The 135,897-nt window shown below is 38.9% G+C and overlaps 4 protein-coding genes across 7 annotated transcripts in view; 3 read left to right on the forward strand and 1 right to left on the reverse strand.

The window, feature by feature from the left end:
* il12bb (interleukin 12B, b) overlaps positions 1-3,498 on the forward strand; it is a 5,736-nt gene extending 2,238 nt beyond the window's left edge. Inside the window, exons 2-9 of the mRNA XM_017421276.3 lie at positions 393-486; positions 592-693; positions 876-1,058; positions 1,621-1,726; positions 2,260-2,429; positions 2,677-2,837; positions 2,926-3,044; positions 3,153-3,498. Coding sequence (XP_017276765.1) covers positions 393-486; positions 592-693; positions 876-1,058; positions 1,621-1,726; positions 2,260-2,429; positions 2,677-2,837; positions 2,926-3,044; positions 3,153-3,180 — 963 coding nt within the window. The 3' untranslated portion in view covers positions 3,181-3,498. The remainder of the gene's footprint in view (positions 1-392; positions 487-591; positions 694-875; positions 1,059-1,620; positions 1,727-2,259; positions 2,430-2,676; positions 2,838-2,925; positions 3,045-3,152) is intronic.
* Positions 3,499-5,006: 1,508 nt separating this feature from the next.
* ublcp1 (ubiquitin-like domain containing CTD phosphatase 1) lies at positions 5,007-10,311 on the reverse strand. Its single transcript, XM_017421372.3, has 11 exons — positions 10,157-10,311; positions 9,597-9,878; positions 9,317-9,408; positions 8,992-9,077; positions 8,764-8,879; positions 8,453-8,551; positions 8,083-8,120; positions 7,543-7,641; positions 7,037-7,153; positions 6,824-6,951; positions 5,007-6,677 (listed from the first exon to the last, which is right to left on the reverse strand). Exons 2-11 carry the CDS (start codon positions 9,748-9,750, stop codon positions 6,650-6,652), a joined length of 957 nt encoding a protein of 318 aa, XP_017276861.1. The 5' UTR covers positions 9,751-9,878; positions 10,157-10,311; the 3' UTR covers positions 5,007-6,649.
* A 1,098-nt stretch (positions 10,312-11,409) lies between these two features.
* Positions 11,410-22,978, forward strand: LOC108238968 (RING finger protein 145). 2 transcript variants are annotated; one of them, XM_017421370.3, is made up of 12 exons: positions 11,410-11,581; positions 15,319-15,570; positions 17,077-17,185; positions 17,488-17,579; positions 18,422-18,657; positions 18,824-18,999; positions 19,312-19,452; positions 19,542-19,724; positions 20,021-20,168; positions 20,566-20,688; positions 20,785-21,018; positions 21,100-22,978. In XM_017421370.3, exons 2-12 carry the CDS (start codon positions 15,387-15,389, stop codon positions 21,685-21,687), a joined length of 2,214 nt encoding a protein of 737 aa, XP_017276859.1. In that variant the 5' UTR covers positions 11,410-11,581; positions 15,319-15,386; the 3' UTR covers positions 21,688-22,978. The 2 variants fall into 2 exon arrangements, with proteins under 2 accessions (XP_017276859.1, XP_017276860.1); XM_017421371.3 differs by lacking the exon at positions 11,410-11,581 and adding an exon at positions 11,588-14,102.
* A 4,657-nt stretch (positions 22,979-27,635) lies between these two features.
* Positions 27,636-115,981, forward strand: LOC108238991 (transcription factor COE1-A). 3 transcript variants are annotated; one of them, XM_017421405.2, is made up of 18 exons: positions 27,636-27,787; positions 27,896-28,355; positions 29,116-29,272; positions 29,873-29,936; positions 30,943-30,998; positions 41,010-41,083; positions 48,984-49,052; positions 89,029-89,110; positions 90,151-90,292; positions 91,600-91,733; positions 93,199-93,325; positions 100,197-100,285; positions 105,838-105,903; positions 106,044-106,206; positions 106,914-107,096; positions 107,775-107,972; positions 110,198-110,266; positions 112,127-115,981. In XM_017421405.2, exons 2-17 carry the CDS (start codon positions 28,228-28,230, stop codon positions 110,263-110,265), a joined length of 1,800 nt encoding a protein of 599 aa, XP_017276894.1. In that variant the 5' UTR covers positions 27,636-27,787; positions 27,896-28,227; the 3' UTR covers position 110,266; positions 112,127-115,981. The 3 variants fall into 3 exon arrangements, with proteins under 3 accessions (XP_017276894.1, XP_017276893.1, XP_017276896.1); XM_017421404.2 differs by having other exon boundaries at positions 27,672-28,355; XM_017421407.2 differs by lacking the exon at positions 110,198-110,266 and having other exon boundaries at positions 27,673-28,355.
* The last annotated feature ends 19,916 nt before the right edge of the window (positions 115,982-135,897 follow it).

Genomic DNA, 135,897 nt, shown 5'->3' on the forward strand with positions numbered 1-135,897 from the left:
ACAAGTGTTAAAAAGAATTTTCTTATTTTTTAATTTGTATAACATTTATTTTACATGAGTAATTTTTTAATTTGTTTTTGCTAATGCATCAAAATTCCTGAATACATTTTAAATGTACTCCTACTTCTTTAACTTTGTATTTCTTGTTTATTAAAACTATTTTAAATGGCTGAAAATCATATACAATATAGTGTTTTGCAACACTATGTTGTGGTCCTGTTTGGAACTTTTTAAAGTTTATTTGAAAGCCAGATTACCCAAAATTAATAGTTTTATCATAATTTGTCATTTGTTTTTGAGCATTTACATTTTTTAACAAGTTCAAAGCACATTTGGAGATTTTAAAATACTCTCTGCTTGTAATCCCTGTAACGTTTTGTCATTTATTTCAGATGTATTCATTGTTCCTGGTGATCTTGTGTTCTGGTCTGTGCTTTGCCAGCATGGATAGTGATGAATATAACCTGGAGACACTGATGGATAATGGTTATTATCTCTTTTTTTACTCAATGTTCTTCAGCATTTACTTCTTTTCTCTTTACATTCAGAAAACATTTATCCGCCGTTTTCTTCTTTTTGTGCTGTCACTAGTTGTGGTCCTGAGGGTGCCTTATGTTTATGGTAACATGATGGAAGTCCGTCTGACCTGTGGAGAAGCTTATCAGGACCAGCCCGTGTTTTGGAAGAAAGATGGTAATAAAATTAAAAAAAATAAATCACTTGCTGCTGCTGTTTGTACACACGTGTTTTTAGCAGTACCTGCACCTGTACGCTCAGTGTAATGCAATCAAATATAACAGAAGACGCTGTAAAAAACAAATAAAATAGTCCACCTTTAGTAAAGATTAACAACTAAGTAAATTGAATTGTTTCAGGTGTGCAGCTTTCACCAGATGTGCAGGGGAACCAGATCACAGTTCTCGTCAAAGAGATGGACGGAGGAAACTACACTTGTCATCTCAGTCCAAACGGAGAATACCTCAACCACACCGTGATCCTGGTCCAGCTAGATCCGGATAACAGGACCGTCATACTGGAGGAAAAATCACCTGAAGAAGGTGAGATAAGAAAGGCGGAGGGGATTTTTAACGGGGATGAAAGAGAAAGACGCGAGACGAGACGGGAGGTAAACAAAGGGAGGTAAACAGCGACGGAAAAGACAGAGATGCAAATTTAGTTTCTATTCAGCCAGGAAGGAGGATTTCATATGAGCAGACATGGGATAGATGTCACTGAATAGCTGAGATAAGAATGATGGAAGGAAAGGGATATTGGATCGAAAAAAAAAAAAACAGTGATAGAAAGAAGGCTGTTGTTACAAGTCTGACAACAGTAGCATGATTAAAAAGGATCAGCCCGGCTGGAGGGTTGGTGTCAAGAAAAAAAAAAATAGGAGCAAGATTAAATGGATATAAGAAAAGCAAATGAAAACCTAAATAGTGACAAGATGCTGTTGCACAAATTATATATCATTGCATTGTAACTACAGGTAATTTTTCAGAAAAGAAAAAAGGAGGGATTTGTCACTGAATTTTGCAAAAGAAAATAAATGACCCATCTAGAAAAATGTAAATTGCACAAATAGGTCAAGGAAAATTCTCTTTGGCTCATTTCCTCCAGGTCACATCCACTGCTCGGCACCAAACTACAAAGGCTCCTTTCACTGCACCTGGACCAGAACGCAGCACAGATCCCACGCTGCTGTGCTCCTGGTAAAGGCTAACCGGTAAGAACAGAGACAATTAAAGGTCTGGAATTCTTTGACCGAAATCCATATCGCCCAGTGCTTTAAGATGATCTAAATGAGTTGTAGCCATTTTGGTCAAACTTTGAAAATAATAAATATATAGAATCTCAGGCAGTACTGAGATATCTTACATAATCTGTCAGTGCTTGGAGTATGCGTTGTGACTAACAGCTATTACATCAAAATTTAGCTCAATATTTGTTAAGTTTACTGAAGTATAGCAGTTTTTGTGTAGGCTTTGATTAGCTGTGGCAGCCATCTTGAATGGGGTTGATTCCTAAAGCTGATCCATTTTAGATGTACATCCAGTGATTACTTTCTGAGAGTTTCATTAAAATATGCGCAGTGGTTCAGTGAATGTTTTGCCGATGCTACAGACAAAGGAACACACACACACAGGCAAAAACATTATTGGCCTTCTGTCTTCAGCAGCCTTATCAGGAATATTAAGATGTAAAAGCTTGCGTCCGGTTCTGGAAAGAATTTTACCAACGAGTTTGTGTTGATTCCAGTTATTTGGATGAGGTTCCCTGTGTGCTGGATGCGGACGGCTCTGGAGTTCACTGTCACAATGCTAACTGCCCTTATAAAGAGGAAAAACATCCCATCTCGCTGACAGTTTACATACACAGCTACTCCCGTCTGGAGGCTTACACAAAGTCCTTCTACCTGAGAGAGATTGGTAAGACATTTCAATTCAAAGTCATGGTTTGCTTTACATAGAATGCAAAACTTTTCTTGTATATTTTTAATTTATGTAACTTGTGGTCTTCCTGTGCTGCACATTTAGATAATGATGGTTGTGCGAACATAATTTGATGCATCTATTCTGACTCACATACAACTAACTCTCACACAGCTATCATGTGTGCCTATTCTAGTTGTCAACTTTCCCTTTTCTTCAACTAATTCCTCTGTTTTCTATCCAGTAAGGCCAGCCAAACTGCCTAACCTGAATATCAGCAATGGCCAAGTGTTCAGCTGGGACTACCCTGAGTCCTGGGAGAAGCCCTGCACCTACTTTGGCCTCCACTTCCAGGTGAAGGTCGTCCACCCTGGACAGTCCTGTAACAGTGAGAAGCTCATAATGGTAAGGAGAAATCAGAAGGCAAAAGTCGACATCCAGTTTTTAGCTAGGTTGCTTAGTCTTGATTGCGTTTATCTTCTTTTTTTTGCAGAATGAGATCGTTGAAGAAACCAAATGGGAGGTCAAAGTCAGGTCCAAGAAGTACGTTTTCTGTGTGCGAGGTCAGGACAAGTACACCAGGGGACCATGGAGCCACTGGAGTCAGTGCACGTAAGTGTTTTAGTCACTGAAGCTCTGATTGGTTTCAAGACTTTATATTATTTTTCAGAATAATATGAAAAACTGATGTGATGTGTTGCGTTTTATTCTTCTTTACAGAGTGACCAAAAATGATGTGATTTGCTAACTTCTGTTTCTGCTCGGCTGTCTGGAGAGAAAGGAGTCAAGGCCGATGGAATCCCATCCCCTTAAATGTGATGTTTTGTTTTTTTTAGTTTCCATAGAATTTTAAAAGCTGTGCTTAAAGCGAAGTAGGACTATACATGTACAGTATTTATTAAGCTTCCTTTTAAAAATATATGGCACATTCTTTAAGCATTTTTGTAAATGACTCAAATGAATGTTGTTTTCCTCAAGTTCTCTTTAACTTATTTGTAACTATCTTTTAAAAGTTGTCTTTATTTTTACTTTAACAAATCATAATAAAAGATCATGGGCATTTTAACTTGTGTGAAAACTGGTATTTTTTGCTTGTCTCAAGTAGATTTCAAGTTGCTTCAGTTAAGGACAGGAAACTCTTAATCCAACCCTATATCCAAATACATTGGGACATTGTGTACAATATAAATAAAAACAACGCAATGAGTTTCAGATCTCATAAACTCATATTTTATTCACAATGGAACATAGTAAACACATCCGTTTTAAACTAAGAAATTGTACATTTTTGGGACAAAAAAATGGAACAAAGCAACAAAAGGTTGTAAAAATAATAGATATGAAAAGGAAACAGCTACAGGAGCTTTTTGCAATAAATCCAGTTACCTGTGGACAGTGAGAAGACTGGGTATAAAAAGAGCTTTTTAGAAAAGGCTAAATCTTTTAGATGTAGAGATGAGCAGAGGTTCAACAGTCTGTAAAAAACAGCCTCTAAAAATAGTGGAACAATTTCAGAATAATGTTTCTCAATGGAAAATTGGGAAAACTGAATATCCCATCATCTACAGTTTACACTATCATCAAATAAATTCAAGAATCTGGAGAAATCTCTGAGCTCAAAGGGTCAGTATCAGATGCTGTGATCCTCAGGCCCTCAGGGGCCACTGCATTAAAAACAGGTCTGGTTCTGTTACAGACATCACTGTGTGGGTTCAAGATCACTTCCACAGATTATTGTCTGTAAACACAGCTCACCGCCCATCTATAATGCAGGTTAAAGCTCTATCAGGCAAAGAAGAAGCCAGATGTGAACAACATCCAGGAATACTGCTGTCTCCTCTGGGTCAAAGCTCATGATTCATCATCAGATGAAATAAAATTCATTTGGAAACTATGGACACCATGTCCTCTGTACTAAAGAGGAAAGGGACCATCTAGTGTGTTATCAGCACAGTTCAAAAGCCTGCCTCTCTGATGATATAGGGGTGCATTAGTCCCTATGGCATGGGCAGCTTACACACATGCTTCACAGTGGTAAACTTCACCCTGTTTCAACTTTTAAGATTCATGTTGTTGCCATTTTTTCCCAAAACATTTTAGAATTCTTTAGTTTAATTGTTTGATATGTTTACTGTGTTACATTGTGAATAAAATGTGGGTTTATGAGATTTGCAAATCATTGTGTTTTGTTTTTATTTACATTTTACACAATGTCCCTGTCTTTTTGGAACTGAGGATGTAATTGTAAACTATACCACAAATGTGTTTCTTAGTTTAAATGACAACAGACACAAATTAAGTTAAAAAAAAACAAAAAAAAACCTTTATAGTTTTATTAGGAAGGTCATGAGAAAACACAAAACAGTCCCATTATTTCATGAAATAATAAGTTTAATTTCAAAATTCTTGAAAACTAAACAAAATCTGTACCAAAACCTCCCTTCTTTATTTATAACTTAATATAATAGAACGGTGACAAGTTCTGACATACCTCATAAGCCAAAAAAAAAAAAAAATGATATCATATAATGAATGTTGTGTTCTTATTTGCTTTATCTACAAACTAAAAAAATGATCTACTCAAAGTTTTTATTGATACAACAACAAAAAATTGACAATAATATTAAAATGAAAAGACCTTTGTTTAGGTGTTTGTATCCAGCAATGCAGCAGAGTCATCAAGTACAAATAACATGCTCATAACAGTACAAATACATCTGTGGGCAAAAAGAACACTCCAATTCAGTCAGAGAGAATTGACCGTTTATGTGGGTTTAGCATAAAAATGTATCAGACTCCCCAATAAACAGGTCTGTATGAAATGATGCCTGCATACAAATAACAAGAAATGACTTTTTCCCACCATCAGAACATGCTCAACAGTCAGCAGCGTAGACGAAAAGGTTTAAAATGGATTCATCTGTAGATTTTATTCTCCCAGTAGCTGTAGCATTTGCATATTGCTGCATGTCAAACTGAACTGAACAGAATTGTGACGCCGTAAGTGATAGCTTGTAACATTTGAAACCTCTGTGGAAAGGTAAGAATTATTATCTTACCTGTGGTAGATAGCTCTTTGTTAGAAGTAACAGTTTAATTCTGACCAGATTCAGGAGCAAACGGATGGTCTGAGCAGGGCAGAGACCAAAATCCCTCCAGTTTTCAGACAACTTCAGTCTCCAATTTTATTTTGAAATATTCTGATATTCCTGCAGGCAGTGCTCCAGGCTACAAAGAGTGAACCACATAAATAACTGTAATGTAAAACGGATGGCAGTATAATGTTAATAAAACAGTGTTCTTATCAACTGCTATGATTTATTTTTTAGGTTTGAGCCGTTTTAAAACATCAGTCCAGTGTGGTCGTGACCCCACTCATATTATACGTTAGCTCATTAATCCAATCAGATTTAATCTCTTTTTCCTACAAACTGATGTTGTTTAAAGAGCTATCTACAGCAGGAAAACATTAACCATTCCACAGAACCCCACTTTAAAAGATTTGAACTATAGCATTAAGGACAGTATCTCTAACTGCAATTAAAAGATTTTTTTATGTAACTTTTTATCCCAACTTTCACAAAACTGGCTTACCAAACAGGCTTTGTAAATTGTTGAATTATGAATGACTCCTCAGTCACTGAGAACACTTTGACATTTATTTCTGTAACTTGAGGCTTTCAGCCTCCCACGCAGGAGGAAGACGTCGCTCACTGACCATAACCAGGCAGCGGTTCTTTTCAGACCGTCTCGGTATCGAAAGAGGATCGACAGTTTCACAAGAACGTGTTGAATTTTTAATAAAGTTCACTGAACTGTTATCCGACAAAGTTGCCACCCATTTGGAAGACAAAGCAGATGTAAATTATCACATATGCTGTAAGTAAGGTGTTTGTTAGACAGGCGACTGGCCCCAGTGAGTCGGTAGTGGGGTTGGAGTTTCCACCCTCAAAGCAGATATATTTTATTAACCCTCTGCATTTTAGTAACCACCAGTCATCATATTCAATGTAAGCTAATGGGAGAAAAACTAAACAGAGAGCATGAGACATATATCTGAGGTTCAGAGCTTTGGTGATGGCAGGGTTAATGTATGGTTCTCCGTGAGGTTTGGAAACACAAAGTTGTGACAAACATATAAGTGTGCACTCTGTTAGTGAGAACTAAAGGAGGGGGGGGCATTTAGCCCAGGGGGTTGTAGACAATGGAGTCCTTCCTCAGTGGTGCTGCCTCTTGGATAAGTACCTGCACAAACGGTTTTGGTAAATTGAACTGGGTTTGAGATATTGTCATAGGTCTGATTAAGTGTGTGATTTTAATGCACTTTTTGGTGCTATGCTGCAGCACTGAGACAGCTGCAGCAAGCATTAACGTTTTACACGTGTGCCTACCTCTCCCAGTGTTTGTGGTTGAGTCCGCTGAAGTCCTCGAGCTTGGAGATCTCTTTCAGGTACTGAGCTAGTTTATAGAGCTCTCTGTCCTTCTCTCTGTTCAGGTGGGCCTTCATGAAAGGTCGGATCTAACGCACATTTACACAAGGTAAGTTTCGGCAAAAATACATAGACCGCAGCGACAATCAGAACGAGACGGGGGGCCCCAACTACCTTCAGTCCGTTCTGTGGATTCATGAGGAAGTTCCGGCCAATGTCATCAAACATAATGGTGTTCTTCCTGTTGTAGAATTCTCCATACTTCCCCCAGATCACACCTAACGGCTTCACCTGCAGATGTGCATGTCGTTAAACACAGAAAATCGTTGTCATCACCTCTCACAAACCAAACAAAAACACCAAAAGGGAACATGTTATTCCTGCGGATGTGCCTTTGCATTAACTCGTGATACTGATACCATTATTACAAATTAGGATCTTGTAGAAATTTCCTATTACTCTGCTCTTTATTAAAAATATCTCCACCCTATGCATCCTGTACTTTTGTTTAAACTGTAAAAAGTTAATGAAAACTGCAGTGCAAGTAAGGGCGCAATTTAAAGCTTAACAAAAGAAATAGAAAAAAGTAAAGCCTCCATATAAATGTGTTTTCTTGGTGAATTACACTCACAGCAGTAATTTTAGTTTGAGCAGGAATGAAACATTTTGTGTGGACCCACCTCCACCACCCCTCTTTTCGGGGTGTGTACCGTGATCATGGCTCCACTGTCCAACATGAACGTAATCTTGTAGCTTGGGTTGTCTGTCACTCCTAGCTCCTGCGTGCACACACACACACACACACACACACACACACACAACTGGGTTATATTCTAAACACAGTTACGCCAGAGTTCTGCAAGTTAAATTGTTTAATACTGCCACCTTGTGGCAAAATAATGGTACAGCACTGAAAAATGCAGAAAGATTACAGGTAAAACATGGAAGAAATTAAATTTGCAATTGAACAATATAAATAATTTAAGCAGGGAAAATAATTTCTTGATTGTTTTATGCAAAAAGTTAACTAAAATTTTATTTGGATTTTTTTTCTTGCGTCTTGTATTTCTGTTACTAAATGGTAAAAAGAGGATTGATGAAAGTTGCATAAAACTTATTCTCTCCTGTATGTTGGCATATTAAAAAAAAAGTTTAAAATCTGCTGGTTTAGGCAAACAAAATACAGGCAGGAAAAACAAAAAGCAAAGGGGAAGACTTACTTTCATTTTGGCTTCTATCCATTTCATACTTGTTGCAGCTACAAAAACAAAAAATTATTTTGTAAGAAAGTAAAGAGAATCAAATATTAAACAAAGACTTATATATTTCTTCTCTTTTTCCATTAGCACAAGCTGCAGAAAATAAATAAACAAATATTGGACTCAAGTTCATCACATGATTTTTTTTTTTTTCTGAAAAATGTTTTCCTTTTTGGTTTGTTTCGCCAGGTGATTATTTTCAGGTGGTCATTTTGGCCAGACTATTTAATCAGATAATTGATTACACACCACAATCAAAGCTACCATTTTTTTCTTTCATCTAACATAACTTTTATTTTTTAACCAATGGAAGAGCTGAGAATATACATACACCAGATGACAATATCATAGTCCTCGTAGGCTGATGTCAGAAACTCATGAAGGTATGGTCTCATCAGCTCCTGACCCGTTTCTGCACATGACTTGTGGTCTAAACACACACAGGGTTGAGTCAAAGTGTCCAAGATTAGATAAAGCACTGATAAGATGAAATGTCGGGATGGATTTCAGTTTCGCAAAGCAGTCTGGTAACCATCATAGACAAAAAAACACAGAATCTATAAGGAAAACTACAGCAATGAGATAATGAGCCACAGCAAAACAGGAATGTCTCAGTCAGATTCTTACTTACTGACAACTCACCAAACAGTGTGTAGTCCACATCCAACACCAGGAGCTTTTTGCCTTCTCTGGGAGGGTTCAGCTCCTCCACTTTATATTCTTTTACTCTTCGGGCTATTTTAGCCAGGTTCTCCTCTCTAAACAAAAAAAAGAAGGAGAATTTGATGTGGACATTTTTACATTTTTCTTGTAACGTTTTCTCAAATTATATCAAGACTCTTCGGCCAAATATATATTAAAATTTCTAACCTGTTCTCCACTTCTATAACTTCTTCCTCAATGTCAAAATCATTGACGACGTCATCATTATCTGGGGGAGGGGCTAAAACATCTTCCTTTACAGAACAAAACGGGAGCACAGTTAAAAGGTTTAACAGTCATGGAAGATTATTCAGCTGAGCAACTTCCTGGGTAACTTGCACAATCAAGGTTGAGACCCAGTGTCTCAAAGAATCAGGCTTAATTATTTGTTTCAATATGCTGTAAAACCTCTAATGAACCAGCCGCTCATCCTGTACACAGCTAATCATTGGAGGAATAATAATAACTTCTTCACTGCCGCTGTTCCACTTACCAAGCTTTCCTCTCTGGTACCCATCATCATAATTTTGGTGTTAGGTTTTAGTTTCAGAGAACCCAGCTTCACTTCATCCTCTGCAGGTTTACCTGAAGGCAGGAACAAAACAGACACAAAGAAAACAATAAGACCCAAACAATAAACATACCTTTTCAAAAGTAATATTCAGAAATTGTTGAATTTGTAGATTTTTATTGCCTGCAAAAATGTGCTGATGGGTTTCTAACACATAAAGAATATTCCTGTGTTTTACACAGGATTAATAGAACCTTCTCACCTTTGATCTTCAGTCCGAGAAGCTTCTGCCTTTCTGGCAACACCCCAGTCAAAGTCTTGATGGACTGTTTTAGGTCCATCACTGTGTCCTCCTCAGACAAAGAACTGATGGAGAACTCCTGTCCTCCCCACTTTATGATCACTGATACCGACATGGCTTACTCCAGCTCTTCACGCACATACACGCGGCTGCAGCATAGACTTTTTATTCACACACGATCGAGCCACTATTTCCAGCAACAGTTGCACGACTTAACCTGGAGCCGTCACAAACATGCAAACCCTGCAAGGAGAAGGTAGAGGCAAAGTAAGGGAGTGGGCAGGACTGTATATGGAAAAAAGCTTAGGGCAATAAATACACAGAAAGTCACAACAAAACACCGTATCGCTGCTGTTTATCCGAGTATTTAAAGCTAAAAGCCACTTCGTCAAAACAAACACTTTAACGGTCCTCGATTATTTTTAGGCAGTGGTGGCTAACACTCACTAGCAGCGATGCAAACACGCCGGGTAAACTTGCTAATATTCAGAAACTACAAGCCGTACTTTGGGTGCTCTTACCTGTCAGAACAAACCAACACTCGATGCTGAGCAAATAATTATTAATGTCGTTGAAATGGTAAGTGAATGAATGGAGTTTGAGTTTGAGTTTCATTCATTGAAAAACGCAAACAACGCTTTTCCGGGCGTCCCGAACATTTCCGGAAGTGACGTAGGAAAAGCTTAGTTACCATAGCGACTGTTTCTCAGCGCTGATTAAAATGACTGAGAAACAGGTTTTGTTTACTATTAAAGCGTATATACAATGCACATTTAATAATTTAGCTAAAAACAATCAAATAATTCAACAATAATAAAAGCAGCAAATGCAAAAGCCTGCTTGTTTAGTCTACATTTCGTTGTTTCCTCTAGATGTGATTTAAAAAAAAAAATCCACAGAGCCCTTGAACAGGATGTTAGGTTTTTTTTTAAATGTGGATAAAAAAGAAAAACTCGGTTCTTTTTCAGTGAAAGACAGTGGGGAAATAATTCGACTTATTATTGGTTATAACCAATACCATACCAACTATATTTATAAAGCACTTTAAACACTCACCGGATCAAAGTGCTGCACACATATAATACAATACAAACAAAAACTAACAAAATTGGCAACGTTTTAGGAGTACAGCAGTCTAACTTTGATACAGTTAAACATATTCTGACAAAAGCTAAATGTATGTTTCTTATTATTATTATTATTGACCTCCGTCAAGGAGGTATATGTTTTTGGTAGTTTGTTTGTGCACAAGATTACTCAAAAAGTAATGAACGGATTTCAATTAAATTTTCAGGAAATGTTGAAGCTGTCACAAAGAACAAATGATTAAATTGATAAAACTTCTACAATTTTTATTGACCCTATGGCCTAGGCAGAGGTTTAAGCTCTTGGAGTGCTAGTTATTATTATTATTATTATTATTATTATTATTATTATTATTATTATTATTATTATTATTATTATTATTATTTGTGGTTCTTGAGCTAGTGTTGGTTACTCCTTTTTTGTAATTTAAATATTCCATAATCCTGGTTTTGTGATTTGTCCTCATACATTGTGTATTCTTAGAACGTTTTTTTGTTATAGAGGAAAACTCCATTCTCAGTCATCAAATACCTAACAGCTGCGTTACAAAAAACAGTTCTAAAGTCACAAATCTCACAACAAACAGCGTCTTGTGCGGACATTTGTCCACTTTTTGCATGAAAACTGTGAGCCTGAAAGGTTTAATGGGACAGACCCGAGTGCGCATGCCCAGTACATCCTCCAGCACTCCGGGTAATGGCTGCCAGGGAAGATGAGCGGATGGGTCGCGTCTTCTTGCTGTGAAGCACACCCATCTGGAGGACCGTTATCTCGGGCGGTGCCGAGTTAAAATGGTCAATACACGACCGAACAGGCACCCGGAAACTCCTTCTCAAAGTTGCGAACATCGTCCCTAAGAGGTAAGTTCTCTGTTTTCGAGCTTTTGAATCTTGACTTAGCGCAACAACTACTAGCCGTATCCCGCTTGTTAGTTTCGCTTTAGAGTTACGCTAAACTAGCGAGGATTTCACCGTTTTGCCCCCCACCGTCTAACGGTTTTAGTGCACGAACTTTTACATGAATGGTTGTGGACCAAGGAAATTCGCCTGGATACTCGGTTGATGTTAGTAATTTGGCTAACTGACGGCAATGCTACACGGTTAGCTTAATTGTTGCCACTGCGCCAGCGCCTGCTCGATGCAGCTCATCACCCCCACAAAGCACGTACACTCACTGTCACTTCTGCCTATTTGCATTCCTAACTTGGGCCATTATTTTGTGTTTGCCTTTTGGCTAATCGAGGGCGTTCATTTGCTTTGTCTCTGCTGCATAATACTAAAACATACGCACTAATCTACCTAGCAAAGTGTTGCTTCCTTTTTTTTTTGCAGCGCAGCTTAGAGAGATTTTTTCCCCCTGTCAAGACGGAGGGGTTACTAGAGTTCATGGCACGTACAGGAGTCGATGCAGCACTCACTCGTGCAGATAATTTTCAGTGCAGATTTGCAAAAAAATAAATGCAAACTAAAATGTAGAAACGCGAACTATATTCAGCTTCTGTGTTTAAATCATTATATATCTATTTGTTTTGGTTGACTTGACCAAACATGGTGGTACATAGATGGCATTTTTTTTTAGCATTTGTTGAATCTGCTAAGTTCTGTCATTAAAATAAATAAAATTAAAATTGAGCCAATGCAGTTTCTGTTATTCAAATTGTGACCTCTTTGCTATATCTAGTTAAGTTTAAGGTCTGTTTTGTTTGTTTATTTGATTGTTGTTGTTTTGGCAACTCTCTATAAATAATTTGACCATATCTAAACCCTGTAGAGAATTTTTGATAAAGTATGATAAACACTTTTGCAGTTGAATATTTTATTTTGGATAAATAAGATATGATTAAGCTAAACAACTACTTCATTTTAGCCAAAGTACTGTTACACAGTATCAAATAAACTGTGGCATAGTTTACTGCTAAGTGTTTGTAGTTTGATTTAATGCAACTTGAGAAACATGTTTATTTTTGAAATTGTTAGAAATTAGAATACATGTCATTTGTCAAATTGAGTCACATTACTGAAATAAAATGTACAAAAAATGCACTAGATTCAAGCATAATGAGACAAACTTAGTTGTTTATAAATTCAAATGGATGAACTCTGATTACCTTGATTAGATAAATAATCTGGATGGAATTACACAGAACTGTTGCTATAACTTCTAGGTATGTGTTTTCTGTGATGTTACATGAATGGGATGGGATTTCTCTGCTGGTTTATTTGTGACTTTTTATGAGAATACAGAAACAGTTTCATTGTACGACAGGTTTTAAAACAAAATCAAAACTTTCTTGCAATTAAAATGCATGTCTTTCAAACTGGATCCAGATATTGTCATGAATGAATTTGGACGGATAAACGTGCAGCAGTGGATGGTTGTGTTACGTAACGTGGGATTCTGCAAAGCAATCTCTGGCCACTGAATTCAGTTATGTAAGTTCTTAGGATCCTGTCCCACTGCTGCAGAATAACAACACATAGTGACTTACAGGGAGAGGGTGGGGGGAAAACAATCACAAGATTCTTATAAATTTAAAGAGAATGCAAATGTGTCTTTTAGGTCACAGCTCGATTTTAATGCTGTTGATGTAGGAGAGTTTGGTTTATACTTTAAAAGGGAAATGAAATAAAAATATTTTTCATGTTTTTCTTTTAGTTAAACACTATCATAAAACACACCAGTGGTCCATTTTTAAAAAAAATTTAAAACATTGATGACTTATTTTAGAGTTTTTGTGTGAGAATCCTGAAGGGCTGATTGTGTGGGCGGAGTTACCTCCCTGGTTGATGATGTAGAAAGAGGCGGGGGCCAGCTGTGGCAGACCACTGTAGGACACCGAGGAGGTTACTGTCAGCGTTTATCAGGCAAAATGGAAGCAGAAGAAGAGGCAAGTTTTGTTAATAAGATTACTGGTTTGGAAACACGTCTTGTTTTTGTTTTTTGTCTGGAGTGATGCTGTCAGGAACTCGAGCCCCACATTTCACGGGGGGAACCCCCCAGCTTTACAGTGATGTCACACAGTCTTCAAGGAGTTTCCCCATCCGGACAGCTAGAGACGCTGGGTGTCGGTTGGACAGTGGGAGGCGGTCGGACAGCTAGAAGCATCGGGTGCCGGTCGGACAGAGGGAGGCAGTCAGTGGCAGTCGGACAGAGGGAGGCAGCGGGTTGAGGTCAGACAGCAGGAGGCGACGGGTGCCGGTCGGACAATGGGAGGCAGCAGGTGGAGGTCTCACAGAGGGAGGCGGCTGGTGGTGGTCGGACAACAGGAGGCGGCAGGTGGAGGTCTCACAGAGGGAGGTGGCAGGTGGCTGTCGGACAACGGGAGCCGGAAGGTGGCCTGTGGAGGTCGTACAGCGAGAGGCGGTGGTTCTTCTATTGAAGGTTTGTATCTCAGGTGGTCGTCTTCAAAACATTACCTGCACAGTCGGACACCAGACTTTGGGTTGTAATTTTCACCAGGAGCTAAACTAACCACATCCATCAAATTTTCTTGTCCTTTGGGTTCTTCCTCAAGCTGAAGAATGACACAGCTGTTGTAGTTTTGGGATGGTTTACATAATTGCAACGCACTGAACCATTTCACCTCCTTGTTGAAGTTCCTGTGTTTGGCACTCGATATGTCGCACGTGCTAGTGATCGCGGACAATGCAGAAGAGAGTCTAGTCCAGGGGTGTCCAATCCTGGTCCTCGAGGGCCACTATCCTGCATGTTTTCCTTGTTTCCCTGCTCCAACACACTTGATTCAGTGGTTAAATTACCTCTTCATGTTCTGCAGAAGCCTGTTAATCACCCATTGATTTAAATCAGGTGTGTTGGAGCAGAGAAACAAGTAAAACATGCAGGATAGTGGCCCTGGAGGACCAGGATTGACCACCCCTGTTCTAGTCATTTTTTTATCTTTTATTGTTAGTTTGAAATTAGTTTCAATTTTTTTTAAATGCGAGACCCTGAAAACAAGCACCTTTTATGACTTTCTTTTGATTTGTGTTAGCTTCAAAACACTTAATTTCACTTTTAATCAAGGTCCAAGCAAAAGCAGAATCACCTAACCAAACAAAGACAATATAATTTTGTTGCCTTAAAAAACAGATAATTAGATGAGAAGATTTTAGTCATTTCGGAGGGTTAGATAGGATTAAATCATGACCTAATAACAACCTGAACAGGTTAATTGTTCATACAGCTAGTTGTGATAAATCTCTTTCAGACTCATTTCCTCTTGCTTCCTCGGATTATGAGAACTTGATCAGAGCATATTTCCTAGTTACCCCTTTTGTGTATAGTTGCAAAGTTTAGTTTACAAAAATGGACACACAATACAAAGAGAGCTTCACCGTTTAAGGCCCTGATAAAGATAAGAACAATAAAAACAATGTTCAGTGTCAGTTTTTATGCTTGCAGAGATCCTGTATTTCTGCTTCTCTGCAGCAGCGATAACTTAGTGTTTTGTCTCTTGTAATTCCCCCTGTGGCTCTTTGGTTTTCTGTGACCTTCATTAATCCTGCTCTTTTCTTGGGTCTTGGCTTTCATCTTTTTATTACTATTTCTTGTTTTTATCTTTTGTAATAAATTTCTGATCTTTTTTTTTCCTCCACAGAGAACCCACTTTCAACATCCCGTCTTAGTGGTCAGTTCTGCCTGCTGATCAGAGGCTAACCTGAGGCCATGGCAGTGAAGGACCGTGTAGAGGCGGTGCTCAACGTGGGGCTTCGTGTTCCCAGCATCATGCTGCTGGATGTCCTGTACCGCTGGGACGTAAGCTCTTTCTTCCAGAAGATCCAGCGTTCCAGCCTTTCCAACAATCCTCTGTTTCAGTACAAATATCTGGCACTCTACTTACACTACGTAGGTCAGTGTTGGTTTAACGCAGACACACACACACACACAGTTTTCCAGTATAATACCCCGTTTTTCCTCTTTCGCAATTGGTAGAAAGACACAGATGTCAATTATTTTGCCTCTTTTTGCACCAAATTTTATGCATTAAAAACATCATGTATCAATAAAGCGCTGCAAGTTATTCTCTTTTAGCAATGTCCGTACTCATCACTGAAGTGGTGATGTTTAATTGTCTGTCATATTGTTTTAGGTTGTAGAGTTGCTCTCTGTAGCTTTTCCCCAGCTACTGAAGTTGGTCTTTTTACTGAGGACCAGTTGAGTGGTGCTACTGTGACACAAGTTCTTTAGGGCTTAGGCCAGAGTCTTAGAGGGCTAAACAAAATAACAAGCAAAACAACTAGCTCTGTGGTTGCTTTGAGGGAAAGACCTTCTGAAAGTATGATGTTTGTCTGATCTCACTTATGATTGAGGTTTTGTCAGTTTCACTTGCACTCTTCTTCCACCTGCTTGTCAATGTTTTCTTGGGAAGAAGTGCATAATTCTCAGGTTTTTGTAACAATGGGAATTCCATTATTGGATCAGCACAGTTTTTCTTTTCTTTTTGTTAAACTTCACTGAAATTTAGAGGTGACTTGTACGCTGAGTATCAAATTAGGTTGCAGTACCATACTCTTTGTCGGGGAAGGGAAACGCCTTCAACTACAGAACAGAAAGTCTGGTTGCTTTGTTTTCTAAAACTTTCTGGACGTACTCTTCATAATGAAGTGAAATGGAAAAGTTTCCACCAGTGAACCATAGCTTAAAAAACAGTCTTCCCAGTTGTTTATGTAGAATGAATCGGGACTGATTGGATGTCAGCTTTGGCTTAAAGCATGATTACATTTTCACGTATGTTGCTTGATGCAAGCCTGACTGTGAGGACATAAAACAAAGCCAGTGCAGCTTGAGATTTATGCAACTGTCAAGTCACGTCATACAGTAAAATTTTATTGCCAAAGTTTTATTCAACCTAGTGGGGAAAAGAACAATAAACGCAGAGTTAATGTTTCTTTGCCTCTGCTTTATGTAGCAGTGTTTAATCAAAGTTCGCTTCACTTGGTTATTGAGCTAATAGGCTTGGTATGTGCTGATGAGCACTGTGGCTGGACTGCTGGAAGAGAGAGGAAACAAAGAAGTATAACCAGAGTAACTGTTGTGCAGTGAGGAGTTTGTGAACAAGGTTTTAAGTTTGTAGACTGCTATATAATAAGGCTGTTTGTTTTAGAAACTGCTATGATTTTTTTTACATTGATACGAACCGGTCACTCTTTCAATAAATCTAAATAAAGACCAACTACGCATCTCGTATCGTTAACAAATATTACCATTCGGTTACATAAGACGTGTCTCACACATCCATTTTGAACATATTAGTTTCTGATCAACATAAGAGGAAGATCTTCAAACAAGAAGTAGCAGTGATGCTTTTAAAGTGCATGTTGTTTGTTTCTCAATTTTATACGTGACTTCCTGTCAGGCTACATCCTGAGCTTGGTGCTTCTGACTCTGCCTCGTCAGCACCTGGTTAAACTCTACTTGTATGTTCTCACGGCCCTGCTGCTGTTTGCTGGTCATCAAGTCTCAAGGTACAAACACAGTTTTATATTCCCTTGGTTATATAAAAGCATAGCTAATGCCACTGTTAAAATCCCTAAAGTTTTTAGATATGTACACACTGAGCCCTACAGTATTGTGTGTTTTCTACCAGATATACACCAGATACTCAGATTAAATCATTAATTTGTGTAAGTTTTGCCTGTTGTGGCTAATGTAAAAAAAGACCTAGACATTTTTGGGATTGTTTTACTGTGTATTGGTGTTGTGTAAGAGTTTACAGTATAATTGCTTCTGTATTCAGCTTCATGACCTCTTTTCTTTTTTTTCTCAGGGATTATGTTCGCAGTGAACTGGATTCAGGCTATGAAGGACCTGTTTACCTGGAGCCTCTCTCTATGAACAGATTCACCACTGCACTCATAGGTATAAAGTAACACGTGAATGTATGGGGTCATGTATACGCAACGTGTGCAGTGTGTACACACAGGGCCACAGGCAGGATGATACTCGAGATGCTCTAGTTGTTTCTTCCTTCTTTAATAGTTTGAGCTCTCTTTTTCTTGGTTGTTGCTTTTGGAAAATATTTAGTATGGGAAAATAAGTTCCATTGATATATTTCTTTTCCACCACTTGCAGTACTGTAATGGATTAAAGCTCAAATTCAGGCTGAGTGACCTGAAGAGACCCCTAAACGCTTACAGACTTTCTGTTGGGATGACAGTCTAAAAAAAGATCATTCACTTCTTTAAATATTTATTATATGAATCAGAATCTTGTAATTTGTTGGTTGTTGTTGTTAAAATGGTCTTTACAACACTATAATTACCCATAACTATACTATATGAACTGGTCACTGTGAATAAATCTGACTCGAGACCAAACAACACATTTTGTATCGTTAAAATGGGATGGTTTAAAAGCAAAATGTTGCAGTGTTTTTTCTTTATAGGACCTGGTTTCAGCTTACTAGAGAAGAGGGATGGAGTCTCCTGTGTTATAAATAGTTCATACAAAATGCTGATTCCTCAGCACAGAGAAAGTCTGATAAAGCAAAAATAGCAGTGATACGAAAGCAAAATTGTTGTTTCAGAGAAAGATGAGAAATAAATAAACTCCTTTTCCCATTTGAACGTCTTCTGTGGGGGACCTATTATCACCAATTTGAGATGTATTGATACTTTAATGAATGATCTGCAGACGGTGAATCTGAAAAAACGTTTACAATTTACAGTTCATATCCATGTCTTTGTTTGTTTGTGCCTCAGGTCAGCTGGTGGTGTGCACGCTGTGCTCCTGTGTGATGCAGACCAAACGCATTTGGCTTTTCTCGGCTCATTTTCTCCCCCTGGTGGCTCGACTTTGTCTGGTCCCACTGGAGACCATTGTCTTCATCAATCGGTTCTCCATGATCTTCACAGGCCTGGAGGTCATTTACTTCCTGGCTACAAACCTACTGGTACCATATAACCTGGCTAAGACTGCCTACAGGGAGCTGGCTCAGGTAATCAGTTCCTAATGTTGCTCAAGTTTTCTTTTTTTATTGCAGGTTTTCAGTGTGTTGTTCTGAAATATTTCCTTATTTGTAATTTTAATATTGTTCTGGGTTTGACCTTTTTACAGCCACCTCTCCTCTCCTCTTCTATTTCTGTGCCTCTCTTTCCCTGCAGGTGGTAGAAGTGTACGGCCTGCTTGCTTTAGGCATGTCTCTGTGGAACCAGCTGGTTCTTCCAGTTCTCTTCATGTGTTTCTGGCTCGTGCTCTTTGCTCTGCAAATCTACACCTACTTCAGCACCAGAGACCAGCCTACCTCAAGGGAGAGGCTCCTTTTCCTCTTTCTTACAAGGTGAGACCATGACACTGTGGTTCAGACTGTGAGGAACATCCTCGTAAGTCTATGAGCCTTGCTCTTTGTAAATTTGTGACCAACAATTGTTGTGACTGGATTATAGACCTGATTGTTGAATGGATTGATCAACCAACAGTTGTTGCCATACAACTAAAGCTGTTGAAATGCAGATGATGGGATGCTGCTTGAACTTACTGCAACATTATGTAAAGAAAGTTTTATTCAAGCAGTATAGGAGTGGTACAGGTGGATTCCCATAATTCTCACAGTGACTTAACCTCCTCTTCTCTCCTCCATTCATGTTCCCAGTATTGCAGAATGTTGTAGTACACCGTACTCTTTGCTGGGGTTGGTTTTCACCGTCTCTTTCATCGCGCTGGGAGTTCTCACTCTGTGCAAGTTCTACCTGCAGGGCTACAGAGCCTTTATGAATGACAACACCATGCACAGGTTGGTCAGTGTGTGTTTGTTAAAGGTCTCTGTTGGAGTGTGTTCAATATTTTAATGGCTTTTTTGTTTGTGTTTTAACATCTCTACAGAGGGATGACAGAAGGCATCACCCTGCTTATCCTCGCTGTGCAAACGGGTCTGATCGAGCTGCAGGTCATCCACCGAGCCTTCCTCCTTTCCATCATCCTCTTCATTGTCGTTGCTTCCATTCTGCAGTCCATGCTGGAGATCGCTGACCCTATAGTCCTGGCCCTGGGAGCCTCCAGAGACAAGTAGGTCAAATCATCCACACACACTTGGTAATTTGTTTTAAAAATTACTTTGTGTCTCTTCTTCCTGAGTCCATAATTATAAATTAAGAGCTTCAGCTGCATTTTAAGAGCTAGAACTCTTTGTCAAACTCCTAAAACACACAAAGCACACAAAGAACAACTTCAACACTAGATAACAATAAATGGCGAGCCATTGTCCTGGAAACAGGATTTCTTTACTTGTCTGAATGACTTTTAGCAAAGTGTTGATGTTGACACAGATGACCCTGATTGCCTTTTATTTTTCTCACTCGTAGGAGTTTATGGAAGCACTTCCGAGCCGTGTCCCTTTGCCTCTTCCTGCTGATCTTTCCAGCCTACATGTCTTATATGATCTGTCAGTTCTTCCACATGGACTTCTGGCTTCTCATCATCATCTCATCATCAATCCTGACCTCACTGCAGGTAATGCAGAGAGTAGACTAATGGATCCATGCTCTCAAAGCCTCCACTCAGCTGTGTACTCTGTACATTTAGTGCTTTATATTTATAGTGTATACTCTTAGACTGATGAGCACATCTTGATAAATTCTCTGAAGGCTGTGCATCAAAACAATTTGCATCCTCAGCCACAGCTGCCCCCACTCATATCTGCATTTTATTTATGTTTTAGTGGCAATCTTAAACCAAAGTAGTTTTTTGGATAACAAAAAAAGTGAAAACTTGTAAAACAGAGACTTTTTTTTTTTACATATTTTATACAACATGCTAAACTTTGCAACATTCTTGAACAGCATCCTTTGTGGACCATTTATAAATAAAAACATAAATCCGTATTCTTCACTGTCTCTGTCTCCTCTAGGTGCTTGGTACTCTCCTTATCTATGTCCTCTTCATGGTGGAGGAGTTTCGTAAAGCTCCGGTTGAGAACATGGATGAAGTTATCTACTGTGTAAACGGGACCTACAGATTGCTGGAGTTTCTGGTACATGTCACATACACATACTCAGTTTACAGAAACAACACAATATGATCACATCAGTGTCTCTATTTCACTCCTGATGTGGTCTTACTTTTGCAGGTTGCGGTGTGTGTGGTTTGTTATGGCATATCAGAGACTGTATTTGGGGAGTGGAGCGTCATGGGAAGCACCATCATCCTGGTCCACTCCTACTATAACGTCTGGCTCAGAGCCCAGCTGGGCTGGCAGAGCTTCCTGCTAAGGAGAGACGCTGTAAACAAGATCAAAAGCCTCCCAACTGCAAGTAACGCACAGCTGGAGCAGTACAATGACATCTGTGCTATCTGCTTCCAGGTATGCAAAGTCCTGTGTGTTATAATAAGGCTACGTGACCAAAAACTCATAGAAACTCATGTTTAATTTGATTCTTTGCAGGACATGAACAGTGCTGTGATCACTCCGTGCAGTCACTTCTTCCATGCTGGCTGTCTAAAAAAATGGCTGTATGTCCAGGAAACTTGTCCTCTTTGCCATGCTCAACTCAAGAGCCAATCACCATCCAGCAGTGTCTCAAACCAAGATGTCCCTGAAGCCAATCAGAACCCTGCAGGACAGGAAGGCCCCACGGCAGACAACAAGGACAAGGATGGAACTCTTACAGATGATGTGAAAGAGGAGGGGTCGGTAGAGCAGCAGGAAGATAACGTACCTGCTTCATCAGCTGGAGAACCCAACTCTTCCTCCAGCACCCACTCTTCTTCCCTTCAAGGTGTCAGGCCCCCATCATCATCATCTTCTTCACCTGTGTTGCAAACAGATGATCCCTCTTCAGCCTCCCCCTCCACTTCTGACACGTCCGATACTCCATCTTGCCCCCACATGGCTGCAGCTTCCATGTTTCACCATTTCTCCCAGGCGCAGACGCCTGCTGAGCCTGAGCCTGCCCCACATTCAGACCCAGCAGACATCCAGGGTTCCTCCACTGATCCACCATCGCACCCTCACCAGCAAAGCTGCTTCTGAGAAGAACTCTCCTCCGCGCAGCCTCTGAGCTCCATAGCAACATGCACAACACACATGCATGCTCTTACAAACCCTTAATCTAACCCTCTGCTTAGATTTCACCTGTCCTGCTTTCGGTTCTTTTAATGTGTAAAACCCTACTCCTTCATATCCCTTCTGAGAGGAAAACAAAAACAATCTCTTACTGCTTGACAGAAGAAAAAACAACAATGGTTACAGTTTCAACAGACTTTGGTACCTTTTAGACTGTTGTCACGAAGGCGATATCTAAATGTGTCCCATTTAACTCATCCTAGCAGTGACTTATCATAGGCACAACTTTTTTCATACGTTAGTTTTGTATCTTCTTTTGTTTCCGATTCAACACAGCAAGGGAGACAGTGGTTTCATCTCAGAAATAATTTGTGGTTTTCTATCATATCCATAAAATGTGAAATCTTAGAAATACATCATCACCGAGTTTTCAGGTTTACTGCATTTGATTTTTACCCTTTTAGTAGCATTTCCTCCCCCCTCTGGTAAAAAAAAATGCTAGTTTGTCCTTCCTGCATTTCTTTGTGCAGCTTTCTTTTTTTCTTTGCTGTACATTTTGTGCCATGACATAAATGGATTAGATGTCGAGACCACTAGGATAGACAATGGAAGACTCATGGTCGCATCTAAACTGTGACAGTCTTAACATTTCAAAAAAAAAAAAAAAAGAGTTGTAGTTCTTCAGTTTGACAAATATTTTTGGTGTTGAACTGCTGGATTATAGTACTTCTGTGTATTTGTGAATACTAAGCATACTGAATGTTGTTTTTTGAGGCCATCTCGTGACCCGAAACCCGACTGTGACCTCATCAGTGGGCTCGCAGAGAACGACTCATTTTTGTACGCCGAGATTTTTTGCTGTCAGCACTGCTTCAGTATTTGAATCAAACTTGTTTGGCTGGTCCCAGCAAAAGCAAATATTATTCTTCACCGCCAAAGTTTTATATCGCTGTTACGGAAATGTTATTAAGGTAAATCTGACGCCGCTTTGTTGGACACCACGCAGTGCAGGTGGACAATAAGGAAGGGGGGGTTAATGGCTGCATGTTTCGAGCCTTCGGCAGTGGCAGAATGGGGTGTAAATAACTTCATCAAACTTTGTTTCACGTAACCATCAGGACTCATCCTTAGAGTTAAAACTGTTCATCACAGGAGCCAAAAAAGTTGATGTATTCAAATCATAAACCATCTTTATTCTCCTGCAGCTTGAACAGTTCACTCCATGAGATGTTTCTACCAGCAAATTAAGTCATTTCCCCCCCTTTTTTTAGCCCTTAAATATGTTTACACAGTCACTCATACAAGTTGTGTGCTTTTCAGGAAATGCACTGTGGTGGATAAATATGTTGAAGTGTTTAATTGAAAGACTAAAATCTAGGAATGCTGAATTCTAAGTAGTGCTTGCATCCTTCCCACAGAATGTTTTTGTCCTCAGTGTTCTTTAACCTTGCTACCAATGGATCCCCCCGTTTTCTTATTGTTTTTTTGTTGTACTTGCACTAACGTCATTTTTACTAGCAATGCTCCAAAGGTGTTCTGTGGCTGTCGGCAACCAAATACCCTCTGTTTGTGTATGAGGAAGCAGCCCGATCTGTTTGTGTGTAATGTATATAAATGTTTCTCTGTATGACTTTATATATATATATATATATATATATATATATATATATATATATTCATTCAACAGGAGGAGTGTTGATATGTTTATATGATCAGGGTTTGATTTCTTCCGAGCTTTCTGACTGAGAAGTTGCGGGGAAAGCAAACGCTCTGACCTGAGATCAGTCAGTGTTACTGCTCTCCGGTCCGTATGACGTGTCTTTAAGCTGGTGTGATCACTCCGGTGCCCTCTACTGTTAGGAGTGGGATCAGCTTGCCACTGATGGACTGGAGCTGAGCGAAAACCCTCACCAGTATTATTATTTACTACCATTTTTCTGAATTGTTATGTTTTTTGGAAAGCAGAGGCTGCAGGGCTGAAAATGAATACATGTTCGGTGTATGATCAAACCTGTCCAATACTGTTTAAGTTTTTGTTTTTTTAAGGAATCAAATGTAGAGTTCGATGTATTTTGCACATCTTTCTCTGAAAGTTGACTGTTTATGACTTTTTTTTCTTATTATTATTATTATTATTATTGTCAGCTCCATTTCCTTTTGATTGTGGTTTCGAACGAAGGACCTGAAATGTGTTCGGAGATTTGAACAGCGTTTAAACAGCTGTGTTCATTTATTCCTGAGCTGTTTTAACTGTTATGCAGAGAGATCACCTGCAAGGCAAAGTGTGTGAAGGTGAAATTTGTCATAGGCAGCTGTACGTGGATCTGCATTACAGTATTAAATGATAAATAACTGGCACAGATGCTTGTCAGCTGTTGATTCTGTGTGAATTTAAAAGGAGTTGCACCTCTTTCAGCCTCAACATTTTTCCCTGCTGTTTCAGACAGATACATGTCATTTTTAAGTTAAATTTGGCCCAAACTTTATATAAATCATTCATCTGATAGCTGTTAAGCTGCTGAACATTGAAACAGTTGCATTTCAGTGGATTATTTATAATATATTTGATAATTCAGCTTCAGAATTAACTTCTAAAATCCTAAGACTGAATATAATCAGTGGCTATTCAGGCTACTTAGCTCCACTAAAGTGCCAACAAAAGCATAAAGTTTCACTTCTCTTCCTCCTATTGAGCAACAATAATTGGTCATTTTAGCTCCTCATGTGTGGGAGCTTTAGTGTTAAACAAATACATTATGGCATTCTGCTTTATTAATAACACCGTAGGTTTTTTGTAAATTTAAAAGCTTTTCCAACATGAGTGACCGTAAGAAGAAAAAAAAATCCTTTAGGCCTCAAGCTGTTAACTTTCTTAAGCTTGTTTAAAATTAAAGTGGTTCAAAATCTCCATTTTGCATTTCTTATGTGAAAGATATCATTTGAATTTAAACCCAAAACATTTAATCTACAGCTGCCACAAGCGCAGAGTTTACAGATTTACTGTAGTCACTGAATGCATCTTCCACGCAGCTGCCCAGTGAGGTTTCCTCTAACAGAGATGATTTTCAGGGTTGCTCTCCCTAATCCTCTCCACAGTTTTTTTATTTATTTTATTTTTTATTTTTTGGTTAGTATCTAAACACGCAGCTTTAGAACCTGCTCTGTGAAACCGGACTCTGAATGCCAGTTGTGTTGAATCAAAGCGTCCCACAGTGGTTTTGGACTGGATGCCTGGCATTAACTTGGTTATTTTATAAAACTGAATGTCAAATAAAATGAAACCTCCACTCTGGGAAGTCTCTCCTCTCTCTCTAATGATTGGATCACAGCGTGTTTAAAGTGTGTAGTTCAGCCCACAGGATGGGTCCGAAAACCTGCCAACCAAAGGCAAAGGCGGAGGATCATGTTTTTGCCCGTTTGTGTGACGTAATCATTGGATGTACATCTATAACTGATTAACTTTTGAAGCCAACACCATTCAAGATGACCGCCACAGCCAACCGATCTTCAGATATTGACCTCAAATCTGATGGGGCAGTAGTTGAGACTGATCCACAGCTCATATTCTGAGCACCAAGAAATTAGGCAATATTTTGCTGTTAAATTTTGCTATTAACTATTTGGAGCCAACTTGGTCTGTCTGTTAGGAAAATATCTCTTGAACCACTGGACGGATTTTAATCAAACGTGCAAGAAGTAATCATTGGATGCACATCAATAAGTGATTAAGATTTAGAGTCAACCTAATTTAAGATGGCCTCCAATGCCAGCTGTACTTAAAAAAGGCTATAATTCAGTCAGTTTTACAGATATTCAGCTAAAATCTGGTTTGGTTGTAGCCTAGAATCATTCATTCACAACACATAATCCAAGCACACAATCTTTGCTTAAAACTAGCATTAACTGTGGTAGTCAACCCTGTTTGTCTGTCAGCAAAATATCTTGTGAAATACTGGAAGGGTTTCAATAAAACGTTTGTAAAGTAATAACTGGATGCACATGTGCAACTAATCAAATTTTGAAGTTAGTACAGTTTAACATGGCCACCACAGCCATTAAACATTACCAAACACAGAAATTACTATAATATTACAGATTTGGAGCTCAAACTCGATGTGGTAGTAGCTGAGAGTCATTCATAAATACTTTGAGTGTGACGTGTTGGGGGAGTCGCATGAGACTCTGCAAAACTTGCTGCAGCGCTGTCACCAACATGCAATCACGCAGTTCAGCCGCACGGTGGTGGTGTTGCGCAATTTTTCAAACAATCCGCATCTCTGAGCGCAGAAACATTCCGCTCCCTGCAGGACCTGTTCACATCAGCAAATTCTTTTAGTTTTAATAGAATGTTGTTGTTGTTTTCATTAAACTGCCTCTATGTGCGCATGCGTGTTTTAAACAACGAGTCTAAATTTTAAGTTTGTTTTTTAGAAGCTGTCATTTATAGGGGTTTAATATCGCGTTATAAACTGCTCTGTGATCAGTTTTAACCTGTGATGTTCTGCTTAACTAAAAAAAAGTAGTCTCGTGTCTTTTTATACTTTATAAATCTAAAGTTTTGTCTAAAACTAATAAATGTTTTTAGGATGATGGAAAAAAAAAACATTTTAAAGAACTAAAAGACGTAAAGGCAGGTGCAAACTGACCAATAACTTTGCACCTTCAATTTTTAATTATATTCGTTTTTATGGCGCAATTAAGCTGCGCGTGATCCAACCATTAGGGACTAACCATTTATTTATTTATTATTTTTATAAAGACTATCTCATCTTGAAAGAAAAGCACTTTTCTTGCTGTAAATTCATCTCAGCCTGCGTCTCCTGACATGGAGCACAGAAAGACTCTTATTCTTCTTAATCAAGGTCAAGAGCGTTTCCCGGCAGCCTTTTGGGAATAAAAGCCTGGAACTGCGCCAGATCCCGACCTGTCAATCATTCTCACAGGCAGCTAAATGATAATACGAGACTTGTTGACCTTTTTGCACCTCAACAGATCAATGCACGCTGTTGGTTTTAACATACTTCGCAGCATCATCTGTTATTATTATTGTTTGGATTTAGGTTTGGGCCCCCAACTCTCTCTCTCCCTGCGGTGTGATAAATAGTTTCAAATAACAGATGGTGCCAGAGGGAGAGACAAAGCAGGGATATCTGGTTGCAATTATCCTCAATTATGTTCATTGTTATTTTGAGCTAATTATTGTTATTGTCACTTTTGTTTGTGCGTCTCGCGGCGCTAAAAGTGGGCCCTCTGTGTGTATGTGTGTGCGTGCGTGTGTGTGTACATGGAGGACAATGGGGAGCAGGAATAATGGCTTTTATATAAATGATCATGACCGAGCCGGCTGGTGGGGACTAAAACTTGGAGCTGCGGTGTGACAGAGAGGCACTTAGAGAGGAATTTGGACTGGACGAGATTCAATATTGTCGCTTTTTACGGGGAGATTTGGTTTGAATTCGTTTTGTTTTGGTTGATGACAAAATGTTTATTTTTTCTTTTTTTTTTTTGGTGTTGTTCCTTTGTTTCATTATTTCCAGGAAGCTCTTCTCCAAGTGTTAGTCAAAACCCAGAGCTCTAACTGTAAACTGTAGCCGACTTTGCGCCCAAATGAGCAGAGAAATCTTTTCGAAGTTTGGGGGGTTTTTTTAGGGCTTTTGCGCGCGAAAGAGCTCGAGATGGAAAACTCTTCTTGGACATTGTTTCCTTAAATGAGCCAGGACTGAGCAGAGACCCGGACCGGGACAGAGGAGCTCCATGAGGCAGAGCTGATCCACTCTCCTCTTTGTTTGGGGGCGTCTTCTCGCTTTTACGTCTCCTCCGGTCCCCTCCCCTCCTTTCCCCCTTCTAATTCCACTCCCACCCGTCTCTCTCTCTCTCTCTCTCTCTCTCTCTCTCTCTCTCTCTCTCTCTCTCTCTCTTTCTCTCTCTCTCCCCCCAGGGTGGGAGAAGCCCGTGTTTGCTTCTCAGAGAGGGGGTCCTTTGGGAAGAGTCACAAAGCGGTTCCCTGAGAGTGAGCGCGGAGCAGCGAGAGCTCATCCAGCGCTGGGTTGGACAGCACAGGGCTGAGGTAGAGGAGGGGAACGAGTGAAAAGAAGAAGAAAAGAAGTGTGAAACAAGGATGACATCTGATCCGGGTGCTGGCTGATCTTCTTTTTTTCTTCTCCCTCTCTGACAGCTCAAACTTTGGATTTCAGCGCACCGGGACTGACCTCTTTGCGCACAGAGCCAACCCTGCTTCCTTCCACCCCCTTTAAACGACTTTACGTCGCAGCTGAAGTATTCAGTCTGGATCCCCGTGCTCTTGTATGAATTTCCGCCCTCTCATCCACTCCCTCCTCGGGACTAGAGCCGGAGGAAGAGCGAGCGCAGCGCCTGATTCCAGGAGCGCATCTCCCCGAGCGCATTAGTCGGAGGCGAGGATCCACCGCGGGACAAGTGCGCAGCTGGGTGGACAGATTAGTAAACCCACCCAAAAAGAGACGAGGTAAAGCCTCGTAGGGTCTGTTCATGTTTGGGATCCAGGAAAGCATCCAGAGAAGCGGCAGCAGTCTGAAAGAGGAGCCGCTGGGAGGCATGAACGTCCGGAGCTGGATGCAGGGAAGCGGCGTACTGGACGCCAACACGGCCGCTCAGAGGTGAGCTCTGCCCGGGTTACAGATCGGAGGCTGTCTCCCCCCCCCCCCCCCCCCCCCCCCCCCCCCCCCCCCCCCCCCCCCCCCCCCCCCCCCTCCCGCCCCCNGAATGAGATGAAATCAAAGTGCTTAAAAAAGTGAAGACCCTACAGGCTGCTGCTGTCCCGAAAAATAAAAAAAGGACTTGTGCTTTTAAATTCTGAGGAGATAAATTGGGGAAGAGTTCAGGATCAGTTTACAGTTACTGGGAGCACGTGCTGGTCCAGATTTTTAAACAAAACCCTGTAGTTGTGATTAATGGAAAAACAAATCAAATGAATAAAATAATAAGTTCAGGTTTTTGAGTAAGAATATTTAGCTTTTTTCCCCTCTATAGAAAACTGTAATTCAATCAGAAAAGTAAAAAAAAAATATATATATGAATAAATTATGACCTCCTTTTTGCATGAACTTTTAATATTGAACTATTCGATTTATTTTATCTATATTTTTAGCTTTTCTCCCACCCTTCTCCTTTAGAAATTAACTATGTTCTAAATCGCGAAGAAGCGCGAGTTAAATAAATCACAATAAATTCCCACGAGCAGATTGAGTTCATCCCTTAAGGCCCCTGGCATATTTTTTTTGTAGCGTTTCCTTTTTAAAAAAAAAATCAAGAATTTTTATTATTAATATTATTACTATTATTCTAAAATTTTAAAAATAACTAAATAAATAATTGCTGGCTGTGCCTGAACGCGGCTCCTGTGTGTCCTGTGTGCAGCGGAGTGGGTCTGGCCCGGGCGCACTTCGAGAAGCAGCCGCCCTCCAACCTGCGCAAGTCCAACTTCTTCCACTTCGTCCTGGCTCTGTACGACCGGCAGGGCCAGCCCGTGGAGATCGAGAGGACCAACTTCGTGGACTTCATCGAGAAAGAGAAGGTGGGCGCAGAAAACACAACATGTCATGAAGAAAATGGGACCATTTTAAGCTCATCCGCAGGGCCCGATCTGCGTAAAGACCGCATGATAACATGTTATTATTATTATTATTATTATTATTATTATTATTATTATTATTATTATTATTATTATTATTATTATTATGCCTGAAGTCAGGAACACTCGTGTCCATTTGTTCCCCTGACATTCACCCTCCCGTCTTTGGACGCTTTAATTTACAGCCCAGTTCAACACAAACACTTGTTCTGTAAAAACAACAGCGCTGCAAACCTCCTCATCAATTATGACATCGCAATGCAGCGGCAGAATCCACTGTCGGATTTATTGGGCCCCCTCCAAACATAACTGCTAATTACAGAGGAATTAAAAAAAACTCCACAATAACGCAATGACTGCGAGAAATTACAAGGCTGCGCTTCTCCCACATGTTTTATTTCACCCGTGAATACTTTAGTAAGCCAACTCTACTGGCCTACAAGTGCAGAAAGATCTTTTTCTAATTTTTTTTTTTTTAAGAAATATTTTTTTAAAGTGCCCTAAATTTGAATAAACAGCTCGGTGTTTGTTGTGTGCGTTAAGGAGACAAGCGGTGAGAAGACCAACAACGGGATTCACTACAGGCTGCAGCTCCTGTACAGCAACGGTGAGTGGCACCCTGATCACAGTCCGCTTTCATTCAATCAGCTGCCTGATCAATAGGAAATATGCCCAAGGGCTGGGGGGGTGGGGGGAGGGAGGGTTATTTTGAGCTGTACTGTGGGGTGAATGAGGGAGGAAACGCTGCAGAGGAGCATCAGGCAGCCACAGCTTGTTTATGTCAGAGTTTCATGATACCTATTAGTCAAATTTCAGCGCAGCTGTTGCAGGCCATTTGTTGCAGCTCTGCGTCTTTATCACTGTCACTGTCCCTAAATTAGGCTGTCCAGCCTGAAAAAAAATGGGGCCCTGAGATGCAGGAAGAAGCAGCAGGAACATTGATACCTCAGCCAGAACTGAAGCAACAAATTGCAGCAACATGAGGCCTTCACTTGTTGCTGTTTAAAGTGTGTTGGCCCCGCTGATGATTAATCACTGCAGATGATTAAAACATGAAAAGAGGCTTCTTTTTTTATTCCAGTTATAGCCTTCATTGTTGCGCCACTTAAACACACTCATATGGCGTGAAAAAATTGCTCAACACTGAGACAAGAGTGTGGTTTATGCTCTGAATAAAGCCAGCTGACTCAGACATTTTAATTTCTCATTATGCAAGAGCGTCATAACGTTTACTTACAAAAAGGTTTAATTATAACTCTTTCTATTCCTTGAAAGAAAAAAAAAAAGTGTTTCAGATTTCATATGAGGGCAACTAACCTCTCCCCTCTATACAAGAAAGAGAAAACATCCATACACTGAGTTGTTGTATTTCATCAGGGTTTAATTAGAGGGGAAATTAATCAAAAAAGGGAAAAATTTAAAACTGTGAACAGTCTTATTTTGAGTGTGAAATTCCATCTGGAAAATACAGAAATTTTTGTAAAATCTTTTGCCAAGAACTGCAAGAATCAAAAGTTTCTTGCAAATTAATTTGACTTCATGTTTTTGTAACAGTTTGTTTTGTCTAATTCATGTAAAGTTGATCGTTTTCTTCCTCCTCTGGATCCCAACAGGCATCAGAACAGAGCAGGACTTTTATGTCCGACTCATAGACTCCATGACTAAACAGGTAAACACACACACACACTCGCACACACACTTATATTCACACACTGACAGGAGTCTGTCACCTCTCCTGTTACCTTCCTGACAATGAGCTGCTCCACTGATCCGCCGCCCTCCTCTTCCTCCTGCTCCTACTGTACTTTTACACACAGAGATGAGTGTTTATGTGTGTGCAGTATGTGGGTGGGGGCACACACACACTCACACACACCCTGCATGGCTGCGGGCATTTTTGCCTGTGCTTCTCTTGCTGTGATTAGAGCGAGGAGGCGGCGAGCGGGTGTTGAGGAACAGGAGCATAATGCTGCTGCTCGCAGTGGGAAGTGGCACCTCTGGGATTCTTTCTGCTGAGTGGGAAACATTTTCTGATCACATCCAATTTTGCTCCTAATGTTTTTGTTTTTATTTATGAGAGACAGAAAAAGAGTGCCAGGAAGAGTTAGGACAGAGAAAGTTTTTTTTGTTGTTGTTGTTTTTTGTTGCTGTTTTTGCCTCAGGTAATCAGTTAGAATTTAGACTGATTTTGACTTTTTTGCGGAGTGTGTGTGCATGTGTGGCAGGGTGTGAGGAGCCACTGAGCACTGAACACTCGCTAATGTGACTCCACGCCGGCTCTGACAGTCTCACATTACTGCTGCCACACTGCACCACATACTGTGTGTGTTTGTGTGTGTCTGGCAGGCCTGCGGGACCACACGGCTGCACAATAACACTGTTTAGCCTCGGCTCTACACACAGTTAGGCAAGTCTCTCTCACACACACACTCAAGAATGTCTAAGAAAATGAACATGCAGTTTTATTAAGCCTATAGGAACATTTAAAAAAATTGCTCAGTTGAGTGTTTGTATGAGCAGATCAGGATTTCCACAGTCGAGGTTTGGACTGAGTTTCGGCTGAAGGAATGGTTCAGATCTTTGGAAGTGCGGTTCTGTTGAAAGGTTATAAACAAATAATATCTTACCTGTTGTAAAAAGCTTTTTGATCGACCTCAGTTTGAACTCACTTCTAACTGGAGTGAAGACCTAATGGCAAGTCTAGGACCAAAGTGGATTTCAGAGCCATTTTAAACCAGTTGTAATCGCAAAAATCTCATTGGCATCAATTTCACATTCCAGTTATTCCATTAGAAACATTACAACGTTTCTGAATCAAGTGCCCCAGGCAGCACAGGAAGTGCTAAAGCTAGCTGCTGCCTTTTGTGCTTGCAAGAAACCGTAGATTTCTAAGCGAGTAATTTTACAATTTGAAACTGATGGCAATGTAAACGTTTAGAAAATGGTGCTTGCCTGAACGGTCGTGAAATTTTTTAGACCGAACTTTTGCTTCATTTTATTTATTTCACGCATCTAATTTAAAAAAATAACAATTATTATTTCACCAACACAAAAGTGTGACAAACCTCAACAAATTTACACACAATTTATGCATGAAAGGGGAGCAGAGGAAAGAAAAAATGGACAAATCTGCTCCTTTCCTAACGATAGACAACAAATTCCACATAGCCTGTTTATCAATATTTGCTTTAGGCTTGCTTTAAGACAACAACAGTCTATTTTGGTCATGACCTCGCTACACTAGCTGTTAGCTCTGGTCAGAATTAAACTCTAATTCTCCAAACTGATGCAGCTCAAAGCGCTATCTGCAACAAGTAAGATATTTATAGCTCATAACCTTTTCACAGAACTTCACTTTAAAAGTTCTGAAGTATCACTTTAAGGTTTGGCTACACAATGAATGGGAGTCAGTGCAATGTCCTAATAAGGCCTGTGTGTGTGTGTGTGTGAGATTCCCAGCATTAGAGGAATGGAACATTAACAGGTGGCCGAACCAAAACAGCCGTGCGGTCTGGCTTTGTTGGTCAGTGATGTCATGGCCGCTGTCTTTCTAACTCCACACACTTGTTCCTGCTCATTGTTGTCCTGCCAAACAGGAAAAGTGAAGCCGCTCTGCTCATGGGTCTCATCATACAGCTGAAGACAAGAGAAAAACATAGCTTGATTTAGTCAAATTCAAAATACACGCCAATATTTATTTATTTCCACCACAATTGACAAAAAGCCTTTGAAATACACTCCAACAGCTGGGAAAAAACACAATTTTATTGTTCTTAAATGATCTCTTTGTCTCAAAACTCCATGAATTATGCAAAAAAATTGAGCTGGCTTTTTTCTATATGATGCTATAAGATAAAGATTTTATTTTATTTTGAATGACAGTAAAGTCAGACACATACACTCACTCATATACTGCTTCCAAAGGCCAATTAACCAATCAGATGTAACATTTTTTTACAAAACAAATGAAAAAAAAATCCAATTTGCAATCCACTCATTGTGTGGCTGTTGAATTTGTGTTACATTTTAAAAGAACAACAACCTAAAACTCTCATTAAATAGATGTGTTTTGTTTATCAGCTTTTGACAAACTGGATCTCCCAGAGGAGCATCAGAAGTCAAACACCAGCAGCTTCTCACGGTGAGATCAGTTTAGTCGCGGCTGCTTCCACAGAGACGGTCTGTTAATCTCAGCGGTCTAGACGCGGCTGCAGCAGCAGCATTCTTTAAGGACTGTTAAAGTCCAGAAATAGAAGAAGATAAGAGAGGATGGGGGCGAAACAGTTGCAGTGAGGTATAACGCGCTCACTGCCACGCTGGATAAACGGCATGGACCACATGGGATTTAGGCGCTGAAGACAAGTGCTGCAAATGTTTCTCTCAGAATGCGGAACGTAAAACCCCTGTGGAAGATAACTCACTGTTTCAGAAAGGCTGAAGGCCGAGACCTGCGGGGAAAACACAGGAACCAGAGGACAGGCAGGTGGTCTGGAACTGACTCAGCATTCACACTGCTGTTCTCCTCGTTTTTATTTCCCTTATGTTTTTTGCAATCTAACTACTTTGTGCTATTTTAGTTGTTCATATATAAAAAAAATCATTCAGCTCGTACATGAGATGGGTGTTTTGATGGTTTTTGTAGATCTTAAATTTTTCAAAATACTTAACTTTATTTGCAAATGCTTTCCCCATAGGACATTGAGATCTCTTCAGTTCCTTCAAAAACATTCCTCTCTTTGAAATCTGCTTCATCATGCTGCCTCATTTTTTTGTCTTTTATACTACTTTTGACATTTAGCTGCCGTTTTCCTACTTTTAGCTCATATCTAGTCTTTTGCTACTTCTAACCTTCAGCTAACTTTTAGCTTCAGCTAACTAGCTTCTAGCTGCCATTTTTCTACTTTTAGCTAGCCTTCTGTTAATTTTAGCTTTTAGCTATCCATTTGCTACTTTTAGCTTTTAACTAATATATATACTTTTGTTTTGTTATTTTTAGCTTGTGTTTTGCTCCTTTTGTCTTTAACAACGCAGTTTCAGCTTCTTCAATTAGCTCTCAGCATTCACACTGCAGTTTTTGAAAAAAAATCAGTTTCTCTCTAGTTTTACACCCATTTTATGTGATTAACTCGATACAATATACTTTTGATGACTCAATATTGAGCGTATGGATGTTTTCTCATCACTAAAACTAATAGATGGTGCTCAAAGAGTGGACCTAACTTGTGTTTGAAGGAGTCAGGTGTAGTTTTGCTCATATGTCCTGTTTTGTAACGTGTCTGAACAATGTGTGGAAAGTAGAGGAAGCTGTAACATGTGGCACTTATAGCTGGTACCTATTTCTGTTATTGTTCTATTTTTATTGCTGCTTTGTGTTTGAGCGCTCACTGTGTTAAGCGGAGGACACGATCATGTCCTGGTCTTCAGAAGCATCGTTGATCACTGCTCTCTGTCCCACAGAATAAAGCGTCTGTCACCGTGGCCCTGCCGGATCACTTTTAGCTTACAAGTCAAACTGACACTAACGCAGGAGGAAGTGTGTTCCCTGCTCGACGGCTCCTTGTTTACATGCCGCACATGTCACGTCGCTTCAAAGGCGCAGGCGAGAGCAGCAAAGATACGGTGTGAAAGGCCCGGTGAGGCGGAGAAAAGGAGGAGACAGAGGTGGGGAAAGCAGATGAAAGAAGAGGAGAAGAGCAGGGAAAGTGACAGAGATGACAAGAACATGGGCAAGAACCTGTCAAAGAGGGGAGCTCAGATATTCTATGCAAATGATTTTTAGCATTGTCAGATGTTTGTTTTTTTGTTGGTTTTTTTTTCCACAAGAAGATCCAGATCTCTCTGGTTACCAAGCAGGACAGAGTTAACAAGAAGTCTTTCTTTCATGAGTCCTCACAGAGTAAGAAGCTGCACCTCTCCTGAAGTCCAAACAAAACCGAAACAGACTAAAGACTGTTGGCAAAGATCAAGATGTGTCAAGAAATGACAAAGAAATGAGTCGGCTGGATATGATTCCGAAAAGAACAACAGAATTTACCTGTTTGTTTTCATCAATTATTTGTAGGGACATTATTCATTCTGGCAGGATTTGCACAAAGCAGGGATGTTTTTAACGCCTGCTGCTGAAAGGCGAATGCGGGCAATTATGCTTTTACCTACATCTGTGTGTGTGAATAACTTTTGGAGTCAACCTAATTCAAGATGGCTGCCACAGCCAGCTGATCTTAAAAACTTAAAAATGTTGACACTAGCAGATTACGCAGGGTCTAGAATTTTACCATTAACTTTAGCAATCAACTCTGTTAGCAGACAGGTTTTAATAAAACTTACAAAATTGAATGTAAGCCTACAATCCAATTTAAGATGGCCACCACAGCCAACTAACCTTAGAATTCACAAAAACGACCATAACTCCAATTTTACAGATATTAAGCTAAAATTGGGTGTGGTAGTAGCTAACAGTCTTTCACAACACATAATCCAAGAGCTAACAAATCATGCAATATGACATGAGAGTGTGTATAAAGTTATTTTTAAGGTTTAACCAAAATGGCCAGAATTCCATCATTTCTCAACACAAGACGATCTTAGGATAAAAATCTGGCATGAAAGGCAGTGGGTGAAATGCATTTTTTCAAGCAATGCTAGGCCTTTATTTTATTTGTTTTTCAGCACTACTAAATAGTACAAGTCATCTGAATTTACTCCCAAAGAATGAATAGAAGTATTGAGACCCATTAAAAAGTAATATTTACTTATGTGTTAAAGACAACAAATCAGGAGTTGGTACTATTTCCTAAATTCTTAAAGAAATGTCTGTTAGACGGGTGATTTTATAGTTTAGATGTTGCAGACATGTTTCATCTGTGTGTCAACATTTCAGCTTTGCCTGAGGTCATTTAAAATGTTTTCGGTCTGGATAACTGTTTGTTGTGTTTTCTGGATCCACTCAGTGTTTTGGAAAAGTTAGCCTAGCGTTAGCCGAGCCTGCATGTTGTTCCAGTTTCTGCTTTAAGCTTATATTAGTTTTGCTTCATGTTACACATCATGCTAGCGTTGCCCGGGTGTTCACATCTCCCCTCCCGAGTCCCGGACCACCAAGAGCCTCTCAGGCTCCACATTTATGTGTCGATACATTTTCAGCAGAGTGTGTGTGTGTGTGTGTTGCATGCGTGGAAAATTATAACTGACAAGAGCCCAGGTTCTGAAACACATGGGGTCTCCAGTTCCAGAAAACACAGAAGGTCCCAGAGACAGCATGCTATTAAAATGAAAAGCTTTAGGCTACAGCAGTGTGGCCCCCAGACTGCTGCTCTACATTAATGCTGCGTCTATCCAAGCTATCTTCTGGGGGCCATGTAGGAGCAAGTTCTACAAATGAGGGTCTCTGTCTCTGTCGGTCTTTGCTCACGCTGGAGCCCCATCAGGATCACGCAGGCCTGGGGGCCCCTTGAAGGACAGTCCTGTCTCTTTCAACATTTGTGCAAAACACCTTTTTTCCTGGTCTGTGCCTGTATGAAACTTCACTCAGTTTTATAGTCTATAATTGTTTTTTATTAAATCACAAATAATAACTCCTCATAATGGTGTCACTAATAAGTTGAGTCATGTCTCTAAAAAAAAATAAACACAAAAAAACAACGAAATTGTTTAGACTTTTCGTGAAAGGGAAATACTTTTAGGTTTAATTAAGGGAATTAAAAAATGTTTCAGGAAGAATACACTTTATTATCTTTAATGTAATGAAATATTGTCTGCTGCCTTGCAAGTCAAAGTTTTAAAGAAAGACCTTATGTGATCTATTAGTGCTCAGTGTCTGTGTTGGAGATGACCTTCAGCTTTTTACCAAATATTAGCTCAATATCTGGCTTGACTCAGAGCCATTTTTGTGTTTTGCTAAAGCCAGTTAGCTGTGGCAGCCATCTTGAATCAAGTTGATTCCAAAAGTTAATCAGTTATTGATATACATCCAGTGCTTACGTTCTGAATGTTTCATTTAAGCCCATCCAGTGGTTCAGGATTCCTTTTGACAAATGAACACACACAGACACAGGCAATTACATGCTTACCCGCCTTTCATTGCAACATGGCCTTCGTATATTACACTGTTAGGAGCTGCTAAGCTTTTACCACAGGAACTTAATCGACTAATGTTTACCTGATGGCAGAAGAGAAATCTGACTCTGAGCTGAAGATTATTACAAAAGACAGAGAAACTTCTTGGCTGTTTCTTGAGAAAAGTGAGCTTGTCACTCAGTGAGACTCTCTGCAGCTCAGAATGACAGATCAAACAGACTGGAATAGACCAAAGACAGACACGGCGTGCGTACAGATTGATGGATAGCTTAGTGGTGTATGACTTTATGCCTGAGCTTTACTCTGAGCTTCCTTACACAACCACGAGCGTTGTATAATGGAAGCAGTTGACACCTTAGCTGGAGTGGGTTTTCAGCAGCAGAAAGTGTGGCCGTTATGAGTACACAACCTAATTTTCTGTCAGACTTCTGAGATTCACCTTCTCAGCACGGCAGCTGATGAGAAGGGGATTGTTTTTTTCGTCCTAAAATAAGCTGTGTGTGTTTGAGTGTGAAGGGGGTAACAGACGGCCCGTGTCGAGACAAAGGGTGTGAGTGTGTTATGGTGTTAGTGACGAGCAGTGCACTCTTTGACACAAAGTGGGAACTAACCTGTTAACCTCAGCAACAACACTTTTCCTCTCTTCCTGTTATCATGCAAAAGAGGGAAAATAAGTGAAATAAGTGCATCGAAAACAGCTACAGAATAAAAAAAGACTCAAAAAAAATTTGCTCAGTTTGACATTGTGTTTTCAAAATGTTATCATCACTTCACACTCGTTCGGTTGATGCAGGGTGCAGTGTACTGACAAAAATGCAAATCTGTTTTTATGCATGCATGCACCAGTGCAGGCAGTGAGTGGCGCATTCTAGCAAATCTGAGCTACAATGTAGATTCTTCACCTGTAAGATTATGTGGCGTTTCACTAATGATTCCGAGTTATTTTTCACAATTTCCTTTTTAACATCTGATATAGAAAATTAGAGGATGGGCATTTTAAGTTAAAACACTCTTCAGACGTGTTTGTAATTATTCAAATATTCAAACCACCATCCTGGTCCCGTCCACCTACCAGCCACTACTCCAAACATAGGATCAACTCACAGCAATTTATGCTTCTCACAACACATTCTTATTTCATCCTGTAGTCATGCAGGGATAAGTAATATAGCACGACAAATGTCAGCACAACAACAAACCAACTTCATGTCTTTCTTGTTGTAGAGAGCTCTTTGAATGCCCTCAGCTTGGGGAAATAAAGTTTAACTCTGAACAGATTAACAAGTTAACAGGCAGACTGAATGAAGCCCAGACATGCTAAATCAACTCCAAACTCCAACATTTCAGTCATTTATGTAAACGCTATTTTAGAAACTTTTACACCACCACCAAGTTTACATTACACTGTTTTTTTAAATCAGAAAAACTATAGATATTTGTGTTAGAAGTGCCCCAGGCTGCACTCAGACTGCCATGGCTAGCTGCTGCTGCTGTTTGTGCTTTTAAATAACTATAGTATTCTATGTAAATAGCTATGTAATGCAAAATTGGTGGCAATATAAAGGTTCATAGAATTGCATTTGCATAAACTATAAATTACTGGTGGAATCAAGATACCAGAATTGCAAGAGACCGACATCGATTCTGGTATTGGATATGGAGACAATGTAGAGATTGTCATGTGTGCACTTCTCATAAACTTGCAGAAAAAGACTGCTGCAGGGTGGCAGCTGCAAACTCTCGGGCTATTGACATTGTTTGCTTCTAGTAAAGCAAAGACGTTTTAGAATAAAATCTCTACTGGAGAGGAGATCAGCCTGGAAGTTTTGACTGATTACTATGCGGAGAAATTTACTCCAGGCAATGATGACTGCTGTCTGGAGACAATTGCTCAGGCTGACTTGTTTGTGTCAGCAATGTGTGCTGTAATTCAGTGTGATTCAATATATACACCTATTACTGCCACTGAAGTTGCTACCCTCATGAGAGCAATGAAGAAAGGCTGCTGCCCTGTAACGGATGGCGCTATGGCTGAGTATCTCCTTTACGCCCCCTCCTCTGATCTTTTCAGCCTTCTGACATGATGAACATTTGTTTTTGGTTCAGTGTGGGTCCTGAAATCTTTACCATTGGAACTCTTGTGCCTATTTTGAAGAAACCTCACTGTTACTTTTCTCTACTGAACAATGGCCTATAACAATCTCTTCCACGTTTGCAAAACTCTTGGAGATGATTATCCGGTACCATTGCAAGAATCATGAGTTCAGTGACCTTCAGTTTGGTTTTATACAAGGTCTTGGAACTGATGTTGCAGCCTTACTTGTGTTTGATGTTATTTCTCATTGCAACTATGAATGTGCCCCTGTCTACACCTGTCATTACCATTCTTGCTTGATGTATACTATAGAGATCTAATGAATTGTGGCATTGTGATCCATAATGTAAATTATAATGTATTCTGCTATGCGGATGACATTTTGCTGGCAAGTCTTACTGTGACGGGGCTACAGAAGCTTGTGGATGTTGCCAATGATGTCATCTCCTGACAAGGTCTCTGCTTTAATCAGTATGCTGTGCCTTCAGCAAGTGTTCTTTAGCTGAAAAGCCATCATGGGTCAAGTGTCTGCAAGCTCAAAGTGGACAGCGACATCACGTACATCTTTGTACATCCAGACAAGAGGATAAAGGCCTGCAGAGCGTTGGTCTCCAACCGAAGGGACTGGCTTCTGCGATGATGGTCTGTCGCTGAGAGACCGGTGATACTGTACAGAACGTGTTGCATTTATATGGACACCCCCCCCCCCCAAGTGATGCTTATCAAGCAATCATTGGGCATTCACAGACATTGTCACAACATTGTGTTGATGGATGCTTTACACATGAATGATATTCAGTCCTCAATCCACATCGTTTGTCTGTAGACCCTAAGAAATGCTTTAAGGAGTCAGTTGTTGGTTCATATAAATTTAGTGAGTATGTCGTGAGTCATCTGATTGACCCTTGGGGGGCACTCTCTCAGGTGACAGCACTGTGTCTTGAACTTGGCCTCTTTGGGATGCACCTTCTTTTTGCGGATGATACCAGTGGCTTGTAAAGGAAACTGCAGAGGTGGAGATGCAGCAGTGGGGTTGTGGACTCAATCAGACAATTATTGATGATCTGTGATTCTTGTCCTTGTTTTTAATGATTTTATCTCTCTACTTTAGAGGTCAATAAAATTATTTTATTCTATAAACCTATGAACTTTGAGACTGGAGTTGTTTTAAGATGGCAGCAATCCACTTTTTTTTTTACCTCACTTAAACTAGTCATCAGCTAGTCAATCTGGTCAGCATTAAACTCAAAGTAATTTAAAGAACTATTTACAGTGTTAGCTAATAATTGCTCATAACATTTTCATGACATCTACTTAAAAAAAATTAGAACTATCCCTTTAAACAAACAAAACCATTGTGTGGTTGATAAGCTATCCTACTAAGATACATTGTTGTTTTTTTAAATCTACAAACACTTTATGTTAACATAACAGTTTACACAAGTGGACTACCAGTTTTCCATGAAAATGCACTAAAATATGTTTTTCTTTCCTCCTCTGTCTCCCTTTCAGCCGATTGTTTATGAAGGCCAAGATAAGAACCCAGAGATGTGCCGAGTGCTGCTGACACATGAGATCATGTGCAGGTGAGACGAGACTCTTCACATCTTTTGCAAAATCTTCCTCCTCTTTTTTTTTACCTCCACAACACTTTGCCAGGCTCTGTTCACACAAACACTGATATTTTGGTAAACAAGCTTTTACTTCACACCTTTCAACAACATGCAAATGGCGTTTTTGGTGAGATAAACTGAGATTGTTAAAAATTCTTTTTCAAGGTGAAGATTTTGAAAATTCAGGATTTGGGGGGAAACGATGAGACAAATTCAGACACACCATTAATTTGTATTGTGAGCTTTTACTAAAAACCACAACAAGAATACGAGTTACCTGGAAAAATATGTCCCAGTTTTATCACCATTAAACTTTACTCATGTCCTAAAAATATTAATTACAAAAAAGAAATAGTAAATGGTGCCAAATTAAAACAAACAGTAGTTTTTAAGTTGAATACCTAACCATGCTTGGGATCATGGCTAACTGATTCAACTTTTGTTTTTGACCCGTTGTTGATTTGGACTTTATTGCAACCTATTGATTTTACAAATGTAATTCAGCATTTTATTTTAATTTAATTTAATTTTATTGCTTTCTGCTTTTCTGATTGGATGAAGATATTTTTTTAAATGAAGGAAAATATATGTATCTGCTTCAAAAAATACCTAAAGTAGTCTCATTGAGGTTTTAAGGGATTGACATACTTGATGAAGCAAACGTGCTCATACTCACACAGTATTTGGGTCTATTGTTTTATAATCCAACCTAATAGGTGGAGATGAAAGAAGAAAAGGGATTTCTCACCAGGAATTTGATGTAGTTTTTATTGTCCTTGTGGTTCCTGAGTGATAAATTATTTGATTGTGGGCATGATCAATCTCAAACAGCATTTCCAACAAACAAGAGTCCATGTCGTTTTTCTTCTTCTGTGGTTGTCTTCTTTGTCTTTTGTGTGTTTGGCACCACCTTTTGAAGGGAAGTTTTATCGCAAATTCATTGTGAGAGTAACAGTTCACTCAGTCCCACAACTCTCTGCTGAGAGACTCAGGTAAAAACAGGTAAAGATGGCAAAAATAACATCATGTAAGTTTAGCGCCTGAGCACACACAGAAACATGAATTAGGTCTTAATCTGCAGAAACCAATCTTTCTTATTCTGTCACCCTCATTAAACCTCCCACCCCCCTCACACATTCACACACTCTCGGTCACATACAAATGAAGGCAGATATGTTGAGCAACATTAGTTTGGGCTCTCATGGTTGTTGCTTTAATTATAACCTAAAGATGAATTTCTTCTAAAGTAGGTTGGGAGAAAAAGAAGCCTATTTATAGAAGCATTTTACCATCCTATCCTATACAATAGACGATGTGTGTGTGTGGAAACAGGAGCCGTTTGTGTGTGCATATGTGTCTGTATGACGCCTGGTTAATTAGGACACAGAGAAACTCATTAGTCAATCTGAACTCTTCTGTTGTTCTGTGGCTAACAAATGGGCCTCCTTCCACAATCTGACTATAAAATATAAGCAGAGACTAACACACACACACACACACACACACACGTGCACGCATATATAAAAACACAAAGAAGTATGCATATGCACGCACAGGCCTCCACAGCACAGTTATAAAAATTCAAATTTAGCACATGAATTAAGTTGTTCTTATTCCTTGACCTTGTCACTGAACAATTTTTAACTATAACAATATAAATTGGGGTTCATCTATATGCGCAAGCAGGGATTTCAGCGGTGAAATCATAATATTTTATTCTATAGCTCACTGAATATTCCTCAGGCTGCTTAGCTGCAGAGCCTAATGAAATATTGATGAAAATTCTGCAGTGATTTACAAGGAATTTAGAAATAAACTGCATTTGGCAACATATTTTACTCTAACGTATTGTTGTTCATCACGTGGAGAATAAATTGTGGACACAAATTTAGCACGAATGAATCTTGAGCAATACGTGGTCTCCACGCCGCGCTGTGACAGTCGTAGGGGATTATTCTACTCTTTCCTCTGAGGGAGCAGCAGTGCAGAGAGGAGGACCTCTTCCATCAACGTAAACACGAGTCTTTCTGCAACAGCAGCCGAGGACAAAGTTACGGCTGTTGCATCAAGTTCTTAGATGCTGATCCTGCAGTGGGAGCTCCACACAACGCTGAATGTGCGCTCGCAGAAAAAAAAAAAAGCTCAGGGTGTCCATTAATCAATGCAGCTTGTTGTCACGGTGGTGTGATTAGCCACATGTTCTGGGCCAATCTGCCACCTCACAGAACTGGTTGAAGCTCTGGCACAAATAGGTGGAAAAAAAAATGTTTCCCTCAGAAATTGAGATTTTTATTTCAGCAATCTATCAAAAAATTTATAGTCATCTCAGTATCAGTGTTGCAAAGGACGGCTTGGACTCTCACTGCCCTGGAGGTCTAAACTCAGTTAAGGTAACTGTGAGATGCTGGAGCACACAGGAAGTGTTGTGAGGATTGTGATGACAGAAGAAACAGAGAGGAGTCAGAAAAGGGATTTCATTTGGCGCAGATGATGTCATCAATGCAATATTCAGTAATAAGAATTCCATATTTGTCCTAATATTGAGCAGCCCTAATGATATTGCTGTTTTTGAGGAAAGGCTTGCCTATTTCTGCAAAACCACATTCTGTACATGTCACACAACAAGATCTCATTAGAACATCTGAAAGCTGCAGTGTTCAACAGCAGAAGACAATGTGATTTTAGAATAAAGGATAAAAAAATATGTCAGTCAGTTGTCTCTTTACACATTTCTGCTAATGTCTCAATGAGTGATGATGTGGATGTTTGTAATCCTACAACATCATCATGTAATGCTGTTGACTCAGACCAAAGTGTTTAAAGAGTTGAGAGGGAATCCATGGAAACTGTTAATTAGGTGACATTATATTTTGTTATGCATCTACTTAATCACTTATTTTTTTTAATTTTCTGCATTTTTCCCATTTTCTGTTCCTTGTGTTTCTACTATGCTGCAACTAATGAATGGTTAGGGGTTGGAGTCAGAAATAAACTGGTGGGGTGAGAAAATAATGCGGTCCTACAAGTTACACATTTTTCACACTTGTGACCTGCAGTTCCTGTCAGCTGCTGTCCTAAACAAAACAACAGACACTGTGGAACTACAAACATTTCTGTTAAGGAGTTTTCTGTCAGGACTGGGCTGCAGTACAACAACATGCCTCTGTGGTGTTTATGTTAAACTGGTCTGACACAGGGTGGCACAGCAGGGCAGTGGTTAGAACTGGTGCCTCTCAGTGCGAAGGTTGCAGGATCACCTCCTGGCCTGAGGCTTTTCTGGGTGGAATTAGCATGTTCTCACTGTGAATGCATGGGTTTTCTCCAGGTACTCTGGTTTCCTCCAGCAGACCAATAACATGCATGTTAGGTTCACTGATAACTCTAAGCTGTTCTTAGATAAGAGTGTGGTTGGTCATTTGTCTCTATATGGACTTGCAATCTGTCCAGGGTGGACAGTGACTGCTGCAGATAGAAAGGAGGAGTGGGTAAAGAAGATAGATAGTTTGAGACATTAAAATTGACAAGACAATTCACCTTTAGAGCTACAACATTACAAAATGTCAACAAGTTCTCACTACACTGGATAGTTTTACAAACAGATATTTTCTGTTGCACCTCCTATCCATACCCAGATGGAGTTTTGGTGAGAAAAACAGATCATAGAAACAAACAAAACAAAACTGGTTTTGATGTCTGTGTGGACAGGAAACAAAGCTGTTCAGAAATGATGTAGCAGTCTATTTCTTACATGCACACTGTCACTCAGGGCCCCAGGAGCTCAAACAGTAATACCACCTTTACCTTTTTGTTTTCAGCATCTTTCTCACCTTATCCTGATCCTTTCACCATTGAATTTCAATCATGTGGTGAAATAGTTATTAACTGACAAGAAATTGTAAATGATATCAATGAAAAATACAAGTTTTGTGAGAATATTTAGCCAAGCAAAGCATGTTTTTTTTCTCTGTTGTTTGAAATGTCGCTAATATCGACGTTCTCTCCGTCTAGTGGCACGGCATGGGTATTACAGCATTTGTGTTGTAACACCTGGCCGAAAAAAAAAAATATATAAATGAACAGAAAAATGTCTGTTGAAAAAAATGTTCAGAGCAGTTTAGAAAGGGCTTTAATTTATTTAAACAGTGAGAAGTGATGCAGCATGGTGACAACTTTTTCTCCACAGGTTAATGCAATAAAAATGAGAATATATATTTTTAAAAAGGCTGTTTCTGCATTTGATGTAGTGTAGAAATTTTGGAATGATTTGCATATAATTCCAACTCTTTTTTTTTTTTTTTGCTTATTTCAAAACCAAATGCTTTTTTGAATAAAGTTGTGTGTTGCCTAGTTTTTAGAGTGTAAAGTTTGATCATCTTGGTTCTTTTTATTGTTGCCTTGGTAGCTTTTATTCATATTCATTGACACAAGTAAGAGAAATAAATACATTTGAGAGGCAAACACCTTTTGGCATCTTTCCTAATACATAACAAAAAAAAACTTTATTGCTATTGAGCAATTCATCAATTTGACAATTGATTCTATTTAAAACAAGTGAAATATAATCTCCAGGAGACTTTTGTTAAAAAAGGTAGTTGATTACAAGAATCCAAAGCATTAGAAGTGCTACATTACCCCCATCCAACTCCTTGTTTTACTTCCCATCACCCTTCCAGTTATACCATCTTCCTCTCTCCTCTTAAACATAAACATATCCCTTAATCTCTGCTCTTCATCTGCCCCAGCCACTCCTCCCTCCTTTGGTCTCAGCTCTCCTCGTTTGCTCGTTTCCTTATCTCGCCGCTCGTATTCATCTCCTAACTTCTCACTGATGCCTCGCTGTTCTCCGAAGGTTTCCGCTCGGTGACCCAGTTCACAGCGCAGCAGAAAGCAAATGGCAGAGAGAGCTGAAAGAGCGGCGGATAGAAGCAGATAGTGGAGACAATGAGTAAGGTGTAATGTGTCAGTCCTCTTCTTTCTACCTCTGCCATCTGTGACAGTGGGAAACCTGAGATGTCTCCCCTTCATCTTCTTCCCACCCAAACTCCTTTTCTCCTGCTCATCCTCCCTCTCTCCTCCCCTTCTTTTATTTTATTTTTTTCACTCCCACGCTTACCCTTTCACTCTTTTATTGCCGCTCCCCCCGCCGGCTTTATCCTCCTCCCTCCTATACTTCCACCTTTATTCATAATTGATGCGCACAAAGAAAGCCTCATTGACACACTTGTAGTACATACGTGTGAGATTTTGTAAGCTTGCCAGTTTTGCTCACGTGTAGCGTGTTTCCCACCCACATCGCCTTTGAGCTCACCTCCATCTTACCTTTTCAGCGCGAGAGGCTGTCGTGTACTGATTTTTTTTTAAAAAGCAGGGGTTTTCTTCTTTCAAACTGATGTCAAATTGAGCCTTTCTAAAATCCGATCCTGATTATATTACGATATTACTTTTATTTTTAAACAAAGCTATGGATTTGTGTTTCTTTTGACAACTTGTGAAAGAATTGGAGAAGTTTAAAAACTGATTTAATCTGTGACATCAGTGAATTTCCTCCTATATACTGATATAGTCACAATATCAGTTTTATGTGAAAAAAAGATCCAGTAATTTTCATCTAAAGTGAATTTCAATTGTTTGATTCTTTGAGGAGAAACTTTTTCTTGTGTTACTTCTCATTTACCTGAAACTGATAGATTTTTTTTTTTAATAAACACAAACCTCTTGACATTTGACTGTTTGAAGCAGACAAAGTTTTAATGGCATACTTCTCCCAGCACCGAAGGCATGAGAAGAAACTACTTTTTTTCTACTTGACAACACCAAGCACTGCTCCTACGCAAAATAATTCCAACTAAAAACAGTTAATTAATCTTTGGGTCCAAGTTGTTTCACCAAAACAACTGAAAGTGACCAGCTGTATTTATTCACGATGGGGAAAAAAATGTAGACGTGTCACATCACAGGTTCTAAAATAGTAACTCGGAAATGTTTCATGTTGACCTTTTACTTTACGTTGAACAGCTTTCATCTGATGTGACGGCTTACCTCAATCATGTTTTATTTCTAAAATTAGCCTACAGTTTTTAGAAACCCTAACCATGTAATTATTTATTATCCTCATAATGTGCTGCTAATAAGTAAACTGAACAAAACAGGAAAGAAGAAAACTGCAAAAAACTATAAAGTTGTGACAGATGGAGGCAAAGTCTTGCCTGCTGCTGACAATCTGTGGTCGTTGTCCATCCACTGCTATGTCCTAATTATTATTATTTTTTATTTCAGGTGAGGGGTGAGGAATTACAAAAGTGCAAACTTTAACTTTTACAACAATTTCATGTAATGAAAACAAAAGCAATTCAGAAAAGCAATTAAATAAATAAAAAAGGCTCTTCTTTTTTACTTTTACAGTCTAACGGCCATGTTTTCCACCACGAATCAGTCAAGAGCGACACTGTGTTATTATTAGGGGTGTGTTTGTTCTGCAACAGTGCTTCTTTGGGTGTCAAAATACATCCAGTGCCGCACAAGATCAGCCAGTGTCCGCAGAAAAATTTTAAAAGACTTTCAGAGGGCCTGAAGAAATGTTGCTTAAGGCTCCTTCAAAAGATTACAAGAAAATCTGTCCCCTAGAAATCAAAAAATAAACAAAACAAAAGACTTTTGTACAGTTCTATAAATTCTAGCCCAAAAGTGTCACATAAGAATATTTGAGGCGTCAGACTCCCTCAACCAGCTTCTTTCATTTTATAGTACATTCTGCTGTCATCTCCCCCAAAGTAAATTATGAACACTTTCCTGACAGTGAACTCTGTGTTAAAGAAAATGGGATTTTCTGGGAAGTCCACCTTCTAACATTGGCCTACAGTCTAGTTCAGACACAAACACACACTCTCACAAACACATGCCAACAGGTTTATTACACTGCAGACATTTTGAAACGAAAGAGTCGGGCAAAAACAGGCTGCATTCCACCCGGAGAAAGTTCGGCTTATGTGCAAGTTTTACTGAACAACCAGCATGTACAGAAGTGGAATGAAGGCCTCTTTGCATGTCCTGCTCAGAATGTCTGCACTAAAGTTGCTTTTCTGATTCAGGTGGAGGACAAGGCTCAGCAGAGGCACCCTGACTTGTTTGCGTCTAAAAGCAAGCCGCGATCAACTGTGGATCCTGTCATTGTTCTGTCATAGCCAGCATTATCTCAGCTGGCATTGGGCAAAAGGCAGGAAAAACCCTAGAAAGGTTACCAAGACAACACGCAAACAGAGACACATTCTCTCACTCAGTTACGAACAAAGACAAATCCTAATATTAACCTGAGATGAATGTTTTGGGATTGCTGGAGGAAGCTCGAGCACTTTCAGGGACACGGAGGGCCTGTAAACTGAACACAGAAAAAGCTGAAACTCAAAGCTAAAATCTTTTTGGCACACAGCCAAGTCATGAATAGTTTCATTTAGCAGTGACTCTGGTGCTGCAGCTCTTAAAACAGCACACCATGAACGTGCTTTATGAAGATGCAGCATAGCTCACAGCCTTTTGTGTTCCCCAGCTGGCTAGTTCCTCTAACATTTACTATATTTCTTTGAGGTGCTGCTGTGTGCACTCACTTTCTGTGCCACCAAAGCCTATTTTTAACTTTCCTCTCAGAGTTGATCCACCTGACAGACTCTGTGAAACTCCTCTTGGCCTGTTTTCCACTGATTTCATCAAATGTGACTTTGGTAACAACCTCTCTATCGGTTTCGTCGAAGTGTATTATGCGCTGTAAAAAGCTCCAGATTAAACAACTAATTTAGAAACTTTCCTACAATGCAGTGAATGTTCTGTACGTCAAGCTGACTTTGCCCTGTGTCTCCTTCTTTTACTCTCTTTTTTTTAGTCGGTGCTGTGACAAGAAGAGCTGTGGAAACCGTAATGAGACACCCTCAGACCCAGTTATCATCGACAGGTACTGACTTTCCCTTTGCTCCTTTCCTTTTCTCTTCCACACACACACTCTCACACACACAGACCAGACACATACTGGAGGATTGGTCTAACCTGCCCTGAATGGCAGCGTGGGACGAGACGTTTCTGTTTTTAGACGATTTGTTGTCACTACTAAAATAGATGGTCTTTAGAGTGAATCAGTGGCTTCTGATGTGCAGCGGAGTAAAACTTTTATGGATCAGGTTTTGCATTTAAACAGCAGGATTCATGAGCAGTGGTGTAAGTAGCAACATTTAAAAGTCTGTACATGGGCAGGTGCAATTTAGAAATGGTATTGATTTTTGCAGCAGCACACAAACACACACACACCTGAGTGAGGGAAAAACAGTGCTCATAAAAGTGTTTTTTTTATGCAAAAAGATAAACTGTTTAGACGTAAAAGCTGTCTGTTGCTCTCCTCCTGTCTGTCTGCTTTCCTATCTGTCTCTCTATCAAAAAGGAAGAACGGAGCTATCCATTCTTTAACACCCACCCAGAACCTCTTTCTGTCTCTTTTAGAGCAGAACAGAAAAATGGGTCACAAGAAAAAGGAAAAAAGTGACAGAGACAAACTGAAATGAGATCCAACCTCATTTTAGTCTGATTTCTTTTGGATGTTGTTTTAACCCTGCATGCACAGTTCTGACTTCACACACACATTTGGATGTGTTTGTGTCATTTCACAGGAGGAGAAGTGAAATATTCCCATAACTTACACCACATTATTAGCAAAAACATGTTTTGTTTTTAACAGCCACAGACATAACACACCTCAACAAACTATTCAATGAATTCAAATATTTAATGGAAACAAGACAATTTTTGGCAGAAAGGCAGATATAGAAGTAAAAGTATTACACTTCTATCAATATGTTAATATTATTTAGTGCTTTTAAATCACTCACCCATCAATAAACTGGATGGAATGAAGGGATAGTTTGTTTATTTTTTAAAATGTGGTTTTGTGGAATACCTTTGAGCAGTATCTTACCTGCAGCAGACAGTAATCAAAGCGTTCTCAGTTTGAAGTTCAACAGTGAATTTTCACCATTTAAAACAATTTAGACTGTAAAATTTTCAAGCAGTTTGATTAAACATTTCATTAGTATTTACACACAATTTTTTTTTTGTCATATACTTAGTTGCTATTTTCTCAACTAGGTAAAGTTTGTGTTGTAACGCTAAGTGTGTTCACTTCTGAAATGATTCTTCCACTGATCTGCTGAGTCAGACAGGAGTTGTTTTAATTTTCTAACCAACATTTTTTTCATGCAAATAAATTCTAATATAAATAGTTTTTTATTTTTTGTCTCCAGAATGAAGGATGCTGTTTTTGCTTTTACGCTCACACAGTTTTACTGTTTGTAGTTGTTGCTTTGAGGTTGGACAAGTGGATATGAGAGATTACTAAAATGCCTCCGGCTGCACATGTTAACATTTTCTTAATGTTTTAGACATATTCAGTCATTTAGAAAAGGCTGTTATGAAAATGTACTGATTAAAACAGTTTTACTTGTCTTGTTAGGTTATAAAATGGTTACTACATGTGATTTATATAATTAGACTTCTACTTTTTTGGCAGGGAAATATTTATGTGTGTTACCAGCTTATGTGTTTGCGCAGGGCATTATACTATCTCTAAAATCCCTTTTGTTCTGTTTTTGGCTCTGACATTTCATCTTACAACCTTTTACATACATGCCTGGAAGATGTTTAAGCAAATGTGTGAGTCTGGATGATTGTCATGTAGGTTGTGCTGCTGAAAAAAAAGTACCTGATACGTTAGACACAAACTGACACAAATATGCAGGTTCTGGAGCATTTGGAGCACTGATGGTTGTGAAGATTGAAGATTGCTGGAGTGTGAGTGTGCTTGTGTGGATGTATGTGTGTCATTTGCAGGCCTAAAAGTGAAGCAGAGTGAATTCTGGGAGATGTCAGGGAACTTGGTCAGGAAGGAATGTCAAGGTTACTCTGGATACCGTGGGATACTTCCTGTAGCCCCCTGCCCCCCCTCCTCCTCCACTTTGCAGTGGTTCACAGCATCTTGATGTAACATCTGGAACTCTGCTGTCTGACCTAAACATGTGAACGGAAAGACAGACGGAATAAGAGCTCCGAGTGTGTCACTACTGTAAACAGAGTTAAAAGTCATTCTGTCCTCCCATTTAGTCAAAATTATTTCTTTCTTTTTTTTTATAATTAGATGGACATCATTAAAAGAAATGTTTAGGGAAATATTACAGAGATTTTCTTTCCTTTAGGCATTCTGGATGGATGTTTATGATAATACAGATAGAAAAAACAGATCCAAAAGAACAAAAAAGCAAGCTAACTCAGTTAATCCAAAATCATTTGTGCACCAATGTTAGAAAAACATGTGAGAAAACTCAACTAAAACAGAATATCTGCTCTAACTGTAGGTTAACAGTAGATCTTGATATCATCTAAATTGCTGCAAAATCTAAATAGAAAAACAGCAACAAAATGTACATTTATTTTAGCTAAATTCCAGATACCTGTTTGCTTAAGTATGGTCATAAATCACCATGACAACAAGAAGTTGTGTTCACCCTTTTTCTCTGAATATTTTAAAGTGGGTTCTACTGTTTTGTGTTAGTCTTGATAATCTGACGTGTTTTTGTAGCTTTTGGCACCACCACAAACTCTCTGGTGACTGAATTTGATTGACAACAGCTGGAAGGCTGAGCCCGGTCAAGGAGAGGGGATTCAAAGTAAACAAACCTGTCACTCGTTACAAACCACCAGGCAAACTGTGGGACGGAAGAGTTAGAGACATTAAAGAAGGTGTTGGGAAAACGGTCATATTTGTAAATCGAATTAGATGGTTTATAAGGAATGTTCATTTAAATTTGAAGCTCCTGTATTTGTGTAATAAAACACTTTGTTTATTCATTTCTGTAAAGGTCGTTTAAACAGAAAATGATGATTGAACACAAAGTACTAATATATAAGGTTAGGGTTATTGATTATTAGCTAAATTGACTTACTTTTCCATTGATTTTGTGAAGTGCATGCATAGGAACACTGGAAAACATATTATTTTATTTTGTTCATTTTAAAATGTTATCACACTTCATATTTAACACCAACCAAGTCAAAATTAAAATGTAAAGTTTGTGTCACTGATACCACTCAACTTAAGTCTACAGACTTTCTTTTTTAATTTTCTGCAGTTATGTCTACGCAGTACAATTTTTAGCCTTCAGACAATAAAAGTATGTTCAGGTAATTCTGTTATTTATTTATTTATTTTACAACGATGCAGTGTCTACACACCAGAAGTTAACATTTCAAACATTATACTGGTATATGAACACATTTAAGAGACCTTTTGTGAAATGACACCTGACTGGGACAAATTTGTCCTTTCAGTTTTTTTCTGTTTTGCTTCACTTTTTGTTTTCACTTACTGTGTGGTCAGGTTTTGGTAGAAAACTTCTTGGTCAGGATTTGAAAAATATCATGGTTTGGCTTTTATAAAGACAGCTTCTTAGTTGAATATAAAGTGGAACATATGCAGTTTTTTATAGGGCAAGTTTTGCATTAGGTCAATCTATTTCGGGTTTCTGGATCCTACAAACTACTTGCAAAGATTAAGTGCAGATATATTATCTCTACATGCTATACTTTCAAATAATATTTGCCTTTTCAAGTTTGTCTGCATAGACCACTATTATTAATAAGAAAGTTGCAGGATAAACTGAAATAACAGAACTTCTTTTTTATTCATATAAAAATACTGCCTTTCCAATTACAAAATTAGACAAACTTTTCAGTTTGGCCAAAATGTTCTTGTATTTTCATATCCCCTGTTCTGTTCTTTGGTTTCTGGGTACACGCAGGTAAAAAAGAAAAAGCCGTGACTGACAGCTCATTGAACAGTGTCAGTAAGGATGGCAGTCCGTGTGTGTGTGTTTGTGAGACTGGCAGCTTGCCCATCCCTCCATGTGTGGACGTTGTGCACGTGTGTGAGTGAGTGTGTGTGGCCCAGTCAGTCCTTGTTGTGGTGCAGCGAGCATCTCACTTGTTTCTCAGGGTTAATATAAGGTTAACGACATGCAACGATATCCTATCATACGCCTGCTTGACTCCTAAAGAGCCACAGTCTCTCTCCTCTGAGCGTGTGTGTGTGGCTTCCATTCAGTTGTTTCCTTGTATCTTTTACTCTTCTTGAACAACATCCACATCACCCCTTGTTACTTTTTCTCCAACACGTTCACTTCCCCCTGCATTTTCCTCCTCGTCCCTGGCCTTCCTCCTCTTCTTCCTTCTCCCTCGCTCATTTTTTTTACTCTGTTTCAGTTTCTCTGTGGCCCTCAGGGGTTACCTACCTCACTGCTCAGCTCACTGCATGTTTAGACTTCTACAATTGGCTTAATAAGCTCAGGCTGTGTGAGTGTGTGTGGGTGTGTGTGTAGTTTGAGGGGGTTATAGTCTCAGGCAGAGTGTTCAGGGCTTAGATTGGTGTCAAGGCTCGAGGAAGGCAGTTTGTGAGTGTTATGTGAACCAGTGTCGCCTCACAGCGTAAAGGGGCCCACATAAGCCTGAGGGTTTAAGGGGGTTCCCCTGTGTGTGTGAGTGTGTGTGTGTGTAATCTGTGGGGTTAAGAGGGGTCGCATCTTGAGGAAGAGATGATGGGAAAGAAGAAGGGATGGAGAAATGGTGGAACCAGGCGATGACGATGATGAGACAGCATTTACAGGGAGTAAAGGGAAGAGAGGAGGAGGAGGAGGAGGAGGAGGAGGAGCAGAGCAAGATTTGTTTCAGGGGATAAGAGCCTCAGTCTGGGGAGTCCTGTCAATCAAAGAGCATTGGGTAGGGGAGGTAGGGGTGCTGTCAATCAAACTGGAAGAGAAGGGAGAGGAGGAGGAGGAGGGGAAGAAAAGGCGACAGAGGGAGCGAGTGGGATCTTCTAAACGATCTCTTCATCTTTTTTCCCTTTGTCTTCCTCACTAGCTCTTCCTCTGGCTTGTCCTAGTTACCAAAATATCTCTGCCAACCTGGTATGTCACTGTTACTGTTCACTCAACTGTCACTGTCTGACACACACGCACCTAAAACAGATAATGAGATAATTTTCCTCCTTTCTTGACCTGTCCTCATTCTGCTTTTTTACTCTGCTGCCCTCTTTTCTTTTAGATCTTCATCCTCCCAAATTTAAATGTGCTTTTCTTAATTTGACCGCAGTATTGTATAAGTTAACACTGTTTCATTTAGGTGTGTAAATAATGCATTACAAATGTTATATCTTATAAAGTTAAAAATAAATAAAGTTAACATTTAAAGTCAAAGACAATTTACTAGATTTCAAATATGTTGTCCCATGTTTCCCATGTTTTTTTTCCTACTAAGCTGAGAAAAAGCATTTAAAATAATTATGACAAGAAAACTTGCATTTTCTGCAAAAATGCAGTGTGAATCCTGAAGAATCTGAAACTAGCTAAAAGAGAACAAACACTAGCAGAAAGGAGAGGGACCACGGCAGCTCGGTGGTCAGCGCTGCAATCTGACCACCAAACAGGAAAAAAAAAACAGGAAAATATGCTAATTCTGCATTCACACAAATAAAACAAGGTAAGATGCTGAGGATAACCCATCAGCTCAAAACCATCACATTCTCATGTTGCTTTTGGTGCTTTTGTAGTTTTGATGTTTTTTTTTTTTTTTGAGTGACCTGTTTGCAACCAAACAGAAAAACGATTTCAGTCGAGTGATTATTACCTCTTCACTCACTTTCTAGTGTTTCTGCGTCACTTCCTGTGTTAAAGGTCAGCGGTTGCTTAAACACAAGTCCCGTTAGGAGTTATTTATACCACTGCCATAATACCAGCCTTCACTTGCTTGCAGTTTTTGTGTGTGTTTGTGTGTGTGAGTGTGGGATTGTGCAGATGAGAGAAGGGAGGACGAGTGAGATGGGCGAATGTTTTATTCATTTCTCTCATTTAGTGTCTCCATGTGCACCTGTCCTAGCATTTAGGAGCTCGGTATTCCATTTACTTGCTGATTTAGTTTAACCGCCTATTTAATGGATACATGCATTCACACATAAATGTGGATTTTGGCCGAGTGAACTTACTCCAGCTCAGTGAGGATCAGAGAAATGGGGGATTGTATTGTTTTGTGGTGTTGTGTGGCTTTGGGTTTTGCAATGGGGGTTTAGTTTTTCCCTTGTCATTTTTGGCTTCTCTTTCTTATGTTTTTATTATTATCTCATAAACCAGATGACAGATTTTATTGGAACTCTCAGAAAATAGTCATTGGATGTAAGTCTAAAACTAATTCACTTTTGGTGTTAACTCGATTCAATATGGCTGCCTCCGCTAATCAACCTTTGCAAACACATAAATGACCATAACTCTGTCACTTTTCTAGATGTCAAGCTAAGATCTGGTGCGATAGTAGCTGAGAGTCATCCTCAACACATCATATAAGCATTAACAGATCAGACAAGATCTTTGTTCAAAATGTTGGCATGCAAGGAGGCAAGCATTCCTTCAAGAAAAATACAAGTTTTTAATTTATCTCTGTGTTAGAGGAAGTACTTGCCTTTAATTCGCTCATCCTTTCAGTCTCTCAACAAATAATTAAAGGTCAAGGTTATAGACTTAGTTCCTGAAAAAAGGGTTGTTTTGTTTGTTTTTAATCATCCCTGGGACAGAACTAAAGAGAGAGTAGGTTTTTTTACTCTGCTTTGTATTTCTCCATACATCTTTGTGTCTGTGTTTTATGGGAATGAGACGGGAAATATTATTTAGAAAACTGCCACGGGGCATGGCTGGAGAGGGTCCGAACAGATGTGTAATGTGTGCCTGCAACCCCCTCCCAGATCACACAGCGTCACATGCACACACACACACACAGCCTCTTCCTTTTTCTGTTCTTCTTGTTTCCCCCTCTTTCACCTCTCTCATCCTCCCCTTCCTCCCTTCCTGCTCCTGTCTCCTGCAACCCACACACACACACACATAAAGACACAAAACACATCCACATCCTTAGGCAGGGATCGTGTTACTCTAATAGTGACAAACACCACTATGATGGCCTAAAACGATCACATTTTCCCATCTGTCTCTGTCGACGCTGTTGTGATGCCTCGATTAATTCAAGAGGCTGTGTGTTGTAAAAAAAAACTACAATTGTCTTTTTGCATTAGCTGAAAGGTTTAATGTTTCTTTTCTTCATAATTACTGAGAGTTTAAGAGTTTTGCTGTTAAACTGCCCCAAGAAACACCAACAGAAAAAAAGATCTAGTCTCACATGAAAATGTTAAAAAGCTACACTGGTCCAGATAACAAAATGTATTAAATTTCACAATAAAAGTTGGAAAATTCTTAGATACCTAAATTCTAGGGACATCTATGACAAGTGATTATGAGTTTTCCTATTTTTACAGGCAAGAAAGACACAAAAACTCCCTTAAAGCCTGGTTATTTTCACTTTTATATGCAGGATTTAGAAAGAACTTTTCAGATAGATGCATAGCTTCATTCATACTGCAGTTTAGGTATGATCCAATCCAATCCAATCCAATCCATCCATCCATCCATCCATCCATCCATCCATCCATCCATCCATCCATCCATCCATCCATCCATCAGGTCAGAAGTCCATCACAGGCAATATAATACAATACAATGTAGTACAATGCATTTTGAATGCGATGTGATTTGACGCAATACAATACAATATGATCTGGTATGGTATGATACAATTCGATAAAAAATTATATAATGGGAAATAACACTTTTAACAGCAAGAAGAGAATCTCCTCTGCTAGCAGAACAACATAAAAAACAAATTAAAACAACATTTTCGGAGCTTTTTTACAAACCTGTTGTAAAAATGGCAATGTTGCTGTTTACTATCTTTGATCGCAGAAATAAAGTTACAGCCACTCCATTTGTTTTGCCGGAAGCTCTGAATTCCACAGAGTCACAAAGTTCAGGTGACATGTTGACAGCGTGGACACACGTGGCCTCAGACGATGGTACAAGAATGAGCCTATCTAGTGCCTAAACATTAGTCCTTCAAGATGTGGTTCAGCACTGCTTGGGTGCACATTTTGTTTTCTGTTTCAGCAATAAGAATAATTTCAAGTTAAACCAACAACCTATGTATTTGCAGTATCGTTCTTTTCAGAAACATACTCCGGTTGCCTTGGGGCTTCCTACTCTTTTGTGTTTGAGACACATTTACTTTTCTGCATTTAACCACCTTGTTTAACTTTAAACAACATATTTCTAAAATATAGAATAAACTGAAAACTGCCGAGACACAGAGTGAGGAGGGGAGCTGCCATCAGTGAATGTAAGCAGTAGTTTTAAGCAGCTCATTGAATGTTTCAAGCTTATAGTTGTGAAATTTCATACAAGCGTTTATTTCAATTGGAAATCAGGCCAAAGTTTTAAATTTGACATAAAATAAATCCAACCTTTAGGTGTATTCTTTTAGAAGTTTTCTTTTAGTAAAAGTTGCAGCATTTTTTCCATTTGGTCAGCTCTAAAATGAGCTGACTGCCGAATTAAGCTGCTAACTAACAGACTCGGCTGATTGATTAACCACCTTCCAGACTAATTAACTCACAGAGTGATAGTGTAATCTATTATTGGACTGATGTTAGTGGCTGTCAGGCAAACTAACAAAAGAGTAGCTGGCGTGTGAATGTGTGTGTTTGTGCGTTACGAGGATAACCTCCTGGTGGGAAATAAGACTGTGGTCAGAGGCCTCCTGGTGCCTGCACAGAGATCCCTCTTACCATACCACCCTTCATGGACAACCATCAGACGCTCTTGCACACACACACACCGAATTAAGGGAGGAAAGTACAGTGGCTCATTCACGATAGGTGGTTACTGGTGGTGTGTGCGAATATCCTAAGCGCTGTCATTAAAAGGCAAACTCCATGCAGTCTGCACACATGCATGGATGAGAGCGAGAAGAGGGGAATTTTTTTCCTTTACCACAAAGTGAACGGGTGGTTGAGGTGTTTCAGGAATTTGAACGAGAGTGTGTTTACTTACTGTACGAAAGTTTGTACAACTGTAAAAAGGAATTTGTCGAGCAGAGGAGAGGAGTGGAGCGAGGAGGGGAGGGGAGGGGAGTGAAAATGTGCCAGCCATGCATCATTTCATTATTAATAGCCATGTCGGAATAAAAATGCTAACCTTGTCTGATCTAACGGACTGAGTCTGCAAGCTCTACACTCTCCTGTGTGTGTGTGTGTGTTGGAGGGACACTAGTCCACAGTAAGGTCTTGTTTCTTTTTGTTAGGGCTGTGCAGGGAGAGATGGTGAAGTCATCACAACCCACACAGGTATAAATATCTGTGTGTGTGTGTGTGTGTGTGCTGTAGCAGTGTTTCCCGTGTGGAGCACATCAGGAAGAGAGCACCAGCGTCCCACAGAGAGGGGCATTGTTATCAACCTCCGAACACACACAAATGCATCACCCCTCCCAGACCAAGCTGCCTGATCTGCACACTGTCTGTGTCTCCACAGTAACACACAGCACACGCCCTAACAACAACAAACAGAGCGCTACAGAAAACACAACATGTCCCGCCACACACATAATAACTTTACGTAACGTACATTATATGTTCACGCATGTGGCGTCTGATGAAATGAACCACTGTTGCTTTGAGGGGTGTTTCGCTTATTTTAGTAATGCTGTTGAGCTCAGCCACACACACTCATAATAAGACCTAGAAAGTGCACTCCTATGGAACTGCGGAGGTGTAATCTGTCAGACAGGAAGCTGGCGGGGTCAGAGGTCACCAAGCACTAATCGATTAGCCGTCAGTTAGTGCGGCACTCGAGAGGAGAGCGCAGCTGTGGCCAGCTTTCTTACAGCATTAGTGTGTGTGTGTTTTACACTTAAGTGTTTAGAGTTTTATGCTCGTGTGTGCCTATTAGGAGCAGCTGTGTGTATCTGTGTGCTCGTGTAGCACTGTGTGGGTGAATGCATCCCTTGGACCTATTGATCACAAAGAAATCCCGCTGATTTTTTTTTTTTTTTTTGGTCTGACACTCTGAGGTTAAATGCCTCTCTCCCCCCTCTTCCTCTCATTCTCCATCTCTTCTTGTATCTTTCTCCGAGCTGTGAAAGCGAGATACAAACACTTGAACTTGGGTCACGCTGCGTAGGTGTTAGCCAGCTCAGTGTCAAATCTGCTGCAATCATCTGGGTGTTTATTTTCTAATGAAAGACGGTTTTAACAAATCTGCATTTTCTTTTCCCTGCGCCTGATCTTCTTTTAATATTTATAATGCTCGCTTTTATGAAAATCTACCCTGAACGCCACGTGGTGACAGCAACATAGTGTACTTGAGTTTACAGAAAAAGGCACACAGATAAAGAAACGTAAGCACTGACCTGAAATTTGGTGCGATTATAGCTGAGAGTCATTTTCTTCATATACTGAGTTCTAACATACTGTGCAAGATTTTTGTTTAAAACTTTGGCATGTAAGGTGGTGGGCAATATGCATTACTTCAAGGATTGATGGTTTTATTAGTATTTATGTTGCTATATTACAAAATTCTTTGTTCAGTTAGTTGGAAGCACCTCTTTTGGAAATTTTACACAACTTTAAGTCTCATAGGTGTGTCCTTTTGAACTAGTTTTTTAAAAGTAAAACTCAAGGCTACCAAAAATATTTTTTTGCTTTTCTCTCACAATATTAAAATAAACATAACAGCAATCATGCAAAAGACTAAAATAACACGACTGAGTTGAGCAATGTGTGCTATTTTTCAATTTAAATATGCTTTAAACCTTTTTTACATATACAATTTGAGGCTGAACTGGATTCTCCATCTATGTTGTGTGAATCTCTGCCTTTAATATTTGTGTCCCAGCGTCTAATTGAGTCCCTCGCTGTCTGCAGGTCCTATGAGAGTCTGAAAGGTGAGACAGAGTGACATTAGGGGATTGGTTTTCAGAAGGTTTAGAAGGTGTCCACCTCATTAGAAGACTAGATGTTATAATGATTTGTGGTGTAGGAAGTCTGTGTGTGTGACTGTGTGTGTGTGTGTGTTAGTTTTATAATGATTCACAGGATCTCTTCCTATGGGAACAACCCGTGTTTGTTGTCTTCCTCCAGAGACCTGAGCTCATGACCTTTCACCTTCCTAACTGCACCCGAACCCATGAAGAGATTCTTCTTGAACTGGGACGCCCCTCACCTTCCTCCTAATGCTTAAAAAAATGACTAATTTTCTTTCATGATTTCAGGGCAATTTTAGAGAAATTGCAGATTCTGACTGCAGCTGAAAGTCAGATTTATACCCATTAGTGACAATATACTCATTTTATCTGTGTGCGAGTGTTTGGGTGTGTGTGGCGGCTGTTAAGCGGTAACAGATAGCCTAAGCGCGCTGCGTGGTGATGCTGTCATTACCGTTGTGCTTCTCTGCTGATATGCTACGGCTGATGTCACACGCTCAATTGGCCCCGCCGACAGCCGCCATCACTCACACTGTTTACTACACTTTTACTACAGTTATCACTCACTCGTTTGTCGCTGGGACCACGCGCTGAGATAACACACGAGCCTTACCACACGCTCTCTGCAGCTGCTGTCTGAGCTCTTTGTCTTGCCCATTAGCACACGGAAACACTCATTTAGGCAGGAGTGTGTGTGTTTGGAGGAGTCAGAGGAAGAGATGGAGGGTGAGGGAGGTGGCTCAAACAAAAACAACAGAGCTTGGAGGCACTGCTGCATTGTTTTTGAATTTTTGACTACTTTATTTTGTTAGTCTTTGTTTATTCAAGGTATTGCTCTTCAGAGTGTATGGGTTTGTGCCCAAATACTCTTCACACTGAAGAATGTGAACGAGCTTCTGTTTATTGCAACTGTGTATTCAGACACTCTTTTTTAATGGACTATGTGTGCATGTGAATCTAGGTTATGCGTCTTATTTCCACATGATTAACTAACTCTCGTTCCTGAGACCGTTCCCTTCCACCTTGGCCCAAGTCTACCCATAAGGCCGAGTGTCAGTGGGGAACACTTGATTTATGCCGGTTGAATATGTAACGAGAGGTTGTAAATTCCCTCTCCGGGGCTACATGCACCACTATTCTGTACTGTCATAATTTAGCCACCATACCTTCATATCTAAGATGCTAATTGGTTAAATTACTGGGTTGGCTCTGGAGATTTATGCCTGGCTAACGAGGAAGACTTGCAAAGAGAAGGAGGCCGAGGAGGTAGAAAGGGAATAATGGAGGAGGTGGTGAGGAGGATTCAAGTTAATAAAAAAGCTGTTGAGGGTTGTCAAAGAAGGCAAGGAGGAGTTAGGTGGAGACAGAGGTGAAGAGGTTGTCCAGAAAGTCTTTCAGCTAACAGATTTTATTACTAAGACTGACAATATCTGAATCCCACTTTCTAATGTTACACCTATTCTAAGCCTCCAATTCAAAACTGCAAAAAGTAGCGATTAAAACATTGCCACCATTTCTTTTTACGTAAACAGATGGAACATCAATATGCCTATATATTCTCATTCAAAGTGTAATACACAAAAAAGGATGTTACAGTGTTTGTTGTGATGATAAAATGTTTTTAATCACTACTATTTTTAGTACATGTTAACTATAAAGTTTACATTTTCTGAGAGAATTCAGTATGACTACAAAGTGCCGAATGATGGCTGAAATTTACTGAAGTAACTAAAACTGAATTGTTAAAATTAAAACAAGCAGAACAGACGTTAAACCTAGCTGAAACAGTCAGAACACGAGCTAAATTGAACAAAACAGTTTAAGACACAAATTAGTAAGACAGTGAAAACCTAATTTGATCCGAGCAGCAGCTAAAAGCTTCAATTAGCTAAACGAAAGCTAAAATATGTGACAATAAAGACTAACTAAAAGCTAAAATTAGTACAACTTTAACTTAAAAGGTAAAATTAGCATTAAAAAACAAAAATAGAGTATATAGAAGTAGATTTCGAGAATATGCTTAGGCAGGTCCTTAGACTTTATGTAGACAAATACAATCGCACACTTAAACTTGAGTAACAATAAATCTGTTTTCACTCCCCCTCTGAGAGCGTTGTCTCCACCTCTCTTTTGACCATCTGTCTGCTCGCAGTGCCAGGCGGTAATTAGTCTTTGTAAAGTCAGAGTCGTGAGGACTCCCTGTGTTTGGGTGCTGCTGTCTAGTCAAACACTGGGGAAGAAGGGGGGTGGGGGTGCTACGAGCCTGCGTTTTATCTGTCAGCCATGCTGCTGTTATGCAACACTCCTGCGGTTTAAGGTTAAATCTCAGGAGATGCAGCCAAAGTGTGGCAACTTTGTTTTATGAGCGAAATTTGTTTGTTTGCCTTAGTGAGGAGGCAGCAGCAGATAAAGGAAGAAAAAAAAGTGGATTTACTTTCATTTTTTTGTGTTATTCTTTGTTAATCCTTGTTTTTGAACATCTTGTCTTTCAGCTATTTATTTGTGTTCTGCTAGAAGGTTAAAGATAATCTATTAAAACTATTTGAATTCTATGGTTTAGTGACTCATTACTCCAATCTGGTGCTCATCATGTTGCTAAAACACTAAAATTGGATTATACATATCTCTAGATCATGTGCTGTCTGATTTGTGTTTGTCTGATAATAGTGAGCAGTATAATAAATTACTGCTGGACAAACCACGCCAAGAAACAAAACTTCTGTGTTTTGTCACGTTTTACAATAAAAATGCCACAAGCACAGTCATTTAAAGGTTGTAAATAAGATTAAATGACCTGCAGCATGTTTCTTTTTTCTTGTAATACACTGCTACTGTTTGTGCATAATGGCTGAAAAATATTATTTTTTAAGATTTATGTTGGTTTCCCCTTTAAACTCTGGACAGTCCCAGAAAATCAAGTTTAGAAATCCTTTGCATTTCTTGCACACATCAAGAGATTGTCTGGGACAGATGAGTCTTTAATATTCTGGTTTAAGCAGATGATGGCAGCTGAGCAGACTGTTCAGAAAAAAAAGAGAAATATAATACAGTCATAATGCAGAATTGTAAATGGTTATAAACATCTAAGTCTTGTGATGTTCCTGACATTTGTCTCATAACTTCCATACTGAAGTCCTAAAGTCCTTGAGTTTCTCCTGAAAGACATTTTGATCAGTGAAACTTTCTTTGCTTTTTAATGTTTCAGATGAGAGCCAATTACATAATTTCTGTAAAATTTCTGTTATTATCAGTTATTTTAAAAAGGTGGACATTATTACTAAATCTGAAACAAACCATTAGAGGATCATATGATCTTTACAGAAATATTAGCTTTTCATGATAGAAATGATTGATTTATTAATACAGAAACTACTGTGGATTTGTGAAAAGAACACACGCGGATATAAATAAGCCCCATAAGAGTAAAGAGTTTAGATACACTCAACTCAGGTGACAATACAAGTTGAAATAGACTGGGTGGTGGTCACTCTGTAGGGTTTTATGTGTTTGTTTTTCCATATATTTGTGGGCATTTGCTTGTGGTAACACCCTGGGCAGCTCGTGAAACAAATGAGCTTTCCATCCGAACAGGAAGTGGATCATTGCCACTTCCTGCACAGAGCATTGAGTACATGAATACTTTAGAGAAACACACACACGAAAACTCACAGAGTCCAAATGCCTGACGGGTGTATATTTACCACATTGGTTTATAACACTCGCAGCTTTTATGTCTGTGTATGTGTAAATGCAACATGACATTTCCTATTTCCAGACACTCAGACAATGGGAGGTGAGTTCAAACTGATGTTTGTAGCTGTTCACTGTCTGCCCTTTTACCTCTTTATTCCCCACCCCTGCATTTTGATCTTTGTAGCCTCCTCCTCTTGCTCTCATGGGTGCAAGGAAATTCAAATATGATGAATCACTTTCTGGTTTTTGTTTTGCAAATAATTAACACTTAACCAGTTTTTTGTTTTCATTAGAGCTTAGTTGTGCCATTGTTTAGGATCTGAATGAGCATCTTACATGTGTTGGGGTTTACTGTATAGACAGGGAGACGAATCCAGCTCTAAAAGACGGACAGACTCGCACTCGGGCGGGCAGACAGGGTGTGTGTGAGATATTGTTGTTGCTTTTTATAATTAGTTCAGGAAGCCTCGACAATTGTCTGTCAGTAACAAGAGGCGGTATCAATCTCCGTCTGACAATAGCAGGAAAGACAAACACACACACACGCTTACACAAACAGAGTTCTTCATTCCACCTTTGTGTACATGTATGTGTTAGTGTGTGTGTGTGTGTGTGAGAGAGAGCAATTCAGTGTATTCCTACACTGAGGAAACTCACTGTAGCAGGAATGCAGTTTCTACATCACTTAAATGACGCACTCTAAATGCAGAATAGCAAAAGTTGTAATCTGCTTTTGAGATCAAATCAAACATTAATGACGCTCACAGTGAAGCTACGCTGCACATCAATACGGCAAACAGTGATGGAACACAAAGCAAAACACAAACAAAATGGACTTTTGGGCAGAACATCATCCGCGGAGATACGAACAAATGCCCTCATTAAGTATGCATGATTCGTGGCAGCACACGGATATCATTTTTAGGTAGTTTAATTTTGAAGTTGGCAAAGAAACAAGAAAATATCAAAACAAAGACACACAAGAATGAAATCTTCCAAAGGAACAGTAGCTCTGAGTTAGTCGATTACAGGACCAGGATCTGATACACGTATAAAGTTATATACAAATATACAAATTGAACACAATGAGGATGCATTGTGATCTGATCTAAAGATAAATCAATCCAATTTTTTTCTTTTTCGTTCCAATCCCAAGTTTGAATTTAAATGTCTGCTGATACCAATGTTTTTCAGTTATATTGTGGCTTTTGCTGACAATGTTTTTGGCTGTGAGATTATATTTTTATGATTAAATCAGGCCAAAATATAAACTGTAGGAACACAGAACCATGGAGTCTCAATAGGTGAAAAGATCAGTGACCTCAGCCTGATGTCTGATCCAAGAATGAAGTCAGTATCAGAAGCCAATACTGATATTGAATCGGATCTGTCTCAGCTACTCCTATAACATTATAAAGTGATTTGGGATGCTTTAAAGTACAAATATGTCCTTAGACACACTCATAAAGCTGCTGTGCTTATGAGAAACTAATACAATATGCACTTTTGTGTCCTTCTAAAATATACTGTATGTAAAACTGTGGTTCAAATCTGCTCGATGCATTTCACAGCAAATCTCCTGCATCTTGTTTGCATTTATTTGTCCAGAGATGGAGAACACGCAATGGTAAAACATACAATATGTTTACAGAACAGAACAGATCATTGGATATAAAGGAGATTTTGCAGAGAACATTAGCATTGTTGTCGAACACAGCCGGTTGTGTGCGGTGTAGCCTGTTTTATTCAGCATACTGAGCAGTAAAATGAAGCCTGATCACAATCAGTCACTTTAAAGACATCAAATATGGTTTTCTGCCTGGTCTGAAAAGACAAAGCAACTCAAACTTAAAAAAATATTAGTTATCATTTAGTTCTTCAGTCAAAAAATGCATTTCCTATTTTAAATAAGGCATTTTTTATGATAAAACAACAGAAAGACTTCTTCCTTAGAGAGATGAGAGTTGTTAAATCCAGTTAACCTCAGCTGTGTGTTTATTCATTCGATTCAGGGTGTTAATACAGAATCTGTACATTTGTATCCACTGCTACATCCAATTTTCTGTCTCCCGTCAGACCAGCGCGCCAACATTTAGTCAATAAACTGTGAGTGTGTTTTTTAAGAACTGCTTAACAGCAATCCCACGCTGTGTTTATGATTCCTCTTCCCTCAGGAGGAGAGAAGCAGAGCCAGCCCAGCAAGGAGGCCATGAAAATAGTCCAACAAGCAGCAGAACTCACACCAAACTTGCTGAACTGGAGACACTTTTTTTCTCCGTCTCTCTCTCACCTTTTTTCCCTCTCCTGTAACATTGTCGCTCCTCACTCCGTCATCCTCCTCTTTTCTCACCCAGATTCTTCTTCTCACTGTTGATAGTCTTTCTAAACTGCGAGTGTAAACCCTCTGTGTTCCTTTTCCCCCCCTCATCCTTTGTTTTCCTGCTCTTCCACTTCCTCCATTCTTCAGCTCCCAAATTCTAACTTTTTCACAGCTTGTCCTGCCACTCCTGTGTTCCTCCTCCTGAAATCTGTCGGGCATGTACGTGAACCAGCACATACAGTGCGTATGATATGTGCAGGATATGTTCAGTACGTCTGCAGGGATTTCAGAATTCACAGCTTCTCACGAACAGAGACGGAGGCAGAAAAGGAGGAAAAGAGCTGCATGTTCTTTGGTCTTTCAGGACAGCTCTGACCTCTCCTCCTCCTTCTCCTTTTCCTCCTCCTATCACCCACCACCTCCCACTACTTTACACAAGGTACTAAATATTTCTTTTAGTAGAGAAAGTGATTTCTGCCCCTGTAACTCGTTTGGGTTGCCATTGCACTCGCCAGCACTTTCACCCGCTCACTTCACCCTTGAACACATGGGAAGTGCTTTTTTTAATGGACTGGCCAGAATTATGAATGTTCAGCTGTGTTTATGGCTTATTAGGCAGTTAGAAGGAGGAGGGGAGCATGTGTTTTATTAGCTTAATTGGGAAAGAACAGCTTCCTTGCTGCATTAGCACTATTTTTCCTCTCGTCAACGGCCTTGGCTGGCGAGACGGCGCTCTGTGCGTTCAAAGGTGCCATCGCTGCGCCTTCTTTTAACGCTGAAGACGTGTTTGGATGTCAGCATGCAGCAAAGGTGTGACTTTGACAGTGTGATGCCACACAAATGAATAAAAATCGTCCCAGTCATGTGAAGTGAGCTAAATTTGTTTGCGCTTGTTGTTAAAGGCTAAGAGTGTGCGTGTGTGTTTTCAAGCACACTTGACTGCTCCTTTCATTAGTGGAGAGGAGAGAAGATACTGGCTATTCCTTTGGTTCTGACTACACACTGATCTTTTAATGCGTTTTTTTTTTTTCCACCCCTCTTTTTCACTTTTTTTTCCATCACCCCTCGATCCCTTCAACTCTCCCCCACCTCCCCTCTCCTCCCTCCCCCAGCACGCTCCGTCTCTCCCCCAGTGTCTGAGGTGGAGACTAAACAGCCGAGTTATTTATTGTGATGTTTTTGTGGTCGCCTGGTTTAAATAACAGTTTTGGTCTCTCTGCAATCTTCCCTCTCATCTCTCTCTGCCTTTATTCTTTCTTTCTTTTTTATTTTTTTTTTTCTTGCTCTGCTTGCTGCTGCTCTTTTTTTATTATTGTTAACCCCCCCTCCTCCAACACACCCCTCCTCCCCTCATGCTCCAGATAATGGTACATTGTTAACGGGCTGTCTATTGTTTGTGTTGTTTTCTTGGCTAAGTTGAGGGTGAATAGTTTTTAGATGACAAACATGTAAGCTCGCTGCCAGCTATTCTGATCTGCTGGGCTGGAGCTAGTTATATTCTGAACTGACTGAAGCTCACTTACCCTCAATAAGTGGAGATTTATAGGGGAAAAGTGTCACAGAGCTGTGCGCGTGTGTGCGTATCTGTGTCGGAGTGAGTTTTTGTGTGGTTTTGAGTTAACACCATTAAAGCTACAAGTTTAAAATACAGACTTGGCCTCAGTGATTGGCATTCAAAACTAAAAGTGATGTTTAGAGTCTTACAAGTGAGTACAACTCATCACTCCCATCTGCAGGGACAAAAAGAAGTTTGCTTTGGATTAGCTGACACTTAAGCATTAACTACATAACAACAGATCTTTTTTAAACTGATACTCTGTCCTTCATTTAAAAAAGAAATCTCTGTCAGACAAGTGGCAGAAAAAAAGCCTTCTGAAATACTCACGCCGGACCACCAGGTGGCATTAACATCAACATGACATGTCAAAATACAAAAATACACTCTGAGCAAAGCGCCCTCATTGCGTCTTTGCATATTTGCTTTACTTATGAAACATTAAGAGACATGAATGTAAAAAAATAATGTGATAATTGCTTTTTTATGTATCTGAGATTGTAGCAAACGCAGTATGATCTCCAGCGTAGGTTGCCACCAATTCATCAGTCATGTTTATCAAAAGTGTGTCATGAACTCAGCATTTTGAAATGCCATTTACATCTGAAGGCAGATTCTCACTGTGCAATGTTTGGTCCTCATAGAAAATCTTTCATCGTGAAAGAATTGGAGGAAGATCATGGGTCGGAAGCTTAAATTTTAGATTTTATTCCTTGTTTTTAAAACATTTCAAGGAAATACACCCGAGTATATTACAGTTTGTTGCACCATCTTGCTCCAGTCAGAGCACTGAGGTCAACTTCTCAACTCCTTTTGGAAGTCCTGACTTCCAGTCTGAAAACACGAGGTGGTAGTCATTTACCGCTAAATTATGGAACAATCTGTCTCTCTTTACACACTATTTTGTGTGTTGGCTTTTAATCCCAGTTGATCTTGACATCAATTATGTAAATTTATGTGTGTGTATAGTATAAGTATGTATAAACTCTGTGGATGTATATATAGATGCATATGTAAATATTATTATAAATAAATTTTATTTTGACTTTAATCGGTGATCAGTGGTTGTTAGGTGTGACGGGATCACAAACAGCCAATTCAGCACTTTCACGATCTACGACAAATATCAAGCAGTGATAAAGATTTCCTGGAAAAACTGTGCAGTTTGACTGCAGCTGCGAAACAAATCCTTTCCCAGCAATGAGCGGGTTCACAGCCGTGTCCTTCTCCTCATCCTCCTACTTTTCATTATATAGTTCAAATATGATGTTAAGATTGTCAGCACCAGCCTTTATTTTTTGTTGGAAATATTAACTTGACTTTGAATTTTCAACTCAACACTGCTGTGGCAAGAAATCAAACACTGGTTACTGGTTCTGCTGGTGTAAAAATAAGTAAATAACTAAATAAATATATAAAATTCACCCATTTTAAAATTCAAAAGATTTACCTCCTGTTGTTCTGATGATTCTCTTTTGACATATAGTCTAAATGCATTTATTTTTCATATCTACACTGAATGACAGTTCAGAGTAAACATTAATTTTTCATATCAGATCCAGGTTTCCACATTTACGCCTCAATTTATGATGAATAAATATAAACTGAATTAAAATGATGGCAGGATTCCAACAAGACACTGAAGCTGCTCCTGCTATGTAAACACACTCACGTGACCCGACACAAATGTTCAAAAAACCTCACGGTCTTTTTCTCTCGTCTGTCTTTTTAAGCCTGGATCACACACACATACCGACACACGCACACACATGATCACACACAGCATTTATGGCAGCAGTCCCATCATAGATGTGATGGAAGGTGTGAAGCTGCATTTTAATGGATGATTATGTTTTATGTTTTCTCTACAATGACCTGCTCTGCCAGAGCAATATTGTTCCCCTCCTGTCCCACCCCTCACCCACACACACATACATACACACAGACATATGGACTGCCCCTACTCTGACTTCTTCCTCTGTGTAATATCCATCCACTACATCCCCCTCACCTCAACTGCAAGGTTTCCATTCACCTCGGGCACCTCTCCACTCTCACCCCGAGCTGTGTTGACATCAGTGGTGACATCAGGTGCTCCCCTCTCTGCTTGGAGCGTGACTTAACATCCACCCTTTATAGTAAAGGACATTCTCCTCTCGATTACCAACTGATGGAAAGGTCAACCAGCATGAATAGAAAGGTTGGAACCACTCATAATGTAAAACGCATGCCCTTCTCTTCTCTCCTCCTTTCTCCTCTCCTCTCCCCTTCTCTTCCCGTGCCCTGTCAGCACTCTGTGCTCCTTTCCTCCATTAATCTGACACCCAGAATGAGTGTGATAGAAAGACAGAGTCACAGACTGACAGGGCTCTGTCAAAATTATATTCCGTCAGTATGAAGGAAGAAAAGAAGGGGGGGGGAGAAAGATACCACTCCTCTATCAGTGCTGAGTGGCAGAGCAACACAAAGGAGAAATTATTTTGAATTCAGAGGACCATTAGCATGACTATAGATGCATTAAAATGCTAGATAGTTGGAGCAGAGAGAGGAGGAGGATGAAGGCTGGGAGGCGACGTGGAGGGGGGAGTGACTGTATCACAGTCAGGGGTCTACATCCTTGGTTATGTGCGAGAAAGGTTTCAATCATTGGTAGTATGTGCATCGTTATTAATTTCCTAAATTATCTAGTTACAAAATAAAAATAAGTTGCATCCAGCAGATTAAATCGTAAATGCAGACGTGGCTGCCAAGGTGGATAAACCATGAGCTGAGGCAGGTACGATGTGGGCAGAGGTAGACATCGAAACAATGTGCACAGCCAAGAGTACACTTTTCTAAGCTGTGCACATAAAAATAAGCTGTGAGTTTTAAAAAAACTGGCTGTGTAAAATGTGGCAGCATGGCTCGCTGGTTGTTTGTTTGTAAACACTCAGAATTTAGTGAGACCGCAACAGAAGATCTGCTTATTTTCTCACAATTTTGAGTCTCAAACTAGTCACCATCCTGTGAGATACTACTGTTAGTGTTGCAGTTGTAGCACTTTGTCCTGTGAGATACATGCTGCAGAGTGGGGTGAAGAATCTGTTTTAACCAGTTAGACATGCAAATGAATATACCTGTGTTGTTATTGGCAGCACATCCAGACTAACACAAAAAGAAAACATTTAGAATCTTGTCTTGAAGCTGACTTTCTATCATCTAACAGTTTATACAGTATTTTCCCCCCATTAGTACCTACAAAGTCCTTGAAAATATATTTATTTATCTGTGAGCTGCAGCCTTCTTTAACGGTTACAGTAATTGCTTTTGGCTTACAGTAGGTTTATAACTGTTTTTCCTAATAACAGCTGCCTGCTGTGTTGAAAACGCTGGTTTATTAAGATGCTGAATTAACTGTAAACATGCAGTCATTAAATCCAGAACAGGAAGCTAAGAGGCTGTGAGCCTGCAGAGAATAGTGATACATGTTTGTGGATTAAGTGAGATGTTGCTTGTGTGAACCACTGGCCTGGATCTACTATGAAATACAGGTTACTGGAGTTTAATAGGTTTGTCAAAGCAACATAATGTGAAATAGGAATTAAAGCACTTTCTTTGTGCAGAACGTTGGTAATCTTACTTTCTGCTTTGGTGTTTTATGAGCTGAGAGGACACAATGTTTGGGCTCCATGTTGTGGACCAAAGAGTTCACATTGACTCTCAAACACTTGAGCACATTCTCTTTTTTTTTCCACCGTAAGAAAAGTTTGAATTGGCCTTGACTGCTGAAAGCACCTTGATCATGTCTTTGTGGACAGATTCTTTTTTCAACATCAGACTTTTGCTGTTGTCTGTGTCTTCAGTTTGAGCTTTAATCTAATAAAGTGTGTGCGTTTATGAAGATGTGTGTGTTTTTCTGTATGTGTGTGTGTGTGTGTGTGTGTGTGCGCAGATCAATAGTTATATATAATTCACTGCATCCTAGCCCTACCACTCTTTATACCCACACATACCGACTATTTAATATTGCATGAGGACACACACACTTGCAGAGCTGGGGGTAGGGGGAAGGAATATGTGTATGATTTGTGTGCGTGTGTGTGTGTGTGTGTGCGTGCATCCTTTTAGGATCGTAAAAGAGGGTCGTTTACACCCCTCTAACCTCCTCTCTCTACGTGATCTGAGTGCATTTTTACATCTTTTAACTTCCTTCCTACGTTTCCATCGCTTTCTCTTTTCTTTCTCCATCTCTTCTTATTTTCGTCTTCCCAGCTCTCTGTTTTTTCTCTCTTTCTGCTTTGTATCTATATTCATCTGTCTCTCCCTCTCTCTCTCTCTCTCTCTCTCTCTCTCTCAGTATTGTTTTGAACCTCACCCTTGGGGTCTCCACATTCTGTCTTTTTCTGTGTGAATAAATAAGAATTCATCTCCACAGTTAAATAGCTTCAGGGTTCGCGGGACACACAATCACACGTAAATGCACACACACTCCTCAGTGCTGTTTATAAATCATTAGAGTCTGGGGTCACCGAGGGTCACGTCTCGCTCTCTGGCCACCGCGCTCCATCCTGATTGGTTGTTGACACTGCGGGCCACTCGGCATGCCTGTTAGCTTTGCTTTGCTTTTACCCTCACCTTGCCTCCAGTGTGTGTTTGTGTATGCTGAATTATTTAACAGTTACTGCCTCTCTGTATGTATTTCCATATGTGTGCGTTTGCGTGTACATGTGTGAGCGTGCAGAAAATGCCCACCACCCTCCCTCCTGTCCTCCTCCTCATCCTTTTTGTTAGCTCAGAGTTTCATCAGGTTGAAATTTTAACCCCTTTCATACTCACGCACATGAAAACAAATCATACACACAAATAGGCACACTTTCTCTTTATCTTTGGGGGCTTCTGCGTTCATATTTCATCGCCTTATGAGCCTCTATGAGTTACTTGAGTGTGTTTTATTACAACATGAAAGAGCTGCTCCATAAACATGTTAATGGCTTTGATCACATAATGAGCTGAACAAATAGGAAACAACAGGAAGATTAAACAGAGAGGGAGAGGGGAAAAAACTGAAGCTTGTACAGTCTTGGTTTGTCTGAGTGGGAGCTAATTAGAGGTTTGCCATTCTCAAGGACTGGAAGGCTTAACAGGAAGTAACGCTGGCAGGAGTCAGGGACTCAGACACAAACAAACACACGTCAGAGGATGCTCGAGCATCAACATATTTGTCATCGTAACATTCAACTCGTGAAAATGAGCGAAAGAGAGCTGCTGATTTACCAAAGGCGCAAATTAAAATGATACATGTATGTTGCAAAGACAAAAGGAATATACATATCTGCATTCAGTCCAGATTTATATCTTAATGGAAGTCATGTTTACTGATTAACCAACATGAGGCCAGCATCTAAAGTGGCATCGAATTGTAAAGAATTTGTTGAAGGAAAACATGCAACTGCAATATTATTGTTGTATATTGCAATGACAATATTAGTGGCAATAAATCCACATATTATCTGCTCCTTTTTGTATCAAAAATGTTTTTGCCCATGTCTTTGTATGTGTTTATTGCATGAGATTGAACATAATGTTATTTTTAGGGTTTGACTAAAACAACTACGACTTCATCCCTTCTCATCATAAGATGATCTTAGTATAACCTCTGGCATAAAGGGCAGTGGGGGATATGCATTCCTTCAAGGAATGCTAGGCCTTTTTTGTCCTTTGTTTTCACAACATTAAACACTCTTTATGTCCTTTAGCTTTTAAGGAGTCCAGCTGAGTCTATCAATTTGTTACCATCATGCACTTTGTGTCTGCTTTCACGTAGTCCTTTTCAATATTGATACTGTGCACACTGATATTGCAATGATGATAAATTTTTTATATGTTATTGTGCAGCTCTAATTTGCAGACATCAAAACATCAAGTTATTTTCTTTTAACATGAAGGCAATTTAAAGCACATTTGGTGGAGGCAATATCAAGATAAGTGGAGGATGGCAGGCTTGTTTCTATTTTCATCATTATTTAGTCCTCTTTACTCCTCCTGACTGGAGCTTTAGGAGCACAAGCTTGTTTTGTAGTAGGAGTGTCTTTTTTTTTCTTGCCTCCTTTTGGTGTTTTTGTCGTGTGTCTTCCTCGTACTCCTTCTTCTGTGTTCTTGATCCTTGAGGTGTTGTGAGTTGTTTTGTCTGGTTAATTACCTGCACTCCAGTTGGGAGGTGAGAGTTTGACGGTTGTCAGCGCTGCATGTGTGTGTGCCTGTTTGTGTGCGTGTGTGTGAGAGAGAGACTGTATTTCTGTGTGAGCGTATGTTAGCGCGAGAGAAGGAGGAGTGAGTCTAACTGTACTGCAAGACCTCACTTATGTGACAGCATGTAGACATGATGGCTTTGCTGTTGTTCAGGCAATGTTGCTGTCGCTTCTTCGCTTTCTGCCACTCACACACACACACACTCACACAAGGTGAGGAGTCTCCCATTGTACTCCGCCTCTTGCTGTCTCTTCGGTGGAGGTGGTACTTCTTTGATCACAGCAGCGACGCTGATTAAAAGGAATGATGCCTGTCGTGAAGGGAGCAGTATTTATGAAACTAAAAGAGGACAAGGATGCATCTTCGTCTTATATTATCCCCACCTCCTCGTCGCCTATCTCTTTCCTCTGGTTTTAAATGCTCCTCTTATTGTTTAGAGTATCTCTGTGTTACTGTCGATGCAGCTGACGGATTCAGGGTTCAGTGTGACCGTGTTGATGTGTGTGAGTGTGTGCGTGTGTGGGTGTGTGTGTGTGTGTGTGTGTGTTCACACATGCTAAGTGTTGTGCCAGATCAGTTAGTTTTGAATAGGACAGCAGAACCTGTCTAGTTCATCCCCTTCATCTCTCTTTAACAAGTTCATTTATTCATGAACGTGAACACACACCAACACACACACAGTGGTTTGGTGGCAGGAAAGTAGACTGCTGGCAGATGAAAGAAAGAGTTCCTGAGCTGTTGTTATAAAATCTGTCAGCATGACACACACAAAGCACATAGAAAGTGAAAAAGAGCCGCTTTGTTTTCAGATTTATAGGTTTTAATTATTAAAAATGTATAAGGGAGGGAAATAATAGGCATTAATTATTCATACACAACATGTTAATTGGTTCTTGAATATTCAAAACAAAACATTCCCATGAATATTCAAATGTCAGATCAGATAGCCCAAATGGGTTAAAAAAAAACATGATTTTCTAATGAAAGGAAAAAGGAAGGGAATGAAAAAAGGAAGACATGAGGGGAGGAAGAGAAGGAAAAAAGAGTGATAATGAATGAGGAGGTGTAGAGGAGGAGAGAAAATGAGATGAGGAAAATGCAATGGCGAGGAGAGAGAAAGCCAGAAAGGAAAACATCAGAGTCGGGGGGGTCTTTTGTGTTTTCACAATGATGGATGACAGTGTTGACTAAACGAGCTAAATTAGAAGCTTTTTTTCCTGCAACTCTGTTGAAATATTATTAACACGCAGCAACTTTAGTGAAACATATGATTCAGCTGCACATAATGACCTTGGCTATTGATTTGGGAATTGAAGGAGCGGTGGTGTTTTCGTACTGTTTGCAGCGTGGCGGTGCGTGCGTGTGTGTGCGTGCGTGTGTGTGTGGGGGTGTGTTAGTGTGCCGTGGTTTCCATGTGCCACTTTAAGGACTGTAATAAACACACCGCAGCCCGTGGACGCGNTGTTGCAATGCAGGTCTCAGTTAAATTCTGTCATTAAAACATTAACTCCTTGTGCGCCTTAATAAACACCCCCTCTTGCACTCACACACAGACACACACTTAATAGCCTTAATTAGCTGGGCATGTGTCCAGTCTTGTAATTAGCTAATAACAGCAACATGGATGTGGTTAATTAGTGGTAGGAGGTGCTTGTGAATTAGAAAGGCAACAACACCATTACTGCTTTCTGCTGAAAAGCAGTGAGTGTTCTTTTCATAAAGTCAGCTGATTGAACATTTTTCATTTTGAGTGCACTTTCTAATTATGTCCACTCTTTTTTTTTGTATGCCTCTCCTGCTGTTCCATCACTGCTGTGCTGCTTTCAAGGTAAGAAAAGTTTACACTTTGTTTCTTCAGGGGTGTTACATCATTTGGGCCTAATCTCTTGTTACACTTGAAAAGGAGATGATTATCTGAAGAGCTTGTCATCTTTCTTCCCTTCATCCTCCTCTCTGCTCCTCCTCATCCTCTACTTAATTGGTGCCCCATCAACCCGTTAATCAAATTACTTCTGAACCAAAATTGACAGTTTTCATTAATTATAAAGGATTATTCTAATTGCAATTCAAATTTATTCATTCACAACAGACGGTGCTCAGTAATATTTCAGTGAATTAGCATATTAAATGGAGTGTTTCGAACATTAGTTATGGTAATGTATGCATCTTGCCTTATTTGGACTGCGCGAGCCATATGCGCGCCACACGGGCAGTTTATGTGTGTGTCCGTGTGTGTTGCATGCACAGGTGAGGAACCTCGACAGCATTTAATTTGTTTGACAAACGTAGCGGGAGTTAAATGCTCCAACCCGCCTTGAACAACTCCCTCCCCTCCTCCTACCTGCGTCCTCCTCCTTCTCCTTCATGTCCCCTCCTTCATTTTTTCTTTTCTTCCTCACCTTCTCACATTGAGGTCACAAATTAACTTCCGTAGTGTCATTATCTGTCATAAGAGGAATCACAAATTTTCTTTCAGGGTTCCTCTGTCCAGACTTTAAAGGGAGAGTTCAGCTCTTTTGAAGTGGGGTTCCTCAGAAAAGTTGAAAAGTGTTAATGAACAATTAATATTCTAGCATTGCTTTAAGTGAATACTAGCCAAAATCTTGATACCGTTTTCAGGAACTAGCACATTATATTGAATGAGCTTTCACTTTCCTGTTTGCATAAGATCTAAAGTTAAGCTTTTGATGTGTGATGATACATGCAAAATCTGTTTCATTCCTTCCTGTGCTCAAAGAGTCAAAGGAAACCTGAAACAGAGGTCAGATACAAAAAAGGAAGAGGAAGAGAGGTTGTTGGTTTTTTTTTTAGTGAATGCCAAAGTGGCAGCAACACTGGACAGTCAGGGTAAATATTTCATGCTGCCAAGATGTTGTGACTAAATAAAACATTATCCCTTTAACTAGACAAGATATCAGAACGAAGTCTCTCAGTGTAGTACACACACTCACACGGTTTACATACCTTTTGAGTAATTTATCCGGTGCTGCTTATCAAAAATTTTATACAATTTTTTGTTTGTATAGCAGCTTTTTTCTTTCTGTTTAAATAATTCCCTCTTAAGGACGATGACATTCACCTTATACAAAAAACAGGAAAAGCTCATAAATACACTCAGGCAAGCTCACGTGTGTGAATTTAAATACAACCCCAGCTCCACAAATGATTGCCCCCTTGGCTCCTCACACCCTGCGGTACACGGTGCACAAGAAATGTACCGTTAAAGGTACCATCAAAAGGTATAAAAATGTACCAGTGTTCAAGGTACTATGCTCATATTTTTTAAGGTACAACTGGAGCAACAAGCCAATGTACCTTTTTAAGTACATTACTGCCCTTTGATTTATTTAGTGTGAGCAGTGTGAACGACGGATTGTTATAATATATTTTAAATTGTTTCACATGAACCGACAAACTACAATAGGAATGCCAAACTTCTATATGCACTAGTTCAATGGTTCCCCAGGTTGGAGTCTAGAACCCATTGTGGGTCATGAAACATCAAGTGGGAGTCCTTGGATAATCTTCAGCTATCAGATGTCACCCTTGTTTAATCAAATTATTAGCATTTTTAGATATTTTTAAACTGACAATAGATGAGGTCATTGGTCTTATCTCTATCATTTTGTGGATCAGAAGCTAAAAGGTGTGAAAACAATTGCACTTATTCAGTGTGCCACCCTTTAAAAAAAAGGTTATTTGCATATTTGAAGTTAGGGCTAGAAATACTACAAGAGAACTTTCAATTTAAGTCAAAGTAATAAGTAATGTTGAAATAATATCATAAATGAAGCATATCCCAGAATTTATGACTTTAGGGTTTGTCACACAGTAAAAACACAATGTTTAAAACCCCTTAAACAAACAGGAATGATTTATACCGAGGAGTTTAAATCATAAGTAAATGGACAATGTTCTCTGATCCTAAATGTTAAGAAATTATTTTCTGAGGGATGCTCAGAGAAACAATTTAATGGGAGGTGATAAGAAGAAGAGTGAAAAAATAAAGAAGAATTAGGACGAAGGAAGAAAATGAGAGAAAAAGCAGGATTTAAAAACCTTAAAGCAACACATGCATCACATATTGCTTTCTCTATCCGAATCACTTTAACTCAGATATTCCCAAAGCAGTCAGTGTGTGTGGGTGTGTGTGTGTGTGAGTGACTGATGGAGAGAGAAAGAGACAGGAGAAGAGAGGAGAAAGAGGTTCCTGTCAATATCACTTCCTTCATCACTCTCTTCCTCGCCTCTCTTCCTTTACTTACCCCATCGCTCCATGAATTATTTCTATGACCGATGACAAAGGAACACACACACACAGAGCAACACACTCAAAAGTGGCCCTACAAGTTGCGTTTATCTGCCTTGTATCACCCTGCAGGGCACCGGTACTGTAGTCCAGTGACCTCATCATCTCAACGACAGAGTTTCCAGCTAGATGAGAAAGTGGATTTTTGTCTGTTTTGGTTGTGCTGAAAAAAGAAAGCAGACTTTAGATCGATTTGGAGTAAAGCTGTGTGTGTGTAAGTGTGTGCATGCATGCCATGCACGTTTGGCCAAGAGCGAGCGATCCTGTAGCTGGTCACTCTTTATTCATCCCTTTTCCTGCCTCTACTCTTTCTCTTCTGTCCTTTTTTTCCCCTGCTCCTCCTCCCAAATCAATCTCACTCATCTATAATTCAACAGTTTGCCTTCAGCCCTTAAAATATACACTACAGTGACCTCCTCCCTCTGTCTATCTACCACCTCATCTGTGCCCTCTCCTTCTCACTGTTCTCCCTCCCCCCGTTTCGCCCCCGTCTTACTCCCTCCGGTCAGTGAGACCAGTAAAGCCTGTCTTGAAGGTAATTATATTATAACCCCTAACTGCGGAGCAGCATCACAGAACCACAGTGTTGGCTAATTTCTAATCAAGAGTCATTACATTAGGTGCTTGGCAGTAGCACAGCCGTTGTTCAAGTATTTAGTGAAGTCATTTAAATAAAGGCCACTCATTTCCCCAAGTGCACACAAGTAGAATATGTTGATAATAAATCTGTGGGTTTATAGTCTCATGGACATTAGATCATACCTTTAAATGGAAAAAGAAGTTTAAATATTGGTGCGATATAACTGAAGACATGCAGCTAAAGATATTCGTAGCAGTTAAAAAGTTAAAATCGCTTTGAAGCTGATTAATATAGAAACTTCATGAGGTAACACAATAAATATGATTTATGATCCAAATACTTTGAGTTTACTGCAGGCAGATGATTTCAAATGTTGACAAAATAAAACAATTAGCATTTCTTCAGTCTGCTATGTTTTAATACCCTTAAAATATATACTACCACTACATTGAAAATTATAGTTTTAATCTCATAGTATTACATAGAAAATAAACAGAGGGGAGCTTATTTTGGTGTGTAATAGATACTTTATTTTTGTGCTCTAAAGGAATGCATAGGATTTAGTTCCATTAAGTGTTTGCAAATCCTAACCAACTGGATACTTTCCATCTCACACTCCTTTGTTTGCAAAAAGCCAATAGAAAGAAACACAGTTTAGTTTGTCCTCACCAGGCCACCATTGTAAGGATAAGACATGGATCCATCTTACTTTTAAAAGTATACCAAGTTTTAAAAAGTCACAGTTTTTTAAATTAAAACTTTGATGCAATCAAAAACAGCTGATACAGATAGTGTTTAACCTTTTCTCTTAGGTTTGTGCAGCTGTCCGTCAGCTGTATATGATAGCCAAATTTGTGCTTTAACTTTAATGTGTTAATTTATTTAGTTTGTTTATGTGCATAAACTCAGGTCGACAGGCTCCAGTATCTTCTCTGTCCTTATGTTTATCTGTGCATCAAGCAGGATCAATATTAAAACACTGAGTGTTATTTTTAGCTTCAATAATAACTCTTGTTCAGCATTTTTGTTTTAAATAAAATCATTCAGATCACGTAATCCCCAATTTTTATTTTTTAAACACTATAATGCCATTAAACCGTGGTTTTTCTTCAAGGTTATCATCATAAATTCATACCGACCAATACTAGGCTGCAAGAAAGAGAACCTGTGGCTCTGTGGGGAATAAACTCATGCATGAAAGAAATGACACAGCATTTTACACTTTTTCTTTTGTTTCGTTTAAAAGACTTTCTAAATAAATTTCTGAAAAATTTAAAATTGTCCTCTACAACCCTGTACTTGTTAGCCTTGAAAAGGAAAAAAAATAAATAGTTTTTACTGTAAAATATTCACTTTAACTTATTTCTCGTCAAAAGGTTTGCAAATAATTTAAGGTAATTGCTTTTAAGTTTAGACAATGTTAATGTATTAACACTGTCTAGACTTAAAAGCAATTAAGTTTTTTGCAAACTTACAAATCAAGTGATGCATCACATCAGACTCACGAGGTAAGTTGACAACATTATTTAGCATTGTGAGAACAGATTATGGACTTAAACCTGAGTGTTTATTTTGGGAAAAAAACAAAGGACATGACCTTGGAATAAGTTACATTAAACCGGTGTATTGCTGCTTCTAAACTGTTCTAAAACTTTACCTATCGCTGATTTTTATCATTTTGACTGGCTTGTTTATGATGCATTCAGTTTCTCAATCATTTGTGTTTTATTTTTCATAAAATCAGCTGAATAAGGTCCAAGTTGTTAAAGACTTTGCAAAATAAAAATGAGCTGAACGTGCAGTTACAGCTGTATTACAGTTTTGAATAATAATACAAGTTTATTGGTATTTAATTGATAAAAATAATACTGACAAAAGTAGAATGCCTCATTAACTTTAATCAACTGATGATTTTTCACTAAAACAGTTGCTGTTTGTGCTTCCTTGTCAAATTGGATGCCAGTGACTTTGTTTAACATGTAACAATGATGCAATGAGACGACACATGTACAGATTTATACCAATGCTGAACAAGCCGAACAGTAAAAGTTATTTATACTCAAACTATCTCAGCCCTGGCAGAAATAACGGGACATCATCGTTCCGACTAACACAACTCTGCCTGCTTGTGATGTCATTTAGATATGCAGAGATGACAACAATGACAGCATTAATAGTAATGATGGCAATATGAAGCTAAGCCCTCATCATCATCACCATCATTAGCATATCTCCAGGGAGATGAGCCATGATTGACAGCTAGCTGGGTGCTTTTTAGGGCTGCAGCTCAGCTATCAATTACCTCTGTGCATATCAACCATCATTATGTAAAATAACTTTGCTCCGCTTGGTTCTGCTCAGTTCTCTTAAGTCTCGTTCGCTCGCATACCTCCCCCAGCCCCGTCCTCCCCCTTCCTCCTTTTTTCTTCCCTCCGCACTCCATTCTGCTCCCGACCACTCCTCCCACCCCCACCGCCCAAGCCCTCCCGTTTACTGACAGTTTCTCCTTGACTCGAATTCCTTTCCTCTCAGCTCTTTCCCTTTTGCTCTCATGCTCTTGATTGCTCAAGGTGCCCTAAAAGTTCTGATGTATCTCCAGTACAAAGAAAAACACAGACAGGCCTGACCCTAGTCAGCAGAGAGTGTACATACAAATTGAACATGCATCTCTGCTCTTTCACACACACCTTTATGCGATAGAATGTTCCTGTTGCATAATCTGTACTTATGTTGTTGTCCTTTTCTCATATTTTGAAGAATGAGTCGAGGTTTTTCCTAATTTCTTCGTTTATATCTGGGAAAATTCAACATTTATGCAATTATGCAATTGTTTTCTGTGAGAGCTCACATTAGGTTACCAGGTTATTATACAACACAAAAATATTTAGTCTGACTGAATGCACAGTGGAGAATTGGGTAGATAAGGTCACTAAACCATGAAAGAAACAGAAAGATTAGAACTGTGGGAGGAAACTTTGGGAAAACTCTTACAGGCACAAGGAAACACCAACCAGCTCCAGGACCTCTGGTTCTTTCTGGGAGTGCATTTATTTTTTTAACTACACTAATTTCACAAACCTGTTGATCTAAAGCAGCTTTTAGTTGAGGAGTGAAGTGAAGAGTCTCACTAAAGACATTTGACTATCTTCTGGGAGGGACCAGAGCTCATCCCCAGTCAGCAGCAGGTCATCTATAAATCCATACTCGTGATTATTAAACATGCTCAAATTAGTCACTGATCCAATATGTGATGAAACTGTTCTTATAAAACCTGGAAGCGTGTCAGTGTGTGCACTGCAGCAGAGATGCTGTTCTTCACACCCACAGATGATGATTATTACAGACAAATCAGCAGTTTGCAGTGTTATGTGGTGACAGTTTGGCTTGCTTGGCACTCTGGCGGAGGTAGGACCGCAGAAGTGTCAGTTATTATCAGTTACGTGGAACTAGCTAAAATGCAAAAACCTGCCAAGCTGAACAGCAATCTACCAAACCGTGTCTTTTAGTGACAGTGCAGTCTTGTTTTACTGTCACGTTTCCAGATTATAGAAGACTTAACTCACATCATCTTTACTAAAGTTGGTTTACAGTTAAAAAAAGTCATTTGTCTTTGTTTTCTGGTTGTCATCACTTCACCTGAAAAGAACAAGTTTTCCCTTTACTTATTTCAGTTAAACACACCTGATCGCTCAAACAGACTGACATGACATATAAAGACTTTCCCTGTTTTATGACTTTAATCTTTCATCAGCAATCATTACCTCTTCTGAAGTGCTCTTGAACAAGACATTTTAAAGAGCTAAAGAAAAAAAAAACATCTTCCCCACAGGAAGCAATAGATTATTACATTATGATTGTCAACACAAGAGCATAATAGCATTTCATAACCCTGTTTTTCCTTTTGCATACTTGAACAGCAGAACCCAGCAACGCTATCTGATGTCATCACATTATACAACAATAAACTTTCAGCATAAACAGGAAACAGGAAGTTGCTCTCAGATAGAGATCAACAAATGGAGAGGAAAACTTGCACTACACACATTAGTTATATTAGCTATTTGAAGTGACAGATGAAACAAAGTATGTTGAATTAATAGGGCGGTCAGTAGCTATAACTGTAGCTGGAGTAACTTCTTGTAACTATCAGCTTTAAAAATGATTTGATCACATCTGATTGGCTTTCAATGGCAGTTACGACAAGTACACAAGAAATTGTTTTACACAGAAAAAGACACACAGAGAAAGAACATCATCATTCTGTCTGAAAGCTTTGGCAAGGAATTTGGCAGGCAGGTGAAAAAAAGACATTTAAGAAAGCAGGGAGACAGTGGAGAAACAGAGGAGGCAGGAGCAGCAAAAACACTCATCTGTGGTTCAGTTTGTCTGCACAAACTGACTCTCTGCAGTTTCTCCACCTGTCAGGAACAGCTCACTGTGTGTCTATCTGTGTGTGTGTGTGTGTGTGTGTGTGTGTGTGTGTGTGTGTGTGTGTGTGTGTGTGTTCTTGAGAGATTTTAGCTTTTTCTCTACCAAGGCAGCATTGTTATTCTTGGCTGAGTAAAGTAGAAAGTCTTCAGGGAATAAATCGGACACAAACATTCAGCCTTCGACGCTCACCCTGTTTTTTTACAAACACACACAGTAAACTGGAATTCCCCTGGATGTCACATCGCTGCCCCGTCGGTTCTGTAACGGTTTAAATGACAGGAGAGTGGTCAAAACAAACTACTATAATCCTCTGTCCTGACTCTCCCCTGCTTGGTTCTCCTTCACTCTTCCTCCTCCTCCTCCTCCTCACCGTGTCTCCCTTCCTCTACATCCCAGCGTCCTCTCCAGCCCCTCGCTCTGTCACTTCCTGTCTCTTTCTCAGGTCTGTGTTAGCCCTATATATTAAATATTAATGTCAGTTGTGCTCTGAGCCATAATTGCCATCTCAGCCTCTGAATAATGGATGTAACTGTGCTGTTCACCAATGCACCAAGAAAGAAAAAAAAACAGCATCCAACTGTTGTTTGCTACATTTCTATAGCTAACAGACTTTATAACAGGAGAACAGGTGATTATATTATCATAACTAACTGCTTGCAGCCAATACCACAACCGCTGCCAAAACTAAAAATCTCTATTTTGCTACAATATCTTTATGATGTTATCCAAACAACTACAGCTAAAAGGCAACCAAAATGCTAAGATTAGCCATAAAGCTTTGGCTCAAAAACAGATTTTGCCACAAATAAAACCATATACAACTGCTTTTTGGAATCATTACATGCAAATTTATCACAATTATGATTTTTTTCTCTTGTAAATGTGCCTTCTATTTACTTTGTTTCTGTCTGCTGTGAGAATATTTATCGTCTAGCATTTCAAGTATTTTAAAGTGCTAGTGCCACAAGAAATCTGTTTTTTTTTTCAGCACTCATAGAAATTATCCCAACTCAAAAGCAGTTAATCAACTTATTTCGCAGGTCCTGGTTTATTATTGTTGTAAATGACTTCATTATTGCTGTATGGTCATTAGTACTGAAGCAATTTCTTTTCTAATCATTTTTTATACATCATCTGATTAACTACCATAATCTTTGCTGGTATTTATTATGACAAAAACAGATAAATGTTGAATCTGATGAATCAGTTTCAAGTATTTTAGGCAACATTTTGCCCTAACAGCTTTTATATCCTGATAACGGAATTTGTTCTGAATATGTTTTTGTTAGTCATAGCAGACAGTTGAGCTTTGAAACAGAGCAACACTTTATTTTTTTTACAACCCCAGGATCTTTTTTCCAGTTTGAGGAGCGAGAACCTACTCACTGCATGCTTTCGGGAACGGAAACATGTTAATCTGATTTACAGCAGGGGGCTCTAAACTATTTGCCTAGTTGAATCTGTGCAATCGCTGTTTTTTGGCCAGAGTGAGCATGCAGTTTGTGTTAATCCAAGAAAAAAAAGATTTTTATCCTCTCACAGAAACAACTTAAAGGTGGCTGAGTGTGTGACTTGTATTCTAAAAGACAAACCATCCTATAAAAGAACCATTCAGACAATATCTTAGAAAAAACAAGTAATTTTGTATTTTATTGTTGTTCTTTCTTGAAGTCCTAATATCAACAAACTTGTTTTTGCACAGTGTGTGTGTGTGTGTCTCAAGCAGAGCTGGTCTTGGGTCAGCTATCTGAGTGTGGTACCCTCAATATAGCAAAGGTCAACAGAGCTGTTATCACTTGAACATGATCGGGCCTCGAGGTGGAGGAGGGAGATAGAATATAAACGGGGGCGTAGCTCCCCTCCCCCTCCATCATTCAGACTCGTATAATCGTCTCTTTTAATTGGGAGCCTCTTAACAACCAGTGACTGGACCAGCTAATCAATTTACGCAAGGTGTCTGTGTGTGTGTTGCTGCAGGGCCTTTTTATATCCCAGTTGATTAGGCCATATGGGGTCAACTGAATGTGGAAAAGGGATGTTCTTACGCTGCATTAAAATGTAGAAGATGTACTTTGACATCAATGAGTGAAAGCACTCACAGGAAAAGACAAGTGAAGTCAAGTGACAGAGGGCAATCCAAAGTATAATGAGAAAACCAATGACAGACTGACAGTATTTACCATTGCACTTAGAAAAATTGACAGAATTAAGCCAATTTTTATGATTGTTGAGGGGAGATTTTAAATCATTCTTGCGTTTTTCTGCAAATCTGAATTCCTCATTTATTATGCAACAATCAGAGAAGCAAGTAATGGTAAAATATAACAAAACTAACTACCCAACAGGTATTTTGGGGGGCTAAAAATGTGTCTACATGACATCAAAAATGTTTGTAGCTACCCAAGCTAAAATCAAGCAAAATGTAGAGCAAAGCTGACACTTTAATACATGTCTAAGATACTATAATAAATAAGACCCTTTATAATTTTGTATGGTGTAGATCAAGTTGTAATTTGTATTTCAGGCTAACAAATTGTCTCTTTTTTCTCTACAATATGAGTTTAGCTCTGCCTTTAAGGATATTCTTGAACTAGCATGGTGAAGTGCAATATTTCACAGTAATCCTTTTTGTTTTTGTAGGATTGGCAATAGTCTTGTGTTAGTCGTATGACTGCAAGGGGTTTTATAGTGATAGTGATATTGTGGACCCCTGTTGTAAAGCTACTTTTTTATTTACTAAAATAAAGCGCTCCTGTTTTTATGAATTAACAGAAAGTACCATAGAATTAAAATGAACATTAATTAAATGTAAATAATGAGGTCACAGCTACGTTTCAGCACAGCTAAAAAGTAATGCAACAGAAAATTGTTGATTGTTGGGAAACAATATGTCAAAATAGTTTTATTTTGTTTTTTGGGGGGGATAAGAGTCAAAGAAAAAACATTACTTACTCCCTCTTCTCTGTGTAGGAAAGAAAATCAACACCGTCTAATGAGTGCGTAGGAAGACCTCCCAGTTTCATTATCATTATCACAAACATCATCACATTGTGACAACATGTTGAGAAGGTTGAATTTATTGGTCATCATATAAGCTGCATCTGTACTGTAGGCTTCTCATTGTTACGTTACCTTTTTTTCTCTGTGAAATTGTTCTTGTCACAACTTTCCATTATGCTTTTAATGAAATATTAGCTTTTCTTGAAGCCCAGAAACTGCCTCGAGAAGCTAAGTCATCTCATCAGATTTCTGAAATTTACTTTGCAAGTTGGGAGGCACAGCCGCGCAGTGGTTAGTACTGTCGCCTCATAGCAAGAAGGTCACAAGTTCAACACCCAAGCTTTCTGTGTGGCGTTTGCATGTTCTCCCCGTGCATGCAAGGTTTCCCTCCACAAACCAAAAACATGCATGTTAGGTTTTGATAACTCTAAATTGTCCCTAGGTGTGAATGGGCGTGTGAATGGTTGATGTTTCGTTTGTCTTTATGTGTCCCTGTGATGGACTTGTGACCTGTCTAGGCTGTCCCCTGCCTCCCGCACTGTGATGGCTGGAGATAGGCACCAGCTCCCCCCGTGACCCAGAAAAAAAAAGCGGGTAAAAAGAAAATGAATGGATGGCCTTTGCAACTTGCTCAAGCACAAATTACATTTTACTTGCATGTTCTCACACCGAGACACAAATGCAGGACCTAAAGAATCATTTGAACTACAAAAAACTTTAAAACAAACCAAAAATAAGTTTTTTTTCTCACTTTGTTCTCATGTTCTGTTTGGGTTCATATTTACTGTAACTTCTTCAAGTGCAGGGCTTTCATGTGTATTAGAGAACTGCAAACAGATTCGAACTTTTTTTCCCTTCCTAACTGCTGTAGTCCTGCTATAGATTAAGCTGATAAATTGGTGAGTGTGTGCATCCCAGTCGCCTCTTTTACACAGATCTCCAAAGGGAGGGTCAGCTGAGGTGGTTGTGTTAACGCTATGCTAGTGTTGTGAGGAGGACTAGACAGTGAGAGGTCAGCAGGGGTCACCGTGGCTGTCCTCCGCTGTGATAGGCTGTCACCCGGGGGTGAGGGGTCATGATAATTAGGCATGCAGAATCCCTGCGCCGCTGTTCTAACGAAGCCTGAGCTCGTTAATGCAGAGTTTTACACTCAGACCTGCCACTGAGCTTTGCTGCACCATCACACACTCACATGCACAATGTATGTTTGCACACACACACCAAGGCACAGCCCTCTGCTTTATTCTGCTGGTTCAATACAAAGGCTGTCATTTTTAGAGCAGCAGAACACCAGGCTCAGGCACAAGGGAATGAAGATGTTACAGAATCGAAGACAATTGTGCAATCTGTATTATAATAAAGCCTTAAGTATTTAGTTCATGTTCCAACAGAGACGTGTTGTTCACTTCCTTTTTTTGTTTGTTGTTAGGAGTCATTTCCAATTCACACAATCATATGTTTGATTAACTTAAATAAAAGTTATACATAACAAACAATAATCAGTTTAAGTTTGTTAAATGGTTTCTTCTTGGCTGACTCAAGCAACACAAAGTACCTGTTTATGCAATATGATTTATTTTTGTGTCACAATGTAAATTTAAGCAAATCTTGCAATACTTATTGAAAAACAATTCACAAAAAACAAAATTAGACTCAGTCCTATGGTGAAAATGTTGGAATCATCCACAAAATACAATCTTTACAATTACAACAGCCTTATTGCTTCAACTTTAAAAAAAATTTGTAAGATTGGGATTATTTTCTCCACTTTTTTAAAATTATTCAGCAGGCTGTTTTTTGAGTGTAGTTTAATGAAAACACAATGCAAGAAGCGATATAATGTTTAGTAGGGTTCTTAGTAATTATAAATGGGCCTTTATGGTTTTATGCCAGTATTAAATGTATTTGCTGTAGCTCAACAACAGCAATAAACCTCAGCACAACAAGAAAAACGAAAAGATATTCTGTCAAAGCTCTCTGCTTTTGTGTCTGGACCATTTTATTCAAACATATTTTGAGTTAGAAACAACAGACTGTGACGGCAAACACAGAAGCAAACAGCACTTGAACATGTATGCGCTGGTTTTTCTGCCAGGCTGGCCAGCTGGTTCTCACCAAAACACAACCTGGATGTGTTGGTTTGATGACCAGCTGCCAGTTTGACTCATTCTATAAAAAAGTTTCATGACACATGGTTCTGTTTTAAACGTACAAAGTCAAGTGAGTTTGCAGATTTTTATGACTTTACAAAAGGGTAAGGAGTAAGAAATCAACTGCACAACAAAGACTTACAATATGACAGCTTCATCCACGTGGAAAGTTTGTTATCAATCTTAGTAAACACTTCAGTCTGTTTCCCATACTGTCAAAGCAGCTATATCGTCAACTTCTACATTTTAACTAACTGATAAGTTCATTTTTAAGAGAAGTGGGAATAAAAGAAGGATGAATGAAATGTAAGCATACATTTGACTGTGGAGGCGAGTTTGAATTTGCAAAAGTATAAAAGTCAAATTGAAGACATTTTCAAACCTAAACTTTCTCATAGTCACATATTTTTATCAAGTTTGTCAAGGTGTGTTGTATTACTTTTCCTCCTACACGATCGTTCAGTATTTTCATACCACATTTCAAAGCAGCTGCTATGGATTTAAGAACAAAAAAAAAGTTCTTCCTTATGTCTAAATTCCACAAGGAAATTCAACATGGCTTTCGCTACCAGGAACACTATAAAATATTAATTTCTCTATCTGTGTTTGGGGATCTGTGCACTCTGTGTTTGAGACTGGCTTGAGCTCATATTTCTCATTTCTGGTCTGTTGTTCAACTGTTAACTCCAAATGTGCCCTTTCACTTTTTGTCTCAACAGATTTTTCCTCAAGTTTTTCCTCAAGTGCAACCAGAACTGCCTAAAGAATGCAGGAAACCCACGAGACATGAGGCGATTCCAGGTAGAAGCATCACAAATATATTTATTTTTTCCTCTTGTGGATTCACTCTACTTTTGTGTGCATTCCTCCTCTTCACATCCCTAACTATGCATCTGACTTTTCTTCTCTCTTTTGTTTACTGCAGACATAACACTTAATTATATACATTAGTCTATGGTTGTCACAACACATGCACACAGAAATATGTGTTTTCTGTGCGAGTACATAAGCGATCACTGTCTTTACAGGAAGTTTGAACTGAACGTAAATATACAAAAAAGAAAGAAAGAAAGAAAGAAAGAAAGAAAGAAAGAAAGAAAGAAAGAAAGAAAGAAAGAAAGAAAGAAAGAAAGAAAGAAAGAAAGAAGGAAGGCAGCAAAGTCATTATTATTCCCTTATCTTCGTGGCTGCAACACAATCAGGAAGACACCACTCGAGGCTGAGTGGATATACTGGACGCCCCCGGAGATACTGATAGATTTATTACCGTGACGTGTGTGTGAAAGTGTGTGCGTGTGTGTGTGGCTAGATTTTGTGAATGTGAGAGCATGTGTGCAGGGAGGAGAGAGACAGGACAGGCAGAGTCACTCTGTAGCAAGTGTGTGACCAAATCTGAGCCTCTAATTGCACGGCTCTATTGTAGTGGAACCAGAAGAAGACAGCTCTGTTTCCCTGGGAGATAATTAAGGGCTGGACCTATCAGAAACACACACACACACAGCTTATAGTCACAGTGGCTTAGTGTGTGTTAAGAATGATGGTAATAGCAGTGATAACTGGTTACATTTAAGAAGCTTTTCACAGCTTAATGCTTTAAACTCCTCTTTGCGGTGATCTTTTCACCCCTGCTGTTTTAGTTCTTTACTTTTCTTTTACCTCTTCTTTCAGTCTGCCACTACTTTTTGCTCACACATCTCTTCCTATTTCCACTCTTGTATATTTTCATCCCTTTTTTCCCACTCTGGTTCCAGTAATTCTCCTCTCTTTCTTCTCACCGTATTACCCATCTCTCCTCCCACCCTTGGCTTTCCGTTCCTCATCTCGTCCCCTTGTGTCTCCAGGTGGTTGTATCAACTACGGTGAGCGTGGAGGGACACGTCCTGGCAGTTTCTGACAACATGTTTGTCCACAACAACTCAAAACACGGCCGACGGGCCCGCAGGCTCGACCCTGTGGAGGGAACACCGTCGTACCTCGAACATGGTAGCACCACTGTGTGTGTGTGTGTGTGTGTGTGTGTGAGAGAGAGAGAGAGCAGCATGGCCACCAGATGGTTGATAGTTTAATCCTATCAGGTGATTCCTGCCCCTCCATCTGGCTAATCCAACTTACTACACACACAGATCATGGTGCGGTGCTGTGTGTGTGTGTTGGTGGGTCTGATATCATTATACTTTTTCTCATAAACAAACCCAGACTGAAGGGTGGTATTGTAATTCAGCTGAATGCTGATAATCACACACTTACATTACAGCAAGACCTGCTTTTTGACGGACAGGCTGACGTTTGCTGTTATCCTGTGGGATTGGATCATATGAGCTTAAACTCACGATTGTCTGGATTGAAGTGACATAAGCTGACTGTATCTGTTTTGTTTAAAGTAAAGTGATGCATACTGAACCATCTGGGTGTGTTTTTATAGTGTTCTTTCACATCTAATCTAATATCAGTCAAACTTCAGGATAAACAGACTTAAAATACAACCCTTAAATTGCAACATATAAATTATTTTAGACAAAAACAGTTAAAGGATTTATTATATTATACAGAATTACATTTTAAATTCCCATTGTAAATGTTTAAAATGTTTTCAGAATAGAATAAAATGCTTAAAGGATTTTTTTCTTGGTCACTGTCCTATTGGTGTACGATGTTCGTATTTTTTACATTTTAAACTTCTCATTTTCTTTGGGTAAAATTAATCTTTTAGTGTGTATTCATATTTATTTATCATTTTTTGTATTGTTTGTTCTCAAATGTTTAATTTATAGATTTTATTACAGTGCATTTTTATATTTAAGTTTTGATCGTTAAGACAAATTTCGAATTTATTTAATTAATTCCTTTTTTTTTGTTGTTGTGTTGTCTTATTGTTTTACTGATTCAACAAACCAGATTTTACCTCATCTAGTCTGTTTTATTCTAAAAGAAATCTTTCTATTTTTTCTTGAAACCACAGCAGTTGTGTGTTTTTCATTTCCTTTTACTAAAATTATTGGAAATAAACCACGTCTCAGATGTTGAACTATGTGTGTATTAATTTAAATATTAGGGTGAAATTGCTACGAGGAAGATTTTGCTCTTCTGCCCAGAGATTAATTGTTTAAATAAAACAAATGTTGTTACTCAACAGTGATATATTGAGATTGAAATTTAATTTGTCAAAGATAAAGAGTAGTGGTTTTATTCTGCAGCTGATTGTTTTAGATACATGGCAAACACCAAGAAATGTTTTACTTGTTTCTTTTCTTTTATTTCTCTGTAATTTCCCTTCCCTGTGCTCCCTCCAGGAGCAGCTCCCTGCATTAAAGCCATCAGTCCCAGCGAGGGGTGGACTACGGGGGGCGCTACAGTCATCATCATAGGAGACAACTTCTTTGACGGCCTTCAGGTTATCTTCGGTACCATGCTGGTTTGGAGCGAGGTCAGTCGTCGTTCTGTCTCAATGTTGTTTCAACCCCACGACTGTATGCCTCAGCCCTCGGACCGGTGGAAGTAATTCAATATGAAAACATACTTTTCTTCATGGTCTGGCTCTTAGCTGTGTGCGATCGAATGTGTGTGTGTGTGTGTGTTAATGTTTGTCTAAATGATGTTTACCTCCCTAATGAGTCCCCCACCAACTGGCGACCACCTCCCCTCTCTACCTTCCTCACCCACACTCCCGCCTCCTTTTCTTCGAATACTGATCAGATCAGCACATTTTGATAGCCATCGGCTGAACACACACACACATGCACACACACAGAGCTCACTATCAGAGTTTTCCCCACTCCTCTACAGAATGTTTATTTGTCTTCTGACTCCACTCACCGTGTGTCCCGAGCGACCGTGGCTTCCTTCCAACAACAACAGAGTTGCTGTGTGTGTTTTGTGTGTGTGTGTATTAAGAGCTGAGGGGTTTGTTTACAGTGTTGAGAGCTGCACTTACACACACTAACATGTGTACAGAGTTTCAGTTCAAACTGACTCAGCTCTCTTGGCTTCAGATGGATTTTTGCCAACCAAATGTTTCATTTGCACTTATTATTGATTCTGAAGCAAGAAATCACAGTTTGAATCTGTCAGTCAGTGAAGCGAGTCTGGGAGGCTTTTGACATTTTCATTTCGTCAACATCTCCGCTCCCTACCTACCTGTAAATGTCTTATGTGGTCTAAACAGTAAATTTCATATTGCATGTTTTTAAAGGCAGGAATGCTATGATACTGGTATCGGAAATGGCCCAGGCTGCACCGATGCGCTGCTTTTTAATGAAGTTCACTCCAAAAGTTAATCAGTTGTAGAAGTAAACTACATCTAATGATTATTCTCTGGGAGTTTCATTAAAATTCATCCTTTAGTTCATGAGATAATTTTCTAACAGACAGACAAACAGACACAGGCAATTACAGGAATGTGTGTTTTTCATGGCAACAGGCAGAAACAGAAAAAGACAGTAAAATTGTAAAAAAATATCAGTTTTTGATCTGTTTTATTCTGATTTTTTAGCTCTGTAAAGGAAAATAAAGCCTTTAGGAAAACAAATAAACTGTCGGTGGGCTGAATACTTAATGCTGATTGAGCTCACAAAACACATCAAGTATTGATAATAAAACCATTTTGTTATATTTTTTCTCCTTCAAACTGTGATATCCCTCTGAATAAGAAGTAACTTTCATGAAATATTTCATTTTAATTATATATTTAGAGAAAATAAGGAAACGCCACATGACAATGTGCATCAAATTCAATTCTATTTGTACAAATCTGACATGCCTCTGACTCACAAACTTAAAAAAAAATCAAGATGTCTTTTGTCCTGACGTGTAAATCGTTATTATCTTGAGATTAATCTTTGGGTTTTTCTGTACTGACTTAAGATCTTTCTCTTTTTTTGTTTTTTACCTAGTTAATTACACCACACGCCATCCGGGTGCAGACACCTCCTAGACACATCCCAGGGGTCGTAGAGGTCACTCTGTCCTACAAGTCCAAACAGTTCTGCAAAGGGACACCAGGAAGGTTTATATACACCGGTAGGTCAGAATACACACTGTACAAGCACAAATGTACATGCATTCAGCTGAATATTATATTATATCTTCTAATCTTTAAACTGCACGTTTCTTTCGAAATGTTTTTTTTTTCTGTTTTAGTTTTTGCCTGTGTTTGTGTGTGTGTGTGCGTCTATGAGTTTGCAGTTCACTCCCAGGCCAGACAGTGTTGAACTAATGACTGCAGATTAGTCAACATTAACAACCCACACTCGTTCGAATGTAGCCATAATCAGAGGCTCGTTAAAAACCAGCTACAATTAAACAGTCTGCTCTTTATAGCCCTGCATGCTGAAACTATTAGTGAAATCATCCAGAACACCCAGTTTACTAACATACACACACACACACGTTAAACACAAAATGCACACGTTGTTGAAGACGTGTGTGACTTCTGACCTGACTGTTGACTGTGAATGAGCACTTTCCTGCTGAATCGAACTGAATGCGAACAGAGAGGAAGAGGAGGAGAAATGTGTGTGTTGTTTGCACATATATGTGGAAGTGGACTGAGGTGATGTGATGTCTGGTATTGATCCGCCGCTCAACACGGCTCCATCACACCATAATGATGACGTCAGGAGCAGAGAGGCATAAAAAGTAGCTGCTGTATAAATACTGTACCTCCAGGCAAGAGGCGTTTAATGACCTCAGTTATTAACCAAAGCTAAAGATGGGGATTTAAACCTGATCAATAAGGATTATGAAACAATCTATGATGAAGTATTGGTTTTAAAACCAGACTTACAAAAAATATGTGAAACTTATGCTGCTCTAGTGTGAAGGGCATCAGTGTTGCAATAAATATCTTTTTTTCTGTCATGTCATGAAGCACTAGGCATTTATTAAACTACTTTGTTGATTAAGTTTTGTCACTAACTGTTAAATAGTTAATTTGCTTGGTTTGGTTTAGTTAAAACAATTAAAGATCAATATTCCTAATGCTACAGAGATGATGGTAATTATTTATTTTGCATGCAAAATAAAATAAACATAATGTCATTGATATAAATTGATATTAGAAGATAATAAAACAAAGAAACAAAGCAAAACAGAAGACACCGGTTATATATTAGTTTACTTTAGTTTACTTTAGTTAAAAGATGGACAATGCACATCATGCAAATGGGCCAGATTTAACTGTCATTTGCAGTTCTTCTAAGAAAATTATTGTACTCACTTAGACTCAAAACACAAATTTAATATATTTAGACGTGGTTCTGAAGGAGGTTCCTCCTTGTTAAAGGGGAGTCATTCCTTTCTCCTGTCACTGCTCAGGATGGGGGACTGCGATGAACTGAAGATTTAATCTGCTGGCTTTGTTAGATAAACTTTTACTAATTGGCATCTTATAATGTACTGTAAGTGAATGTATTATATAAAAGTTAGAATCAAATTGGCTGTAATTTGATTTGCATCTATGCTTTGGACTTGGTTTTTCTTTTGTATAGAGTCCTAAGTTGACTTTTGTTGTTAATTGGGGCTGTTTGGTGCCGTATTGATGCCATACTGTACATCAAGCCAAAGTTTTATTCATGAAGTATCTTACAAATCAAAAAATCTAGAAATTCATTCAAGGTTTGCTTGAATTTGAGACTCAGAACTTGGAACAGAACAGCATGGAGTGTCACATTACGTTAGGGTTTACGTCAAAAAGCATTTTGTTTATAATACACAGTGATTGCTAAATGCAGCTGGCAAATAACAGAAATTACTTCAAGCTCAGCAGAATGAAGCAAAGCCAGAATCTTGTTTTCATCAGATGATGTCGTGGGTTTTGTGAGTATTTTGTTGGCACTGTGAGTTGTGTTGCGTTTGAACGGACGTTTCTTTGTGCAGGCGAACTCATTCAGCCTGTGTTCTTCAGTCAAAACATCTTTAGTTTGACCCTCGGGCAAGCCGGCAGCTAATTGGTCCGTCTGGCATCCAACTCCTTTTCCTATTGGGCGAGGGTGACCCCTGGTGACCCGGCGATTGGCTGATCGCTTCAACATGCGACCCAGGAAACTCGATCCGTTACTGCGGTTGCGTGACCCTGCCTCGAGGTTGACTCGTTTCTGGAAGTCGCCGGTGAAAGGTCCCGGCAGTGAAAGCCGATTGGCTGGTGTGGTTTTTTCAAATGCTTTAGCCGTGGTTGCCTCTGGGTGTGAGGGCTGAGCAATTTAACATGCTCATGTACGCACATACACATGCAAAAAACAACACACACTGATATAAACACACACTTGCATGGGGTCATGTTTTAACACAAGTTACCACACAGACTTTCAAACAGGGGCAGGAGTTGAAAGTAATTGTAAATCAGAGTGATATGAGGCAAAGATGGTGAGTAGTCTGGTTAACAGATGGCCTACCACAAACACACACTCCACACACACACACGCACACACACACACGCACACACACACATGCACATGGTGCCGTATGGCTGCTTCATCTGCCTGATGGGAAAAATTAACATTCTCAACATCACACACTCCTGTAAACACACAATGGTGCAAAGTGACAATCAATAAATGCTCACACACACACACCAACATTATAAATACTCATACATGGACACACACATATAAAAGATATGGAGCTGATTTATCATCGGTGCAGCTGCAACAGAAAATCTATAGCCCAGATGTATAGAAGAAACTTTTAGTAATAAAAAATGATAATTTCCCCCCTTTTTGTGTCTTTTCCAAACGTTTAAACTTTAGTTTTGTGATCATAAAAAGAGATTAAAAACAAGAATGACAGAAACAAGAAGCAAAAACAAAAAGAAGGGTGGACTTTAAAAGCCAGATTGTAAAGTATTGATCCACTCATACAGTGTAGTGATTCCTACACACATATACATCCACGTAAGAAAGCCAAAGAGAAGACAAGCTGGAGAGAAAGAGATCTCATCTCATAAGGGGAAGAATGAAGCAATAATTCAGTGGTATTGAACTGCAGGCTGGCCAGAGAATCGATATCACCACACCTCCTCCTCACTTCTTCCTCCTCCTTTTTCTTCTTCTTCTCTTTTTACATCAGCCCCCTCTTGTCCTTTCATCCGCCCGGCTTCAGCCTCCTCCTTTTCCCTCCGTTTTTGTTAATCTCATCTGCGGATTCCTTTGTTTCAGCACTCCCAAAAGATGATGAGAAAAACACAGTTGTTGCACAAAAATAAACCCAAGATATCCCTGGTTTTTGTTGGGGTTTGTTTTTTTTGTTTTTTTTTAGCTTTCATGCATTTTCTCTTTTTGCCACTTTTCCTCCATCCCCTTCCTCTGTTCACATTTTATTGTGAAACAGGAGTAGATGGCCTGTCCTCATGAAACTTCAATGAATATTGATCTGATGGCACTGAGGGGAAGAACGAGAGCTGGAGGAAGAGGAGGAGGAGGAGGAGGAGGAGGAGGAGGAGGGATGGAGGAACGGACGGGTGGGTGAAAGTGGCAGAAGGTGTAGTTAAGAAGGAAAGGAGATGAAGCAGAAGACGGGGATGAAGGGAGGGAGGTAAAGCTGAGCCGGAGGGATTCGTGCTGAGATGGATTCAGGAACAGACTTTGTGAGATGAGACAGATTCGGATCTCAATGTCAGTCCCTCTGCTGGGGTGTCCTTTTTGGTTTTTAGGATCTTGGGAAGATGCAGAAGAGGCAGTGTCATGACAACACATCCATAAACCGTTCTCTGCATTCTGCAACAGCAGAAACTGCCAAACAAAAAAATAAATTTTACTGTTTAACATCTGGTTTTCATTTGACTGAACTTGAAAAACAGGCACTTCCCATCAAAACGAGCAGCATAAGCGTCCTGAGCGCTCCAGAGTTTGGAGCATATGGGTCAGAGATGGATGGTGGCCACGCTGCAGCTGGTACTACCAGTGCCTTTTAAAGTTGATGTGTAACCAGTTGGATGACTTCTTCCATTCTGATTCAACGTTTGGTACTGGGCAGGGAAAAGATTCTGAAGAAAATTGGTAAAATATGCCGTTTTAGTTTCAACCAGCACACAAACATCCAATAATAAGAAGTCAGTTGGAGATGCTTTAGGCCCGAGGCATTAAAATCAGTTTAAATCATATTTTGCTCCATGTGCTTGTGTGTTGGGAGGTTATATTAGCGTTGGCATCGGTTAAACGTCTCCAGAGATGTTCAGACACAGCATCCGACACTGGCAGTTGATTCTGACAGTTGATATTCCCCCCGACTGTTAGGCAGCTGTTTTTCTAAGTTTTGTTTTTCTCAACCATGACTGACTTTTCTTTTTCTTTCCTCTTTTTTTTTTGTCTCTTCACCACACTCTTCCCCTTTACTTCTTATTTTACTTTTTCGCTTCACACTTAAATTGTGTTTTGTTTTGGGGTTTTTTTTTCAGTTTGCAGCTACATAAATTCCCTGTCAAATTTAAAGCATATTTTGGGAGATAAAACAATTAACCTCAGATGCCATTAAGCAACATTTTATTAGATGCATTTTTAAAAAGCAAGTTACCTATTATTGGTTCTGTGGTCCTTGATTTCCAAACAGAGCCAAAAAAAAACAAAAATTACAAAGAAATTATGACAATATCTAAGGAATGTTTCAATAAAAGGAAATAGAACAAACTATTTACTAAAAACAAGGCGACATAAAGAACAAAAATTAACTGATTTTGTTATGTTTTACATTTCTGGGCAAAAATATGAAAATAGTGGGATTAATCTGTGAGAAACATAAGAAAGGGTTTAGTCTGTGGAAATAAATAAATAAATAAAAAATCTTAAAAGAATTAAAACTAATGGACAATTACTTACTAAGACAAAGTGAATATGTTTTTTGAATTAAGCCAATAGATCCAGATTTTAAAGCTACATATGAAATAATTACATTTGATTACAGATCTGTAGATTTAAGTGTCACATTTTCTACTTTTTACCCCAACCTACTTCTTCAGACCCCTATATACCGGTCATTAATTATTTTGTGCACAGAGAGTTTCCTCGAAGCAAAGAGAAGTTTTGTCCATAACCGTTAAACATCTGGACGTCTTACAGCTCATAATTCATGAAGTAATGTAGTTTACAAATTAAGTGGTTTAGGATATAACAGAAACCAGAGACTTGGGTGTGATGTGATAATAAAAAAGACATACATCTAAAACGCACACACTAAAAGAAATTACAAAACAACACAGGACATTCATCTGCAAGTAATTTATCAGAGCTGGATGTGGAAAGTACCAGACATCACCACTGCAGCTGCACACTTGGACAACATGCACACAAACGGAACACACCCTCTCTGTTACTTACACATACAAATTATCAACCAGAGTTACTTTTTACCTCCATTTCTCTCATTGTTGAACTTGCAGGGTTCAACGATGTGGTGACGACACATCCCCTGCATGTATCAATAAACACACAAGCGCTCACACTTAACGGCCAAAAGCCTTTAAGCGTCGCTCTGACTGACGGAGGCTTTCAGAGCCGCACTTGATTGACACTTTGATTGGAAAAAGACTTTGAAGAAACATAATTGGGACATTAAAGTGAACACTAAGTGTTCTTTTAAGCCCTTTTTGATTACACCTTCAGTGTTGTTATCATACAGATGTTTTTAACACCATTAGGTTCTCTACCTTTTCTGCATATATACGTAGTGTTTAGCTGCCTGCACCTAGAAGTAATCCCAGAGCGGCTGCTCCACACACCCACAGGCTGGTTTCCAAAATCAGCAGAGTTGTTTTTATTGTGTTCAGCAGTTTAGGTTTTACTTGTTCAAGTTTAAACATTGGCTGCTGATATTTCTGCCACCCTGATTCAAGCTCAAGTTGTGGTTTTTCATTTCATCCAGTGAAACCAGTTAGCTGAACATTAGTGACAAAGCGAAGCAGATGTTTCTGGGAACTGTGGATGTTGCAAGTGGTTGAAGGTTGACGGAAAACTTCATGTGTATTCTGGCAAACTGAAGGAAATTAGTGAATAAATTACAACATTTATTTCTAATATTGTGAAAGAACTAGTACTGTGAAAAATGTCTTTAGTGGTTACAACTAGAGGTTATTTTGTTTTTTTGTTCTATTTTGGCCAATATGTATTTTTTTATTTAACAACACATAACTTAGAGAAATGTATATTTAACAACCCTTATAATAACTTGTACACTTAAAAATATTATCCTGCTTGGTTATTGGTTACATTTGCACAGGCATGGCCAATTACGGACTTTTTAAAAGTAGTAAATATTGTTTGATTAATTAGCCAAATGTAGTTACAACCAATAGGTTTTACATTAAAAGTAGTTTAATGTTTATGTTTTGATTAATTCACTTGGATCCCCTATTTGTCTTTGCTGTTTTCTGGTCCTTGTCTTTTACCAATTTAAATAAGGTTATTACATTTCCAGGCTTACCAATGGTATTTAATGAACTCCAGAGTGTCTCTACAGAACACAGTGTGTGTGTGTGTGTGTGTGTGTTTCTCAACAGGTAGTTGTTTTAAAAGCAATTCTAACTCGATCTGCTAATTTGATAAAGTAAGAGTGCAGTTTTAGTGGTTGGTCTGTGATTTACAGCCCACCATGTCCAATAAGTCTGTGTAGATTCTCAGTCATCAGTGACATGACAATCCTAACAGCTGAATCATCACTTTTAGGAGCGATGATGCGATGATGCATCTCTGTCCATAAAATGTCAGTTTTAGCAGTTGTGTTGTGGGGACGCATTAAACGAGTAAACTACGAGATGAACCGATGAAGTTATGACAGGAATCCTTGCTGCTACGCCCACACATAAAACATGGTGTCAGAACTGAGCGCGAGGTGTTTACTGTTATCGCCATTAAGTATGTGATTTCAATCATCCTCCCTGTGTCTGTTTTTCTGCTCTCTGCAGCACTGAACGAACCAACCATCGACTATGGCTTCCAGAGGCTTCAGAAGGTTATCCCTCGGCACCCAGGGGACCCTGAGAGGCTTCCTAAGGTATCACAGGAATTTACTCTGATCTTTGGCAAATTTATCTAATGCCTCCAGTGGAAATCAAATGCTGAATAAAGAGACTTCTGAGGAAGACTGTGGCAGTTTCTCCATTAGAGCCACACTAAGTTGTTCTGCTATCAAAGAATGAGCCCGCTGAAATACACAAGAACAAAAAACTTACATGTTTTCTTCCTTTTTCTAAGCAAAATGTGTGTCTACAAATCTCTTGTGGGTTGTTCTTTTACCTCCTCGTGAACTCTTAGCGCACGAGTGACATAAAACTCCCATTTACAGCGTGTATGTTTGAATCTTCTCCAGATCAGACAGTCATATCTGATTATTTGTGTATCATCTGTAGATCAAAAGACGTGTTTAAAAGATCAGCAGATGCAAACAATTAGCAACAAATGATGAGCTCTGCTTTGAGACCAAACCCTCCTATCATGATCTGTACACGCAGGATGCCTCTCCTCGCAGTGTCCTGTGACCTGACGAAGATTTGAATTTGCACGTTTGGGAGGGTGACTTCATGACCTCATAAACAGCTGTCGTTGACTGGATCTAAGTTTCTTGCTGGAGCCGATCCAGGATTGGCTGTATTTGGTGTGACATCATTTAAGAAAGAGGCGCTGGTCATGATGAGATTATGGGGTGATACTGTGATGTCAACAAGCTGACACTAACACCCATGAATCTTGCACATGTGTTAGCAATTGTGTGTAATGTGGATCATGTCAGGAAGAATGCAAGCGACACGTCACTCAGGAAAACTTCACATCTGAAACGTAGATGTTCAGTTTGTTGACATAAGGCAGGCGATCATGTGAGTACCTGTGTCTGTGTGTATGTGTGTGTGTGTGTGTGTGTGTGTGTGTGTTTGTCTGTCTGTCTGTGAACAAAACATCTCATAAACCAATGAACAGATCTGATGAAACTCCCAGAAAGTAATCATTAGATGTCTTCTTACAGCTGATTAACTTTTGGAGTTAACCTGATTCAAGATGGCCTCCACATATAATTGACATTTGCGAACACAAGAACGGCCATGAATTTTACAAATATTGAGCTAAGATTTGGGGTGGTAGTAGCCAAATCTAATTCCAACCAAATAATATTAGAACTAACAGATCATATAAGATTTTTATTTACAAGTTTGGCAATAAAGGCAGTGAGCGATATGTATTTCTTCAAAGTATGCTAGTTTCTTTATACTAATATGTTTTTTATTGGGCTTGTGTCATCTTGAAGAATAAAACAATAATAAGCTCAGTTTAGTCTCAAACTTACATTCGAACAGTAAAAACATAAATGTCTTATTTGCTAAGTTAAAGCTAAAAGCAGTATTTGATAGATTTTAGTAATGCACTTTCCATTTTTTCTTTTTATGAAAGGTTTGTGGCACACACTCAGCTGACTGTTGGATGCGGATCATTCAATGTATTGAAGTTAAAAGAGTTTGTTGGCAGCGCCACACAGACGGCAGACAGACGGGGCAGCGGAGTGTGAGAGAGGATTATCAGTGAACAGCCGATTTTATAATTGTTCAGTGAACATTCGGGGGATTTTTGTAGCCACACACCGACACACAGCAGTTCAGCTGCCAGTTTGTGTCACTGTGATCTCCTCAGCATCCATCCATACGTGACACATAGAGTTTCTACAGCGATGCCTAAAACCTGTATTCACTGTCTTCTTCAAACTGGTGGGAAAACACTGGTGTTACGATGAAACGTTGAAGATTTTATACATTTGTTTCAGTCAGCTAAGGAGGAAAGTATGAAACAAATGTTGATTTTATGTGATAAATGAAGCTAAGGGTCCAAAGTTTGAATCTAAAAACCCCTAACTTGAAACTGTTCAATAACAAAGGAAAATGTTTTGCCATAAAACTGGTCTTCTGCTAATAATCTGTGTGGGAACGAGCTTTAAGTGACGTAAAGCAGGAGTGGTTACTTGTCTACATATTGAAATTCATCACTCAATTTTGCCCTGTATTTTCTATACTGCTGCACAAAATTGTTTGAATCACTACAATGATACACTTTGGGGGTTTAAAGGTATTTAGAAAAAATAAACTACTAATATAAAAAAGTGCACTTTCTTTTTGCTCTGAGATTTTACATGTATCCATTGTGAACCAAGAAATGATGTCAGTATTCTTGGAGATAATTTAGGTTTACGGTAGATTTATTTTCAACCACTTACTATTACATACATGCAATATACATGTAAATAAACATAAACAAAGTGACATTTCCTAGCCAATGACAGCCAACTGCTTTGTAGACGGAGGCCATCTTCATTTTGTCTGAAATTCACATTAACTTACATCTGCTAAAAATGCCCACAAAGTGCATTAAAACTGAAAACAAACAAAATAAAATATTGACTAAAGAAACTATTAATTAATGAGCCCTTTGGGATCTCAAAAGCAAGTCATAAATGAAGACACAAAAACAGAAAATAAGCTAATTTAAAACAGCATAACTGCATGTGGAAAATGTGCCAACTTCATCAAAAACAACAAAGACAAAACTCCCTGTGCAATAACATCCTGTGGGGGAAAGTGTCTGATATGTGTAATCTGAGAAGCTAGAAGGCAAATTTAGGAGTATAAAATAAAATAGTTTGATATAAAGTATGAGTTTTCATGCATCACCTGGATTACTCAATGTATGTGTCTGAAACACATTCTGACCAATCACTGGACCTTCCTCCTCTGAACATGTTGGGCACTCACTCCCATACAATCCCAACCATATCAGCCATTCACTCTTTCACACAAAAACCCACACAACATTAATGCCATCATGTTTTAGACTCATTCCTGTGCAGGTATTGCAGGTGCTGATCCTGCAATAAAACTGGAATATAACAATCTGATCCACAGCCACGCCTATAATTCAGTAATTTGACACAAGCAATCCTCTGTTAGAGCTGTGTGGCTTCCTTCAGTGATTCACTCAGCTGATTTGGCTCTGCAGCTCATCCTAATGACGTCACACATCACAGAGGTCGTGTCATCGGCGTAACCAGGATGAGTAATCCAGGATGAGTTCGAGTAATCCAGGTGATGCATGAGGACACATCCTGTATATGAAACTATTTTATTCTATACTCCTAAATTTACCTCACCTCCAATAAAAGGCAATGAAATCTGAAACTACAGCATCTCACATTAGGTCAGCCACTGTTCCCCACAGGATGTGAGTGCACACATGTCGATGCGTCTCCTTATGTGTGTGACTGTGGCCATTATTCCTCTCCATGAGCTCCTATGTAAGGCATGACATCATCTCTGGTCGAGGGGTGACCTTCCATGTTTGGTTTCCCTAATGGCACATTAGAAGCAGATCAGGCAGCTAATGTGCCAGCATTAGGGAGAAATAAGTCATGTGTGTGTCATGTCTGTGCTATCCTGGCATACACACACACACACACAAACACACACCCCCAGCTACTCAGCTCAGCATTTCCTGGTCCTAATGCATACAACACGTGTGCACGGATATTGTATGGTTATCATATTAGCACCGCACATAACTCAGACAGTAAACGCGCCTCGACAGCTCCTGTCATTCTTCCTCTCCTCCAGCAGATTTGTCTTTTCTATCACTTTTTTTTCCTGTTCCTCCATCTGATTCTAAGTAGACCTGTTAGTCTGAATATTCACCTCAAACAAACCAGAATAGATCTTAGTAAGAGTTGAAAAAGTCATAGAGAAAAGTTATATAAACTTTTTATTTTAAAAAAAAAAGCTTGACTTGTTCATTCAATTATGTATTTAGACAAAGACATTTTTGACAAGAATTGACAGGCGACCACATGTCACTTAAATATTCTATAAATACTTGACAGATAGAAGGTAGAGCAATCACATGAATCAAACAGAAATTAAAGGATTTAAAAACCGCTTTTTACTGCATTCATTACTGTAAACAGAGAAAACTAGACTTCTTGTTGAAAAATTAACCTTTTAGACTTGGTTTCTGTCATTCTTGTCATCATTTACCTCATCACCAGTGTACAATGAAATCAGTCTTTCTTACCAAGTTTGGCTAAAAGTATTTCATTTTTCAGTATCTAATTTACATGTGACTTTTATCAGCATTTCAAAGATTTTCTATTTCTGGAATTGTTTAACTCTTTTCCTCCTTATTCTGCAACTGCATTCATCATATAACAAATTATATAAATTAGGTGTATTAGATTTTTATTTAATTTCAAAACATTAATCCAGAAACACAAGAATAGAATCAGAGCTTTTTTAAAGTTGCATGAAAACAATATAACAGGATTTTTTTTTCCTCATTTGTATTAAGGAGGTGACAGTCTGAAAAAACAGCTCTTTCTTTATTTACACACAGAGATTTTATTTTGGTGGATTATGTTGTGCTTATTAAAAGACAAAATGTAAAAATAAAATAGAATTTGAACAAAGTCAGAGTGCAGTGATTCCTGCAGCCAGTCATGATGGAGCAGCACCGTCCTGCAGACTTGATAATAATGATGATGATGTTACCAGAGGATCAACTTTCCTTCCCGTTTATCAGCTACTGGCCTTACTGGAACCACTTCAACACTCAGGATCAGGTTTCTGTGTCTATATGTGTGTGTGTGTGTGCATCTGTGTGTGTGTTTGTAAGTGGCTCAGCTCACCAGTCTAATAATGAAAGGTTAACAGAGAGGCAGCATGTACATAATAATGTGTAAAAGATTGAATTTAGCTCCTTTGACCGGCACACAAAAATTGCTGACTGGATATGTGACCTTTTATATCCTCACACACACAGATAGAAAGGCAATATGCTACACACACACACTTCACACCACAAAATTGCAGGAGAACCCACATGCAGCGAATCATAAGTATGTGCGTGAGTGTGTCACAGCGTGCAGGTTAACACCGTGAAGCACAGAGTCATTTTCTCTCTGTCACCACACGCTGTGAAAGCGACACCACGTTAACTGTTAAACAAGACACCTTAGACCTCGAGGTGGGCGCCCAGAGAGGAAGAGAGGAGAGCAGAGACAATAAAAAGGCACATACTGTAGACAAAACAGAGAACAGCTTATAGTAGGTGGAGAGGATGGAGAAGACAAATTTAAAAAACAGGAATGCCGTAATTGGTGGAGAAAAAGCAAAAGAACAGAAAAAAATGGATTACATTAAATAACTGAAGGATATAAGTAGCAGAAGAGCCTGCAAAGAACTTTAGATTGACTTTAGATATACTCTAAATCCTTGTCACTTTAAGATGTCATTAAGACACATAAAAGCACTCAAGCTGACAGCAGATAATCTTTCTTTAGAAAGAGTGAAGAGCAATTTGTTTATCAAGAAGCAACAATGAAAAATAAGGATGATAGGGTGTTAAGGAGAAGGGGAGGGGATGAAGATGTCCTATTTTTAAATAAATAACTTATATAAGTGTAAGTTGTTTTTCTTACAAGTGTATTCTGATGGATTTTTTTTTTACCTTTAGACAATAAAAAGACAAAAAAATAATGAATTAAATGCTAACATCTTTGAATTTAATTTATCTTTTTCTCAGGAAGTTATTCTAAAGAGAGCAGCAGACTTGGTGGAAGCTCTCTACGGATTGCCTCATAATAACCAGGTACACACACACACACACACACACACACCTACTCACAGTCACACACTTTTGCACTCAGTTGTCCAAATGGAAAGAAGCAGAATGGTAAAAGCAGTTTCATTGTTGCACTCGTGGCAATTATTCCTCTCCTCTTCCTGTAGGAGATCATCCTGAAACGCGCAGCGGATATTGCAGAAGCTCTTTACAGCGTTCCTCGAGGACACACCCAGCTCTCCGGCTCGACTCACACGGGCATGATGGGAGTAAACTCCTTCACCGGGCAGCTGTCTGTCAACGTCTCGGAAACCTCACAAGCCAATCAGGGTAAGGCTTTAGACTGTTGATGATGTCTACAATCATTAATCATTAAATACATCAACAAATGATCAAAGAAATCTACCGCTAGATTAAAAAGAGTTAGATATTTTGCAAATGCTTAGAAACTTAATTGCACTTGTATGAATTCATATGTAACTTCAATCAACAGGTAGCACACAAAAGTGTCTCCAGTTGGTGTTTTTAATATTTATGTTATTTTACATTTACTCTAACTTTGAGTTAAGTTTATTCTACTTGTACCTTAGATCCCAGTTTGCTTTCTGTGTTGGCAGAAACTAGCCAATTAAAATCTATTTTTTTGTGGTTGTTTTTCATTAATTTTTTTTTAAATGTTCACAAATATCTCGAGAAGAAATAATATTATAAATATATTCAAAATAAAAGTGAGACTTTGCTACTGAAGCTACATGTAGATATGCTGCATGAGATTCCTCAAACAGCTATGTTCCAGTGCTATTTTGAGAAATACAGTTTTAAAAGCTATTCTTCTATTTTAAATAACAATTAAAAACTTGGCTAATTATTGGTTTTGTCATCTTATAAAGTATTTTTCCACTGTTCAGTTCTTTTTTTTTAAGCTGTGGTGTTTCTAGGATTTTTCAAAGTTCACCTCAGTAACCAGTAAAACTAACAACAACCCTCATGTCTCAGGTTATCTGTCTTTGCAACACCACTGTCCTTCTTTTCTGCAGGGTTTGTGCGCAGCAGCAGTAGTGTGTCCCCTCACGGTTACGTGCCCAGCTCCACACCTCAGCAGACCAGCTACACGTCAGTCAGCAGCACCATGAACGGCTACACCAACAACACCGGCATGACCAACCTCGGAGGCTCGCCCACCTTCCTCAACGGCTCTGCAGCCAACTCGCCTTATGCTAGTGAGTGCAAACACAACTCTGCCAGTTTATTATCATCTGCCTTCATATTATATTGTATGAGACCTGAGCTTGCAGATAAAAGAAGTGCATTAAACAGATTCAGCTACAAGGGTAGTAAATGTCCAGAGGCAGCTGCTGATGGAGATTGTCTGTGTAGCGTTCTGCTGCAGAGTCCTCAAAAACAATCACCAACTCACAGCTCATAGCGCCACTCGGTCCTTCCCTCTCTGCCTTTTATCTGGCTGTCAAGCATCTTCTCTTTCTGTTAGTTAATTGCATCCTAGTCCTACTAAGTAAACAGGAAAGAAGAGGAGAGAACAAATGAGAAAATAAGTGATGCAGAGTGTTCAATAGCAATGTGAGTTTGGTTTAATAGAACTTTATGTGGAGTGGATGAAGGATGGATAAATGTTCTCTGAGGCTCATGGGGGAGGCTTGTGATCAGCAGCTGAGGAGAAGGACACTCAGGACGGGGTTTCCATCTAGGCAGGTTTGTCCTAAGCTGACCTCTTTCAGATAGTAACTCAAAAAGGGAATGGATAAGGTGAGGGTTGATGAATGAAGAGGATGAGGAAGAGCATTATCCTGATTTTTTGCCTTAAAAGGTCACAACACATAACCTGTTTCAGTTTTCTCATTTCATCTTTCTTTTTCTTTCTTTGTCCTCACTCCTCCCAGTTGTTCCATCCAGTCCCACTATGGCCTCCTCCACCTCCCTACCATCCAACTGCTCTTCCTCCTCTGGAGTCTTCTCCTTCTCTCCAGCCAACATGGTGTCAGCGGCCGTCAAGCAGAAGTCTGCCTTCGCTCCAGTGGTCAGACCCTCGTCGTCCCCTCCGCCTTCCTGCACCAGTGCCAACGGAAACGGACTTCAAGGTAATTTACTGAGCCCCTCTATAATAAGAGGGAGATGAAAAACAAGATTTGAAGATTTAACTCATAGATGAGAGGGACTTTTGGTCAATTATAGGCTCTTGATTGACTTCTGACTTTGACAATTATTTAGAATATTGTATAAAACCCCTTAGGAAAAACTATTCTAAAGCTTTGGCTCATGTCAAAACACTAATAAATGAACATATCAGTACGTTCAGCTTATAACTTTGGCTGTATATTGTTAAACTGCAGCCTCACAGAGCCAACAACATTACTAAAATCTCTGGTGTGTCCACAGGATTCGTCACTTCCATGCAGTCAGTTCATTGTTTGTGTCAGGAGCTGTTCAGTCCCGTCTGTTCAGGGATTTGTTGCCACATTTAGAAGACAAAGCATTACATTCAGATTCATGTTTGACAGCTTTGCTCCGTTATTCACAGCCTTTGGTTGTAGTTAAAATTTTTCTTATTGCAATCCTACAATTACAGCGCTGTGCAAAGTTTTAATCCACCACTAATTTTCTTAAAATTTGCTTCCAGGGTGCCAGACTTTTGTTGTAATCTTTTAAAGTGGTCTTGATCTATTGTTCTTCAGACTTTCTGAAGGACTTTTAAAGTTTTTCTTCTTTGTTTTTTCTTCTGCCCAGTTCTTCTACTTGATCATTGGGTCATAATGCAAAGAGTTTGCTTTAAAAGACTGATGACCAGCATCTCAAAGTCATATTTTCAGCCAAAAAATATCCAGCAAAGACCTGATATCGGACTTGAGAGATGAATCATCATTTAATCTTCTGTTTGACACGTTTTCAGCTAATAGATCTTTGAGGATCACCTTTTTGGTACTAAAATACTACTTTGTGTCAAATAGTTTTATTTTGGGTATTTTCCATAGATTCACCTGAAGAAATAAGAATAAATTGTCTTTGTAAGTCTACAGGTGACGAAGTGCAAAAAGGTCCAATTTAAAACTGCTTCTTTGTTAAGTTATCCGTTATGTGTGGACACAACGCTGGTTTATTCTTTGAAGTCTTGGAAGATTTATTTCCCTGAATGACTGAGAGGTCAAATTTAGGTGGCTTTACAAACAAACATACTTCTAAAAAGGGTGAGGGACAGCACTGAAAATGACTGTAAAAGCAGCCAAATTTAAAGAAAAACTTTGGAAGGCCCCCAGAAAGGCTGAAGAACGATCAATCAAGATCACTTTAAAAGATTATGAGAAAGTTTGGCTCATTAGAGGCAAAATATAAAGAAATGAGAAATTACTCAAAACTTTTGCACAGTTTTGTTTTTCCAACAGGGTCTCTGGAGTCAATTTACTCTAAAATGACCACATTTCCCATTATACTGAATTTGAATACATTCCGGTGAATTATATAGAAATTACTAGTGTTGACATTATCATGAGATCATTGGTATTATTTAACTTTCTATTCCATTTTTAAAGATGGACTAAAGGTATAAAATAACAAGTTGTGTTAAGAAATCCCACTGGGAGTTGCAGAATAATGTGCTTATTTAGAAAAATGAATACAAATATTGTACAAAACACATGTTTATATTATCCTGTCTTTGAAAAATGCCTTTATGAGTGTTGAACGCTGGAGTCAAATCAGCATTTTCTGTGTTCTGTGATTCTTATTTTTCAAATCTGAAATCCATCAATTACCGTCTCACATGGAACACACGCAGCTCATGTGTTTCAAAGTGTCCCGCCCACCTTTGTCATGAGATTTATCCTCGAATTAAAGTTTAATCTGGCGCACACATTTGTTTCCCAGGCTTTCTTCAGGCTGTCAGCTCAGATTGGTTTCTGACATGTACAGATTGGATCCAGATTGCTTTAAGAAAGCCCCAACAGCAGAAAGTTCCTGTGATATCTCTCAGAATGCAACACACATGCAAAACCGGAGCAACAGAAATGCAAGGACTAACACAGAGAACAAGACAGAAAAGCAGTCCATGGACAGACGTTGAAATGAGTTGTCTGGGGTTTTTTTTTCTTTCTTCTAAAAAAATCCATTTTGAGAGTAAATGGAGAAGTTAAATGTAAAGGTCATAAATCGTATTTTATTTGTGAGGTCATTTTTGGTGAGATGGCTCTTCCATTGTTTAACTGATGTTTTTAATTTTTTATTTCTCTTTTTTTCTAACCTTTCATCTTGTCATTTCTCTAACCTGTTATCCTTCTCTTGCCATTCCTTCGTTTTTACCCTTTTTTACCAGATCAAACATTTGTGGACTCTAGCAAGTACTCAACAGCCGGCTCTCTACAAGGCCTGGCCTTCACCTGAAGTATGTTCAGCTGCTTCTTCCTTCATCTCTGTCATCTTAATGCATTTGCAACCTTTGACTAATTCACAGTTTTATGTTTCAGTGTTTCACCACTTTTACATCTGTATCCGAATACTTGTTCTCACACCTTTAGAGTTCACCCTTGACGTCTTCTACTCTTATTTGCCTTGTGTGTCTTCCTTTTATTTCTCCATCTGTCTCATCACCACCTCTACTCCACCTCTCATCTCATGTTACAGATCTAGCCATTTGGTTGCCTCCCTCTCCTCCTTCTGGCTGGGAAGAAAGGCAGGAAGTTAGATATTTACAAAGACAGAAACAGACATTTGGCACGGAGGATTTTTTTCTCAACATCACTGACTTTGTTTAGTTGTGCGTGTGGAACGAGCATGTGTGGGGGTGTGGGAACTCAAAGCGTAGCCTCAAAGCGCAACTGAAATAAATACACCCCACTTATTGCTACACACACACACACTTTTCTCTGTCTCACACACAGTGGGTGATCACACACAGAGAGCTTAGTGGGAAGCGATCAACAATGACAGCTGCTCGAGTGTCTCAACAGGTTTTACTGTCAGTCTACCTGCCCTTCTGTGTGTTTAATTATAGGAGGCTGATGTGAAATAGAAACAGAGACAAAACTACAACATTAGCTCAAACGAGACATTTTATAGGGTTTTGGCATCATGCAGGGTAATAAAATTGATTTTCTCCTGTATCAGTAATATTATCAGAACACTCTTTGGTTTTATTTATCCCATCAGGAGGATTTTGGGTTGAGTTTAAAGGTTCAGAGTGTGACAAACACTGACATTTAGCATTTATGCCAGGAACAGCAACCATTATAAATGTCATTCACTCACTGTCTAGCAACAAACTGCAACAACAGGATGGTGCAAAAGTCTTCAGCCATCCCTCATATCTTTAGATTTTATCTCCAAGCAGCCTTACTTTTTTGTAATCTTTTAAAATGGTATTCAGCAATAGTTTTTAGGGCTTTTGTCAATAATTTTTAGTCCCAAACCTGACCATTTTCTTAAAAAATGTTTTGTTTGTTAAACTCCTTAACTTTGACCTATGAATTATTCAAATCCAAGCAGGTGCCTAAACCCAAGGGACAACCCAATATCGACAGAATTTGACACATAAAATTGAATTTTAGCACCAAAATATTGATTCCCAATATGCTATTAGCTGAAAACTTGACAGTGATCAACTGAAGGATTTAACAAAAGCGAAGCAATTTGTTCAGCAAAACAACTAGATATTATTTGAAACTTTCTAAAAATCGTTTTCCTTCCCATAGATATGTTATCTTTACACAGTGAGCCTTTAAGGCTCTTGGTGAAATGAGATAAGTCTGAGTTAAGTTTCCAAAAACCGAATGTAAGTAAAGGTAATGTTTGTTGTAGTCATAGAAACACAACTGTGTGTGTGTCACTTTGGGCTGGGCTCTGCTTCTCATACATCAACACTCATTCCCTGGCTTAAAGACGACACTTCCCATGATGCAATATGTCAGGCAAACATCCAAATGTACAGTAAAATAATGGCAACTGTTGCTGCGCATAATTAAATGTGTGTGTGTGTGTGTGAGCTGCATCACTAACTTACATCATATGATGCATCACTCTTTGATTTTACTGATTTATTTTTCCATTGATGTTTACTTAAATGTCACTTCAGTCACACAGCTGCACAGATGGAACATATTGATGTGTTTACGTGGGATTTTTTTTTTTTTTACGACAGTGAAAATATTTGGCTGTGTTTTAAAGTTTATTTGTCTCTTTTTATTCCCCCTCCACCCTCCCCTCCCTCTCTCTCTCTCTTCGCTCTGTTTTCGCTCCACCCCTGCAGCCATCCCAGGAATGATCGTCCCGCCCATGTAAAGGTGTGAGTGTTGTGTGTTTCTGTAAGATGAGTCAAGCACACCCTGCCGCTGATCCCGATGTAGGATTTGGTGCGAGTCAGACTCCGGTCGAGGATGGAAGCATCCGTCCAGAGCTGAAGGAACAAAACCAACTCAGGCCCTTTCTTTTTTTAACACAAAAGCAACTGTAAGAAGAAAAAAAAAACCCACAAGAACAAGATCGGTTGTTGAGACTTTGTACACTGTAATGATTTTATAGAAGAACTGCCACGCCTGCGTTAAGTTTCTCCTCGGCTGCAGGAAGAGAATCCACTTCCTTCCTTCGTGACCGATTACTTTTCTTTCTTTTTGTGCAACAGTTAATGTGTTTTAATTTTCCTTTTAATTGTAACACAAGCAATTTTCCTTTTTTCTTTCTTTTTATTATTTATGAAGTTTTGTCTCCAGTAAAGGAATGTAATGTGAAAAAGAGCTGGTGAGTCAAAATGAAGCAGGATTCATATGAGGTTTGATCCAGCCAACACAGACAAGCCAAACCAGACACACTTTTCCTTTCCTTCGCCAAAGCTACTCTTCGCTCGTCAACTTTCAGACCAACGGTTCTTCACCGTGCGTTCAACTGAAGGACTCAGATGCTCTCCAGCTGCACCTGAGGCTGCAGTTTCAGCTGAGCAGTGTTTGCTTTCAGCTGGTGTCACGTACATTTGCTCTCATGTGCTATATTTTCTATAACGTGTACATTGGAATTTTTCTTTTTGTTGTTGTTATTGTTGTTGTTGAAGAGATAAAATAAATGCTACAAATTCTATTTTACAGATTTGGCAATAACTAAATGTTTGTAGCTCCTTTCCATCGGGGGCTTTGGTGATTAATGTTTGCCAACAGCCGCTGAGTCCTCCCATGCAACCACATCTGCTGCTGAAGCCTGAAACAGCCCTCTCTAAGAGGGAGAACATGTCTTAAAGGACTTCTGCCAATTTGATTTTTTTGTTGACCTTTTGCTTTTATAGATAAGTTCATTCTTGTTTTGTTGTTGTTTTTAGTTTGCTGTGCTTGTTAAGATAATAATGGTGATTAGTCGGCCGATCAGCTTGTGCTAGCCCTCTGACTTGGTTTAATTGGCTGCATGAGTTTAAAAATAAGCAATGATGTTCATGTCTTACATGCTGCTCTGCAAAAAATAAGTAAAACAAACAATCTGCAACTTCTTTTTTTTTAAGTTATTTACCCTCGAGGTGATAATATGCAAGACTTCAAAACTTAAAAAAATTATTGGTAATTTCAACAAGTGCTGCAAAATTATTTAGATTGTGACTCCAAACAATATTATATACAGTTTATAAAGGTGCCATAAAGTTTGTACAGAGAGGTGGTGGTGGACAGAGGAGAGACAAGAGTTTAACTTTGTTTTGTCACTTTTTGTATTTTTTTTTACTCTTATTGTTTTTACCTGCTGTTATTTGCTGCTTACTCTTCCACTTACCTGTTTGTTTAGGTTAAGATACGTAAAAGTTGATTAGTGTCAGAAGAAACTTAATGTTTGGGGTTAGGCTCTGCTCTTGATGCAACATTTGTTTGTCTGTTTAGTAAATCATCTGCACAGCAATGCAACAGCTAACAGGAAACAAAACTAGATAAACTAAACAACAAATACAAGTCACTTTTTCAACCAGAAGTAAAAAAAAAAAAAATAACAATGAATGACAGATTTATATTCAGTTTTTTACATTTAAACATTTCTTTATGTCACTGAGTTTTAAACATGTCCAAGTAACCACAGCAGGAGTCATTTTTTTATAATTTTTTTCTAAATTTAGGGTGTTTTCTTAATTTTTTTACCATAACCACTGGCCTTTTTGGATCTGCATCATCAAACTGCAAATTAGAAATTAAAAAGTAGCATTTCTTGAAGAAACACATATTGACCTTGCACGATCTGTAAGCGCTGAAAGTATGTGTTGGGGATGACTCTCAGCTACTACCAGATCAAATTTTAGCTCAATATCTGTAAAACTGACTGAGTTGGAGCCATTGTTGAGTCTGCTAAAGTTGATTAGCTGTGACGGCCATCTTGAATCAGGTTGACTCAGTGTAGATGGAAATCAGATGATTACTTTCTGAGAGTTTTATTGAAATCCATCTGCTGGTTTGTGAGTTATTCTGCAGACAAACAAACACTCAAACACAGACGGGGCAATTACACAGAAACACAATATGATAATCACGTGTAAAATTTAAATTTTGTTATTTCTCTGACAGTCTGACGGAGATTTTCAAGTCTGTGTTGATAAAGATAAAAGGGTGAACATGGAAGTGCAGGACGCCTTTTATTTAAGATTACCTACAAACTTTTCCTTCAACCTTCCTGGTAATTAGGACCAAAATCTTGAAATTTGTGAAATCGTGCTGCAATATGCAATTACACTGAGCAGCTCTGATTTCCACGTTTAATTTGGATTATATTTAACCATTATTCATTGTGCTGTTTGGGAAGCACAGGTAAATGCTTCATATTAAAGCAGAAAGCAACACATTTTTGCAAGCTGTTAGTCAGTGATGTGTCTCAAAAAAAAAGCATCACAGTTTATTAAAAACTTCGCCCAGCAGTCTTTGTTGCCCAACAGTCTTAATTATATAAGGATTATTTTAATTTTCCCAAGTCCACTCCTCACCCCCTTTTTAACAAATGACTGCACAGTCTTATTCTACAGAGCTGGTTGTTTTACATTCTTTTACTTGTAACATGTAGGTTGCCATAGCTTATTTATCTGTCAGCTAATTAAAGAACCTTTTGGAAACTTGCAGCAGGCAGTGCTCAAAAAGCCAGCCTTTATTGCCTTTTATAAGTTAGGCTGAGTCATTTTACCAAGAACAGATAGCAGTTTTAAATCATTTTGATCCCTAGCTAGATAAAAAAAACACTCCTAATACAAAATGTTTTCAAATGAACACAATAAAAGCAACCAAATCATCAAAAACAGGATGAGAGAAGATGGTGGTCATCAAGAATCTGAGGGAATAATTGTCTTAAAGGTTTGAACAAAACTGTTGTGTTTTCAGGAAAAACAGTTTACACCCAGCAAGCTCGACTCAAAGGAGGTTTGAATTTTACTGGGATTATATTTGTTTTGTATGATAGTGTCTGTTAAAAGCCATATTTCCACTATTTTCAGTCTCAAAGAAGCCATGTTGTATTCTTTTGTTGATAAGAGGACGTGTTTTATTTTCTCATGTTGCAATATTCTTTTAGCATCATTTTGTTGTGTTCTGTAGATGAAGAACTGATCAATTTTTTGTTATAATTATCAAAATGTTTCATGAGTTTTAGATGGAACAAAACTGCTAAATGAAGGCTGAAGGAAATGAAAGAAATTTCTCTCTTTTTCTTTTCTTTTCTCTGTTAATTTGCCTCGTTGTTCTTGTAAGTATTTGCCTTCTTTTATTTGCTTTCTGACATTTTCTTCAAAAGAAATGAGCCACCTATTTATTTGATCTCAATCCTGGGCCTAGAGACCACTGTTCTGGTGTTACAGTGACTGTGAGCGCATGAGGACAAAGTGTGTGAACCTCTTTCTGTCGTTGGCTGCATTTATCATTGTAAAGAGTAAATGAGAGGCTTTTGCTGAGAAATATAGGATTCAGAGCACTTGTTTGACAACAGAGATATCATTTACCCTGGCTTGTCTGCGTTCGTTCACACATTATCAGCAGTGCGAAGATGAAGAGTACAGAGGAAACTACTGTAAAGATGATGAAGATGATTTTGTAATATTTTGAACTTTGGAGTGTAAAAAAACCTTTTTGACTTTCACTATATTTAATTAAAGTTCTTTCATCTCTAAGTAAAAGAGCTTTGGTCTGTTTCACTCAAACTGCCACATAAGTTCAATGTGAGTACAGGAAGTGTTTGATAAAAATAAATTAGATGCTTTGATGCATTTTTTCACAATGAAATTTCAGCTATTATTGATTTATTTGATGTTCTTGGAAAATAAAACTTGAATTTACATTGTATTCTTGTACACAAATGAAAACTATCATGGAGCAACGATCCACTTTGGTCTTGGCCACACTTGGACTAGCCATTAGCTCGTCAATCAGGTCAAAGTTAAACTATTTCTCCAAACTGAGCTTGTTAAAATAGCTATATAAGATAATAATTGTTCTTATTGTTTGCATAGAACTCCATTTTTAAAAAAACAAAATTAGTTTTTTTATGTAGACAATTTTGTCTGGTGATAATGCTCTCCTCAGCACCTCTGTAGCTTTTTATTTTTGGATGGATTGTATTTGTTTTTATAGAAGATTTTTTTCTCTAAACCGAAATATTTAAAAGATGAAGGCAATATTTGTGAGACATTATTTAGACATGACACAAAACTTCCCAGTTCAGATGTTAAAATTCATTTTTGCTCAAACCATAAAGCCTAAAGGGTCCTCCTGATTCTGACACAATATGTTTTTAGAGGGAGCTGACTTAATGGTCATTTAATTTTTCTTTAATCAGAATTTTTCTGTTATTTCTTCACCTTATTTTTGTCAGGTCAAGCTTTTCCTGTCTTCAGCAGCTCAGATGTTGAGCAAGGCTATCAGACTGCCTACAGTGTGTGTGTGTGTGTGTGTGTGTGTGGTTTCATAAACAATACAAAGCCCGCAGTGAGACCCATTCCTGTAATGAGACAGACGGGACCTGCTTTGTTATCAGCGAGACCGCAGGCTGTGGGGATGGGAAGGAGAAAAGGGTGTGAGGAGTTCCACTCCGCCTGAAGGCCTAATCAGGGCGGAGCCACAGATGTCTTATTGACACCAATTAGGTTCTGTATCATGTCACGCACTCACACACACACACACACAAACAATATTTTCAGGTGATGATAGTGTATCCATGTTTATAATCTCCTAAGAACTGATGGGACTTGGGTTTTTTTGGATTATTTTATTCTATAAAGTGAAGAATTGTTTGTTCGCCATTCCAACAATTCAGAAAAACGCCCTCGTTCATCGCCTTCCTGCCTCTTGTGTGTCTGTGTGATGATACCAAGTCTGACTAAACAGGACCGAAGACATCCATTAGCTAATGGATCCACCCTCTTGTTTTTCTTCCTCTCTCCTTCTTTCATCCCTCTCATCCTCTCTCCATCACTACATCACACTGCAAGCTGCACTTAACCCCATCAATGAGGAACACACGTGTCCATACACAAACACACACACAGCCTATCCCCTTCTCTTCTTCCTTCTTCCCACCACCTCTTTCAGCTGAATCTGAAACCTTTAAGATTACAAAAAGCCATCTTTTGAGGTTTGGCTCACAGAGCAGTTTTATATTCAGGAATAATTTAATAGGCGGGAAGTGGACATCCAAGATGCCACTCTAAACATCAGTGTAAGCATTTTAGTTTTTCTGGAATAACTGGTCCTTTTTTACTTGATTTGGAACTGATCAGTGTTTGTTTAATGCAGAAATGTTTAACTTGATCTGGCATCTGGCGAACATGTGGATATCAGTGCCTCATAAATAACAGTATTGTTACAGGAGGATTCTCGACTTGTGCAAACGACTCGCTGATAAAAAGTTCTCACGTGTTTAAAGTAAGCTCTGAAGAAGGCAGCTCCGATTCAACTTTTAGACATGACGTGGCTAAAATTTAACACAGAGGTAAAATTCCATTTCCTCAGGTCTGTTAAATGTTTTGATTTTTTTAAAAAGGATGCAGTGTGAAAGAGCTCCGATACAACATTTTCAACTTTTTATTCATGGTTGCTGACTTGAACTCTCAAGAGCTTCACCTTTGGTTCTTGTGTACTTTATTTAGGGTCTCAGAAGTCTAAATAAAGCTAATTTTAAAAAAAATTATAACCATTTCTCTTTGTTGTTTTGGTTTATTTTAATTATGGAATTTGGTGACAAACAGAAAATGACAATGTTCATCCGGCTGAGAAAAATAAAATAAAAACAGTAAGTTAGTTTCATGAGAGTGATAAAAAAACAGTAGACAAAATACTGATGGCATATATAACTGTGTATTATTAAAATATATAACTGTTAATTAAAAAAACATTACATTTAACACTAAACAAAGGCAAAAGAACCACTATATAGGTAGATAAAAAGCAGCATAATTTGACATTTAAGTTGGAAGGAGATAAAGATGAACAGATGGGATTATTTTATTCTAAACAAGCCAAATGATATAAAGTATATAAACCAAGAGAAAGCTTCAGACACCAAATGTATGCTACAGCAAAACATTTTTTTCATAGTTTATTCAGCATCACAAGCAAAACCTGACCTAAAACAGTTGCTATAATTTCAAAAATTCTTTTCAGAAAGATATATGGCTGTCTTTAAAGGTTTTATTAGAAACAAATGCAAATATCAAAGCCAGAACTAAATGAGCACAAAGGTCTGAAAATAAGCAGCAGAAAACCTGAGACTATAAACACTGAAAGAAGTGAACTGAAGCCGTGGAAGTGTGAAAATCAGACAACTGGAGATGAGCGCAGGGAAGAAAAATAATGGAAACCAACCGTCAAACAAAATAAAAACCAGAATACAAAAACAACAACAACAAATACAACAATCATGTGGCTGATGATTTTGACAAAACTTAACAGAACAATGAAGAACAAAATGTAGGACGACATTACACAAAACGTAAAACAGAAAAATCCTCAGGAAACTATTACATGTACTGTGTTCACTTGTGCAGCATTTTCTTTGTTCTCTCCAAAGATTCTGGATGGGATTCAGATCTAGATTATTTTCGAGTTTTGGATCATTTTCATCCTGCTGGGTGGTCCAGTGCTGCCCAGGCTTTACTGGAGGGTTCTTAATGTTTGTGATGAGAAAAACACTTGCTAATGATGACTGAATGACTATATCATAAATTCTAGACACAATTTTACCAAAAAAAAACTGTAAATAAGCATTTATATTTAAAGTTATTAAAAGTCAGAGGTTAATCCATATTTAATTTATTGGCATTTCTTATTACTCAGTGGCAGAAAGGAATATAAAGAAAGCATCAAGTTAACATCTAACATAAATCTTGTAAGAAAAAATATATAATTGGATAAACCAGAGAGGAGGAAGAAGAAAAAGTGTCAGACACAAAAAGGTGAAGGAGCTTCCAGAGCTGGTGTACAAAAACAGCTAAACGTGTGTGTTAAAGGTCTGGCCGTGCATTTGAATGAGACGTGCTTGAGTTAAGTACGGGGGACGACACCATTCACTGATGCCACTTCAAACCCACTTGTAACTCACAGTTTCACACGGCTTGAAATACAATCACACACAATCATACAAACTCACTTAAGTGGAGGATTCAAAATTGAGCTGGGACTTGGACTGAATACTCCAAACAATTATCTTTCTCTCCTTCGTCTGGTAATCCATTTGCCATGAATATATTTACATCAGCCTCTTTTGCTTTTCTCCCGTCTCCTTTGCTCCATTTTCCTCTGCAGTCGCACATTTTCACCTCTCGTTATTCTTTAAGTCAAGTCAGATGAATTTCTTTTGAATGATTAGCACATGGCTGTCATGTCCCGATTGTGGTACAAACTGCAAAAAAAAAGAAGAAAAAAAGTGGCTTTCTTCTGTAAGAACAAATGCTTTATTCTGTTTTTGCTAAATGGAGAAAATGAAGCATCCTGAAGGCCAAGTGAGGCCAATTGACTGATTTACTTTAAAAAAAGAAAAAAAAATCATTTATATGTTGCAAAATAACTGCTTAAAACATGTTAAGACGGAGAAAAACAATATTATTTCTCTACAGTCCGGTCCTGATGTTCATATATTTCTATCCCAGCAAGATTTTTTGTTGGTTCAGAATATTCTGACCAGATTTTGCTTCCAGCGTGCACGTGTCTTAGGCCCTGTTCAGACCTTAACTGGCATCTGTCCTGAGTGACTGATTGCAACTGAATGGTGCTAAATACAGGTGAACTTTCAGAGGTTGTCTGGACATCTTTTATCTGCATATGTCTGATAATCTGAACACAACCTGTCCTGAGTCACACTGTAGGACAGGGGTCTCCAATCCTGTTCCTCGAGGGCCAATATCCTGCATGTTTTCCTTGTTTCCCTGCTCCAACACACCTGATTCAGTGGTTAAATTACCTCTTCATGTTCTGCGGAAGCCTGTTAATCACCCATTGGTTCAAATCAGGTGAGACCATTGCTCTAGGACGTCCTATTCAACTGACATGACCCCACACAAGCAGAAAAGTTAGACGGTGGTGCAAGGTCTGAACAGGACTTTATAAGGGATCTCATTAACCCCCATCCCTTAACTACTTTCCTCCTAACCCTACATACTGTGCATTCTCAAGAGGTGGGGAATTGGTGAGACTATTCGTCCCTTCAAATGTTGTTGTTTCAGAGGCACAATGGAAATGAAGTCATACAAGCAAAGACACACCAAGGTAGTGTACTTCAGTCATCCCCTAATTCTTTTTATTTTGCTTCTAATCATCTTTAAAGTGGTCTTGATCAATAGTTCTTCAGGCTTTCGGAAGGTTTTTTTTGTGCTTTGCTTGCTATTCAGTCCAGTCCTTTAGAGACCAGGGATGAGACTTTTTGAACAGAACTGTAAGTTCTTTCTCAGATAAAAATGTTTTATCATTGCAACAACTTCAGGGCTGCAGTGACCTGGTTTCATCTTTTTCAATTACCTCTCTGAGTAAACTTTTAATCTGGGTTTGTGGCATCATCACTTAGCACCTGCTGATGTCATCATCCACTGCCGGGAAGTTTAGATCATCAGCTGGAGCTGAATAATAATGATATCATTCTGTTGACTGTAAATAAGAAAAGCCTTCTGGTTTGCAGTCCACGATGGCATCTTTTTTTGCAGTGTGTGCGTGTGTCTGTGTGTATTGTGTTAGAGTGATACAATTATCTCAGTCCCTTTTTACAGTAGAGATATGTGACATTAAATTTTTGTCTCTTTACAGTATTCTTAAATTTCATATTTGTAGAAGCTGAAAGTAGCTAAAATAATCAAGCCTCTTCCTTAACCAAGTTCACATAATAATGTCAACTCTTAGCCTAAATGCCCACTGGCATATCCATAAATAAATATAAATATATATGTATATGTATATTTTTATTTTATTTTTTCAAATTGACACATTTGTATGTATAAAACGTGATTTTTCATTAAACAAAACTTTTTTTATGTATGAGAGATTTTTAAAAAGAAACACCTTAACTGTAAGTAATTTGAACATCTGCTTGTCAGTATGCATGTTGAGCCAGTGCCAAAATTAAATTCAAAAATGTTTATTTGTAAAAACAGATGACCACAACTTCCAGAGAGGACGTAGATATCACTGAACAGGTCGAGCAGCTGCTGTAGCTGCAGCTGTTCACCTGTTTAGCACCTGGGTTACCTGTGTGTGTGTGTGTGTGTGTGTGTGTGTGTATATATATATATATATATATATATATATATATGTGTGTGTGTGTATATATACATAAGGCTAGAAGCAGCCAACTTCATGTTTCAGTGACTTTTGTTTGAGAGCCAAGCTTCTTTTTGTGTTTTTGTTAGCACCAAATAGACATTCACAGACATGATGTGAAATGAATCAGTGCAAAGTTTTTACATTAAAAAATATATTTCTAAGTGCAGTTTAACAACTGATTTTAAACCCAAAATTTTTGACCTGAGTCTCCACCATTATGCTGTTTTTTCAGTTTACAAAAACAGACATTTATGCGACTTTAACCTCTCGAGGCAGAGCTCACTCCTCCATAAAACTCTTTCCGAGTGGTGCTGTTGAACCTGAGCCAGTTTAATAATGCTTCTGCCCGGTCAACATGAGCAGTGTGGGAGTTGCTGCAGTTTGTGTGTGGCACATGTGAACAGCTTAACTCCAGATATTAGCTAAATTTGTCAATATTTGAGCACTGGAAGCTTACAGGAAAAGAAAAAAAAAGTCATGCACACTCACACAACACTATTTTTTTTTGTTTCTCAACATATTTCTCGCGTAACCCTCATAAGGTTTCTGCTGCCAGTTGAGCGCTCATGTGCTGGAGGTCTGCAGCCTCTGCTGACCCCTGAAGCAGTCACTGGGAGCCTTTTTCTGTGTGTAACACCGTGCACTGTGCAGGGTTTAATCTGCAGTAAGCTGAGACCAGACCACGAGGGAGCAGAGAGAAGTTTAGAGTTCATCAGGTGCCTTAAACTTTAACTGAACAGACCTGCAACTTCTTTTCAGTGGAGTTTATTTACAGCTGCAAAAACAGAAATTCTGGGGGGTTTATGTATACCTGAATTTAAAAATGTGTATAATCACCATTAGAAATATTAAAATCCAGGTTTTGCTGTAATGTCTTACTTTTGCTGAATCAAGCAGCTGATTTATCACGCTTAAAGTGATAGTTCACATCTTTTGAAGTGGGGTCCTGTGGAAATAACCATCTAAGCTACACAAATGCAGCTGTATACAAAGCACGTAGCCTTTCCTGTCAGTCAGCATGCTAACACATAACGCCACATACACAAACAGGCATATAGACACACGCTTTTCCACACAACACTCTCACACAGTCGCGTCCAGCTGGGTTGTTTTTCTAAGGCGTGTTTATGTAAAGGAAGTTGGATCCTGAAACTCACTGCATACTTCACATTTATGAAAAGCTGGACGCAGCCCGACTGCTGATGTGATTACACCAAGAAGCAAGCAGGAAAACACTCTGACATTCTCATATGGAAGTCATTATCTACATTACTTTCTTTCTCTATTTATCTTCACCTCCTCTTCAAAACCCTTTCCCGTTCTCCGACTTTATCACATTTTGTTTTTCAATTCTCTTAATTTCTCTCAGTTTGTCTTAAATGCTGTTTGTGTTCGGGTTGCACAAGCAGCAACAGTGTGTATCTAATGCCGAGGGGAGATTGTTTTTTGTGTGGACGCAGGCATCTTAGATGAGATGCGGGTACACACACACACACACACATGCAGATTTACAGTGAAAGGTTTTGATTAATGGCTATTTGGCCTGACTTCTCTTTCTGGATCAGATGCCGTGTCAGATATTAAAAACCCATAATTCATTATTAACACCCCTCCAGATTGTGTGTTTTATATAAGCCTCCTCCACCCATCAGTACACTCTCACATAACATCAGAAGAGTGAGATGACTGACAGAAACCAGGACAAGAAACTGCAAATACGTGAGTGTGTGTGGAGAGTGGGCTCCCACACCCTGCTTGCTGCAGTGACACAATCATTGCTGACCGATCACATCACGTGAATACAAAAGAAATACACACAAGCTGTTGGATGTACACACATATGCATCCACACACTTTTAAACTGAGATCCACCCTGCCTGTCTGCAGCTCGGTTTCCAAACATTGCATCAAATTTCCAGAATTATGACAACAGAAACCAGAGAAGCCAAAAGACGTCTGCCATTGACCTCAGGTCATGCACAGAGCGAGGAGATTTTGCTGAATGTGTTTTAAACTTATTATTTCGGGCAGATGTTTTACCTTTCAAACGTATGACGCTGACTCTAACCTTCAAACACCAATAGAAGTTAAGCGAAACTTAAATCTCCAAACTCTGCAAAAAGGGCAAGACAAAAAGTTAAATAAAAATCAAAACTTGCGGTTTCATATCCCTAACAGTAGACAGAAACATCTGAGTAAAATTGAAATGGTTGATTATTAGGTTATGAGTAAATTTACTGTAAAATTCTGAGTTTTGGACATAAATTAGATCTGATAAATGTAACAAACTAACTTGCTGAAAATGTAATAACCCACAAGAGGAAAAGAATCTGTTGTCTCAAACCAGTGTCGTATGAATCACAAGACGTCAATTTGTCCCCACTCTTCTCTTTATGTCTTGTTAAAGAAAACACTTGATGATTATGTTTGCTCAGCAGATGTTCATATTGGTTGTATGTGAGAGCGGAGCATAAATTCTTTGTGTTTGTTTAGCTCCGTGTGTCAAACCTCCTGTCATCAGGGGAGAACAGCCTATATGTCGTATTTAATGGTATAAATATAAAGCCTATTAAGTCATAATGAATCGGAGGATTTGTTGACGACACTTTTGTGTTTCTAAGAGGAGTCTGAACCTTTACTCGCAGATTTTTACTGTGGGTTGAGTCAAACTTTATGTTCTATGTGATAAAGTTGGTCTGCAATCAGTGATAGAAGTGAACAGCAGACAGGCTTGATTTTATTCTGATGATACTATTTTAAGGTGCATGTTGAAAAAAATCAAAAGAAGAACAAGACAAATACTGCTCTCCTGGTGTAAAAATATGTCAAAGTCATTTAGTCATGAAGAAAAAGTTGAGACATTTATATAAACCTTTAAATAAAACAACAACGTTGGCCTGTCTGTTTTTCCATAACACACTGGAGTTCATTTAGGAAAACTTTCACATTTGCGAAACAATAGTCTGAGGTGTACCACATATCACCGCTGCAGAGGAGCTGGAGGTGAAGACAGACAAACTACAAGAGCAAAAGAACAGACAGAAAACAGAAAAAAAAGAAGCTCTGGCAAAGACAGAGGGGTCAGATGCCTCCTGGATTTGTGGGGGTCCCTGAAGTCTCACACTGTTTTTCTCCTGTGGTTGCAGCCGCAGTGTCAGGTTCTGGTTTGGGTTATGTCGGATATGTTACTCTGCTGAAAACACTGGCTCTGCAGTGGGACAGCCTGGGAATGTGGTGGGGAAAGAACAGGGGTGGGAGGGAAAAAAGGGCTGAGAAATGTCTGAAAAGATAAAAAATGAACAAAACCATAAAAGTTCATCTCAGGAGAGAACTTTGTGTCTCATTAACCAATATCTACATGCTTTATTCTGTGTATCTGTCAGCCCGTTTGTGTAGAAGTGGGTTTTTGTGCGAGTGTCCAGCCAAGGGGAGGGTGGATTTTTCTCCACCCTGCAGTGTGATTGGTGGTTGGTTGTGCTTGTTGATGGATTGTTAGAGTCTTCTCTCCTGCAGTTGGTTGAGAGGTTCATCCATCATTCACCTGTCCAAGTGTAAATGGACATTCAAACTCATATTTCTTCAAACTTTTTACCCTCTTTTATCCCTGCTCCCTAGCTTTACTCATGTATAACAGTACTGAGATATGCCAATTTTAGTATTTCAAGTTCCTTTTAAACTCATAAAATAAGATTTTATTGAAATTATTGACTCTAAAATAATAAAATGAGCAGTTTTAGATGAAAAAGTAAAGCTGACTAATAACAAGCTTGCTTAAACTAGAACAACATCATAGTTTGTCCACATTATAACATATATTTACATTTTAAGCTCAGATCACACAACAGCAGTTGAATGAAAATATTTTGTGGTCTTATATGTTGAACATGGTAGTTTGGAAGCACAAAACTAAACTGAAGGAAACTATTTTTAACATCAATCTCCATCAGGTGGCTTATACAAATAAAAAACGCTGCCTAGTCATCTCTGACCAAAATAATTAGCCTTTATTATCTGTCTGTAAGTAAACCAATGAGAAAAGATGTTTCCCACTTTTCGGCACTGAAGCAGCTGCTGATGATGCTGCACTTTCCTTGTTCTTGCATCCAAGCATTTCAGGGCTGCACCTGCAGTAAACTGGGATTATTTTACTCCTTTAAAAGGGTTGAAGTGTAACAAAATAAATGTAGACATGTGGTTTTTTTCATCTGGTTGTTTGGCATTTTAATTCTTCACTAAAAAGCTGCATCATATAAGTAAAATGTTAAAAAATCTTTTCAATTTCATATGAGAATTTAGGTTCATTTTACCAACATGCTTCTTTTTTTCAGTTTGTAGGTTCAACCCATCCTCCCTCACCCTTTCACCCCGTGTTTCTCTCCAATTATTCTCTGCTTCGGTTTATTGTAGACCTGTAGTCTAAATGTAGTTATGCTGTTGGGGGGTTTAAAGGAAAGTACCTACCACCCACACTGAAACGTACACTGTGACGGAGGTAATCCCACATTCTGTGAACCATGTGGAAGCTATTGCTCTGTAATCTGTTGTAATTGTGTTGTATTTGTGAGTGAGCTGGACTACATTACCTCCTTCATTACCCCTATGTGCATGTGTGTGTGTTAGGCGTCTAAGTCGTCTAAGTGCAAAAAACAGAAGGACCAAACATGAAACATGTAACACAAAAACAATGAGAAAAAACTAATCAAAAACATTACAAAACAAAGTTGTTTCCCTGTAAAATATTAGTTAGTTTGTCTAAAACTAACACCTTGTGAGCTAAATCTTTCCTTTTTTTTTTGTGGTACAGACAAAATAAATGCACACCAAGAAACATACAAATGCATACATGGTTACACACACACAACATAATTAGACAAAATGAACTGATGGCTGCTGAAACCCTGAACTTAAATACATAATAAGATGGACTCATTTCCATGTAATTTACTTGTAAACAAGCTGAAATTAACAATGAAATATGTGTTATATGTTATAAAAAGCTTTGGCTCTAATTTTTCTTTGTTTACCTATTTATTTATTTATTTATTGATTGATTGATTTTTGTCCACCACCATGAAAGGTGGACGGTCATGTAACTGCTTGTGCTCGTGTGTATGTGCGAGCATGTGTTTGTCTGTTAGCAAAATATGTCATGAACCACTGGATGGCTGATACAGCTGATAAACTTTTAGAATCAAGCTGATTCAAGATGGCCATCACAGCTATTCAACCTTAGCAGACTCAAAAATGGCTACCATTCAGTCAGTTTTACAGATATTAAGCTAAACTTTGGTGTGGCAGTAGTTGAGTCATGTCTAAAACATACCCTGAAAGTTAACAGGTCACATGAGATATATGTTTAAAACTTTGTCATGAAATACAGGAAGCAAAATCCAGTCTTTCAAGGAACTTTTACAAATACTGAGCAAGGTGATTATCCACATTTGAAAGCTGCATCTGATGCATTTCAACTCAACCCATTAGTTTTTTATTTCTTGCTACAGACAGAAATGTGAACAAACACCTAAAGAAATGACACAGATACACAAAAAGACAATGAATCTGTAAAGCAGCGTGTCAAGAAAAATCCATAAAAGGGCTGACTTAAACCTTCACTGCAGTTTTGTGGAAAAAAATTAAACATAGCAGCTTCTTAAATTTAATGTCATCAATAAATCACAACCCAAAATAACACTAAAGTCCCTTATGTCACTGGTATTGCTTTGAACAGAAATTATGGCCAGTGGCTGGTGGTACAGCTGAAAATAAGCACAAACTTTAAAAAAGAAAGTCCTGCCTTGTTCTCTCTGGCCTGAGATTTGACATCCTGAGTAAATCCAGTGTAAAACCTCCCAGTGGCCTCGCTCACAGAACTGCTCACTACTTCGCCATGCCAATGCAGCCGTGATCAATGCACTGACTTACTGGCTCCACACTCACCAACATCGATCTTCAGGAAGAAGCAGAAGAGAAAAATGAAGATGTAAACATCCAGAAAGAAGCAGCCAGAGAAAAGAGGATTCTCGGATGGAAAAACGTCCAATCTCTCAGCACCCAGCAGAGAGAGATAAATAGGAAAGGCAGCCTCATACAGGAATTGATGAATGATTGAGCTAACACCTCCTCCGATAGCCTCCTATCACCTTCCTTTTCTACACAAACCCTCACTCCCTCTGCTTATTTATTTACTTCCTCAGAGCAGCGTGAGACCAGAAAAGAGAGGTGATGAATGGAGTGAAAAGTCACGCAGGGCAGAAGCAGCATCTGAGTGTGTGTTGTGCTTCAGCACTCTTGAAAAGCCAGCTTTTGGCTTTTCAAGATGTGACATAACTTTGGTCCATCTGTACTCAGACCTGTTTGTGGTTGGTAAATCATCCTGTAAGTTTAAGGATGAGAACAAGCTGTAACAAAAAGTAGCCAATTGTCCGAACCAGAGTAACAACGAGTACATCAAGATTCAGTTCCTCAAACTCTTCCAAGAAAAGTCAAACTGCACTGACGTCAGTGGGAAAGACCCAAACTTATCTCCCAAAATACAAAATCGAAAACAAATTGTGGTCTTTTTATTATATTGACTCTGTTCTACTAAAACAGAACAGAAAAAATAATGTAGGCTTCATGTAGCAACACACTCTTGGCAATTTTAAAACGTGTCGAAGTTTTGTTCACAACTGGACGCAGTAAACTGACCCGAGCCAACATACTGTAAATACTCTAATCATTACTAAAATTTTGGGAGTGGTAGATTTGTTTAGGTTTAGTTTGTTTGATTTGAAATAAAAACAATAAAAAGGGACTATTTTCCTTTTTAATATATTTTTCCCTGTTTTTGTATTAATGATGCCAAACTGAAAGACACTGTTTTGGGTCATGTTTTAAAAGGTTAAAGGCCTCTTTTGTTGATTTTGGTTGAAAAGTATCATAAACACCTATCACATAGTGGTTTGTCTGTTTCTTCCTCATCGTCTACTTCATTCTGTGTTGAAATCATTCAACCTGCTGTATTTAAAGAAACAGATCGGATTTATATTAAAGTGAAGTCATGTGGAGTAGTTATCAGCAGTCAGTGTCTTACTGGCAGCAAGCAGCAGAAAGGGGGATCTCAGTCTGGAGAATCAAGGAGCTAACAGCTACTCAGGAGCCTTTTCTAGAGCAGATTTCAGTCATTTAAAACCACTCAAGGCTAAATAAACACTCAGTTTTGAATTTGAAATGATTTATCATGACATCTGTGATTCTAAGCCACGTGAATGACAGATTTTTTTTATAACAAGTTTTTTTCTTTAAATTCTAATCTGCATAAAGACTCATTTTACAGTTCCAACTTCTACCTTATTGAACACAAATGGTTCATTTCTTGCTTAGTGTGTAACAAAGTGTCTGCATAGGTATGAGGGGAGATAAGTGCTTTTTAAAATTAATTTTGTGTAAATGTTTACATGTGATTTTTTTCAGCTCTAACATCTACAATAATACACACATTACAACTCCTTGAACATTACCTAAAGATATGCTGGCTGGATGGTTATTTAGATCAGTTTATCTGTGCATTTCTTGTCCACCTAGGACTGAATATGTTTAATTACATCACTTAAATCTGATGTTGGTTGCATCGGGTCAGAGTAACAAACAATAAATCAGAGCATGGAAAAGTTTAACTGACCTCCCATTAAAGATATTCTGCGAAGCTGCAGAGGCTCCAGTTGATCCCACACCTCCCCCTGCTCTCACACAATGAGCGCAGCTTTTCTGTTTATCAGCAAATGAAGTCGGCCTCAAAGAAAAGATGCCATTTTCACTCAGCATTAACACTGTTAGTCATGACTCTGAATAAGAATCAAAACAAACTAAAGTGTCTGTGAGAGGGAAACTTTCCTCATTGTCTGATTTAATTTGAGTCTTATTTAACAAGTTGAGCATCAAACGTCGGATAAGGGGGTGGGCGGCAGGCGATGCATCGCAGAGATAACAACAGACGCTGAGAGGGAGAGAAGAAGAGGAGAACGACTTCAGACTCCATCAGTCTGAAAATAGAGCAGTTTTTTTTTTGTTTCATCCGACAGAGAGAGGTGTCGATAATTAGGCCCTGTAAGGTGGAGTGGGTAGTGTTTCTGTGTGTGTGTGTGTGTGTGTGTGTGCAGTGTTCCTGCTGGTATGTGCTGAGCATATTGTAAATGCAGGGGTAATAGTTGTCAGTGTGTGACAGCTAAAAATGGCCCTTTAGTTCTGTTCTCAGCATTACACCGATACACACCTCTGTTTCTACTCTCCTCACACACACAAAGACACACACTAGTACACTACTTAGCTAAAGCAAAGGATCTTCATTTTCATGTTCGTCGATTTAATTATGCTCAGTACCAACACACAGCAGTTTTTATCTCAAGGAAGTGACTCTGAGAACAAAGATGCTCGAAAGCAAGAAGCAGCTCAGAAATATCAGCTACCTGTGAGTAAGAACACCAGCTCATTAGACCTGCAAAGAAAACAGATTATTTATTGTTGTGCTTACACCAAAGAAAAAAATGCTGTTGTTGTATTAAAACTCTCACAAGATAAAAAAAAAAGAAAATTTGCCATCCAGACAAACACATTTGTTGCATCTTAATATGTATAAAATAGATTTAGTATTTTTTTTTTAAGGTTTGGGAGAATTTTAGATTCAGATCCAAACATGAGACCATTAAGGCTAAACTCTTTTGGGCAAAGAAGCCAAAATAAAGACATGAATAAATTTGTTGGTACCCTTCCACAATATTAAAAAAAACACACACAACTGATGTGATTTGAGCCAAAAAGCTCCAGTTTTGATTCATCAGTCCCAGAAACTTTTCCCAGAAACTTGGGGGACTGTCAACATGCATTTTGGTGAATTCCCCTCTGTTTTTTTATGTTTTTCTGTTGATAGAGGAGCCCTCTTGAGGCCATGAAGCCCATTATGGTTCAAATGCGATGAATGGTGTGATCAGAAAGTGATGTGCTTTGACTGTGGAGCGTGAACAGTTTTGGAAGGCTTCCTTGGCTGTTTTTTTTTTGTTTGTTTTTTTACTATTTACACTGTCTGTCTGATCAACCTGGGGTTGCATTTCTTCTTGCATCCACATCCTGGGCAGTTGGCTACTGTTAGGCTGAGGTTTGGGTTTCTGTTTTCCTCCACTAGGGGGAGTCATGGAGCCACTCTGGAGGACGGTCTGGGGCTGATTGTTCTCACCTGCATCTCATCAGAGATCATCAGCAGCAGGATAAGAGGAGCTGGTTACCAGTCCTTTGGCACCTGAGTGATTGCCTCACAGCTTTTTCCTGTGTTTCCTGTTAAAACTAGATTATTCTTGTGAAGGCTGACTGTGTAGCCTTTTAATGTCTGTTTTCTCACCAAGGTCACCCTCCTGTTGTCGCTTGATCTCAGTCACCTTGAGCTCCTCAGTTATCTTGTGCTTTCATCATCCTCTGTTGGATTCTCGGATTAATTCCCACGGCTGGCTCAACCAACTACTCTTTCTGTTCACCGATCCTGCGAACCCTGTCCGCCCTCCAACCAACATCTGCTGCGAGCTTCCACTCATCTCTCCCTGGTGGACTTCCAATCATCTTCGTCATCTGTAAGTCATTCCACCATAACACCTTCTCCACTTCCCATTGCAGAGCTCTAATCACTCGTACCTCATTACCAGCTGCCTTGGACAAAGAGACTGCTATCTTTTGTGTGTAATAAACTTTATTTTACTAACTTCTGACTACTGAGAGAATCCTTGCAAGTGGGTCAAATATTTACCAAAAAACATGACAGCTACAGTCCAATGAATCTTATACTAATATTGGCAGCTGTGGTCAGAGAAACCTGAAGCTGCTTAGAGATGGTTTTATAGCCTTTACCTTTTAACATGAATATCTATAATCTTTGCTCTGAGCTCCTCAGACAGCTCTCACCTTTACTCTCTCTGCTCCATGTTCAGTGTGGTGCACACAACAATACTAACCTACCCAGTGGCATGTTTGAATAATCTGAAAAGCTTGAAGGTACCTGTGATCAAAGCTAAACACTTAGTTTGAAACATGACTATAATGCAAAGATTAATACTCTTAAGGGTATCAACAAACCAGTCAATTGTAGAGTTGTCAATTGGACAGGTCGCAAATCTATCATAGGATCACGTAGAGACAAACGAGACAAAAACAACCATTCAAGCTCCCACTAACACCAAGAGACAATTTTAGACTTGTCTATTAATCTAACATGCAGGATTTTGGTCTGTAGGGGGAAACCAGAGTGTTTGCAGATATGAGAAATGAATCTGTCTCAATGAGCTGTAAGGGTATCAACAAATTTGTCTGTCTGTATGCGTCACAATATGAACATAGCTGCAGGGTTCTGGTTGTTTGCCACTGTTCACTGAAGCACAGCAAAAAAAAAAAGAAGCAATTTTAATTTCTACAATAGATTGCAAACCTCTTGGAAAAGAGGAACAAACTGCCAGGACTCATGTAGCATTATATAACTATTGGAGGTTATATAGTTGTAATACATAACATACAGGATGGCAACTGATGTCATGTTTAAAAACATAAGGAGCAACTCACCTATGCAAAACCAAGTCCAGTGTAATAGAGGTCAATGCAAAAATGGAAAAGAGAGACTTTTTTTTTTTTTACCTATTCACCTAACATTTCTCAGATTTTTAAAACCTTTCACTACTTCTGCCATTTTTATGATATAATCAACAGTGAGTCAAAGTTGACCAAACTTTCATGACATGGTAGATGATTAATATTAGACAAATGGCAGCTATGTGGTGAGGAAGGATTGTTGTAGCAAAAGGTAAAGAGCTAATGTGTTGCTTGTGAAAAAGGATAACTTAAGGAAACATCTGTTGCTACTAAAATAGGTTTGTAACCTTTCTCTCACTCTGCTGCTCAAATAGACTCTGAGCAAGGTCACCGTTCAGATAAGATGGACAATAATGTTACAACTAAAGGATTTTTATGTTGTAGATTTTACCATTTTCCCCCCTCGTCTGTCTCCTGATAGTTGAGCTACCTTCCAATCTTCTTCTTTGGGAAATAAATGAATGAAATGACTCTTCAATTGCTCATTTTGACATTTGCATTCAAACTAAGCCAAAGGAATAAATATGATCTTGCAATGGCACGGCCAGCTTTATGGCATGAATTCCCAACTTGTTCATACCACTTCTGAAATTTTAAACCTTCCACGTTAAGTATGGTATCATCTGCATGAAATTTGAAGTGAACTGGCATTCTCGGATCTATCCGTAACCTAAATGTGCAAAGAAGGCAGTAAAACAAATGTGTTGCAGCTGCCTCGTCTCTTCCCTCAGCATGGTGACCCGAACCACTGGAACTCTGAAGCTGAGAGGATGACTTTCCAGCTGGGAATTTCCCATTTTTAATTTGAGTCTGAACATATCATATCCAATGAAACAATGTTGTCTGGTAACTAAAATAACCAAGAGGCCAACAGATATTATTTGTTATGTAACGTCTTTAAAGATAAACATGCTTGGATTAATACAACCAATTATTATAGATTGACAATTTTGCAAACACTCTTGAATATTTTGAATATTTATTATTTAGTATCTTATAAAGACATTTCTATTCAAACAATATGACAACACACTCTCACACACCTGAGTCTTTAAGGTTTTCGTTTTTTGCTCTTTAATCACGGAGTGAACACATAAGCACAGAGCAAAAATATACATTAAGATGAAAAATAAATAAAATAACATCAAAGTAAGCTCTTTATTTTAGTCGCAGTTACAAACATAATAACTCTGTCTTCATACAATGCACATTTATTTAGACTCCAGACGGGACAAAGTTGCAACTTTTGTTCTCGAAACTTGTAATCTTTATTATGAGGTTGTCCAGGAATGGCCTGAAGAAGAATTTCCAGAAGGTCACTTAAATTTACAAAATCAGAATAATAAGAAAGTCTGCTCATCTCAAGTAAGCTAGTAGGTGTAAACTTCATGACAAAATCTTTTTACAGAATCTTAGAAGAAAGATTAAAAGTGCACAAAACTAAAGCATAAGCGTCTCTAAGGGCAAGCTTTTGTTAATACAAAATAAGATGAGAGAAATTAAAGACTTTTCATCTTTTTTGTAGGAGTGGACAGCAAGCAAAAAGCATAACATGCAATCCCAAATGAGAAAAAATAGCAAGAACAGGGAAAAAGTAATCAAAACATCTGGTCATGTGCAGCGCATTGGGAAAATGTTCTGTGGAGCCGTTTGAAAAAATATTTTATAAATAAAGGATAGGAAGTATCATGATTTGGGACTGCTTTGTTTTCTGAGGATCTGAATGACTGTCAGGAACAGATTCAATAACTTGAATAACAAACCATAAAAGGCAGATAAACCTTAGCTGCTTAGAAATAAGCTTACTTCGTGCCACCTTTAGGATAAATGATTTTCATGAACTCAGATCAGTAAAAAGCTTTTAAACAGTTACTTAAGTTTAGACTGGTGCGTTTTTATGAACTGTTTAATTATTACTATTACATTTATACTAGAACAAATTAGGAGAATCATTGTAAGCAGATGATAGAACATTCCAAAAATAAAAATGAAAAAAAAAAAAACTAACTAAACAAACTATGAAAGGTCAGCTAAAAATGAACACCAAAGCCTCACTTAACATTGTTGCTTGGCTCCTAAATAAATTGCACTCATTTGTCCCGAGGGAGGGGCTTGTTTCCCATGGCAACAGTTAGCTGTTAAGAGAGACAGGTGACTCTGCCATCAAATCGGGTGTTGATTTGTCTAATGCTGGTCAGATACCCAAGGAAGCAGAAAACAGCCTTGGTTTGTTTATCTGTTCATTTGTCTCCTATTTTTACATCCAGTTTCTCTCACGGGTTTTTAATAGCTGCAGGTGCTGCTGTTTGGATTCACAGAAACACCGTCTCATCTAAGTTTAACTGTTCCCATGCTCAGAAAGCTATTCGTGTTTAACTGTTTGACATTTATTACACTTGTTGGCAGCAAACAGCCTGGCTGGTGAAGCAGAATTAGTTCACTTTTCTCTGTGGCATGAGCAGTCGTTCGGGCTGTTACTAATCTGAGATGACAAGTAAACCTGTGAGTCATGGCTCCAGCCATACTAGCACCCACTGTTGAGACTCGGCTTGTGTGTGTGTGTGGTTGTGGCTTTGTGGGAGAGTAGCCAGCAGTGTGTCCAAGCAGTAATCAGGTCGTAAACTCCATCAGGTTCTGTTTTCTCTGGAAGACTTTAGGGAGACGAAAAGGAAGGAGGAAAGAGGCAGTAAAACTTTGGTTACCTCTGTCAACTCCTGTTCAGTCATCAGAGAGGCAAAATGGGAGGGGAGGGCAGAGGAAAACATAAAACATCGGTCAAACACGCTGGGCATGAGGGCAGCAAAAACGAAAAAAAAAAAAAAAATACAACTTTTTGAGATTTGAAAGTATTTGTAAAAACGTTTGCCGGAATGTTACAGCTGTGCATGGTGGCAGATGGTTGGCGTTTAACACATGCGACAGTAAATAAAAATGATTAGACAGAGTCTGTGAGGGGCTTCTGTCCAACCAGCCACAGCCCTGCTTTATCTCAGTCATCACTTGTCTCTAGTTTGTCAGTCGCAGCAGACACATGGGCTGCACGGAAATGCCCACTCTGCACGCTCAAAGGGTCATCCTGAGGAGGAGGAGGGGGGAGGTAGTGGAGAAAGAGATGGTTGATGATAAGTTAATGCTGTGTGTGTATGTGTGTGTGTGCGTGTGTGTATGCCTTGACATATATGGCCAACTCTGTCAGGTTGGTGGTCACAGCAACTGTTGCGATGAAAACAGTTTAATTAGACACTTGACATGATCACATACTTAGTTGCGTTGTGTTTGGGTGTGTGTGTGTTTGGGGGAAGGGCTTTGTGTCTATGTGTGTGTGGAGGAATCGTGCTGTAGATCACTCACCGTGCTGCTCTACGGACGTGACAGAATTCCTCCACTGTCTTGTGTCAGAGGAGTCCGAACACAGCTCCGAATTTTAGACTAATTAATTTCAGTTCAAAAAAAGTTTCAGTCATACTTTAAGGTGGTTTGGAATTCCTTCCATTCAGTTTCACGATGATTGAAACAATCTACATGGTTGCCAAGTTTCTGTTCTTTTTTTTCACATTTAATGTAACCGTCTACCCTGCTCCTGATAGGCTTGAGCGATTGAGGGCCCCAGCGTTGTGACGTGCATCTGGCCATCCCTCAGATGTGCAGCTCTGCCACTGACTCAAGGATGATGGGGGGGGGG

This window comes from Kryptolebias marmoratus, linkage group LG13 (genome assembly GCF_001649575.2).
Source record: "Kryptolebias marmoratus isolate JLee-2015 linkage group LG13, ASM164957v2, whole genome shotgun sequence".
NCBI classification, from domain to species: domain Eukaryota; kingdom Metazoa; phylum Chordata; class Actinopteri; order Cyprinodontiformes; family Rivulidae; genus Kryptolebias; species Kryptolebias marmoratus.

Excerpts from the sequence above, each read along its gene's own strand:
- ublcp1 (XM_017421372.3), bottom strand. The coding sequence starts at position 9,750 with ATGTCGGTATCAGTGATCATAAAGTGGGGAGGACAGGAGTTCTCCATC. Across the intron at positions 7,642-8,082 it reads GGATAGAAGCCAAAATGAAA|GAGCTAGGAGTGACAGACAA; the intron begins GTAAGTCTTCCC and ends GTGTGCACGCAG. Across the intron at positions 6,678-6,823 it reads AACCACAAACACTGGGAGAG|GTACTTATCCAAGAGGCAGC; the intron begins GTAGGCACACGT and ends CCGTTTGTGCAG.
- LOC108238968 (XM_017421370.3), top strand. The coding sequence starts at position 15,387 with ATGGCAGTGAAGGACCGTGTAGAGGCGGTGCTCAACGTGGGGCTTCGT. Across the intron at positions 18,658-18,823 it reads CCTACAGGGAGCTGGCTCAG|GTGGTAGAAGTGTACGGCCT; the intron begins GTAATCAGTTCC and ends CTTTCCCTGCAG. Across the intron at positions 20,169-20,565 it reads CAATCCTGACCTCACTGCAG|GTGCTTGGTACTCTCCTTAT; the intron begins GTAATGCAGAGA and ends TGTCTCCTCTAG.
- LOC108238991 (XM_017421405.2), top strand. The coding sequence starts at position 28,228 with ATGTTTGGGATCCAGGAAAGCATCCAGAGAAGCGGCAGCAGTCTGAAA. Across the intron at positions 29,937-30,942 it reads GCAGCTCCTGTACAGCAACG|GCATCAGAACAGAGCAGGAC; the intron begins GTGAGTGGCACC and ends GGATCCCAACAG. Across the intron at positions 107,097-107,774 it reads AGCCAACTCGCCTTATGCTA|TTGTTCCATCCAGTCCCACT; the intron begins GTGAGTGCAAAC and ends CACTCCTCCCAG.